The sequence below is a fragment of the Ambystoma mexicanum genome, chromosome 4q, assembly GCF_040938575.1.
Source record: "Ambystoma mexicanum isolate Mex_15411 chromosome 4q, UKY_AmexF1_1, whole genome shotgun sequence".
In the NCBI taxonomy this organism is placed as follows: domain Eukaryota; kingdom Metazoa; phylum Chordata; class Amphibia; order Caudata; family Ambystomatidae; genus Ambystoma; species Ambystoma mexicanum.
Window position 1 is genome coordinate 867,887,388 of NC_090928.1, and position 144,179 is coordinate 868,031,566.

The following is a 144,179-nucleotide window of genomic DNA, read 5'->3' on the forward strand; positions in this document are numbered from 1 at the left end:
GGAACAATGTAATAATAATAATAATAATAATAATAATAATAATAATAATAATTCAGCATTTATATAGCGCTACGAACTTCAGGCATCTGAGTGCTGCTTATTATTACCCACGGTGTTTGGTGCTCATTTATCAACCTCGGAAGGATAAAAGTCTGAGTTTGGCCCTGCTGGGATTTGAACTTGGTTCAGTAGGCTCTGCACAGATGTCAAAGCGAGCGCTTTACTTGCTGTGCTATCAGACCGGCTATAACACATAATCAAAGGGACAAGCCACCACAGAGGACTCCACCCCAAAACCCTGTATTTCAATCACATGAACAGAGCAACAGAGAGAATTACATTAGTCCTAGATATTTGGGAGACATCCTTAGGGTAGGATCCCGGCCTGATATTTCAGGCATGCTTGACAATCAAAATCAAAGGAACAATGACCCATTTCAGACACTGGGGACGCAGAGCTGATCGGACCCTAATAACATGGTATTTGCCCATAAAGACAGACAATGGTATGTGGATAGATTCATTGAAAATTGAAATCAGCATAGGGGACAGTTCCCTCCAAATGAAAGTCCTGCACCATTGTAATCAGTCACCAACACCAGTCGACCAAAGCCAAAGAATAGTCACACCGCGTTCCCCACCTTCTATGGGCCATGAAAATAAATAACTCAAACAGAAATCAATCTCCTGAGAGATACCAAAATAGGTCAAATCAGGGTGAATTTAACCAATACCGGCCTAGGCCGCAAAGAGAGGAATCCAGGGACATGGACAGATTTCAATGCCTTGAGGCCCAAGTTAAAATGTTGTCTAAGCAAATAGGAAAACTCTGTGCAGTCCAAAAACAGCAACCAAGTGAAGGTGCAGAAGGTCATAGGAGTGATCTTATGCGTTCTGACAACAAGTGACTATCTACTAGCCCTTGCAATGATAAAAATACAGAAGCCCATGAACCAGTTTTGTGTAACAGTCCGGAATTGCTTGCTGATTCAAAAATGAAAATACCCACCAGTCAAAGTGAAACAAGTGGTACTCACACACACAAAAAGGGAGTGTGGTTCAATTTAGAGTTGAACCAGAGTATTGAAGTGTGTGCAGACGAAAAGCCAAAAGGAGAATATCCCGAAGAACAGAGAGACAGATTTAAAAAAGACATTTTATGTGAAGATAAAACACCTGATGAAGAGGTAAGGTTAATGGTTAAAATATCCTCCCTTGATAGTCAGGATACTGGTGAAGTCCAGACAGGAAAAGTGGGTGCTCAAAAGCAGGGTGCGGGCCAGTCGCCTGAGGTGTATTTTGAGTCACACATATTTCAGGAGACAGAGAAGACAGGCAAAATGTGAATAAATGATCTGAGCTAGAAAATGACAAACTACCACGTTATTTTTGTGAGAAGGTTCAGTCAAAAAAACTGCAGTGTAAACACTGATTGTCCTAGGTTCAAGGGGCAGACAGTGGCTACACTCCAAATGGGTGCTGAATATGGAAAAATAGACAAAGATTCCCAAAATGAAATGGGCAAGAAGGAGGGAAAAATATGTGTTTGGCAAAAGTGAAAAGGGGCTGAGAAACGTGAGCCCTGAAATCAACAAAAATGCACACTTTTTGTGTGTGCTTGAAGAAGTTGAGGACAGGTATTATGCTTCTATCACTGTAGAAGAAAAATGCAATTCATTTGCAATGATTGACATGGGTGCACAGGCCACAATCATGTCTAAAGAGTTGGTGAAAAGTATCAATAAAGGGAGATCCCCACAAAATCATATAAAAGTGAGACAAAAATGAAGGCCCGGTGCACAGTTTTAATGATGAGGAAATACCTATTGAAGGTGTTACTGAGGTTGACATAAAGATAGGGAAGCACCGGATGAGACCGGAAGTATTGATTGCATCCATCAATGAAATACCTTTCCTCATGGGGACAGATTGCCTGAAGAGGTTGTCGCTCCTCATTGATGGGGTAAATGGGGTCTTATGGTCCCAAGCCAAAAAGCCATTGAGGCCTCAGAATGTCAGGTCACAGAACAAGAGTATAAAAGAATGCCATACAGTGGCTAAGTCAGGTGATGCAGTGGAAGTGTATCTTCAGAATGTCTGTATACCTAGTGTCACTGTCATTATAATGTGTCAGGGGGAAATGAGAGGTGAAGAAGAGAAGCAGTCGCTGGAGATTTATTTGGACCCCAAGAAAAAAAGGGAAAACTGAAATAGATGAAAACACATTACGCTTTTACTTGAAAGAGGAAAAATGCAAGGCACCTGTCACTCCAGAGATGAACACAGAAAAACACATTTTGACCCTTTCACAGTACAAATGGGAGATGGGCAGCCATGGATCCCTATCCGTGTAAATGGTAATTCTGAAATGATAGAAGCAACTTTAGCACTTGAGTAGTAAAGATGTTTCATTAATGAAAAAATATTCCAGCGAATAATTGACAGAGAGGAGATCCCAAAATTCAGAATACAAAATCAACCTATTTATGGGTTGGATGATCCGGACTCAAGAAATAGAGTCCTAGGAAGATGCATGTTAAAAATAACCATTGGCCCAAAAACTATTTGTCACTATGTGTGGATAGTGAGTGCGGCACAGAATAATTTTTATTTGGGAAATGACATTATGCACAGAATGTGTATGGTGCTAGACTTCCTTAATCACAAAATGTGGTCCACATTGGGAGGACCCGCACCTGAATTTAAAGAAAAAAGACAAGCCTATCGTTGCGCACAGATGATACCATATGCGATTGAATTACAGATGAAAAAGGATATTACCATTCCTGGATTCAACCGGCAAGTTACAATAACGCTAAAACACAGAAAGGGACAACAGATGAGGGATTCTGATGCATTTGTGTGACTAAATGAATCCACGAGGCAGAAAGGGCTAGAATGTGAATATACGCCACTGTTAGAGATTGGGGATGGAACCATTATAATTCTGGTGGGCAATGAAGGCTGCCAGGATATTCATTTAGAAGAGAATTCATTGTTGGTAATGCCAATACAAAAATCTCATTATAATGCAGATTTCAATAATGCAGTGATTGGGAATATACCTGAGAGATATGTGAATGCACAGGGTGAGTTGCCAGAGTCTTTGGATTCTCAACCTAAAGGGATATTTAAAATTCGTTTTGTGCATCCTTATGAATCAATTGAGAAAGTGTGCTGTCACCAAGATAATTGCATCCTATTTGATGTAAAGGAAAATAAAACAGAAAAGCAGCATATTGAAATGGAAGTCAATATTCCAAAATATTTAAATGTGTCAACTCTCCAAAGAGCTACAGCCACACGGTTAGAGGGGAGCACAGGGGTTCCTCCATTAGAGGACTTCCAAGAATTTTCAAAAATTGTAGAAGAGCAGGTTCAGGTTGCAGATACATGCACAAATGATGAGGAAAAGAATCAGTTGAGAAAAATGTTTATGTAGTTTAAAGAGGTTTTTGTCAAAGACGCATATGATTGTGGCCTAACCGATCTGCATGTTCCCACATTGCCAGAGGGCCATACTAGGGAACCAGTATTTGTGTTTCAATATCGGTTGCCCCTGGCATGTTTGGAATCATTAGCTGAGATAATTAAGATCTATAGTCTAGAGGGATTATTCATAGCACATCAACTACTCCCATTTTGGATATGCTGACACCTAATGGTCAATGACATTTGTGTGCAGACCTACGAGAGTTAAACAAGAGAGGGCCTGTTTCCAGGTGGCCACTTCCATTTATTGATCAAGGCCTCGCACAGGTCCACGGGCCAAAAGTGTTTACCACATTAGATCTTACAGCTGGATACTGGTGTGTGCCACTGGCTTGTAATATTTTACCACCATTTACCACTGTAATAAAATACCACCAAATTAGATATAGCCCTCTGATAAAATCCCTAACAGCCATAATCTAACAGTGATCAGAGAAGTAATACTTTAGGTACTTGGAGAGCCTGCCCAGAAATCCAAGATACTGTAGTCGATCAATGAGCAACTGGTGCTCCATGACATCAAACGGTTAAAAAAAATGAAGTTGCAAATGTGTTTATTATGTTGAACTTTTCATTTGCGTGATTAGCTGCACTTTCAACTTTCAGTGTAAATATGTTGCATTTGGTTTCTTATCTTGACCTCTTGTACTCTTTCAGCTCTTTGCTGTACATGGATTTCTCAATTATGCTTCATTGGCAAAAGCCATTGCTGATATGATGCATAGGGGATATTAGACTTTGACTCACTTAATTAGTCAGCCATTTATTCGATAATTTCTTTAATTTCCTTAGTACTATTTCCAATTGTTTAATTGAACAATAAGTGCATCTATCTTTTTATACAACATTCCCAATGTTATTGCAGGATCGTCATGGGTTATTGGCGGGGGCTGTCCATAGAACCGTGTTGCAGTGATCAGCATTACCACTATCCAAGGGCGTACTTTACATTTTGGGCCACCTAAATTATAATTTAGTTGTTTTATTGGGTATTGGAATTCTAGAGAAATGGTCAGGAAGAAACAGTGACTGCGGATGTAAAATGTGAATGTCCATACATTTGAGAGAATTGGTCTAACCTTTGACCATGAGAGTGGGTGGCCTCTCTGACCAATGGCTGGGGACCGAGCATGGCAAAAGTATCACTTCAAGTTTTGTGGTTCCGTTACCTGCAATATCAAACCAGAAATGTTCACCCAGCATCCACTACCAGGTGAGATGAATTTAACATAGCATTGAAATTGCATCCCTAAAGATATTGATAAAACCAAGATTAGCATTGGTGGGCAGTAGATTAATAAATATTACATTGAGGGCAATAGTATCATTAGGAAAGATTCTATCATAAAGAATTTCTGTTGAGTTTATTTGTGTATGTTTTTTTATTTGCTTGACAGAAAAGAGCAATTGTATAGCCTGTCCGAGTGAGATCAGGAAGCACTATATTTGATTTGATTTGATTTCGAAATACTTACAATATGCACCTGATGGAACAAAATGCATCTGGACGCAGACGAACTAAGAAGACGGGTCGCCTTTACATCATGGTCGATCCAGGGTGCAACTAGAACAGAAGTGAGACCTGAGTGGGTTTTCTGTGCACTTCGGAACTGATATAATGTTTTCGGGGCCCGAGTTTCCAGCGGTAAGCTGTTCCACAGTTTGGGGCCATACACACTGAATCTCTGATCACCTCTGAAAACATGATTTGACCCAGGAATTTCCGGTAACAACTTATTATTGGAGCGCCGGGTCGGAAGGTAGAGCTGAACTGTTTTAATTAAGTATGAAGGGGCCAAGTTATTCACACACAAACAAAAGGCACAGGATTTTAAAATCGATCCGAGCCTTCACCGAGAGACAATGCAAAGATTGGTGAAAATGTAAGATTGGGGAGGACTTGCTCACCTTAAAAATCATCGTAGCGGCAGCATTTTGGGCTTTTTGCATGTGATGCAATTGCATGAGTGGTATACCTGTTAGTAGTCCATTACAATAGTCTATGCAGGAGTTCACCAGGGCCCCAACCACCACTGGGTGGTCCTCCACTGGTATAAAAGGAAGGTTCTGCCATAGGATGCACAGGGTATAGAAGACAGATTGTACCTTTGCACTAACATGGGCTGAGCATCCTAGATATTCTTTCCAGAGGTTTTTGAGTTTAGAATCACATTGTAGATATGTCTCCAAAAAGTGTGTCGGAGCCGACCGCCTTGTGTGATTCAGGAGGTGTCTTGGACCGAACAAGGCAACTTCCATTTGGGATCATCCATATGGGAACCATCTGAGACCCATGTCGCTGTGACATAGTGGACATACAGGCCATGTGGTTGTATTGAAGTATAGATGGCATTTGCTACTGCCGATCTGGCATTCAAGAATGTACATTTTCTTGATTTAAGACTTAAAATGGCTGGTCACTTGTCTTAAGTCTAAATGATAGTACAAATGCCCTTTCAGAAGTGCAGCTTCTGTTATTAGGTGTGGAACACTATCAAAAAGAGCAAGAATGCTCTCTGGAGTTTGTGAGCTGGCTACGGAAGTATGGGATTGTGATGCTGGTGGTACTCTTGTTAAAAGGGGAAGGACCGTAGTTCATTCATTGTGGGTTTAATGTTATTTTTAGTGTTTTGGAAATGGTTGTCAGCCATAGCCCCTGTGCAGTTCGAATGGGCGCAAGCTGACTTGACTTTGGCTCATCTCCGATGCACCTGCAGCATGCAGTTGCATGTGCAGTCATTGCATAGACCTTTTTGTAGTGTCTGCTCTCTGGCTGGTCCAATTGAAAATGACAATTGAGCATAGAAAGTAAAGACAGACTGACGCCCAGATTTGTGGAATTTCTTGCGGGTAAAATCAGGACTTTGCACAGCCGTTCTGTGCTCAAAACCCCATTCGTCGGTTCATGAAATCGATTATGCAGAACTTTTCTGGGACTTGCAGGGACTTTGCTCCAGCTCAGCACGTCTCTGTGAGCGGCCGAGCACCATTTGCGAGACGCCTCACAAAGTGTGGGCCGGCCTACTCAGAGACCCAAATAGGGAGCGGAATATGCAGAATGAGGAAGAATATGGGAAAATGTGGGCGTGTTGAGGGACGGTCCACACGTAAGCAATCCCACGCCCAGTCCACCGCAAAACCAACCCAATTCATGCATATGCATTACAATGAACAAACCTTAGATCGAGAAAAAGCACATGCAAACCTTGTGATCCATCCACCATGTGATAGCAGGTGTAAAATTGAACATGCATAGGAACCAATGTGTATAAAGCATGCAATGCACCCCAAACCAACGTCCACATCTATGATAAACCCAGCAATAGCAGGAGCTATCGCCCCCGGACACCTGAGGATTTTTACACAACGCACCATGCTTTTTGGGATGCCTGATACCAGGTATATGCAAGGTACAGGTTCCCCCCCATGTAGTCCCAGACTTTGTCAGGGAGTGAAAACATGACCTAGCATCACCCACCATCTGCTCCCAGGCCTTCAACCCCTTGAGAAAGTGCTGACTGAACACCATTTTATTACAACTGGTTCCTTCCAGCGAACCATGGCAGCAGTTGGTGGAATATTGCAGGCCACACAATCCCGCTATCTCCACCAAGTATTGGCATGCATAACAGCACATGGAAGTGTGCACAGGCACATATATATGCCCTGAACACTGGAGGAAAGGCAGAGAGATTGATAGGAATTCTATGCAGTAGCACACTTCCCATGTGTACCAGTTCCAATTGACTGCACACATGTAGCGCTACGCCCCCCCAGATTGATGGAGCGCATCTACTGCAACCGCAAGCACTGACACTCAATTAATTTGCAGGTAGTGTGTGACACTAATGGACTGATCATGGAAGTGTATGCCAATTTCCCTGGCAGCACGCATGACAGCTACATCTACCTCCAATCACCACTCAAACTGGGCCCTGGCATCTGGAAAATATGGCAACACATGGCTCATCAGTAAGTATGAACTGTCACGCGCATGCATGAGTGTGACACACTAAACAATAGACCATGGCAATACATTTCAATAACAACCAAGTACACATTTGCAGGGGGCTGTGCCTACCAGCTATCACCATGCATGATGACGCTGTACCGTAATCTTGTCACACCAGCTGTGGTAAGATACAATTCAGTATATGTAGCCACTAGGGCCATAGTGGAGTGCACATTCGTTGTGCTAAAGTCCAGTTTCTGCTCCCATGACCACTCTGGTGGGGTTTTGCTAACTGCCCCGCCAGTAGTCTGTAAAATCGTAGTGGCAGCATGTGTACTGCACAATGTCGTACCAGTGGAAATACAGTTGGGACACTGCCCTCACCCACAGACACCACTTCTGCCTTTGGCTGGCTAAAGGGCACATGGAGAGGCGGCACAAAGCCAGCCGGTGCAAACCTACTTCACCTTACAAACTGCCCCTTTGGAGCACACACAGCAAGGCCACAACCTAAGTGCCATTCAATGATGAGCTGGGGCCTATCCGCCGTGCCCACAACACCCTGAGAATGTGTGCCTGGGAGAGGCAAATGTGTGCATCCATCAGACAGAAAGTAACATGCACAAGCAGTGCACCAGACAAGATTTGCAAGTGGTAGTATTGTACTCCCAATTTCAAAAGTAGGGAGTAAAATGACTAGAGATGGAGGGAAAATGTAAGTCCAATTCCCAATGAGAGTAATAAAGAAGTGAGTAAAAACATGCCATAACTGAAAAGCTGCTATTTTGTGTGCATCTAGTCAAATATGCACATCAAAATGATACATGTTTACCTCTCCCATTGTGGCAGTTGAAATAGTAATGGACACCTGTGACACTACGTGCACCACTGGGCCAAACAAATCCACGTTGTTGTGAGGGTGAAAGCAGGGGTGCAAGATTCCGCATGCCTTGTTGCACAAATACGTTTTTGGGGAGTATTTATACCCCCTATTATCATTTGATGTATGTGCCAATTTTTATGGAGTGGAAGTGGCTGATGTATCACTAATCTGTAGGGCTATGCACCAACACAGACAAAGCAACTGGAAACAACAGTGTCCATGTATTACACCCAAAAGCACAAAACACAAGCAACAAAGTCCCTGACCACTATCACATGGACACCAACCACACTTTTGGACCTAGACCCCTAACTACAATCACAAGAACAAAAGTAGGAAGGCACAGTACAAAATGGACATTAGCATCAAACACATGTGAGGAGTGCCCTGGACCCCCTATGCATGTCCTACAACAATATACAAGCTGAGTGGCCACCCAATTCCCTGACAACAAGTATGCCCATAATACACATTCCCAACAAAATAGTCATGTAGTCTTTAAGAAATTCAACAGCAATGCAATAAAGATGCACATCTCACCTCACACCTTTTACCTTGTGGACCTGCACCAGCTGCACCGTGGAATGCATGGGTGTCCCCCTCTGCATACCTGCAAACCACCCAACTCTGATGATGTGTCTTGTACATGGATACTACAGCAGCATTCTCTTGAATTGCAGCAACTATCTTCCCCCAGCAGAATGCCTCTGTAGAGAAAAACAACACGAGTTCAGGGGAGGCAACACATCCATGTACCCAGTTACACAGCAATATCTGCCCTCCTGTGTGCCATGCAACAAATGCAAACAAGAAGTCACCAGCTATCCATCACATGTGTCCCTGTACCAATTCAGCCACATCTGACCTCCCCATGCCAGTGCAATGGAAACAACCCACACAGTGACACCTTACCACCCACAACACCTACACTGCCTGCCCCCCAGAGAGCCATGCATTGAAGAACCAGGTACCACTTACCCCTTGTCATGGTGATAGGACATTGTGAACTCTGAGATTCGGCCACAGTTAGTATGACACTGATAGGACTCCCAAAATGAGATCACCGAGAGGCTGGAAGCCCAGGATCTCCTTGGAAGTACTCCCAATGCCACAAGATGGTATCCCCTAATTAACGTGGCCGTGGGAGAGTGCAGTAAACACTGGCAGGGGAGTCGATGATTTAAAACCCAAGACGATGGGATGCAAACAAATCAGCAATGGCATCGAAGACAGGATCGGTCAGAAGGCAGATGTTCACAGGGGAAGCAGTCATACAAGAAGACAAGGCACACAGGCAACTGGCATGAAAGAGACAAGCAGACATGAGAAAGGGTAACGAGTAACAGAGGTTGAGGACTCTGCCACAGAAAAGGGAGCAGGCAATACACAGGAGCAAGGGAAGGCAGACTTCGCAGTGACTGGATTAAACGTGGACCAATATGCACATAACTGAAGTGAGTATGGAGATGCACTGAGCAGCTATCTACAGGCTGCAAAATATCTGTCAATGTACCAAGCACTGCACATTTTCACCATGGCAAACAACAACACTTGGCCAATGGTGTATCGGGACAGCACCCCCAGAAAGGTCAGAAGGACAAAGATTGGACTGCCAGTGTGGGTAGACATGATGAGAAAAACTCAGTGAACGTGATGCCACACAGCAGGAAAGACACATGCAAAATCTGCAAGGAAACACTTGCCATCACTCCCATCACCATGTGTCCCAGCACACATACAGCTTGGCCGCTCACCCTCATGATACCTTACCAATAAATGCCCTACAGTGACAGCTGTCCTCACAACAATCACCCCACAATCAGTGCCACCATGATTGTCTTGATAAAACAGCATGCCTAGACACACCAGCCTACCATCACCATGTGTCACATGCACCCATGAGGCTGGAGCCACTCACCTCAGTACAACAAAATGAAAACTAACCCCCACAGTGCCAGACTTACTGCCACCAATGACAAAATAAGTGCAGCCTGATTGCCTTTGACTTACCTGCACAAGGTACCCACCTGTATTGCATACATTGCATCCCACCTGAAAAAATATTTTGTAATCGCAAAGACATGCATTGCATCAACGTAAAGATATTGGACAGCCCTGACAATTCCCACATGGAACAAGTTAAAAGGCCTGGACCACCCAATGTGGAAGGATGACAGAGGACAAGAGAGAGACAGGACTCAGATTGATGATTGCCTAGCAGTGGAGTGGAGTAAAGAGAGGGAGAGGGATCGGGCAAAAGGGCTGCAAGGAGGAGACTGGCTGGTGGTGAGATGAGGATAGATATGTCTGACACCACAGTGGGTGAGGTCAGAGAGAAGGTGGCCAAGAGGGGAAGACAGATATATGAACACCTGCAAAAGGATCAGCCTGGTCAGAGAGTGTTGAAGGCACATAGATGGAAAAGTAGCACATGTAGTGGGGGATGAAGGACAAACGTGGGTGATGGAGAAGGACAGACTGGCAAAGAAGGACCACCTGTGAAAGGCCAATCAGCATCTACACATCAAAGAAACAACATGCACAACCCATCATGGCATGCAAAGCAGAAAGAGTCCCATGTATGCAACATCCCTGCAAATAAGTGCCTACAACCACATACCAATACCCTGCACCAATCCTCCCACCCCTTGGACATCACTGTACATTTACCTCAGGACAATATGCATCTTTTCACCCACCCTCCAACAGGCCTCACACACTGTGCGAGACAGTCCCAGTAAGTGTGCATGGATCCCAGGCTGCACTGGCAACACCTACATGGACAGATGAAGACAAGCTGAGGGGAGTGGACAATGTACCACATGCATGGTCCCACAATGTGCACACACACACTGTGCAGTCACTCACAGTGCTGTATTTGATCAACAGGTAATGTAACAAAATAATAATGCAATACACACAGGTGGACACAACATACAGAAATGAAAAATGTACAAGTGACCTGATTGTGGAATACAGGAGCAGACCCTCAGGGGTACACATTGAATTTATGGTCCTTAATAAGTAACACGTCATGCAATGAATGGGATACAGAATAACTCTTACATCAAATAATTAGGCCAGCTCATGAAGTTGGCAAAGTCTTATTTGACTGTTTTAATATCAATTGTCTAAAACAGGGAGTTACAACAGACTCATACAGCACTCATTAGTTTAGCAATTGCTGACGGGGATTTCTAGAGAGTCCTCCATTCCACACTTCCCCCTACTAGTTCTCACCATGTATTGCAATCTTGCTGTGCTCCTTTGTGGCACTGCCACTTGCTGGTACCCGTTTTATTGTACCTGCCTTTATTCATTACTGTGTATTGGCCTGACTTCATGTTGTAACCTATGTAAAATGATTGCATATTTTTGTGTAACACCATGTGCTGTAAGACATGCACCCAGATGCCCCAGGGCCAGGAGCGCTTTACAAATAAATAAAATACAGATAACTACAAATACAAATACATCAACAATGCCTTTCATACAAAATTACACTTAAGTACTAATAATTCATCATAAGTGACATCATACTACTTGGCAAATGAGAAAACCTACACGAGATTGTGGTAAGCTTGAGGGGAACATCTAAGTATGCTTTCTATTCTGGGACGGGTTGTGATAAGACATCTACTATCAGGTGGACAACTTAAGCCTGCCTCTATTGCAAGTCATCCTCAACACTTATTAAGTACACAGAATAATATTGGTTCTTCAACTATAAGGCTCTGCATCATATGGCCTTTCACAATTGGTTGGCACACTCGTGCCATATCTGGAACACCCGGTTCACTAGGAGCACGTAAGCTCAGACCCAGGTGCCAGGAGGTGAACTTGACTTCACCTCCCCACCCAATTAGCCCTGCATCTCTCATCTCTCATGCCTTCTGCCATGCGGACTGTCTTTGAACTTGACCTTGCAGTAGTTTCCCTTCTCTGGCAATATAAGGGAGTATGGTTACATGATTATCACAGTTCTGGTCCACATGCCAACCTCCTATTTTCTTCCTTGGCTTCATGTGACAGGAGACCACAATTCGGCCCATTTCATTGTCTTGAATTAATGAACTTGGCACTCATTGGGCCTCATTACGAGTTTGGAGGTAGCCATGCCATTCTTAGCAGCATGGCTGCCTCCAAACTTGTGTCCGGGCCCTTAAAAAAGGGAATTACCGGGCCATTCCGACTTTTGCAGGCCCAATAATTCCCTTTTCTCAGGACCCGGACCCGGTACATCCGCATTCCAATTTGAGCCCTGGTAGGGCTCAATGGGAATGGGGAGGATGCTAACAACAGACCCGTTAATGGCAGGTCTGTTGTTAGCATCCTGGTCTGCTTGCAGGTGGCGGTATGCACATCTGGTCTGGCCCAGACTTGCATACCGCCACCCGTGAGCAAACTCGTAATGTGGCGGCCCAGAATGAATGGTGCCGGTACCTTACCGGCACCGTTAAATCCATGGCCGCCAGCCTCGTAAAGAGGCCCATGGTGTTCTTTCCTTGTATCTTAATAAGAAATGATCTGACTTCTCATGTTTTCTGCCTTTGAGAACAGATAACCAGTTCTGGGCTGCTTCCAGTCTTGACATCAGGCCAGGCAGCCTTTCTCACTTCGTTCATGCTCCCAGCCAATTCTTTGCTGCAACACAGTTTTCAATGCTTCTTCGCTGTGGGTATGAGTTTACTAAAATTGTGACACCAATGTCTAGTTTCTTCATTTATAATGGCGGCTTCACCTGCAGTCTATTCACTACGTATAGCCAGCTTCTATCGTCACTTAGTCTACTTGCGCTGCTGCGTCTGTACAGTTATTAAACGGTTTGCATTCTCTTCAGTGCATCACATATACACATGCAGTCTTCTTTCCTGCACAGGAACATTCACTCAATTCCTTATTTCATCATCAGGTTCCATAAGGTTCATACATCTTCTTCTTCTTAGTGCGTCACTCTTACTTCGTGTGATGTCACCAGCTTCTCTGTCTCTTGTTTTCATTTTCCTTCAGGGACCTTTTCCAAGTGATTATCATCTCTTTGGGCATACATCTGGTAGGGCTCTCTTAAAGGATACCTTTTCTCGAACATTTGTCATGGTATGTCACAATGACTGGTGTCAAGCATGGTGCAGGTTCAGGCTTCCAACATACAGATAATTGGGGCGGGGCTTCCTGCAAGGAAGAGGCATTCAGCTGCTCCTCTACACTCCCCTCTCTGGATGATTCATCGACCACACCATCATCATTTTTCACATCTTGATACCTTCTCTTAAAGAAGTTCTTCCTTGGAGTGCAGATCTTCACCACTCCTTTCAAGGTACCGGCTGATTTAACATGTTCATCAACACTCCAGGTCATGTTACTGCACCATCCATTTTGATTACAATATACCCATTGTCCCACATACTTCTTGTGATTCTTCTTATACAGGAACTTCATTCCCTCAGGTGCTACGATGCTGGCCTTTATGTATTCTCTGATTTCTTCATTAATTAACTCTTTGGGTTCAAAGCCTGATTCCGCATCAATCATGATCTTGATTCCTACTTCTTTCATGGTTGTCTTCTTGCACTGTGCAATTATTATCCTAATCATACAGAATCCAAACATCACCAAGATTGTCAAAGGAAACTTGAAGATACTTGTCATCCAATATGGAACCCATGAGAAGATAGATGCAAACCAACTGTCATCTGCAACATCCTGTCTCATCTTCCATCTTGTTATGCAGGTTTGTCAACAAAGTTATGGCCTCAGTTAAGGTCCCATTCTCGTCATCGTGAGAAGGTATGAATGTGCAACATGATGCCCTGATTTTGGCACAAACTCCTTCCATCGCTGTGATCATATCTTGGTCATATCTGTTCTGGAGGGTTATTAGTCATATGGCCCTCAATTCTTCCTTGATAGCATTGAATCCCTTTATGGTGGTGTTGATTGTCTGCAGAAGCTCCCAGCAAATGATTTGTACCCACTTTGCATTGGCCATTGTCTGGATCCCTGGCATAAAGTTAGTCGTGAAGATTGAAGCAGTTTTCCAGAACAGTCTATGCTCATACGGGATAGCCTGAAATGCATCTATCGATTTTGCTGAGATATAATTCTCCCTCTTGGTTCTATTGAGGAATGCAAGCGATCTTCTTCTCAAATGGGCATACGCTTTTGGAAATTCTCCAATGTTCAGGTTGCTCTGAGGAATCACTAATGCTGGAACATGGATGATCACTAGGGAACAAGTTCCTCCCCAATCTTTGGGCAGATTCATGTAAACTCTGGACCCGCAAGCCGAATATCGATCCACCAGGACAGCCGTCCCTGCTCCCATCTTGGAAACATCAACTGTAGTCTTTCAACCTATGTTAACTCCCACATACTTCTTTCCTTCTCGCTGAAAGCACAGTGTCACATTCACTGGAATCACAATCATTGGACCTGACTCATCTTCTACCCATGTCAGCAGCTCGGCATGTTCAGCCCACGACTTTAAATATTCATCATTTACCTTTTGTACTTCTTGCATGTATTCTGACTTCAATAGATGAGCTGCACAGGACCTCAACCCTTCTTCCCATCCCTTCTTGGTTTTCACTCATCCATAGACTAGCATCTGAGATTGTTCCCAGCATCCAGGCACCAAGGGCTTTCTATTCTATGAGTACAGTCCATTCTCTTTATTTATTTTATGACCACTTCTTGATAAAATCATCCTGGAATGGAAATGACTATTTCGATCTCCATCGTAGAGTGGCCCAATTTCCTTGGAACTGTCCTCGAGTCATGCATGCAGCAAGGTAATCAAGACATCAAGCATCATATTCTGGAGGTTCTCTGGCAATGAAAATTCAGGCAGCATTGATGGCATAGGCTATAAAGCACAAACATAACAGCTCTTTTTAGACGTTCTTTCCGCTACACTTCTCATGTGTTGATACGACATGTTGTGACCCAGATGTGCTGCATTGTCCTAGTTTGTATTTATCCCCTCATTATCTTCCTCCATACTTCTCTTATATCTCCCCTGCAAAATGTTTGCAGCCCATGGAAACAACTCTAAAGCAGCTTTACAATGGGAAGACAGCACACAGGGTGTTTGCTTATTAGTAGTGGGCAAATTGACAATAGTTCATAAAGTGTGGAGGATCAAAGTAGGCTCTGTTTTATACAGAATATCAGTATAATAGGGAATGGTTAAAAGAGGAAACATAAAGACACAATGTATAGTTGCACATTTATACATCAGAAAGCAACATATTAGCCCACACCACTTGTGCCATTCTGGAATTTCTTGGGCTTGCTCATCCTCCTAAACCATGTTCACCTCATTAATCCACATTTCTTTTGAATCATTTAAGGAAGGAAATAAACGTTTACTCTGCAGTTGTATCACCTCCTCTATTATTGCTATGAGCAATCTTCGGATCACAGGGCCATTCTTAGAATCCTGTAAAAAAGTGTGAATATCAACGTTTCTTCTGACAAGAGTGGAATAAGCTTGAAGGACAAAAATAAAAACAGTAACCACAAGACTATGTGCATCCCCATCTGCGAGGATCATAGATTTAACCGAATAGAAACTCAGTGAGAAATGATTCTGGAAATGTTTGCGCTTCCAGTCGTCAAATTCAAATTGGAGATTAGGCATATTTGTGACACATCAACAAACTTTCTAAAGTCCAATTTGCAAAATATTCCTGTGACTCTCGACACGGGTTTGCACACCTGCTATAATATCTATAAGGAGTGTTCAAAGGTGGGTCACAATCCAAATGCAATCTGCATTTTTAATCTGTATTTTTAATCAGTGGTTGATTTATTGTACTTATTCTTTGTCATCGATTGAGTCTGCACATGCTGAAATTCTTCTTCTTGTCTTGCTTCTAGATCGACAGTCAGGGTGGTGCGGCCTTGCCATTGTACAGCTTCACATAGTTTAGATGAATCAAGCTCATCTTCCTTGGACTTTTAATTCTGAGGGAGTAACATTTTCAACAATGAAGGGTCCATTAAAACGTGGCTCATCCCACTTGCTGGTAAAAATTTCTAATTAGGATACAATCACCAGCAAATAGTTTGGGTGCTGATAATAGTTTGAAAGATTTGGCTGCTGAATGGTTTTCTTCTGTGTTCTGAGACCGACCCCTCTGGCGCTTGAGTTGATCTGAAATGAGAGAGATACTAGCAGTCATACATGCTAAATAATCACGTAACTCATTTCCTAACATTTTTGCTGTACTCTGGACTTCACTTCTACTCCTTGAGTGAGCTGTTAGAGACGTTCTCATTCACCTCCCAGTAACTAGTTCATGAGGTGTGAGCTGGTGGTCCGAACCAGGCTGATTCCTTAGGGAATAAAGCTAAGCGCAGGCAATATAGCCATCCCTTTGTCAATGTCAATTTGAGTTTGGCATTCCTTTCTTTAAGGAGGCCATTAAGTCTCTCACAAAGACTGTTCACTTGCATGTGATAAGCAGAAGAAAACCTATGCTTAATGCTTTTTAAAAGCCCTAAATGTTAAAATACTTCATTGACAAAATGTGAACCATTATAAGAGCTCAGCACTTCATACAATGCAATCTAACAGATTTGGAATAAACCAGTCTTCCGCAATTGTTTTAGCAAGACTTTCCCTAGTTACATGTGCAGGGTAGTGCAGCTGCTCAAGCGCTACCTTTAGTAATGCTACTGGCATCACCAGATTTCCAGTGTTGTCTTGTCACCATAATGCTTCCAAGGGGGGGTAAAGAACACCCATTTCGTTTCCATAATTCCTACTTCCTCTGGTGCACTTCCTTGAATCTCCATTAATTGGGTTACCAGTTTTTTATTAAACCCTTCTTGCATCACCATAACTGTGACTACTTTTTAATTAACATTTGGAGTATCAAAACTTGAAATATCTCAAGAATATGCAACCCTCTTGGCCTCTATGACTGTGGCTTCATTCCTGCAAGAAGTAAAGTCTGTTTGCTTAGTGTGTGCGTTGCTTTAAGTGACCACTATGGCTACTGGGAGTGCCTTAATAAGCCTGTCCAATAAAGATGTGTGCTGCACTGGAATGCCATCCACGCAGAGGTAGCTCCTCCTTTTCCAATGCGCTAGCACTGTATGTATGGTTGACGTTGCGTAGACGGAGTCACTGTACACCATTAATTCCTGTCCTTAATGTTTCTCAAGCGTGACAATGAGCACTATCAATTCTGCTGCTTGCTCAGAGAAGTGAAGACCTAGTCTGGCACTTGGTATGACTTCAAACTTGCCATTTTCTCTATGCCTCACTACCGCTGCACCAGAATGCCTCTCCCCACTAGTTTGATACATTTCAAGGAACCACAAAAAAAGAGAATTTTCCCTCCTAACTATCCGTTCTTCTTTACGTGTGGTATATCATCATGGAATTCAATGTAATTTGAACAATAATGCACATGGTCATTCTCTGCCACTGCCTCAACTACAAATATGGCTGGATTCATTATTTTACATCTTACATTTTTGATTGTTGGGTTTGAAGTCATTACTTCATAGGCAGGCCTTGCCATTGTACAGCTTCACATAGTTTAGATGAATCAAGCTCATCTTCCTTGGACTTTTAATTCTGAGGGAGTAACATTTTCAACAATGAAGGGTCCATTAAAACGTGGCTCATCCCACTTGCTGGTAAAAATTTCTAATTAGGATACAATCACCAGCAAATAGTTTGGGTGCTGATAATAGTTTGAAAGATTTGGCTGCTGAATGGTTTTCTTCTGTGTTCTGAGACCGACCCCTCTGGCGCTTGAGTTGATCTGAAATGAGAGAGATACTAGCAGTCATACATGCTAAATAATCACGTAACTCATTTCCTAACATTTTTGCTGTACTCTGGACTTCACTTCTACTCCTTGAGTGAGCTGTTAGAGACGTTCTCATTCACCTCCCAGTAACTAGTTCATGAGGTGTGAGCTGGTGGTCCGAACCAGGCTGATTCCTTAGGGAATAAAGCTAAGCGCAGGCAATATAGCCATCCCTTTGTCAATGTCAATTTGAGTTTGGCATTCCTTTCTTTAAGGAGGCCATTAAGTCTCTCACAAAGACTGTTCACTTGCATGTGATAAGCAGAAGAAAACCTATGCTTAATGCTTTTTAAAAGCCCTAAATGTTAAAATACTTCATTGACAAAATGTGAACCATTATAAGAGCTCAGCACTTCATACAATGCAATCTAACAGATTTGGAATAAACCAGTCTTCCGCAATTGTTTTAGCAAGACTTTCCCTAGTTACATGTGCAGGGTAGTGCAGCTGCTCAAGCGCTACCTTTAGTAATGCTACTGGCATCACCAGATTTCCAGTGTTGTCTTGTCACCATAATGCTTCCAAGGGGGGGTAAAGAACACCCATTTCGTTTCCATAATTCCTACTTCCTCTGGTGCACTTCCTTGAATCTCCATTAATTGGGTTACCAGTTTTTTATTAAACCCTTCTTGCATCACCATAACTGTGACTACTTTTTAATTAACATTTGGAGTATCAAAACTTGAAATATCTCAAGAATATGCAACCCTCTTGGCCTCTATGACTGTGGCTTCATTCCTGCAAGAAGTAAAGTCTGTTTGCTTAGTGTGTGCGTTGCTTTAAGTGACCACTATGGCTACTGGGAGTGCCTTAATAAGCCTGTCCAATAAAGATGTGTGCTGCACTGGAATGCCATCCACGCAGAGGTAGCTCCTCCTTTTCCAATGCGCTAGCACTGTATGTATGGTTGACGTTGCGTAGACGGAGTCACTGTACACCATTAATTCCTGTCCTTAATGTTTCTCAAGCGTGACAATGAGCACTATCAATTCTGCTGCTTGCTCAGAGAAGTGAAGACCTAGTCTGGCACTTGGTATGACTTCAAACTTGCCATTTTCTCTATGCCTCACTACCGCTGCACCAGAATGCCTCTCCCCACTAGTTTGATACATTTCAAGGAACCATCAAAAAAGAGAATTTTCCCTCCTAACTATCCGTTCTTCTTTACGTGTGGTATATCATCATGGAATTCAATGTAATTTGAACAATAATGCACATGGTCATTCTCTGCCACTGCCTCAACTACAAATATGGCTGGATTCATTATTTTACATCTTACATTTTTGATTGTTGGGTTTGAAGTCATTACTTCATAGGCAGATGCTCTCTGAAATGTCATTGTGCCTATGGGGTTCTCTAAAATGGCTAACAAGGCATGTTCCACAAAAAGTGTGATATTGCAGCCCATTACAATGCTTGTAGACTTGCCAATAGCAAATCGTAGCTGCTGCCAATGACTGTTTGCAAGGAAAGTGTCCTTTCATAAATGGGTCCAAAATCCCACTGTAATACACTAGAGGCTTGCATCCAATGTGGTCCTCTGTGTAAGCACTGCAGTCATGACTGTCCCTTTTGTGCACAAAAATAAATAGAATTCCTCAGCAGAATTGGGAATTCCTAAAACAGGAGCTGTACAAATTGCTTTTTTCAACTCTTCAAATCCCTCCTCCATCTCCACAGCCCATTCTATTGTAACTTTGTCCACTTCTGCCTTTTTTAAAGCTGGCAAAAGGGGTCTTCTGTATGAACTGTAATCAAACACCCAGGCTTTAACATAATTGCAAAGTCCCAAAAACTGTGGCATCTGTTTTACCATATGCGGTTTTGCAGTTTTCATAATTACCTCAGCTCTTTCGCATATCACCTTTTTTCCCTCATGTGAAATCAATTGTCCGATGTATAAAACATCTTCTTCACAATACTGTAGCTTCTCTTTGTATACCTTGTATCCCTTATCTGCAAGGATAGTCATCAACTAAATAGAGTCTTGCCTGCACTCATCTTCTGTAGTGCTAAAAATTAAATTGCCATCTACGTATAGTATCACCGCACTTTTTAAAACGATATTGCCTAGGTCCATCTGTAGGACCCTGTTAAAGATCGATGGAGACTCACAGTACCCTTGGGACAAACCAGTGTGCTTTAGACGAGTCTGGCGGAACGTAAATGAAGTCAAGTCTTGTGAGTCTTTGTGCAACGGTATTGAGACAAATGCATTTTTACAAATTAATCACCGTAAAATATCATGCTTCCACCGGAATACTACATAGCATCGTCACTGGATTAGTAACTAAAGGAATCTCTGTGCTACAATCAGGTTAATCAGTCTCATATCCCGTATGAATCTCCATGACCATCCCTTTGATTTTTTCACAGGATACACAGCGGTATTACACGATAATTCTGAGGGTACTATAATGTCTTGTTCTGTTAGTGCTGGAATGGTCTTGAATATGCCCTCATCAGCCCCTTGAGACGTGGGGTACTGTTTTGCTTGAGGTAAAATCGCCCCTGGCTTCAACTTTATTTTAACTTCCCCTATGCCCTTTAACAAGCCTACGTCATAAGGCCCTGTAGTCCATAGGACGCTTGGCACTTTCTCTAACTCTTCGTTAACAAAATGTTGGATGCTGCCGAATTATCACCATTTTCTGTGGAACTTCCCTTTTCTCAATTCTCATCCAGTATGTAATGCTCACGTAAAACACTACTTCATCGTCTGTTGGATCATCTCTAAACATATCATCGTCAGTAATATCAGTCAATCTGTACCCTTCTTCGAGAACTATCACTGTCTTCCATGGTCTGCCCTAGTCATCTGTTCCTTCAAGCATTGCCATTTCCCTTCGTACTATGGCTGCTTCTAACTCGATAGGGATAGTCTGTCCCCCCTCTTTGTTCATAGATATCTGTGGTCTGAACAAGAACTCGTCAGGTATTCTCACAGTCTTCACCAGTAAGCCAGGTAGCCATGTTAATAAAATGCTCACCACATAAAGGAAACCCTCTGGCTCGATTGGAACGCCTCACAGAGCCATTTGCCCTGTGAATGCCAATATAAATTCACCCATGTTTAAATAGTGTATTCCAGGAATGGAACACACTATCCCTTTGTCAGTAAATTAAATTGTCATGTTAAGTTTTGTCATCAAATCTCTTCCCAAAAATGTTAACTGTTGTCTGTCGTGAATACAATAATGGAACAGACATGTCACAATCTCCTATAGAGACTGATAATTCATTAGTAAAAGGAACTCGACTTGTAGCTCCAGAGAACCCTTGAGCATTTATGGCAATTCCCAACATTGGGTATTTTCCCTGTCATATACATGATCGAGTAGCCCCAGTAGGGCTCATTATGAGTCTGGTGGTAACCGTGCCAGTACTGCTGGCAGGTTGCCGGCGGACCTATAAATATTTAGCAGCGCTGTACTTGTCAGAAACACTGGCATATTAAAACCCCAGCGTTCTGGAAAGTCAGGTGCCTGTAAATTGTAAGTCCACATTCCCATGGGGTCCCATAGTTATTAACGGTGCCAGTGCTTCTGTGACGGTCTGCCTACCATGGCCACTGTGTCTGGCAGGGTCTGCCCTATTGGGCACAGCGGCTCTGACAGGCAGGCTCATTATATGCCAGTCCAGAAACAACAGTTCCAGTAAGCTTACCGGCACTGTTGTTTCCAGACCGGCATACTTGGAATGAGCCCCAGTGTCTACTAAAAAAGAAAAATATTTGCCTCCTATTGTCACATCCACCCTTGGTTCCTCTTGGGGGTCTGTTGTCACAGATAGTACTGAGCACATCAGGTCACCCTGTGATCTGTTCTATTGTGGGTATATGTACACCTCTGTGCCTGTGAAGTGATTCCCTCCCACTACAGTGAACCTTCTATTCTAGGAGTCAGTAATTGTCCCATGTTTGCATACTGTTGTGTTTGCATGGGGCCGTGTTGCGACTCTCCTGTTGTGGATTAATTTGCTTTTGTTGTGGCTGCTGTGTCTGTTGCATTCATGGCGCTTGTGTCTGATACACTGTTTGATCTTGGGCAAACCGTTCCCTAGATTGTGTACTATATGGTGGAAGATAAGCTGTCCCCCCTTTTGTGAATTGTCAATTCTGTCCATTCCCTTCACTCCAAACTGTCAACAAGCACTCCTTGCTTAGTTGACTCTGGGTAATGTTCTGGGGAATATGATTACAGAATTACATAGGAGGAAGGTAATATATTTGTAGGTGTGGGGGAGAAACCAACAACCTTGCATATAAGTTGTGTATATGACAAAGACAACAAAAGGTTCCCAGTTAGGGAACTACCGTCCCCTGCACACTGTCTAAGGCAAACAGAAAGCCACATTTTTATATATTAGATGTGTCACTGGTTTCCTAATCAGGGACAAAATTTGCCACTTCAAAGTTTGATAGCGATTTCCAGTGTGATACATTCAATAAATGTTCAATTTCAAATAATTTTTGATACACAACTAAGGTAATCAGACAAGTAATTTCAGTGACCATTCAATTGTTCATGAATTCAGGCATTTATTTTTCATATGGCCCAACGCGTTTCGAGTAAACTCTTCATCAGGGGGTACAATCATAACTTTTCTACAAAAAATTGAAACAAAAATGTATACGTCTATTTGTGCAAGTATCTATCATTCATCATCTAAACTTGTAAATGACCATCCTTTTGGTAATCATGAGTCATACATTCTTTACAATCTACTAAGTTAGCCTAATTGCATCCTTCAACATCACAAGTATATTTTTCATACTTGTTCATCATGTTTAATATATAAACCCTAATAGATTTACCAGAGTATTGCTACAACCAAAGTCCTAATTTAAGGATCCAGCTTAGTTTTTAAAGGAGTTTTGTCGCTGATCAACACATTAGTACCCCAACCTTTGTCATTTACTGCTATCTCTGTGCAAACAAAAGGCTTAAGATGTAATTACATTTGGGTCATTACATATTAAGCCTTTTGTTTTCATCTATGAAGGTCAGAAAATTACCCATTTTACATTATACACGTCTAAATGTTGATGGGTTACTAATTTGTTGATCAGCGACAAAACTCCTTTAAAAACTAAGCTGGATCCTTAAATTAGTATGACTACTCTCTCCTTCACCCTGGTCTAGGTTCAGCTTACTTAAAGACAGGGCTCTATTTTGAAGGCAAAACAGATTTTCTTCTTCGCATTGTAATTGAAATTCAGGGGATGACTCTCCCTTCCCTTGGCTTCCTGATTTGCTACCTCCTTTTAATTCTTGATAGGCCTTATCGATCCTGTCCCCGATGCTTCCTATATCGAAGCCTTCTTCTATCTCTACTCTAGATGCCCCAGACATTGCTCCAATTTAACGGAAGAAACTCTTCTATTCTGTCACATTGTATTGTTGGACTTGGTTCCATTAGCTCTTTTTGAATGCAATTAATATCAAGTTCCCATTGTCTTCTCTTACTTGTAAGGATAACCTACAAAGTTAGTTTGAGTCTGTTTTTGCTGCATCTTGGTTCAATCTGTTTTCATCTAATTGAAAAAGTTTGAAGAATGGTAGACTTTAAGAAGGCTTAAATTGTTGATTTTCTTTTCTCTTCCTTTTTGGGTCCATTAGTCCCAAAGCTTAAAGAGAGAAATGTGTTAAAAAGAAGCTACAATTTGAATATATCATAAGAAAAAAGGAAGAAAAAGATGTTTCCAATATACAATTTGGAATTGCTTTTGGGTGAGTGGTTAACCTTTCTTTATTTGAATAACAAAATCCTAAGTATAAGCCATTTACAATTTGAAAAGTTGAAAGCCTGTGAACATAGGGTTTGTTGATATGAACATGGTGTTGAATTGTTTGCCTCTATTGTTCTAGAATCTCTGCTGATGAGCCACTGCATGAAGATGGTGAAACATGTGTAGAGAGATGAAATGAGAGAGATAAAATGAGTCAAACCAATGTGGGGGATGGAATCAAAATTAGAAATAATTGAATTTGACATTTGGAATCATTCTTCAATTGGCAATTGGAAATTGGATGAAATAAAGAAAGTGAGAAATTCTTGACTGTTTTGTGAAATACCTCTTACTTTAACAGGATTGTGATCTATTGCCATTTGTCACAAAAGGACAATAACGATTAGTAACAATAGATACAAGGGATATTTGCCAAAAGAGAAATGCAAGAACACAACTTGGAAATAAGTGACAAGACAAGATGAGCATTTTTTTTAATAACCCTTTTCATTACCTGTGCTTTTTGGATCCTGGTACAGCTTGAAGATATCAGTTACATGCCTGAAATGCGCATAAGATGAGTGTTATTGTGTAAGTGTTGTAGTAGTTCAGGCCCCATTGATCATATAATCTGTCATGGCAAAAATGAATAATTGTTCCCAAACAGCCTTAATTCTAGGGTCTCCGTGGACTGGAAGGACAGATGGGTTTCCTCTTTCTAGTTGTGGGTAAGCTTGGGTCAAATATGCTATGAATACATGATAATACACATTAGGAGGACATGTTCCGGATATGTTGGATCTTCTGATAAATTGGACAAATTGGCCTTGGAAGGTACCAGGATGAGGATCAGAGGGCAGCATGGAAAACATGCAATAAAAAAAGTTGCACTTTCATGATGAAAGTGTGTATGAAAGGAAAATAACAAACAGGCAGTGTACCCTCACTCTGGATGTGTAGGAAGTCCTTGCCCTAACCTTGCCCTAACTCTGCTGCTCATGAGCGAGTAACCATTGGGTGTCCTCTGCTCAGCAGTGCTGCTTCCAAATAGTCACTTTGCTCTTCTTGCTGAGGATTGTTGGCCCTGTCGATGTCAGTGCCATATGAGGCCATATGTTCTTTGCGTATGTTACTGCTTCAGTGGTGTGGGGGCCAGTGAACCTGAGCACGTCCCACCTTCTGGAAAATTCCTGAGGAGAACCTGGTCTCCTCGCCATACAGGTGGTGGCTTAAGTAAGTCCCCTTGGCTTTCAATGCTGTTGCTTTCTTCGCCAGCTTCAGGACCCTCCTGGTATTGTTGCTGCTGACGAGAAATAAAAGAGGCACTAGCAATCAAGGTAGTCATATATTCATGCATTTCCTGACCAAATACATTTGCTACATTCTCTGCATCTTTAACTGCTCTAGTGGGAGGAGCCAGGGGAAGTTGCATGTCCCGTTTTGTTACCACCTCATGTGGGTTTAAATGAAAGTCGGACCCAAACCTATTGCACAGTGAAAACAGGGCTAGGGGTAGGCAATGCAACCAACTTTTGTTTAGACTCTTTTTAGTCTTGGCTATAGATTCTTTAAGCAAGCCATTAAGACATTCGCACATCCCATTTGCTTGTGGGTGATAGGCACAGGAGAATTTGTTTGGGATTCCCAGCAAGGTTGTTATGTGCTAAAACACCTCATTGGTGAAGTGAGGGCCATTGTTAGACTGCAGGATCTCACATACGCCTCATTGTGGAAATACATCCTGGATCAGGAATTTTGCCACTCTAATGGCGTTGGATAAGTATAAGGACCGGCTGCGATCAAAAGTTAAATTGACACATGACCACTATTATGTAGCGGTACCCTTGGCAGACTTGGGTCATATAGACATAGTCAACATGAAGATGTTGGAATGGACCAACTGGGCGAGGTATGGCTCCTCTCACTACCCTTAATGTATGACCTGCAATGTACTGTTTACATATCAAAAAATGAACCATGAATTCAGCCACGTGTTATGCCAAGTTAGGACAGAGCCATCTTTCTCCACTATGCAGGTGGCAAGCACCTCCTTCCATGTATGGGTTAGATAATCTAGTTGTGTCAGTGCTGTGTGCAATAATGCAAGTGGCATTACCACTTTCCATGTGTTGTTTTGCCACCATAGGGCGTCTGTTGGAGAAACTGTACATCTCCTCCTTAACCACAGTTCTTTTTGCTCCGCGGCTGCAGCTCCCTGCAAATCCATGATGTGTGTCACTGTTAATATGTTATACCCCTCTTTTAGTATCATGGTATCATGGTTCTTGCATAATCACATGCAGTGATGAAACCTCCATTTCTAAGATGTCCCCAAAATAGGCGGTGCATTTTGCCTCTATCTGCTGCTTCATTTCCCCTTGAGATAGTATCCTCCCGTTCTGTGTGTGCTTGGCATTTCACGATTGCTAGTCACTCTGGAAGATCTATGATTTCTACCCACCTGCTCAATAGGAGGGTGTGCTACACTGGTGACCCATCAGCATCTCTGCAGCCACTCCTCATCTAACATGACAGAACAGAATGCACAGCGGATATCATGTAGGCTGAATCTGAATACATTGTCACTTCCTTTCCCCTTCCCCCTGCTGTACTCCAATGCCAATATAAAAGGCCACTAATGTTGATGCTTGTGCTGAATAATGTGATGGTAGTCATGCGCTTGTCACTACCTCACTTGTCCCATCCTCTCTCAGTCTCACTACTGCTGTCCCAGTATGTCTGTCCCTATTTGTCTGGTTGATTGTTGAAGACCCATCAATATAGAGCACACCTCCTCCCTCAAAAGCATCCTTATTTACTTTGCAAGTGTCGCTGAATGCTTCTAGGTTTGCTGTGCTGTCGGGTGCATAATCACCCTTCTCTAAAGCATCGGCGAGAAATGTTGCCGGGTTGACATGTCTGCATTTCACTATTTTGAAAGCTGGGTTAAATAGTAACACCTCATACCCAGAGGCCCTCTGTATACTCAGTGTGCTCTTTGGTCTTCCCAGTATTGCAAAAAGAGCATGCTCCACCTAAAGAGTGGTACTGCATCCCATGGCAATACCCAGTAACTTGTCTACTGCAAATGTTACTGCAGCCAATGCTTGTTCGCATGGATAGTATCCTCTCATTACTGGGTCTAATTTACTGCTGTAATATGCTAGTGACTTGTGCCCCAAGCTAGTCTTCTGTGTCAGTACTACTGTCATCACTACTCCGTTGGAGTGTGAGAACATAAGGAATTCCTTTTGATGGCCTGTGATCCCTAATGCTGGAGCTGTGCATGTTGCTTCCTTCAGCTCGTCAAATGCCTCAGTCATTTCTGTCATCCATTTTATCATCTTCTCCCCTTTTTGTGCTTCCTTTAGTGCACTTACTAAACAACTAGTACATGTGCTGTAATCAAATACCCATGCCGGCAGTAATTACATAGTCCCAAGAACTGGTGCATCTCTCTGACTGTCGTGGGTTTTGCTGTCCTGCGTATTGCATCCGCCCTTTCTGGTGTTCACTCATCTGCCATTTTGGGAGAGCATCTGTCCAATGCATAACACTTCTGTCTGGCAAAACTGTAATTTGGTCTTGTCCACCTTGTATCCCTTGTCTGCTAACACTGTCAGCATGTGTACCAAGTCATTTCTACACTGTTCTTCTGTCTTGCTATTAATCAATATGTCATCTAAGTACTGTATAACTGTGCTTTCCAACTGTACATTGCCTAGGTCCATTTGACGGACCCTATTGAGTATGGAAGGTGATTCACAATACCCTTGAGGAAGTCTTATATGTTTCCACTTCTTATTTCTATATAAAAATGAAGTTAAGTCTTGTGAGTCTTGGTGTAATGGTATAGACAAGAAGGCAGTCTTCAAATCTATGACCGTGAAGTTGGCAGCTTCCATGGGAATGCTGGACAAATTTGTCACTGGATTCGGAACTAAAGGATAGTCTGCTTCTACTATATGATTAAGAGAGAGTGCAAGTCCTGTATAAAATGCCACAACCCCGTCACCTTTTTGACAGGATACACAGCCGTGTTGCATGGTAATTCTGATGGCACTAGGATGCCCTGCTTCACTGGTGCTGCAATGGTCTCATAGATACCTTTGTCTGCCTCCTTTGAAAGTGGGTATTGTTTGACCCGTAGTAAAATGACTACTGGCTTTAGTTTTATCTTCACTGCTCTTATCCTTTTCAGAAGCCTTGAAGTCCATATGATGCTTGGGACTCTTGCCAAATCCTCCTCAAGAAAGGTTGGCGGTGCTTTCAGCGCCTTCGCCATTCTCTGTGGTACCTTTCTGTAATGTATTTTCACCCAATATGTGATGCTCACTTTGAACACCATATTGTGATCTGATCTGTTGTCTCTGAATAGTTTTTTTGTCTGTGACTGTGGTCAACCGGTACTCTTCAGCTATGGTGATCACTGCTCACCATCACCACCATGTGTTTTCTGTCCCATGCACTGCTATCTAATCATCCCCCATGATTACTGCCTCTAATTCTAGTGGCACTATTGTCCCTTCTTCCTCATCTAACGGTATCTCTGGCCTGAATTAGTACCCATTTGTAAGGAGACACATTTTCCCTTGAATCCCCTGAAGCCATGCTATTATAATTTCAGTTGCATATTGCAACATCTCCCCATGCACTGGCAACCCCCTCTGTTCCCTTTGTCCACAATAGGCTTGAATGATTTCCCTCACATAGAGAAAGCGTATCCATGGTGTGGAGCACACTATCCCCTTGTCAGTGAATGAAATGGTCATGTTAAGTTGGCTCATGATGTCTCTGCCTAGTATATTTACAGGTGACTGTCGAGAATAGAGTACGGGCAAGGATAGCTCATTCACCCCTATAGAAAGTGCAATATCATCTGTGAAAGTAACCACTTCCATCGCCCCAGTATTCCATCGCTTGAGTATTCATGGCATCAACTGACATACTATATTTCCCTAAGCAGATGCAGGATTTAGTCGCCCCTGTGTCTATAAGAAAGGAAAATTTCTTGTCACCTATCGCCACTCCTATATGTGGTTCCTCCGCAGGGTTGGGTGTAATCGATAGAATGGAACACATCAAGTCTATCTGTGGGCTGTCCTATTGAGGGTATAAAGACATCCCATTCCCCAGAAAGGGGTTGCCTCTCCCCACAGTGACCCCCCCCAGTTTCCTAATGGGAGTCATTGTCATGGAGTTGGTGCATGCCATTGTTCTGTTCTTTTGGTTGTGTGCTGTTCTGCATCTGTGGTATTTCCTGTGTCGTGTATGCATGTTGTGTGTTAGCCTGCATCTGTGGCATCTGTGGTGCCTGCAAATACTGCTGCATAGGTGCTTGCATTTGTGGTGCCTGTGTCATGGGCTGGTGTGTCTGTGGGTATGCGTTTGGTGCATGTCCTTGTTGTGATGTCTGGTCCTCTGTGTAATACGCATCATGTTCCCCTTGGTATGCTGGCTGTTCTTGCATTCTCCCATTCTGTTGCATCATTCCCCTGTTTCTGCACACTCTGGCGATATGTCCTATCAGTCTGTACACCCAGCATTGGGGTGGCTCCCTCCCCTGTACTTCAAACGCCCAGAAAATTCCCCAGGACCCTGCTGCCCTTGCTGCCCATATCCTCAAAACCCCCTTGGGAATCCGCCTTGATTCTGCTGTGTCTGGTGCCCGTACCCACATCCGTATCCTTTAAGTGGCCCCCCTCTTCCTCAAAACCCATGCTGCAAATTCCTCTGCCCCAGGAATTCTCCCCTGCAGGCGGTGGTGCATACTGTGTCTGTGGTGCCCTTTGTCTTCCTGTGCTTGTCAGTACTGCCCCTTCCATGGCATATTTAGCTAGTTTTCTCTGTACTAACTTTGCGTGCTCTTGCACCTTTTTCCTTGCATTTTCTTGTAGTAGCCTACAATAAGGTACTATCCTGAGCGGTATTTCTGACCAAGGCTTTGCCTCCATCTCCACTCATTTCTTGAGTTGTTTCTCCACCTGCTCTGGCAACCCTTGGCATAATATGTGATAGAATAATGCTACTGTTTTGTCTCATGGGTCTCGTGTTTCAAGGTTTCAAATCTCTTGAATTGTCTGAATGTAGTGTAAGTGGTCTTAGTCTTCCCCCATTTTGCGTGTCATAATTGCACTAATGCCTGATGTATCAGGGTACTGTGTCCTTAGAGCTTGCCATATGGCTGCTTGGCAATTTGCAAATGGCACTCCATTTTGCTCGTGTTCTGGGTGGTTACTCCAGGACACGTGCATGGAGAAGGGCAGGTTATCCTGCCCTTCTCCATGCGTCATCAGTGGCTTCCCTGATGATTACCACTAGAAGCCCCCTTAAATCCCCCACAGCTAATTTCTGTCCCACTGTCATCCTTTCCATTTCATATATGCATTTCCTACACACTCATGGTTAACGAGGGTAGCCTAAACCTCAGGTTTTCCTTGTCTATGTGTTTCCATGGGATGTATTGAGGTTGCCCGCCTCCCTTTTACAGTAAGGGCAACTGTGTGAACCCAATCTCCCAATTCGCTCTTCGTTACAGCCTGACCTGTCTATCATGTCTATCAGCGTCTTTAATGTCAGTGCATGCCTTTGCTGCCTCCCCCTTCTTTCACCCTGGAAGATCTCTAAGCCTCTGGACGTATGGGATCAGGTCATTCATGCTGTGTGATGCGTCTCTGGATGGTTGTGCTCGATCGTCCTCATCACCCCTTAATCCACCTATGTCATTTCCTACTTCCCAGGTCACACTTCTGTCTGCGCTAATCCCTGTCGAATTATGTTTGGGTTTCCCTCTTATTTCGTTCTCACTTCCCCGTGTGTCCCTGTCTCAGTCGGTGTCCATATCATTGCCAAAACAGTCTTCAAAGCTCAGCCTCCTAGAGGTTGTGTCTTTGCTGGGCTTCCCTACAAATGCAATCATGTCCCCACTATCCCATCTTCTGAAGGACCCCATGTCTGTCCTGTCTGATAGAGTGGCAGTCCTGTTCTGTGTGGTACTGCTGTCTGGCTCTGTTCATCTACTTCCCCCCATTTTGTCATCTCCCATGCCCATTCACCACTTTGTCCTTATGTCTCGTATTGTGTGTTCCTCCTCCCTGAATTTGTGCTCTCTTACGAGTCGCTCTATTGTCCACATTCCCTGTTCCCTCTTCACTAAAACTTGCTTTTTCTTCTCATCTTTTTCACCTCTCTAACTTTTCAAGCTCCCTCCTTCTCCTCTCTCGCTGCTCCCACTCTTTCTCTTCCTCCCTTTGCTTGTCTCTTCTTCCTTCTCCCTTCTTTCCACTTCTTCCATTATCGCAGCCCAGTCTCTTGCTTCGCTGCTCCTCTTAAGACTCTCAGTTTCTTTGATTGCCTGCACTGATTCTCCCATTGCCTTCCCATTCAACTTTAGGAGTATCTGCCCTCCCAATCATTCCTTCGAGGCTATGCCCTCTAGCCTCTCCTTGTTGCTTGTTTGAGCCTTGCCACCCTCTCCCTTTCCACTGTCTGTCTGTCTAGCAATGTTCTGCCCCTCCTCCTTGGAATACGGTGAAGGTTGGAATATTGGATTCGTGAACCCTTCTACTGTCTTTAGCTCCCGTATAGGGTATAACCCTTGCTCGTCTTCTGTATACCCTTCTTTCTCACTCACAGGAGAAGGCGGGGGAGCGAAGGGCGGGGACACTGGCCCTGGTGTCTCCTGTTGGCTCAGCATCCATTGACGTCCTGCTACTTCCCCCTTGTCCTAATGGAACATTCTCCAGAGTTTGAAAATCGCTATACGATTGGCCAACTTCTTCCCCTTATAGGTGTCCTGTAAGTGTGTCAGTAATGGTTGCTGCACATTTTTAGAGAAACTTCTGCATTGTGGCCATGGCTTAGTGAATTTACTCTCTCTACTGTCATCCATTCCGCGCTATATTTACAAATCTTCTCCTATAGCGTGCAAGGGTCTTACACAACTGCTGAGGGGCGTATCCCCCCGCACTTCCCATTATACATTGCTTGTATACTTACTTGACCTCAATTCGAGGCTTTCGACACTCCTTTATTACACAAGCACAATAAATACCTTTACTTCAGATTTATGAATGTCACAATATCAGGTATTAACAATCCTTCACAAGCCTCTCTGGCCCCAAAACAACATCTCAGGCAGGCTCTGTGCACCGCCCTTCTGCAACACACTGCCTCCTCAGGTACATTCACCAACCTTGCGCATGCACCTTCCACACACCACCACTGGACAACTTCCTCTGTCAATTGTAAGTTTCTCAACACTGCTTCTACCACCGCTAATGCTCTCCAAATCCTATGCACAGACCTAATGAGTGATCTCACCAATTCACTTAACAAGATAGTGCTAAAGATCACTTACAACACTCACAATGCTACTGTTCCATTACACAAACATTTACACAACGCCAAAATGAACTCACAGTTGTCTTCCTGCTTCCTAACAGGGGATACCAACATTTTCCATGTTCAATCTGTATGTACAGCGTCACCTTGCAGATAAAATGCCTCCTCGAGACTTAACCAGATAAACACCTTCCACAATCTAGGCCAGCTACCTTTGCTAAAACCTCCATGGGGATACAATTATCCAAGACCCGAGCTAAAACACCCAATCCACAAGGAATCCACTATTCACATAACGTCTGTCATCCATGCCCTTAAGTCAATAGTCTAGGTTATTCACCAGAACCTTTTCCCTTAAGACCAAATGTGCCCTAACCACAGAAATGACATTTACCTCCGCTTCTTACCCTACTATGCTGCACAATACTCAACACTGCTATTCAATACTTTAAAGATACTCAACAATACTCTTTATCTCTCTAGCACTCCACGTTACTTTCCGATTCCCCTTAGTTGCAGTGTGGCTGAGTCCATACTTACACTCTGTGATCCAATGATGCTGTTTGATTACCGGCTCTCCAAAAGCAGCTTTTCTGATCTGTTGGACTCCTCACAGATGATGGGCAGGATATTTTCAGGTGCTGCAGTGAAAAAGGCTGCATTATGTCAAACGGGCATAGTAAGCCATCCTCTGCTACCAACTTGTTGGTGAGGTCTGGTATGCCAGAGGTCTGGGGGTTACTACAAGCTCACCCGTTCAGCTCACAAGGGCCCAAAAACCCTTCCCCAGAAACAACAGAGGACTCAGGCAAGGGCAAGTTAGACTGTTGTTTATTACAAAAACTGACAAGGATCAAAGAGGACATTCAAAAATCTCCAGAGTTACAATTCTCACAATCCTGTCAACCCTTTTTAATGCATAATGTCATCAAACCCTGAGCCCTCCACGAAAATCCTATAACACTTTTTGGTTGGGTGCTGGAGTGGTATACACTATGGATTGCCCTTATAGATCTTACTCAATTGGTCCGTCTGTAAAGCAGGGTCCCATCACCCTCTCTCTGGGCATTGGCATCTCTGGGAAGGGAAGGCACTCTGGAGGACATCAAGAAACTGAAGCAGAATTTTCAAAGACATCAGTTTATTTTCTTCCAGCAGGCAGGACGCAAGATACAGCATCAAAGACATCTCTGGAACTCTCTGAAAACTCTGAGCTCACCCTCCCTTTATACACTCTAGGAAAGTGAGGTAATGGCCTGATCAGAAGTACAACCCCCTTCCTACCTATAATTTGTTGGCCTATAATGGCATGATCAATGTACAACCTGCCTTCTTGCTTGTGATTTGTTGGCCTATCTGACCCAGTCTAAACAGGTTTTATTCAGCATAGCCTTCACCAGTGTCCTCTGCATGAACTTTTATAAAAAAGACTGTCCATTGGGGTCATCATGAGTTAGCAAAAACTCGACCATTTTGTATGCTCAACCATCCATTTTAGAGTGCCTTACTTTGTCCCAAACCGAAAATGGCTGACTGATTACGAAATGCCTGAATAACCTATTTTGACCCATAACTTCAAATCTGCTTAGTTTAAAACCTAGATTCTTTGATAATGTACCATAACATGTACTACCTGACAAATTCTCTACTGCACATGACATTCTGACCCCACAATAGATAATTCTTCAAAGCACTTTCCTATAAGGTACTACAATTGTGATTTCTTCATAATTTAGAGTAATTGATCACCCCAACAAATGATCATCATTCGGTTTGAGGGGGAAGGGGTGCACGTTCCTGTACATTTCCATGTCATGTAGCTGGCCTGACCCTTCCCCAAGAAACTATCTATTACATTGTTGCAGGGTCACAGGATTACTATTGGTCCTTGCCCTCTGCCATTCACCCCTGGGGTTCTGTCCCTCGATTGGCTGGAGCTGGTCTCCTCTGGTTTTGTACCCATTTCTGTTCTCAGCCCTCTGCACACATCTTCAAGGTGATGTGTACGACAGGACTGGGAGGAGGAGGTGGGTGCCCCGATGAGTGATGGAATGTGGGAGCGGGCCCAAGGGTACCACAAGAAAGTGTCAAGGAATGCGAGGTTACAGCAAATACAGTTGTAAATAACCCACAGGGTTTATATGACACCCCAAATGATAGCCAAATTCAGTAATGCAGAAAGGCAGATATGCCCCAAATGTGGCAAAGAAAATGCTGGGATAACGCATATGTTCTGGGCGTGCCCGGAAATCGAGAAATGTTGGGGAGAAACAGCCCACAGATTGGAGGAAAAGGGGATTAAGATAACTGTTGGGATAGCGTGGGCGTGCCTGCTTGGGGCTTTCCCCAGATCATGTAAACTTAAAAATGTAAGCAAACTAAAGGATTTGGTGTATATATTGGCGAAGCATAGGATTGCCATGGGGTGGAAGGTGTGTCACAGACCTAGGATTGAAGTATGGTGGAAAGACCTCCAGAAATGGGCAGAATCTGAAACTGTAGTATGGCAGGATGCTAGAAACATGGGGGGGATGAAGAAGCAGAAACCCTGACTAGCTGGAGACACCTAATAGCTGCACTATTTGGGTCCACGCAAGATTGGTCAAGTAACTAAGACCCGGCGGAGAACACGAGAGGAAACCCCTTTGCAAACTGCAGAAGTAGATTGCGAAGAGATGTAGGCTTGGGGGGGAATGGGAAAAGCAGTCAACAATGATTGTGTTGTATAAAATTCAACATATTGTAATATGTACTGCAAGTTTGGTTGTTGTTTGTTGGTTGTTTGGTTGATATAAAACTAATAAATTAATTAATAAAAAAATTAAAAAAATTACAAAAAGGCTGTCGGTAGCAACATACCAGCACCCTTTCCGGACCGCCATACAACGAGAATACTGGTGGGGGCCACTGATCCCATGGCATGCCTGACCTGCCGGGTGTTCAGGTGCCTACCGGCATGTCTCTCACTGAAGCGCCATGGGACTCCTTGAAAATGGGAATTAACCCTTACCGCCGCTGCTTGTGATATCCCGGTGGAACCGGGATATCAGGCAGTGGTGGGGTTGTTATATGGTTGCCAGTGCCTGTCGCCTGGCAGCAGGTTTTTCCAGTAACCCCGTAATGAGCCCCTTTGTTTGCATTACATGACAAATCAATGTTTCACTGTGCGTGGCTGGTCTCTGGGTGACAGCATTGCTCCAAATATGAAGTGTGCTTTCTGTTTAATGGCCTCAGCACCATTTAACAGAAAGTAGAAAGTACAGGTAAATGTTTTGTCGCATGCCCTCATGGGGCAAGTGCATTTCCACTAGGTCAAGTATTGTTCTCTCGGAGACTGTTGCAACACTGAGGGATGTCTGATCTACTGAATTATGGGGGCTGGACACCAATGCCTGGGGTTTGGAGGGACCTCCAATGTGTTCAGGAACACAAGTGGTCAAAGCATCAGGGGAAACGGCGGATGCTATGCAGGTGGTCCACTGAGGGAGTCTGGTAACTCCCTATTAGACGCAGAGACTCATCACCATGGTAATGATTTATGTTGAGGAACCCACAGGAGAGGATCAGCAGTGCGGGAATTGGACTGTATTGCTCTGGATTCAGAAACTGACCAAAACTGCCTACCCAGATTCTAAATCTGCGGACACAAAAAGCTCATGCCGTAGCCAACACACACTGCATCTGCGGTGATCAGCTGTTCCCAGCACACACTGCGTCTGCAATCATCGGCTGTTCCCAGTGCTCAGAGACGAACGTTTGAACTCAGTAGAGCTTTGCTATGCTTCATCATTGTTTTACATGTGAGCACATTAAACTGCAACTGCCCGAAATGATTGACTGCAGACACAGCAGTGAGCAGGTGAGGTTTGTCGTGGAAGGGATGCAGATAGTGGATGATTATAAATGGGAGGGGTGCATAAAGGGGTGTATAAAGCTGTGTGAAATAATACGTTCAACCAGGCAATCATAATGCATTATCAAGGTGATTTTCTTTCAGTCTTGGTAGTAAAATTAAAGATTTGATTTTGTTAGGCCAAAATTACTTTGCATGCTGTTGATCATAGTCCAGTCAGGAAGGGGCGAATACAGCTACTATAGTCTTTTTGTTCAACATGTTACCATAACGACTTGTATGTTGCCATGTTGCTTTATTGTGTGATATTTGTACGTTTTAAGGTCTCTTTACAAAAGGAAGTATTATTTTATCTGTGGGTTTTTACACTAGACTGCAATGACTTTATGCCAAGCCCTGATAGGATCAGACATAAAACCAATCTTACATATGAAGAAAAAAAAATCTTCAAGGTGATGTGAATGACTGTATTCCCAATGTATCAGGTAGCAACACCACCTTTGCCTGTGAGAGTGTTCTCCATGTTGCAACTTTCTTTCTTTGGTAAGGTCTGAAATACTTGTCGGAATGTCTGACAGTGGCAGTATTCAGTGTACTTATGTTTGCAAATCCTGAGCATTCTAGAGGCAGTAATACTAATCGATCAAATTCATTTATATTCGTTCCATCAAAATGACCAGTGGCACTGTTGTTCCATCGTCCAAAGAACAGTGCCCTAAATGCAGCATAACATGCAGTAGATAGGGGGAGAGGATGAACATACCAACCTATATCCTTCTCACCATGCTGTGGCAAATGTGAGCAAACTCAGCAGTTGGTTGTATTCAAAATAGCATGGGTAGCATTCATAATCATCATGAGGGTGTTGTTATGATAACCTACCCTATGACTGAGATCACATGGGCAAAGAATGTGCGTACACATGCAAGGGAGACATTGTAGATGCACTGACAGTTGGCAATAGAGTGTTAAGTGGATGCGCAATTTCCAAATACCATAGCATCGGTATCACTGTGACCATAATGCAGGTTATCACCAAAATAATTATCCATTTTATCCTCGGGGACCATGGCCCTTGATAGACAGGCCCATCAAACTGCAAATGTACCATGTCCTCATATAAGCGAGCCGCCCAAAAAGCGGGCATAGTCCTTCAGCATCTGTTAAGAAGCCTCACTGATAGGCTTTTATTAGTTAATCCGTTGGTGGCACCTAACCACATGGCGAATCTTGATTGAAGTCTTCTTTGCCGCTCCCTACCCCTCCACTTGTCCGCAGGGGAATGGCAAGGGAATGGCACAACGTTGGTTTCTTCATTGGTGCAGCAATCCTACCACACTTTCCTAATCTATTACAAAACGTAATGTCAATCCCTGAACTAAATCCGTGGTCAGAGGTTGTATCTCAAAGCTCCAGGTACTGAATGGTCGATGAACAAAGGATCATCAGTTTCCAAAGTAATAACGTCAGCCAATTTAGAAGAAGAAGAAGAAGAAGAAGAAGAAACAACTTTATCCCCAGGCCCCACAGAACCAGGAAGTGGTTTTGTCTCCCCTTTGGCATCAATTAAAATAGGCCCATGATGATCGGTCTCCTTCTTTTCGCTCTGATCGAGAGGCCAAGGCAGTGGCACTCGTTTCATATGCGTTGCGTGTATCCAATGTTTCTTGCCGGACACACGTACCACTGTATGCGTAGCCAATAGGACTTGATAAGGCCCCTTGCAGCATGGTGCAAGGCATGTTTTCCTCTCCAAATTCTTCAATTGGACATACTCTACAGGCCAAATTCGATGGCTTGGACCTGTGTATTTCTCAGGCAAAGCTGCTCGAACCTGTTGGTGAATCAAATGCAAGTTTTGAGTCAACTAGTCACAATAATCAGACAGTAATGGGTATTCAATGTAAGCCAATTTTTTAGGTCTTGGTGCATTACATACATTTGCAGGCCTTCCCATAAAGATTTTGTATGGGGAAAGTCCTGTTTTTGACTGTCCGGATGTCCACATTGAAAGCAAGGTTATAGGTAAAGCGTCAGGCCACTATAAATTACTGTGCGCATAAACCTTTGCTAGTTTATTTTTCAAAATACCGGCACTCTGAGGATGTCTCGCTGAGTGAAAACGTTTATCGATCTGTAATCCCGCACAGATTTGCAGAATAACGTCAGCGATAAAGTGCGGTCTGTTGTCGGTCAAAATGGCTCTCGGCAGACCAAACCTAGGCACATATTCCTTTAACATGGTTTTGGCCGTCGACAGAGCAGTATTGTCTTTCAGGGTGAAAGCTTCGACCCATTTGCTAAAGGCACAAATCACAACTAACACATATCTGTAATTCTGGCTGCTTTCCATCTCGATAAAGTCAAAATGAATCACTTTGAATGGCATGGCGAGAGGTCCAAAACTACCCTTCGGTGTTGCTGTGCCCTTCCCAATGTTGTGTTGTAGACATACCATACAATTCTGAACTAAATGTTGTGCAATTTGAGATATTGTTATTGTATCAGACATGATCTAAATGCTGGCATATCTTATTTACACATATGTGTGCTGGACCATGAGCCAAAAGTGACTATAGCAGTGACATAAGCAGTGGGCAGCATCCATCTTTGCTTATCATTGTCCACCCAAAACCCCTGAACATCCAATCCCGCCAGACCATTTTCCAATTTTTTGATTTCCTCCGCTGTTGCTTCAACCTGGATTTCTTTCACGCTATTGACCCCTTCCTCCATCGAATTAGTGCCAGTAACCCATTTGGCCGAGTCTAACACATACATTCCTGAGTGTGGATCGGTGGCAGTCTGTTTAGCAATTCTGTCGGCAAAAGCATTTCCTTTTCCTACGTCGTCCGTCACTTTCTGGTGTGTGGAGCATTTCATTATCGCTAACTGTCTATCTAGCGGTAGTGCTGACAACAATTGTACTATCAGAGTATTGTGTTGAATTTTGGTGCAATGTGATGTCAAAAATCCTTTTCTGCCCACAACCGGCCAAAATTGTGAACCACTCCAAAAGCATACTGGCTGTCGGTATAGATGTTCACACTTAGTCCCTTAGAGAGTTTGCACGCCCTAATCAATGCAACAATCTCCGCCGCCTGGGTGGAATTATGCAGCATCTTTCTGCTCCCAATGATAGTGTCTGATGTGGTAATTGCATAGGCAGCAGTGGAGGTACCATCAGGTAGCTTAAAACAAGAACTATCACAAAATAGTTCTCCATCCAGAGACTTCAAAGGTGTATCGCTCAAATCAATTCTGCCCTTGGTTTCTTGTTCTGTAACATATTGGCAATCATGCGACATGTCATTGGTGCGGTCATCCTCTTGTGGAGATGGCAAAAGTGCAGCCGGATTCAAAGTACAGCATCTCTTAATTTGGGTATGAGGTGCAAATAGAATCAACTCGTATCTCGTTAATCGAGCAGAAGTGAGATGCAGTGTTTGTGTTCTGTTTAATAGAACATCAACAGAATGAGGTACCATCACGGTTAAAGAGTGACCTAAAACCATACCCTCACTTTGCTTCACTGACGCAGCAGCAGCCGCAGCTCGCAAACATTTCGGCAAAGCGCATGCAACAGGGTCTAACGTGGAGAAAAAGTAGCCACGCGGTCTGCTCTTTCCCCCATGTTCCTGTATCAATACAGCCAAAGCACAGCCCTCACACTCATGCACATACAAAACAAAATTCTTCTCATGATTTGGTGTGCCCAAAACTGGCGCTGAACACAACGCAGCCTTACGCAGATCAAAAGCGCTCTGGCAATCCATTTCCCACGGCAAAGGCAAAGGAACATCCTTCTTTGTCAATACCAACATAGGTTTAATCAAAAGCAAAAAAATAGGGATCCACGGTATACAGTAGGAAGCCATGCCAATCAGGGCTCTAACTTCTTTCTGAGTGTTTGGAACAGACATGTCAGAGATGCTCCGTATACGTTCAGGTGTCAGCCGGCTTCCCTCCTTTGACGGGAGATAGCCTAAATAGGTGACCTCCTGTCTACAATACTAAAACTTTTTCAATGATGCTTTGTGACCATGTGTAGCTAAATGAATAAGCAATGAAACAGTACCCTCCTTGCAAGCATCCTCAGAATCTGCAGCAATGAGCAAGTCGTCAATATACTACAGCAATGTGCAGGTTGACGGCAGCTCCAGCATATCAAGGTGTTCTTTCAGTGCCCTACTGTATATGCTTGGACTCTCAGGGTAACCCTGGGGAATGCGTGTAAATGTAAAGGAACGTCCACCTAAGGTAAATGCAAACAGGTACCTACTATCTGGGTGTACAGGAATGCTAAAAAAAAGCATTCTTTAAATCAATAACACTAAAATGTGTGGCTGAAGCCAGAATCATAGTTACGATAGTGTAACATCAGGGACAATCAGGAACTGTGGCACGACAATCTTGTTAATTGCGCGCAAATCAATTATAAAATGGTAGGGTAGAACATTATCCCCTTTTTTATATACAGGAAAAATCGTGCTATTACACACACTCCCAGAAATCTCTTCAATCACACCTCGGTGTATAAAGTCTGAAACAATACTTTTCAATGCACGCTCACCCTGATATTTTGTACTGTGGAATACGAGGCAGCGTAATACCTTTTTTCAAAATTATTAATACTGGCTCAACATTCAAAATGCCAACATCATTATCATTCACTGCCCATAAGTGTGTTGGCACCTCACTGAATTCACTTGGCAAAGGCATAGACAAAAATTGTGACGCAGAACCTTGTTGGGGAAAAATCTTCTGAGTCGCATATTCACTTCCTTCTTCCAATCTCTAACAGCGTCAAATGCAGCTGGCCTAGCTTTCTTATGTAACAATACAGATTCCAAATATTTTATTCTCGCCAATTTAAAACAACCCAGTACTGGCCACCTAGGGTCGGGTGCATGTCTGGTTTGTCGATGCCAAACATCATTAAATACGATTGCACCTAGGCCATACGATGCATACATGCCATACGTGGCCGACCCCTCAGGTGATGCAGGTTGAGTATGTTTCAAATTCTCAGATTGTCTTACTCAGCAACAAAACATTGCAAAACAGGAGGACAACTTACCAGGTATATTAAAATCAGTCTTACCTGGTCAACAATGTTTGCACAAATATACTACCAATCAAATTCAAATTCAAAATCGCCAGGCCGTTCCCTTACTGAAACATGCTCACGTGATTTCCAAACAAGTTCAATCAAACGATCGTCGTGGCTGGCAATTTCTCCAAGCGGCAGAACAAGCCTTGATTCCGGAACCCTCGCGCGATGTCCTGTCGGCGCTGCGATCGGCCAGAGATCAGTCGCAGGAGTCTGAGAGGAAACAAGTCTCTTGTGCAGGGGCCCCTTTTACTCACTGATCCTGATCCGATGGCATCATCTTTGTCCAACACGAATGGAACATCAACGGGAGGGTCCCTATTTGGGCGCCATCTGAAAGACCACAAAATAAGGTTTACTGCAAAGAAATTGAAATAGCCAGTCACGAGGTCCAAAAATGCATTTATTCACAATCCGGGCTGGGGTCTCAGCGCCCCACGATGCATGCGTACAGACAATGTGGTGGGAGAGAGCCCCCAACAACCAAAAATACACACATATATACAAAACAGAATCACATTTGAAACACTTGACCAGCCCCTTCATGTGACAGGATTCATAGGGTTCATGACATTTCCACGTAGGTAATGTTACTAAAGCAACGTGTATGCATCTTCCCCATCCTCCTATTGACAATTTACTGTCTGGGAGCAGGCAAATAGTGTGTGGGGCATATCATGTTCCCTGGTACAAGGTAACATTTGCAATGCAGCTTATCTGTGTCACTTCTGAAGCCTAAGGTCAGTCTGCTCTAAGGCCTGAGAATAGGGTTTTTCTCTAAAGGAGCACGTAACAGCTACACATTATTACAATTTATAGTGATGGAGAAAACATGGATGAGACAGGCAGGTGCCTAACTTATAGATTAAAATGCTTCTGCAGACAATTCATGGTTCTACACTGCAAGACAAACAAAACGCTTGGCAGAATGTGCATTCTTGCTTAGCAATTAGCAGGGGGTTCATGCTACGATCTTCCACCATGTTCAGAGTGAGAAGGGCAAAATGAACAGGGAGCTGAACTGAACATTGCGTCCAGGATGCCGAATAAAACAAAATGGCAGCGCAGTCATAATTAGTGTGGCAGTAGGTTTGTAGCATGATGTGAATGTGCTTAGGCCAATATGCATATTTACAGGACACTTAAACTAAACATATTTTCCCACATTGTCCGATTTATCTACTTAAGGTATGTCGTAAATTGAGAAAATCCAGTCTAGTGCAGGAATCAATGCTAAGGCAGTGGTGGTCTGTAGCATTTCAATTCTGGCTATCTGGAGTGTTCATCGAGGGAGGCCAAAATAATCTATTGCCACTTCCTCCAAGACCTAGTCTGGTAGTAGTGACTTCTGCAAGGACTCTGGGAAGGTGTGGGGCTGTAGTCTGAGAATACACTTGATTATGCTGTCCATTCTAGGGAACCATACTTTCTGCCTTAGCTGTCTTTTGGTAGATACAATTCCTCTGTGGCCTTTGTGCGCTACATTAACTGCCCACTGCTGTAAGTGTGATGGTTGTACTATTCTATCCCATTTGCGGATTAGTTTGGAAGGGAACATCCTCATGAGTTTGATATCTATCGCCGGGTTTGGAGAATCTGTACTTTCTTTTGTTCGCCACCTCCCATTCCAAATGCAGGACACAACCAACTCCAATGTCGCATCTTCCAACGTTCTCTGCATTAGCTCTTCTAGTGTAATCATCAGAAGCTGGCATGCTGTACAGCGTAGTAGACATAGCCTTTGGCACGATCACTAGATAATTGTGGGCAAGGCAGTGGGTGGCAGGACAAGAAATCTGCCGGATTATCTTCTTTACCCGATTTGTGGATGATGTTAAACTGGTATTCCTGCAGGCACCGGCTGCACAGGGCGATGCGTGGTGGAATCTGAACTGTCCGCTTGCCATATATTGTGACAAAAGCCTGATGGTCCGTAATCATGGTGAAAGGCTTCACATAAAGAAATAAGTGGGTGTGCTTGCACACCGACTCGACTGCAAGGCTTTACATTTCAGCTTCAGAGTGGCGTTCTTCAGCATCGGTAAGGCTTTTGCTGGCCTATGATATGATCTTTCTCTGGGCATGGTAAATTCCAGAGTGTTATGCTAAGATGGCATCTCACCCTACAGGGCTTACATGAACCATCACTTGGTGTACAGGTTGGGGTCAAAGTACGACATGCATACTAATGATGCGATTTCCCTCCTAATCCTGTTGGAAGCTTCCTGTTATGTAGGCCCCATGTGAACTTATGGTCCTTTTTCATCAACGTCCTCAGTGGGGCACAAATAAAGGCACTGTTAAGGAGGTATCATGTGCAATAGTTCTCTAGCCCTAGTAATGGGTGGACATGCGCCACATTCGAGGGTCGTTGGGCCTCAGTCAGGGCTTTGATTTTGTCTAGGTCTGGTTCTATGCCGTGTTCAGAAAATATGTGACCCAAGAACTTCAAAGTCAATTTGATTAACTCAAACTTTCCAGATTGGCCTTGTCTAATGCTTTTCAAACACTCTTTAGGGTGGGATCATGGGATTCATGTGATCTCATAAATATTTGGAGGTCATCACTATAGTTAACATAGTGTGATATAAGGAATATCACTTTCCTGATTTCTTCTTAGAATATCTCAGCTGCCGAAGATATATTCAGTCTCTTATATCGGAATAGTCATAGGTGTGTCCTGAATGAATATTGTAAAATAACGGGATTCTTTGCTGAGTTCAACCTGGTGGTATCCCTTTTTCAGGTCTAGTCTGGTACGGACTCTGGTGCCATTTAGCAGGTGCATCATGTCAGTGATGCATGGAGATTTTTGGTGTTCTCTCAGTATGGCTTGGTTGGGGACAGGCATGCCAATGCAGAGTCGTACCTAACCTTCAGGACCTTTCTTTGCTACTGGTACTACAGGCGCGACTCATGGGGTGGGTCCGGTGGCTGGGTCAATCATGTCTGCATCGATGATTGCTTGGAGTTCCCTTTCAACCTGATGTTGAATATCGAAGGGTATGTCCCTGTAGTGTTGGGCCACTGGCTTGACCGATGAGTCAATGTGCAACCATATTTTGCACCATTTTATTTTCCCAATTCGTCTGAATAGTGACAGGAATTTTGCTTCGATTTTATCAGAAGGCAATATGTATTTGGAGGCCATGAGGTTGTAGAGAATGGGTATGAGCCCCATCTGAATTTCCGATTGGAAACTTAATATGCATCCGCGGGTTGCTTCTGCATCTATGAAATGGATGGTGATACGGTCACACTTATCTTTATATTTGCAGTTCATGGGGAAAGTCCCTATGCATGGAAGTGGTTTTTGGATCCATATGCGTATATATCTACGTGGGCTTTCTTTAAGCGAGGTGCCTGTATCAGCTTCCGAAATTCACTTTCCGGCATTGGGTTCACTGTTGCTCCTGAATCTATCAGGAAATTGTAGGTTCTTCTTTGTATTGCTAGAGTCAGCATTGGGCTGTGTGCCATGGCTGTTGGGTTTCCTAGCGCATACAGGCACCCCTTTCTTCTTCTTTCAGAGCTTGACAAAGTCTCTGTCTCGCTCGTTGATGGTGTAGAAGTGCTCAGATGGGGTACACACCTTCTTCCAGGGAGTGCTTTGATCTTGCGCTGCATCTTTCTAGGGTGTAGTACCTTCTTTCTAAGTGCCTGTGTCTCTCATCTCTTGATTGTCGACAAGGCAATTTATATCTGTGAGTTGGGATTCTGCATGGCTCGATCTGAGTGCCCCGGGAGCACATCACATGGACCTGAAATGGTCTTCATCTCTGCAAGCAGAGCATTCTTGGCCCATTTCCAGGCATGTTCCCTTGTGTGAAAAGTCATATCTGCAACTGAAACATTGGCGCTTATCAGTCTTTTCATCCTTTGTGGGTGCGGCTTGTGTCACAATCTTGTGCAGCGATTATTCTTTGTTCATGACCGTTGGTGTGGTGTACAGCTTGCTCATGGTGGAAACCTGGTGTTCTAGCGATGTGGTCTCAGCGATAGTGTGAGGTTTCTGCCGCAGTTTTTTTTATTAAAGTCACTGATTCATAGCCTCACATGATTTGTGATTTCATGGCATCCTCATACGAGAATACGTTGGAAGTCACACTGTTTCACTTTGGCCCTCCGTCGCATCAAAAACCTGTCTATAGTTTCACCTTGTAGCTGCATGGTGGCGCGAAATATGTGACATGCTTAGTCTATGTTTTTCTGCACTGCAAAGTGTTTGGTCAGGATATGCTTTAGTTTGAGGTAGATGTAGTCAATGTTTTCGTGCAACTGAAAAATGATGTCTCTCACTTCTGGGCCTGCTGTCAGCGTGAGCAGCCCCCTCACTCGCTTGTCATCTTGTGGACGAAGAGCATCCAGGTATATGTCAAATTCTCTGATGCACTGGGACCATCTGGGTACAAGGTTCCTTTGTATCATGTCAAAAGGGAAGAGTGTGGGTATGGGGAAGGATTCCCTCATTTGCTAGGCCACAGCTGCAGGAGCTGGATTGTGCACTTGGTCAACTATCTTCTTTATCTGGTATGTTTTATTTTATAATTCCTAGGTGCTGGTGTGCAGTGGCCAATCTTTTGCAACAGAAGTCATCAAAGAATGCCCTGGAGTTGCGTGGTTAAACCCTTTTGCCATGTGACTATGTAGTCTTTTGTTGTTCTCTGTGAATGTGAATGATTTCACTTTGTACTAACCCGGGTAATTTTTTATACACCCTGGTTAAAATCAAACCCACATGTACAACTGTTTTCCTGTTGGACCTCCGTCCTTGTATTGATTGTTTTTGCACAATATCCTATTCCATTCCTCTAATGAAATTACAATGTACACATGTTATGCTCTTTGTTTCTCTTTCATTTTTTGTTATGTTTTTTTAAACTTGTGTAAGAAGCACCTTGAAATTCTTAAAGAATATGTTTTCCTGTAAAGTAAATTTATTTTCATGTACTGCTAGGTTTTTTCATTGGTTTTGTTGTCTCTGTGACTTTCCTTGAAAGCACATACCTCATAATAATATGGAGATTTAAACTAAAATTATTGACAGAATTCAGGACTGTCACTGGCCTGGGTTCCTTCCTTAGGTTCCTTGTTTTGAATATTGTGTTACTCCTGGCATAATTAAATTGTGAGAGGAACTTGCCCTATCACTAATCTATACACAATAAACCGTGATTATTGAGAATTTGTTAAAAAGGCACATGCCATGGTACTCTCGGGCATGAGTCGTTTGCCTTTCAAATGAATATATTTCATATTTTATTCAAATTCTTTGTCTGGCAAAAGGATTTAAAATTTCATTAAAAAATGAGGAACTGGAGAAAAACAAGATACCGGGTTAGAAAAACTTCACAAAACGAGACAAGTTGGCGTTACAATCTCTCTCACAAAGGGGGGAGCAACAGTCATCATGGACTCACAAGACTACAAGAAAATGGTCCTAGACTTACTGAATGATCGGCAAAGCTATAGACCACTAGGCACAGATCCAACTGAAGCAAACAGACAACTGATATGCCCCATTTTGGAAGAAGCAATTTCTCAACAACTCATCAACAGTAAAGAATACGACGTCCTGCACCCAAAGGCACCAAGAAAACCAGCATTATATGCACTACCTAAAGTGCACAAAGGAAAACTCCCACCGCCAGGTAGACCCATCGTCTCAGGGATAGGATCGATACTGGAACCTTTGTCCCAGTTTGTTGACTTTTTCTGAAACTGGAGGTGGTGAAGATGAAGTCATTTCTAAAAGACACCACTGCAGTCCTACAACTCTTGAAGGATCGCACTTTTGAGAACACACAGAACCTTCTGGTAACCCTAGACATCGAATCTCTGTACACCCGAATCCCCCAAATGGCAACACTCAGAGTGATAGAAAAGGTCCTGAGAATCATCGACCCACCATTCCAGACCCATGTCACATTAATCATGCAACTGGCAGAAATAGCCCTCACCAAGAACAATTTTCTATACAAGAACACCTCCTATGAAGAAATATCCAGAACCGCAATGGGCACACAATTTGCCAATTTGTACGTTGCCGACTTTGAAAACAAAAAGATCTTCAACGACGACAACCCTTGGTCGGGAAAGATTGCACTATGGTCTAGATATATTAAATCGTATGAGTCAAGATATCGTCCACCTATTTGGTGTAAGGAGCACTGCATGTGGCAGTCAGGACAATCTGAAAATCTATTGGCAGTAAGCACACCTTTAGACACTCAAAGATGTAGCACTCATTAACACAGATGGGCCGCCACCTTTGGCAAATGACGTTGCGTAGCATTCGCGCGTCATGGCAACGGATAATCACTACAATGCCGGCGCACTCACTCACAGCGTGACCCGGAGACAGCTCGGTTCGAGCTACACAGTACAAGTAGCAAGGTAAGCAGAACATCCCCGTACTATTGAGAAAGCCACGTTGTTCACACACAACTGTGTGCACTTGCAAGGCACCTTCAGAGCAGGTGCCGGACACACAGCCCCATGTTGTTACATGTAGAGACACTATAATTGAGCCCATTTTTGGTGCTGGCAATGATTGTAAACACATTCTGAGAACAGAATCACTGTGATACACAGACCTCTGATGAGTATTAATCAGGAAGATCTTTACATGTAATTGGTTGCGAGCCATTGCTTTATTAACAGAGCTCAACAAAAATTACCTTATTTGGACAAAAGGAAAAAAAAAAGAAAATCGTTTGTTAGTAAAAAAAGAAATGAGATAACCTTCTCTTGCCATAAGGAACTGAGCTGGCTTACATTGATATATTCATTTGAAAGGCAAACGACACATGCCCAAGAGTACCAAAGCATGTGCCTTTTAACAAAACCTCAATAATCACTGTTTATTGTGTATAGATTAGTTGTAGGGCAAGTTCTTCTCTACTATCCCCCTCACCCTAGACAGGCGGAACAAGCAACGCTCCCTAGGGATAGAAAGACACAAAGGCTTAGTTGAGTTTGGATGAAGGGCAAGAGAGACTAGGGCAACATTTATTGGTTGATGTGAATCAGATAAAAAAAGCGACCTGTGATTTTGTATGTTTGGAAACGTGATAGGGTAATCCACAGGTCTCAAACCCTGAACAGTCCCACTGGCCCTCGTTACAACACCGACGGTAACCAATGGCGCTATTAGCAACATGGTTGCTGCCGGTATTGAGTCCGCCAATGATAAATGGGGAAATACCGCCCCATTCCAAGGTTGGCGGGGCGGTAATTCCCCATTTACCATTGGCCCTTACCCATTCCCATTTTTGCCCCATAGGGCTCAATGGGACTGGGGAAGGCGGTATTTTACAGTACCGCAAAATGCGGTACTGTAATTACCTCGGAGGTCCCTTTGCGGGTCCCTACTTTAACGGCTGGTCCAGACCAGCCGTTAAGGTCGGGAGCCGCAAAGGGACCCCGTAATCAGGCGTTAAGAGTTTAAGTTAAGTGTTAAGTGTTGGCGCCGTTAAACCCTTTACGCCAGGGTCGTAATGACCCCCATTGTGTTTTATAATTATATTGTGCTCACCGCAGAACTTAATTGCTTCTGCTCAAGTCGAGGGACCACGCAGGTGGACAACGTCTGCCCACTTTTTTGAGAGGACGGATGCCGTCCTCCCTCTTTATTTAAGGAATCGGAATCGACTAAATAAATAAAGAATAAAAGGCTGCGACCCTCGCTGGGTTTCGAAACCTAGACGGAATGGAAAGCTGGCCTTGTGCACGTGACCGCAAGACCACGTAATCATTGGAAGTTAAGCTGCTAAATGTCTCATATGGACATTTATATGCACTTGTTTTGTTACAGATTCTTGGTGCGTGCAATTTATACATAAGCAGCAAAGTAATTTGACAATATGCTCCCTTGGCAAATACTTTTTTGTCGTGTGTGTGTGTGTGCTTTTGTGTGTGTGTGCTTTTTTTTTTTAAATCATGAAACATAAGCCTGAATGAAACGTACATGTTTCACTGACGTCCGGTGGCATCACTTCACACTCCCCCACTTTATTTTAGGACTTGAGCCGTTCTAGGCACAGTGAAATCAGCGAGGCAAAGGAAATCAATTTAAGCCAGAAACACGTTTACAATTACATGGTTTACAGGATGTGGAGCAGTTATGATGGTACAAAGGTTATTTTCATATTCTTCAATATACAAACAAAACGTTACTCTAGATGGGGAAGAGATGGGCTTTTAGATGTTCTTGGGACTGCATGATGCTCGGGGCACTGCAACCCTCCCTGGGAAGGCCAGGGATGTCATTTAGGGGTTGCCAGGGGTCGCAACTGCGACCCCTGATTTCTCCCTTGCTACCCCTGTGGTCTCCCTTGCTACCCCTAAAAATAAATTATATATATATATATATATATATATAACATGGACGCGGTAGCGTCCATGTAGTTATGGTTAAGTTGGTGTTTCCATAGGAAGAGCATTTTTTGGGCGGCTTATAACTTCGCTCGCTCTGGACGAAAAATAGTATATGGCCCACTCTGAATTTCTTTGCAAAGTTTGGAGAGGTTTGGTCCAGGGGGGGCAAAGTTATAGGGGGGGTCCCAAAACTTGTGTTTTTTCGCATAGACATAATGGGAAAAAACTTTGCGCACGCCTACAGCCCAAACCGCTGGACGGATTTACACCAAATTTGCTGCAGGTGTGGGGGCTTGGTCCCGAAAGCGTGCTTTTGCAAATTTGGTGTAAATCCGTCTAGTAGTTTTTTTTTAAAATGACCAAAACGTAAGACAAAAAAATTTGTGATATCTCCGTTCGCTCCGCAGACGGACTTCCCGGTTCGCTCCGCGGACAGCACCCCGATTGGCCGAGCGGCTTGCGTGATGTCTGCGGACATGCGACGTGTTCGCTGATTGGACGGCGTGGGGCGTGGAGCGCGTCAGATTTTATGTGGCGCCCGCCATCTTGCATTCACAGACGACCGCGGACAGCGTGGTGAAACTTGGATTAAAAATTGTATTTAGTGGAGTGTGTTGGTATGTAAGAGTGTTTGGGGAGGTTGGGGGAGTATGAGATAGGTTCAATGTTCTGTTTTTTTTATGTGCTAGACGCTTTTGTTGTGTTCAATTTGTCTGCGGACAACACAGCCGTTCTGAAATTTTGTAAATAAACTAAATGGTGGGGTGTTCTGAGGACGGAGTATGTGTCTGTTTTGTTCGCAAGCAAGCTGAAATTGAGCTAAGAACACTCACGGTGTCCTTAAATGTTCGTACATAAAAAAAATGTGGGTGTCCTGAGGACGCTGTCCGTATTGTACTCTGGCAAGTTGAATGTGTTCTAAGAACACTCGCGGTGTCCCGAAATGTTTGCAATTAAACAAAATGGGGGTGTTCTGAGAATGCTGTTCGTATTGTTCGTTGTCAGGTTGAAAGTGTTCTAAGAACCCTCCTTATGTCTGCTGATAGTACAATTTCCTATGGGCCTTACCCGACTTTTTGTCCACTAAAGAAACGATAAATCAGGCTGCTGTGCACCGACATTATGTGATAATCCTATCACTTGCGCCATCGACCTGGCTGACCTGCTTTTGCGACACTAAATCATATGTCCCGCCCCTAAGCCTGACATTATCAAAGCATTCATATTCCCCGCCTCTCTCAGTGACGTTACAGGGTGCGTAGCCAAAAGCGCTGAGTCGTCTCCAGTCCTACGCGACTTTACACAGAACCCGGAAAACAACACACATCATCTCACAACACAGCGCACCACAATTCGCAATATGAAACTATGATTTAAAAGCGAACAGCAAGATTGTACAGTTCGTAAAGTACATTTATTTGACATCAAATGTTTAGAGAATATCCAGCGATTTGCATTTGTCTTTGTTGTCGATCCGCAAAAGTTCATCTTGAGCCACGCGCTGTTCCTTTGCGGTACAGAGGGTGTTAGATCAGCTTACAACACAGTGCGCCACAATTTGGAATATGAAACTGTGTTTTAAAAGTAAACAGCAAGATTGTACATTTGGTAAAGTACATTTATTTCACATCAAATGTTTAGAGAATATTCAGCGATTTGCATTTGTCTTTGCTGTCGATCAGCAAAAGTTAATCTTGAGCCACACGCTGTTCCTTTGCGGTACACAGGCTGTTGGTTTATGATAAATGAAGCAAATGGTCGCACTGATAATCGGAAGGCTGCTCCAACAACGAGGCATTAGGGTACACAGGCTGTTGGTTTATGATAAAAGAAGCACATGGTCACACTGATAATCGGAAGGCTGCTCCAACAACGAGGCATTAGACCACCATAATGGTTGGTATGCTGCTTCTAGCTGCTAGTACTGCGTAAGGGCACATTGATCCTTGGCGATTGTCCCATAAAATGGTGAGGGTCATGAAGTTGATTACATGGAGCTGCACCTGGCAGTTAAAGAAACCATCGGCTGGTGTCTGAAAATCGTGGCATTGACAATACTGAAGGACGTACCTGTTTTAAAAAACAAAAATTAGTTTCACCAGCTGATCTTCATTAAAAATATTCATTTTATTTATTAGGGAATGAAACTATTTGCTAGCGAGGATAGTGCAACGGAGTATGTTAACTTATTCCCATTAACCCACCCTCTGTCCTCTGCCTTTTTCAGAGCCCTCTAAGCGACAGGGGACCAATTAGGCGGTGATAGTGCGCGGTAGAAAACACTATGCCACATTGAACGAACAAGTACAACTTAACCGGGCTTTAACGCCACGCTATTGTTATTATATTCCGGTATAAAATAATCTAAAGGGTTACTTACATTATATTGGCATTTTTCGTTGTCTAAGCGTAGTGCAGTCCAAAATACGACTCCGTCTGTGCCAACAATCTTTCTCATAGTGATATAATATATAGAAATGGTTTTGTTTCAGAAATTTCATCCTTATCGTGTCTCTCCTCCAAAAGAAGTCTTTTAGCACGATCCCTGTCTGTCAAGGTAAAAAAACAATAGAACCTTATAGTGCGAGTCATGGGCCTCTACGGCACGCGAGCAAAAAATGGAAGCAGCTGACCTTCACTGTAAACGACCATAAATTCTTAGTTTGCAACATTCTGTGTACAGCCATCTCTGAGAAATTGCTTTTTACACTCCATCTTTGTATATTGTTTGCGTGCTAATAAAAAAACTTTGTTAACGGGACGTTATGGTTCCAAGTAAAACCGAAAAACCCCTGAAATTCGCCAGTTATGGTAAGCTAAGCAACCATAACTCGTGCCACCACCGTGCAATGCTAAGACTAACACCCACGACATCAAAGATGACATCACAAATGTCATTGATGACATCACATGTGTATGTACTTTTCATGAAATATGTGTACAAGGGATTCTTATTATAATGTTGTGAAAAAAGTGTCAAGGATCATTGCAATAAATATCATACCCTAATTAGTGCTTTGAGCGATGCATTGATATAAATAGCATTCTATTATGGGGTTCTATCTAGTATACTAAGCTACTAATGCAGAAACATAGCATTGTGTGCAGCGTACAAGATGAAGGTATAATATTCGTAATGTTAATATGTTGAATAATGAAATGATAATTGTTTTCTGAATAGGTTTTTGTGTACTGTGAAATATGTAATAAGTAGCTAATAAAACCCATGTATTACATAATTGCATTACTATAGAGAAAACACAAAGAGACAAGAACACATACCAATATACGTATACATAGGGTAAATAGCAGCTTTGAAACAGAGAAATCATCATTTATTTGCATGAAAATAATACTGTCTTTAAAGCTTGTGTCTTCCCCTATGTATATGTTTCATATGATGTGAGTGGACTCTAAGGGAATTACTTTAAGAACCTACTTGTAGGATACGTCTACAAATAAAATACAATTTTTACTTTCTGACTGTTACTGAAGAAAACCATGTGGCCTAGATATATCAGCAAAAGAAAAAAGAGTGAGCCAGAAGAACACTCGCGGTGTCCTGAAATGTTCGTACATAAAGAAAATGGGGATGTTCTGAGGACGTTGTCCGTATTGTTCGCTGGCAAGTTGCATGTGTTATAAGAACACTCGCGGTGTCCTGAAATGTTCGAAAAATAAACAAAATGGGGGTGTTCTGAGGACGTTCTCCGTATTGGGTAACTGCTTAGCTGTATGCAATGAGGGAATGGCACAGAGAGTGAAGTGGAAATGGTAGAAGGGCTGTCCAAGAGTTACGCGGTCCGCAGACACTGCGGATGTCCGTGGACAGGGCGTGCTACATCCGGGGTTTTCCAGCAAATCCAGCATGGAAAGAAGACTGTAGGGATCAGCCAATCAGATGTTGAGGTTGTGGATTTGTGTTGAAAGAGACTGTGTGTAGTGAAGATGGCAGAAGTGGAGAAAATCAGGGTGTTGGTGCTTGGAGATATGTTTTTGCATGGTTTACAACAGTATGCTCAATGCAGGCATGTTGCAAAGAATTTTGATGTTAAAGGAGTGGAGGTGGTGTGGAGCACTGTGCCTGATTGCAATGTACAGGGAATTGTACAAATTTGTGAAGATATGGGCAAGATTAACAGTCCCCATGTGGTAGTTTTGCACTATGGTGCTTTCCATTTGGGCTATGTCAGTGCGCCTACTTTGTTGGCAGATTTGGAACCCTTGGTTCAAGCAGTAATGAACATCCTTCCAAATGCCAAAGTATTTTTTTCTGGAATACTACCTAGGGCAACATGGGACAATAGTTCAGTTTTTTGTCCTCAGCAAAACAATTCTAGGTGTGTAATCAACCGAGGAATGTGTGCCTTCATGCTTAGAGCTGGTATGTTCTTCTGTAATAATGAGAATATTGATTCCAGTAATGCAGTTTATTTTAAAGAAGATGGCATTTCCTTATCTTTTATGGGAAATGCCATGCTGTTTTGGAATGTAAGGGTTGCTTTGGAGAAGGTTATGTGAAGATTTTAGGAGTAAAGTAAGAAAAAAAAATACAAAATAACAGGTGTCTGTCAAGCATCTGCAAAAAAACCCAAAAAAATGGCTCTTTTCAGAGCCGACCTCAAAGGTGAAATGGGGCACACTATTTAAATTTACATTCATCACACTCAGATTTTCGATAATTCCGCGGACATGGCGGTAGTCCGCAGACATCGAAATCACTAGCTAGGGGTTCAGTATGTTCTATGTTACATGTATTTAAAGACAGGGATATTATGGTTAAGATGTGCTACTAAAAACCTATGAAATTCATTAAAAAAACATTGTTATAGGGACGTTATGGTTAAGTTTCGCTACTAAAAACCTATGAAATTCAGTAAAAAAACTTTGTTAAAGGGACATTATGGTTAAAGGATAGTTCCGGGACTTTTTTTTTATTGTCCCTACGGTTCGGCCATGTGTTTTTAAGCATAAATCGGTAGATCGTATAAAACTTTCCTATGGACCTTACCCGACTTTTCGTCCATTAACACACTCGAAATCAGCTGCCATTTTGTGATAATCCTATCACTTTCCGCATCGCCCTGGCTCACCTGCTTTTGCGCCACTAAATCAAATCCCCCGCCCCTGAAACAGACTTTATCAAAACATTCATATTCCCCGCCTCTCTCCGTGACGTGACTGTGCTGCGTAGGCAAACGCGCCCAGGCGTCTTCTACGCGACTCCACACAGAACCCGGAAACCAACACAGATCAGCTCACAACACAGCGCGCCACAATTCGGAATATGAAACTGTACTTTCAAATCAAACCGCAAGATTGTAATTTTGGTGAAGTACATTTATTTGACATCAAATGTTTAGAGAATATTCAGCGATTTGCATTTTTATTTGCTCTCGATCCAAAATAGTTCGTCTTGAGGCAAGTGATGTTCGTGTGCAGTACACAGGGTCTTTGATCATCTCACAATACAGCGGCACAATTCGAAATATGAAACTGTGGTTTAAAAGCAAACGGCAAGATTGTACATTTGGCAAAGTACATTTATTGGACATCAAATGTTTGTAGAATATTCAGAGATTTGCATTTTTATTTGCTCTCGATCCAAAATAGTTCGTCTTGAAGCAAGCGACGTTTGTGTGCAGTGCACAGGGTGTTGGTTTACGATAAAATAAGCTCTTCGGTCGCACTGATAATCGCATGGCTGTTCCAACAACGAGGCACTTGGCCACCACAATGGTAGGTATGTTGCATCTAGCCGTTAGTACCGCGTAAGGGCATACTTGTACTTGGCGATCGTCCCATAAAATGGTCAGGGTGGTAACGTTGTTCACGCGGAGAAGCAACTGGCGGCTGTAAAAGCCATCAACAGGTGTCTGGTATTCGTGACACGGACAGTGAAGCAGGATGTACCTGTTTTAAAAACATAAAAAATGAAATTAGTCTCACCATCAGATCTTTATTAAAATTATTCATTTTATATATTAGGTCGGGAAATTGTTTCATAGCTAGGACAGTGCAACTGGGTATTTTACGTCATTTCCAGTAACCCGCCCCCTCTCCTCCGCCTTTTTCAGAGCCGCCTGAGCGCCAGTGGACCACTTCGTCACTGATATGATATAATATGGCATTTGCAACGCGCCTATACACAAGTATTTCAAGACGTGGCGAAGCAGGGAGAGGGGGGGACAAGGAGAAGACAGACAAGGTAAGTAGCATAAAATAATAAATACATAGGGCCAGCTGGTGGCGAGTGCAAGGTAAGTGCAGAACAAGTGCTGGGAAGGGGGGGCTGTAGGATACTGAGACAGTCCCCCAGTGCAGGGGTTGACAGGGAGGCAGTGCAGGTGGAGAGTGGAAGGGCCCAGGACCGAGGTCGCAGACAGTGGACCAGTTGTAGCAGGGGAGAGGGAGAGAGAAAGCAGAAGCAAAGATGAAGGTTTTGAGGTGCTTCCGTAAAAGGAGATGGTTCTCCTCAAGATAGAGCGCGGTACAAAACAATATGCCACATAGAACGAACAAGTACACCTTAACCCGTCTTTAAAGCTACTGTATAGTAAATAAAATGAGGTATAAACTCATCTAAAGAGTTACTTACATTATATTAGCAATTTCCATTGTATCTGTGTGTCGGGCAGCCACGAAATAACACTCCTTCTATGCCGACGTGATTTCTTCTAATGAACGAACATTAAATGGCTTTCGTTTCGGAAATTATATTCATTATCTTTCACGTTACTGCACCACACCCCCAAAAAGAAGTCTTTCGGGATGGTCCCGGCCTGTCAAGGTCAAATAACAATAGAACCTTATACTGAGTCGTGGGCCATTCCGGCACCCGAGCTAAAATCAAAGCAGCTGACCTTCACTTTGAACGAGCACACATTCCTAGTTAGCTACATTCAGTGTAAGGCCGTCTCACAGGACTTGAAATTTACACTCCATCTTTGCATTTTGTGTGCGTGTATTTCCAGCCCCAGTGAACCATAAATACGGAGACATTCTATATTTTTTGAAAAATGATTTATATTACTGTTTGGTTTAATTCAATGCGCAAATGAACAAGGTTGGAGAGACACATTGCATGTACACTGAGCAATCACTTTTATTTACACAATACATAGCATTCAATGGGCCTGCGACATGAGCAGACTCGAGAGCAAAGTCACAGGTGACACCCGGGTGGTTCGCACTACTGCACGGTGAAGGGAGGGGCAAGGGTGGAGAGACACATTGCATGTACACTGAGCAATCACTTTTATTTACACAATACATAGCATTCAATGGGCCTGCGACATGAGCAGACTCGAGAGCAAAGTCACAGGTGACACCCGGGTGGTTCGCACTACTGCACGGTGAAGGGAGGGGCAAGGGTTGAGAGACACATTGCATGTACACTGAGCAATCACTTTTATTTACACAATGCATAGCATTCAATGGGCCTGCGACATGAGCAGACTCGAGAGCAAAGACAATCAAATTACAATAATTTAAACCGCGATGTGTATTTCTCAATGAGCTCTGCTTTAGGTGGACATGGAACAGAGGCAATGTTGGGTGGCAATGCAGTTGTCCCCTGCACAGGTTCGTTCACAACTCCATGTATGTGCCTATCTATGACATCGACAATAAGTCTCTCAATAAACTCATATTGCATATCCTCAAACACTGGTTTGATCACCCATTGTTTACTTCTTTTAGTGAAGGCCTTATTGTAGCGAAGCGTCCCTAAAGTTCCGGTCGTCCTACTTTGTTGACGGCCAACATTATGGTTATGTGCCAAGACCGCTAGAAGAGTCCGATTTATCATGCCCTCCATGCCAAAATGCAATCGTTTTGGCCTGTACTTTAGGCACATATTGTGGACCACCTCCAAATCTCCTGTGTGGCAGGATTCCGTGAGTCCCCTCAAATCTTTTGTTATAGTTTTATCAAATACAATCTTTTCAATGGCTTTGTGAGTGGCTGATGAAGGAATCAACCACTTCTTCTTCCGTGCCTCCTCTGTGGACAAAAGGCCATGTTCACAATTGTGGAAATATTGGTTTGTGTTCCAACGGTGAACATTTGTACAGTGTAAAATTACTGACCGCCATTTTTCAAGTAGAATTTCCAACGACCCTCCACATGTTTTTGAGCTCCACCAAAGATGGTTGCTGATTGACTTGGACCACTGTGTAATATCTTTCGTATCTTTTTTTTTACCTGCAGCCGACATTTTTTTATTGATTGATTTTGCAAGATGCCATACGTCAAATTGGTGATTTATATTTTTGTACTCTTCTCTCATTGTCTTGGCAATTGAAACGTGTCTGTCCGTGGCTATCAGGTCGATCACCATTCCCCGCGATTGTATTTCTTGCAATGATGCTACAAAGCCAACTTTCTCCATGGCCACTGAGGATGTACTTTGTGACACCTGCACGACCACCGAACTCACAATTTTCTTACTTTCCATGTCCTGAAAGTGGTAGGTGCAGTACTTGGCTGAAAATCCTGGGCTGTCGCACTGTCCATCACCGGCTAGCCTGAACCGTTTGCCCGCGAATGTACTATCAATAGACATTTTTTCCATTCTCCAAGCTTCGCTAATGGCTGGAAATAGATAATCGGTTTGGTATTTGTAGAACTGAGTTTTCGCAATGAAATGGATTCCCACAAACTGAAAGAAAGACTCTAACTTTTTAAAACTTGAACCACTAAAAAGTGCCGCCGCTGCACAAAGTAGATTGCCTGCTGGCAGTTGCCCCAGCACGGGTTGTGCAGACCATGAGAACGGATGATATTGTGTACAGGTGGCATGAATTTTTAGGTTAGTGCCTCGAATTGCACGAGTCACATTAATCAATGGCTCACCACATACTTCCCCACCAACCAAATGCCCACATTTCAGCATAATAATAATATCAATCAAACAACTATCGAATACAATGAATTTGGCCTCTTTCCTTATATTGTCACTCTGCATCCCAGCTGGTTCGGCCTGTAACGTTGAGGACATGTCACTCACATGAAAGGTAGAATCTCTGATATCATCTTCCGCTATGTTCAGTGATATTGATGGTGTTTCATTGTCGTCCATTACATTCTCTTCCATTGAAACATCTGTTCCTTCACCGGCGATGGGAGAAAAAAACAATTTCTTCAACTTTCTCACGGTCTTACTTTTTGCGGGTGTGGATTCTGTGAATTGATCTCCGACTGCATCCGAACTACCAGGAGGACATTCACTATCAATGGCTGGTGGTGGTATAGCTCCGTTGTCAATCACTTCATATTCTTCCCATTGGCACGATGCATCTCCAGTCTCAAGTCCCTGCCAAAAGGTTTGACAAGCAACATCTCTCGTTCGCTTCACTGTCTGTGTAGATCTAGTTCGTACACCCACTCGCAACTAGAGGACAGATTGGAAAAGGGATGTTCAGTTTAAACACAATTTACAGTATTGAACTATTAACAGTGAAAAACAACATAATATAGTGACCGGGACACTAACCTTCTTTTGCTTTCTTTTCTTTGAAACTTTCTTGCCTCGAACTTCAACATCTGGACGCTGTTGCTCCGACTCGTGTGTGCATGTCTCCACTTCCTCTTGCGCTGCAACGACTATATTTTCACGATTAGCACATCCATCACTCACTGACGCTCCATCGACTCCCTGAAACATAGAACTTTCATTAGTATGTATAATAATATTGAAAACACAAAATGTACTTGGGGACCAATACCCACGTACATCTCAATAGCAATACACGAATCAACGCATTTTGTAGAACATTCTAACGAAAATTATTCAGGCATTGTTGATCTAGTTAGATGAAACTGTCGAGATCCATACCTCGGGCTCCGCATAGACTTCCATTGATGATATTATTGAAGATGACGCTTCAGCAACTCCCTGAAACACAGTAATTGCATTAGTATGGAAAGAACATAAACTTTGTGCAGGCGTCAACGGCTCATCTGAATAGACATGCACAAATGATCAGTTGTCAAAAATAAATAATGGACATTTAAATATGATTCGATTTGCTCGATCGTTGGAAGTGTCACCACCCAGAGATCTGCATCGACTACTAGGGGTGATGTTCTTGTAGAAGAAGCTCCGTCATCTCCCTGAAACATAGTACTTGCGTTAGTAAAGAAGGAAGTATAGCGGATGTAATCACGTCATATGATCTCGCTTGATCGAACTGTCAGTATCCATACCTCGAAATGCATAAGAACATCAAGGGAAGATGTAACTGCGGTGCACACTTCTGCTAGCTGTTGCGCCGACCCGTAACTGCATGCTCCCCCTTCTTCTTGGACTAATGCTCCATCGACTCCCTGAAACATTGGACTTTCATTAGTAATGAACACAATATTGAAAAAAGAAGACACATAGGAGGGCGACGACAGAAGGACATATCAATGGCTAAAAACGAAAGAAACATTGTGTGTAACAATCACGCTACAAGAATGCAAGATCTGATGATCTCCATCGATGGAACTGTCCGGAAACGTACCTCGAGCATCTGAGTGACATCAACGGTTGTCGTCAATGCGTTGGACTCCTCAGCATCTCCCTGAAAGACAGTACTTGCATTATTTTGGATAACAATAATTATAACTGAAAACAAAGACTAGAGGACGAGTACTAGGGTGTACCATTAGGTAAAATAATTACACGATAAATGAAAACTATTGATTTACATGCCTAAAACAAGTCAGTGGCAGAATAGCTAAGTAAGATTACCCGATAGGCGCTTGAAGTGGCTGATGACTGCAATAACGACACGGATGGAGAATCTTCTGCCTTCATATTGAGTGGATACATAAATGGGGAAATTATTGTTAGCTAATGCTACACACTACCGCAAGGCCGAGAGCTAGATCCGTAAACTTGACTCACCAGTGGAGGGATGTGGACGAATAGAGTGGGAATAGCGGTTGAGAGCAATTTTCGCTTCGCTCGCGGTGTGTTCTTCTTTATTAGCAATGATGTGGAGTACATGTCTGAGCTAAAGTGCCTGCTGCAGATGCGGTATCGATCACCCCTCTTGTCCGCAAAGACTTCTAGGACTCTACTTTCAAGCTCAGACGGTGGATACCCGCAATATCTAACCCATTCTCTTATCTGATCTATTGTCTTAGGGAAAACATGCATTATAGTACCTTCAGATTTATTATGGGTCTTAGAAGGGCAACCGCCAATGGAACAGGCAGGCATTCTGGAAAGTTCTGAAAAGTAAAGATCAACAATTCTCAATGAATACCAATGTGTTAAAAAATTAAATGACACATAAAAGGTCCAATGCAAGGTTCGTTTAGGTTCTTGGAACTATACACGTTATTCACATGCGGATAAGTATATGAATAACTTTAAAAAATTAGAAAAATAATTTGACTAAACTCAGAACATGTGACTAGTTCCTTGCATGTACTGTCTTGAATGAAAAGAAAACATGGATGCAATTTGATGACTACTAGCAAATAGATATAAATTTAAAAATTGGACGCCAAATGATTATGGTACATGGCCTTACCTTGACGAACAAACAGTTAGATGCAGGGATCAGAGTAGTTTCTTGTTGTAGAACAGGGAGCAGTTCACAGGTTGCAAACTGACAAGTTTGCTCGAAGTGGTCACGGAAGTTCACAAAGACGATGAGCAGATAACCAGCACCTTCACGGGTTGACTAGCAAAGCGCAAAGAAGTTCTCATTCGAAATCTGAAGTGGGTTATAAAGAATTCGAAACAGGGGTGTGTTTGTGAATGAATGACGTGTATATGTCGTGACGTGCATTATGCGTGCATTATGTGGATTGCAGGGGGGCGTCCAGCGTGAGGGGGGATGCTTGGCAGGAGACACGGGGTCTGGAGGTAGACATGGGAACAACAACCCATGCTCTATAGACCACTTTGAAGTGTACATGGTCTTTGGCACCTCTTGGCCTTTATCGCTCCCCGACAGCTCCACTTGCCAGCGCAAGTACCCCGGTGCGAACTGCCTTTGATAGGGCGGGGGGTGGATTGGGGCGCTGGTCGTGCAGACAAGACACAGGAAGACTTGTGAATGGAGACACACTTATGTGGATTGCAGGGGGGCGTCCAGCGTGAGGGGGATGCTTGGCAGGAGACACGGGGTCTGGAGGTAGACATGGGAACAACAACCCATGCTCTATAGACCACTTTGAAGTGTACATGGTCTTTGGCACCTCTTGGCCTTTATCGCTCCCCGACAGCTCCACTTGCCAGCGCAAGTACCCCGGTGCGAACTGCCTTTGATAGGGCGGGGGGTGGATTGGGGCGCTGGTCGTGCAGACAAGACACAGGAAGACTTGTGAATGGAGACACACTTATGTGGATTGCAGGGGGGCGTCCAGCGTGAGGGGGGATGCTTGGCAGGAGACACGGGGTCTGGAGGTAGACATGGGAACAACAACCCATGCTCTATAGACCACTTTGAAGTGTACATGGTCTTTGTGCAGACAAGACTCGTTTGCAGCAGGGCCTCACCAAGGAGAGGCCATCTAACTGCATGTAAGAGGCAGGCTGCAGGATCTAGTACATGGAAGGCAGGGGGGTGAGTTTATAAATACCTCACCCTCCCAGGATAATATATGGCTGCAGTTCACCCTGGAGACCCTGGATGCCTAGGCAGTTAGTCAGCAGCAGGCTGGCCTGTGGTGGCAAGGCGGCACGGGCCAGAGGGGGTCATCTCTGTACCCGGTGTCCAAAAGGATGATTTATTATGATCAACCATATGGATTATCTACCTATAACCATGTTTTGTATCAATAAAATCCAACGGCCTTCCTTTTATTGCCAACGCTTGAACAAAGTGGTGTGGTAAGTATTTTTGGGGGAGGAGGCAAGGCCGGGAGGCTTGATGCCAACCCGCAAAATAACATATGTATGTCTGCTGCATATGGGTTCAACGGTTATGTGGATTGAAGGTGGGTGGCCAGCGTGAGGGAGGATGCTGGCCGGAGACATGTGGTGTGACAAGACAAGGCACAGGAAGACTATTCAATGGAGACACACTAGATTGATTTAAAAAATCAAAACAACCATTTTTAAAATATATGCTGGGTTTTATTTTAGATCTTAATTTCAATTGAACATAAATAATAAACATTACACATTGTAAAGTTCCGGTTGCAGCACATACAGGGAAAATCCGCGGTATTGTCCACTGTCGCTGGGGAAATGTTGTCTAATGGCAAGTACCGCACAGGCAGGTATTACTCTCTGAACGCGGTGTCCGAGCCTCCCGTGAAGCCACCAAGTGAAGCAACGATAGGCCACCAGCCTGTACCACCTGTGAAAATGAAAGATGCAAACTGTATTAAAATGACAAAACTTTCTCATCACTGTCGATTCAGTTAAAAAATGTCATTCTGCTTTGAAAAAAATTCTATCTAGAAAATGCACAATATGGAACCAATTTACATGCATTCGAATGATATATATATGTAATTTTTTATGTGGGAGACGACCATGACATAGTAGTGGCGTCACTGACATCACAACCAGAGTATACTTACTCGTTACTCGGATTACGCGGACGAACAGTGCCGCGAAGTTCGTGCATAAGCACCATCATCATCCTCAACACGGTCCGTGAGAGGCAGGCTTCCCTGAACTCTGGCAGCTCGGTGATGCATTGCAGACTTGGATCGCCTTCCGAAATGTAGGCCAAGCACCCGGAATTTTCACGGCAGCAGCAGTTCTCCTCCTCAGTTGGCATTAGCTCGCACCGATTGCACGTGCACCAGGTGGAGACGCCGTCCATGCGACATGGTCCAGGCTCTTCATCCGTTGACTGGTCCTCCCAACTGCCGTCCGAATCCCCATCGTTTTCGCGTGCTTGCCTTTCCAGTAGTTCCTCCTCGGTGTACTCGGGCTCGTACATATACGGCATTATTGTAGCCATTGTGTGGTAAAGAAAGTAAAATAATTTACAGAGATGGTACAGGTGTTCACAAGGCCTAGAAGCAGCGAAGGTAGCTGACCAGAGCACAGAAACGAGTCACAGAATACTCAAAGTAACACAGAGAGAGGAATGGAATCGAAAATCTGCTGCTGCGTGTTGTGAAACGGTGTGTTTATACTTATTGAGGAAAGAGGCGTCCTGCCATTTCCATGGCGACACTTCATTAGCTGAGGCGCAGCGATTGTTGACACGAGACGTGCTTTGGCGTTGGGAAATGGGCGGTGCGCGTCTGCTGATGTCAGGCTCAGGGGCGGGGGATTTGATTTAGTGCCGCAAAAGCAGGTGAGCCAGGGCGATGCGGAAAGTGATAGGATTATCACAAAATGGCAGCTGATTTCGAGTGCGTTAATGGACGAAAAGTCGGGTAAGGTCCATAGGAAAGTTTTATACGATCTACCAATTTATGCTTAAAAACACATGGCCGAACCGTAGGGACAATAATAAAAAAGTCCCGGAACTATCCTTTAAGTTGCGCTACTAAAAACCTATGAAATTTAGTGAAAAAACTTTGTTAAAGGGACGTTATGGTTCAAAGTAAAACCGAAAAACCCCTGAAATTCGGCAGTTATGGTAAGATAAGCAACCATAACTTGCGCCACCATGCACTGCTAACACTAACACCCAGGACATAAAAGATGACATCACAAATGTCATTGATGACATCACTGATGACATCACATGTGCATTTACTTTTCATGAAAACTCTGTACAAGGGATTCTTATAATGCTGACCAAAAACTGTCAAGGATCATTGGGATAAATATCATGAGCTAATTAGTGCATTAAGCAATGCATTGATATAAATAGCATTCTATTATGAAGTTCTACCCACTATACTAAGCTACTCATGCAGAAACAAAGGCAGTGTGTGCAGCATACATGATGAAGGTGCCATATTCATAATCTTGCCATGTTGAATAGTGAAATGATAGCTGCTTTCTTATTAGAGTTTTGCGTACTGCGAAACATGTAATAAGTAGATAATAAAACCCACTTAATTCATAATTATTACAGACAAAACACAAAGAGACAACAACACATACAAATATGAGTATATACAGGGACAGTGAAGTAAACAAAAAATCAGAAGTAGTAGCAGAAAGAGTTCATAACCTAACTGATTGTCTTTATGCAGAGAAACTATTGCTCTGTTTCAAAGCTGCTACTTACCATATGTATGTGTATCACATGATGTGACTGCACCCAAAGGAAAGGAGAGTGAGTACAAAGTATACAAATATGAGCATATACAGGGAAGGTAGAGTAATAAAAATAAAACTATGAGAAAGTGCTGATAACCCTAATGATTATCTTCATGCACAGAAAGGATTGCTCTCTTTCAAGCCTATGTCTTCCACTATGTATATGTTTCATATGATGTGACTTGACCCTAAGTCTACAAATATAGTACCTTTTCAATTTTTACTTCCTGACTGTTACTGGAGAAAACTATGTGGCCCAGATATGTCAGTAAAGGGAAAAAAGGGAGAGACAGACATGTGATGTCATCAGTGATGTCATCAATGATATTTGTGATGTCATCTTTGATGTCCTTGGTGTTAGTGTTAGCAGTGCAAGGTGGCGCGAGTCATGGTTGCTTATCTTACCATAACTGCCAAATTTTAGGGGTTTTTCGGGTTTACTTTGAACCATAACGTCCCTTTAACAAAGTGTTTTCACTGAATTTCATAGGTTTTTAGTAGCGCAACTTAACCATAACGTCCCTTTAACAACGTTTTTTTACTGAATATATATATATATATATATATATATATATATATATATATATACATATATATTACACAGCCACGGTAGTGGCTGTGTAGTTATGGTTAAGTTGCTGTTTCCATAGGAAGAGCCCTTTTTGGGTGGCTTATAACTTCGCTCCCCCTGGACGAATCCTCACAAAACTTTGCAAAAAAAAAAGTATATGGGTCACTCTGAATTTTTTTGCAAAGTTTGGTGAGGTTTGGTCCAGGGGGGGCAAAGTTATAGGGGGGGTCCCAAAACTTCTTTTTTCCCATAGACTGAATGGGGAAAAAACTTTGCTCACGCCTACACCCCAAACCGCTGGACGGATTTTCACCAAATTTGGACCAGGAGCAGCGGCTTGGTCTCGAAAGCGTGCTTTTGCAAATTTGGTGTAAATCCGTCCAGTAGTTTTTTTTTTAAATAACCAAAAAGTAGGTCACAAAAAATTAGTGATATCTATTTTCGGTCCGCGGACACACTTCCCTGTTAGGTCCACGGACGGTGTCCTGATTGGCCAATCGGCTTGCGTCCTGTCCGCGGACATGCAACGTGTTCGTTGGTTGGATGGTGAAGAGCGTGAAACGCATCAGATTTTCGGGAATGCCCGCCATCTTGGATTTACGGACGTCCGCAGACAACGCGCTGAAACTTTGTTGAAAAATACTATTTAGTACAGTTTGTTGTTGTGTGAAAGTGTTTGGGGAGGGTGGGGGAGTAAGAAATGGGTTAAATGTTTTATTTATGTAGGTGGTAGACCCCCCTTTTGTGTTCCCTTTGTCCGCAAACAACACGGATGTTCTAAAATGTTCTAAATAAACGAAATGGGGGTGTTCTGAGGAAACTACTCCTGTTCGTATTGTTCGCAAGCAAGCTTAAAGTGTTCTAAGAACACATCATGTGTCCTGGGATGTTCGTCAATAAATAAAATGGGGGTGTCCTCAGGACGGTATGCCTGTCCGTTCTGTTCGCAAGCAATTTCAAATTGTTCTAAGAACACATGTTCGCAAGCATGTTCAAAGTGTTCTTAGAACACATTATGTGTCCGGGGATGTTCGTAAATAAACGAAATGAGGGTGTCCTGAGGACGCTATGTCTGTCCGTTCTGTTCGTAGGCAAGTTGAAACTGTTCTAAGGACACTCATGATGTCCGGGGACATTAAAAGTGTCCATATGGCATAGTTGAAATGTTTGATTCTATGGGTGTGATATGCTGCGATGGTGCACAGCCATATGGCCATGCACCCAAGAATCTATGCCCTGACCACAACTACTGCAGCATATCACACCCATAGTGGTTTATAACTTTGGGATCGAAGAACACATTTATAAGCAACGAAGTTATAAGGCACTATGGGTGTGATATGCTGTGGTGGTTGTGGGCAGGGCCTGTAGTTTTGGGTGCATGGACAAGATCAAATTTATAGGCAGCAAAGTTGAAACTGTTCTAAGAACACTCATGATGTCCACGGACATTAAAAGTGTCCATATGGTATAGTTAAAATGTTTGACTCTATGGGTGTGATATGCTGCGGTGGTTGTGGCCAGGGCATAGAGTCCTGGGAGCATGGCCATATGGCCATATGGCCATGCTCCCAGGACTCTATGCCCTATATGGCCATGCTCCCAGGACTCTATGCCCTGGCCACAACCACCGCAGCATATCACACCCATAGTGGCTTTTACCTTTTGGATCCAAGAACACATTTATAAGCAGCAAAGTCATAAACCACTATGGGTGTGATATGCTGTGGTGGTTGTGGGCAGGGTCTATAGTCTTGTGGGTGTGATTTGCTGTGATGGTTGTACTTCATATAATATACTTACTGTTTGGTTTAGTAACTGTAGTAAATGTATGTCTTGTTCATTTCTGTGACAAAAGAAAAGATCATGTTAGTATTGGTATTTTGTAACAATGTATAACATTGAATAATCAACTTTTTTTTTTACCCTCATATTTAGTAGATTACAAACCAGTGTACTGTGCAATTCGCTCAGTTTTTGTGTTTGTTGCTAAAATCATTGGGTCTGTGGGAGAAAAAAAATACATGTTGGATTAAAAATAAACCCTTTTCTTTGTTATGCTACAGTCTATTTGTTTGTTTGCTTTCAGTGTTCACTTGTTGTTTCTGTCTAATGATTTATATATTGGATAGTTGCAGATTTTTGGAGCAGTTAGATACCTGTTGACATATTCTAACAGTCAATTTTTTGTTATTATGAAGTGGTAATGATTTATCTATTTTGATATTGTAATATTTTGGGGTAGTTAGATCCCATTTGGCGTATTCTAACTGTCTATTATTTGTTATAATGTAGTGGTATTGATGTATCTGTTTGGTTATTGAAAATCTTGGGGTAGTTGGATACCAGTTTGCGTATTCTAACTGTTTATTTTTTTATATAATTTAGTGGTATTTATTTATCTGTTTAGCTGTTGTAGAATCTTGGGGCAGTTATATAGCTGTTGGCATATTGTAACAGTTTATATTTTTCTAATAAAAGTTTAGTTAATGTTTAAGTACAGTTTAGTTAATGCATTTTGGTTTTAAGAAGATTAAATAAGCGTTTGTAAGATTTGCAGGTAATCTCTGCTTTAGAGTAATGGTACTATCATTACATTCAAACCATCCACAATTCTTTTTTATATATGCAGTATAGTGACCTGCATTGGTTGTGGCTCCTGCGTGGTAGGTTATACCTATTGTTTTGAAGGTTTTTTTACCAAGTGATACTTGACCATGTATGATCCAGTCAGCTTGCAGTTGTTTTTGGTACCATTTGCATTGTAACGTAGAATCATTAGTATTACGCATTTACTATGTGTTTGTATTAGTAAGGTGGAGCGATTATCTGAATTGCAGGTAGTACATAAACTACAATGGTTTGCAATTTTGTACAAGTTTGTGAAATGGAATGGATTCACAATTAGGTATTGATACATACACAAAGCGCTCATTGGGGATTTGTTCTTGTGTCACATTGTTGCACAGAGTGCATGTATGTTTCCACATGTATGACATCTGGAAGATTTCATTTATAGGTATGTTTTTGTTTTCCAGTACTTGTAGTAAGTACATTAGAAATTCTTGTGGATCTTCCTGTGAGTTTATAGTGAATTTCACCATTCCAGCACAGTAGTTCAATTGTTGTCTTATTCCATAAACACTATACCTGTTGTCAGGATTGTTTGTTGTGTTTCTTTTTTTTTTTAAACTTTATTTTTGGTATTTAATACACCACACACATACACACCCACATTAGGGTGGATTAAAATTTTGCGCAATCAACCCTTACCCGCCCCTCCCCTTCCCACCCCCGAACCCTCCTGCTTCCGCCACCGCCGACCAGTGTCACTGATGTAGCGCACGCCCCTCTGTGGTCTTTATGCCAGGGAAATTTGGCCTGGGCTGGGACTGCATCGAGGCATGTCGTCAAGCTCCGATGCATTCACCGAGGTGGTCTCCGCCTCGCTCATCAAGAAGGCTACCAGCGGGCCCCATATGTCAGGCGGACGAGCGTGGTGAGGGAGAAGTTTTATGAAGTCAGCCTCTATATCCTGGTAGTACAGTAAGTCTTTACGCCAGGCAGCGTAGGAAGGGGGGGACCTCGGCCCCATGCCATGGCAATTCTCCTACGAGCTAGTGTCAACAGGACCCCGGCCAACCTCCTTGATGGAGCGGAGAGTAGTCTTGTCATTCCCAGTAGTGCTGCTGTATGACTCGGGTGTATTGCTTCTCCCATGATCGCCGTTGTTGTGTCCAGTACTCGGTTCCAGAAGGGGGCGATTTCCGGGCATTCCCATGACAGGTGTAGAAAGTTTGCAGATAGGGTTCTGCATCTCTTACACTCCGCCTGGGTGTCGGGATGATGTTTGTTGATTTTTTCAGGAGTGTAGTAGGTCTGATGGAGGAAGTTGAAGTGGATAAGCTTGAGGCGGGAGTTAAGCGCGATTTTCTGGGTCTGATTCAGGGCGTAGCTCCAGTCCTCATCTGATATGACTGTGTTTAGTGCTCTTTCCCATCAGGTTTTTGCGCCAGTGTTGGTGGGTGTCGTGCCCGAGGTTAAAGCTTTGTATATTTGTGACACCAGCCTGCCGCCTCCTTGTGCTTGAATGACATCATGAAGCAATTTCCATGTAGGTGGTTGTCGCGGGAAGTCAGGTAAGAGGGACTGTAGTGTGTACCGGGTCCGGAAATAGAGAAACACGTCCAGAGCAGTGTTGCCCCCTTTCTGTTTGGCTTGATCTGGAGTTAGGAAGCCTTCCTCTGTGAATAGGTCCCCCAGGGTTTTTATGTGAAGCTTATCGACCCATTGGTGGAAGACTTTTTCTGACGTTAGGGGGGATTCCAGGGATAAATTTGACTGGCAAGAGGGGCGAGTATCTTGTTTGCACCCCGAGTTTGTTGGCAAGGGTCTTCCAGACCTTGTATGTCATGAGCATCACATTCATCGTGGGGCAGGGCACGGGGAGCTGCCCGAATACCACTCCTGTCAGGAAGTTAGGAGTCGCTAGGGCTCGTTCCACTTGCACATGTGGACAAATGGATTGCGTTGCGTACCAGTGGCTGAGGTATTGTGCCTGGGCTGCCCAGAAATATTTCACCAGGTCCGGGAGGGCTAGACCGCCTTTGCTCAAAGGGAGTGTTAATACTGAATGGGCGACTCTGGCTGGTTTGCCGGCCCAAAGCAGTTCAAGGACCAGGCTTTTCAGCTTCCTCAAGAAAGTTTGCGGTAGCAGGAGTGGAATATTGTTGAAGAGGTACAGAAGTTTTGGTAGCACTATCATCTTAACCAATGAGGTTCTGCCCCAGAGTGTTAGAGGAAGCGTTTTCCAGCGTGTGACTTTGTCTTGTAAGGACTTTAGTGCTTCCTCGTAGTTATCTCGGAACACCTCATGCTGGTCTAGTGACAGTTGAATTCCCAGGTAACGAACTTTGGCGGTCCTCCACGTGAGACCGAAATCGTCTGCAAACTGTTTAGTGGCTTGAGTCAGTGGGAAGACGACGGATTTAGAGTGGTTGATTTTTAATCCAGAGGCTGCCCCGAATTTGATGACTTCCCGCATGACTGGATTCAGGTTAACTTCAGTGTCACGTATGAAGAGAGCCACGTCATCGGCGTATAGAGAGACAATAAGTTTGTGCGGGCCAATGATGAGTCCCCTCTGTTGTCGGAGTTCTCGTAAATTGGAGGCAAGTGGCTCCATTACCAGGGCATCCTTGTCTCGTACCACGCTGTAAATTTATTGATGCTGATTTTGCCGTGCCCACTATGATGTTAGCTTGTGGCTTAGTGTACAGGAGGGAGACTAGCTTTATGAAACGGGCCCAAAAACCCCATCCTGGTGAGAACCATGAACATAAACGGCCACTCCACCGAGTCGAACGCTTTTTCGGCGTCTAGCAGGACCGCTATTGCCTGGGATGTTGGGTCAAGCACCTCGATGATTCCGAACATTCTCCGTATGCCGAAGGTTGTATTGCGGCCTGGTATAAAACGTGCTTGATCTGCGAACACCAGGGCGGGCATCAGTGGCAATAATCTGTTCGCCAGGACCTTGGCGAGTATTTTATTGTCGAGATTAAGCAATGAGATTGGGCGGTACGAAGCGCATTCTTCTGGTGGTTTACCAGGTTTGTGTAGAAGAATAACATTGGCTTCCCGGGATGAGTGAGGGAGGGTCCCCCACTCCAACGCCTCCTCATACACTGCTGCCAGGAGCGGGGTCAGGGTTTCTGCGAAGGCCTTGTAAAATTTGCCTGTGAGGCAGTCGGGACCAGGCGCCTTGGATGAGGGCAGGGACTTTATAGCTATTCTGATCTCTTCTTGTGAGATCAACTCGTTCAAGGGTTCACGTAGGTGATGTTCGACCCAATAGAGTTCTGTGTCTTCGAGGTATTCCAGAGGGACGTTGGAGTCTTCTGGGAGCTTGGCACTGTAGAGGTCTTGGTAGAACAGACTGAATTCCGCAGCAATCTCTTTGTTGCCTGGCTCGGATCCTTTCGATTTGTGACTGTTTGTTATCGGCTCTGATCAGGTTCGCCAGCGGAGCGCCTGGTTTTTGGCCCTCTCCGTATTAACGGACCTGGCTGGTACGGTGTACAAATTTGACCTCACGCTCCGCTGCAGCATTGAATTTCTGTAGTTCTGTTTTTAGAGCAGCTGCTGCTTCCGGATTGGAGTTGTTCGTAATCTGGATCTCAAGCTGCTTTAATTTGTTTTCGCTTGTAGTGAGTTCACTTCTAATGAGTTTGAGAATGCCATTTTCCTTGGCGTGGCAGACTCCTCTGATAAAACACTTTAGAGCTTCCCATATTGAGCCCGCTGAGGCGACCGATCCCATGTTGGCCTCCAGAAATACTTCTATCTCCTCCCTTAGTTCAGATGCAAAGACACCGTCCCGAAGCACGCCCACCTTGAAACGCCAGCGCTGTAGCGGCGGGGTGGGACTAGCTGGTTTGAGCCTTAGGAAGAGTGGTGAGTGGTCTGAGAGTGTTCGTGGCTGGATGCAGCACCGGTCGCATGTTAAGGGGCCATTTATTGAGGTAAAGAAATAGTCAATCCGGGAGTTTGTGTTGTGGACTGCAGAGTGAAAAGTGAAGTCACGCTGGTCCCCACTAGAGACTCTCCATATGTCCTGTAGATCGAACGCTTTGCAGATTTCCTTTATTTGGAGACCCGCCTTGGATGGCGGCTGTTGTGTAGCCGGTGATCTGTCTCGCGTAGGGTCCATGACTGTGTTCATGTCTCCGCCCCAGATAATTGTTGCAGGGTTGCAGGTGGAAAGTTGAGTCAGTACCCATCCGAAGTTGTCGGGGCCATCCACATTCGGTGCGTATGAGTTAACGAAGGTCACTTTCTGACCGGCGATGATGCCGCTCACCAGGAGTGCTCTTCCCTCCGCGTCTTTTGCTGTATGTAGTAGCCGAAAACTGAGACGTCGTTGTATGAGGATAGCGACTCCTCTCGAATAAGTAGAATAGGATGAGAAGTATCTGTGGCAGCCCCAGCTCTTGGCCCACAGGCGATCTTTCCCTGGAGTGAGATGGGTCTCTTGAATCAGGGCCACATCCACTTCGTGGCGTCTGGGGTACTGCAGGGTTTTCCTGGTCTTAGCTGGGTTGTTGCCACCTCTTACATTCCATGTTAAGACATTGAATGGGGTGGTTTAGATTTTATAAAGGGCCGCTTCATTGGTGTGTTAGACAGTGGTTGTCTGGCTATGCTTAACTCAGTGTCTGGGTCGGTGCTCCGAGAGCAGAGGTCAGGGTGAAGCAACAGTTCTGATGGCGGGCAGGGAGCAGGCGGGGAGCCGGGCGGACACAAAACAGTGGGGCTGAACTTTCCTAGTAACTTCTGAGAACTCGAACTGCGGGTCAACTCCAACAGGCCCGAGACATTACTCTGCATCGGGTGGGCAACCACAAACTGGCCCACCGAGAGGAGCCTCGTTAACCAACAATTAAGCAACTTGGCCCATGGAGTCGTCCCACCAGGGTCAGGGCCATCACCCTGGCAGAAGAACTCAACATAGGCAATAAACAAATTAACAGTAGCTGTGCTAGGGGCGCACGGGGCCTCCCAAGCCTCCCCGCCCCGACTGATGCTGCTTGCGGAAGTTTCGGCTTTCTCTGAGTTGCTGGACATTGCTGGAGGATTCCTGGGATTTCTGTCTCTTTGGGGTCTGGGGCGAGCTTGGTTCTGATCTGGGCATCCTAATCGGTCCAGAAATAAGTTTGCTTCATCTGGGGTTTGGAAGAACTGAACCTTTCCTTTGTGCTGGACTCTGATGCGCGCCGGGTAAAGCATCGAGTACACCAGTTGACTATTAAATGTTTTTTGCTGTGTTTGCACTGCTGGGGAGAAGTCGGGGTAGAAATGGATTTTGTCCCGTTCGTAGTTTAAGTCGCCTTTCTCTCTGGCGAGCCGGAGTAAGGAATCTCGGTCCCTGTAATTCAATAGCCTCGCTATTATCGGTCTGGGAGGAGCACCTGGGGCTAGTCTCGACGTTGGGATTCTGTGGGCTCTCTCCACTATGAAAAGACGGGACAAAGCATCGCTGCCAAATAGATTGATGCACAGAGCTTCTACGAAGTCTTCCATTTTCTCCTGCGTTTGCTGCTCTCTTACTCGGACAATCCTTAGGTTGTTTCTTCTCGACCTGCCTTCTAAGTCTTCACACTTGGCTGCGGTTATTTTGATCTGTGATTCTAGCTGGGAGACTTTATCGGTGAGAGTAGTTGATTTGGCATCGAGGTTCAACACTCTCTGCTCCATTTCGTTCATGCGTTCGGTATGAGAGTCCATGCGGTGTTGCAGGAGGTCGACTTTGGACGCAAGGCCGTCCATTTTATTGCTCAAGCTGCCAATCCCCGCCTTCAGATCTAGGAGGATTTCTTTAATTTCAAAGGGGTTATCGGGAGAAGCGTCCTGATGAAGCCCAATAGACGAGGGAGCTTGGTCCTCTTGCTGGAGAGGTGCTTTAGGGGTCGAGCCACCTTCGAAGTTCAGCTTCCTCTGGGATTTGTCGTTTTTTCCCATCGTGGCTGCGAGGATGGGTATGAGTTATGAGGATTGAGGGTGGTTCGCCTACTTCTTGGGCTCCTCAAGAGCCGAGATGTGGACTTGGCTGGATGTTGCTGGATGTGGAAAGCGGCCTGCGGCCATGAAGGACGGAGAAGCAGACCCTCTCGTGTAAGGTGCGTTCCTGCCGAACCCAGCCCCTGCCGTGTGTTTCGGTGCAGGAGTGGCATATGTAGGTAGCTGTCGGCCTCGCGCCCCTCTTTGATATGTGGGGGGGTGTCTTCGTTGGTATATATTTGGGAGGAGGAAGACTGCAGTTGGAGTTTGTATGCCGCGGTGTGGGGACAGATGGTGATCCAAATAAGGGCGGCTTCTCAGCTGTAAGTGGTGGATTTCGCTGAAATGTGAGGCGCTGGGAGGCGCCGGCCACTCCGTGCACGCGACCGCCGCCCCGCAGGAGGGGCACCCTGCAGTCCGCCGAGTCCCTGCCAAAGCGTGGCAACGCAGGGAGGGAGGGGGGAGGAGGCAGGGTCCGCTCTGTCTGGTGTCTATCGCGGCTTCCCCCCTCTCCTTACTACCGCGCCCCCACACCGCTATGCCGGATCCTCCGGGCGAGGGTCGCACCAGGTTCGTGCTGGCGTGGGCAGTCCGGGCTGGCTCGGCGTGAGTGGGCGCAGGTAGCGGAGCCAGCATCCCGGACGCCGCATCGCTGTGGTTCTCACTCGAATGCCGGCTTTGCGTGGAGGAGGGGGAGCGAGGCCGTCTTCCCGATGGCGACTGCAGGGCGTCTCACGCTCGACGGCTCTCAGCCGGGGAGGGCTGGCTGCCGGAGCAGGTAGGAAGGTCGTGGGCTGGGGTGGGGGGAATGGCAGGGGGCCTGCGACTCAGCTCGCCTCACACGTCGCTGCCTCCTCCGTTAGGATGTTGTTCCTCCCCTGTTGTCGGCACTGGCTGGGGGGGAGGGGAAGGAGTCTGATGGTCGGCGCTCGCTCTTCGCCCCACAAACGCCTCGCCGCCGACATCCAGGGCACCCGCCACGGGCCCGGCAGAGGGATTCTCTCGGAAGGGCGGCCGGGCCCACGCAGGCCGGGAGTGTTACGCTCGGCAACAGGGCCGCATGGGCCGATTTTCAGGATGGAGGGGCCCTTTTTCATCCAGATTTCTTGTAGATGATACTGGAGAGGCCAACGTTTCAGGCACCGGGAGTCTGATTCGCAGAGACGCCTGAAACTGCAGGATTTTGCAGGATTGATGCGGGGTTAAGTGGGAGCTTAGTCCAAGGTGGCCATCTTGGATGGCCCTCTAGCGCCCTCTGTTTGTTGAGTTTCTATGAAGTACTAACATTTGCAAACACAATTGGTCTGTACTGTGTAAGTAAATGTTGTCAACTATTGGTGGTAATTGAAATAGAATATTCATTGCTACATTTACGTAACAACTTACACCATTTACATTTGAAAGTTTAAATGGACCAGATAGTTCTGTATCTGAGTGCTTTTTTTGGAGTTTGTCTTCCTTTTTTGAAGAAGTATCTGGTTTACTTTCCCTAATAGGTTCTTTTTTGATTGTGGTACTTGATAAACTATTAATTTCTTTTAATCTCTTTGGAGGATTTGCAGTGACATCCTGTTGCATTTCTGTTTGATTTAGTTTTCTTTTCAAACATTTTACTTTTTGTCGAATAGGATATGTTTTTAGATGGGGGTGTATGGTGAACGCAGTCTATTGTATTCTAAACTGCAAGGAATATCAGCTTTTACTTGCATCAAAGTTGATTAGAAATAGACCGTCAAGTGTACGTAAGCGTGATAGTGCTACGTAGCTCATGCCTTCTTTAAAGACTGTGTTACCAATGTCTATCAATGCTTTGTCTAGGGTAAGATCTTGTGATTTATGAATGGTGACTGCGTATGCAAGAGTTGGAGAAAATTGTTCTCTTCGTACATACATGCCTTTGAAGAGAAGGAATCGAGCTGTTGAGCATCCTATCCTTTTCACTTCTGAAAGTTTGTCAAAGAGAATACTGACAAACTGAATGTTGGTGTCATGTGGGTATGTTTGAAAGCCAACAACTGTACCCAGTGCTCCATTAACTAGTCCTTGATCCACGTCAAGGTTACGTTTAAGCATTACTCTGCAATTTAAGGATAATTTTAATATTCTTTTCAATCCAGCTGTGTTGGAGATTGAATTTTCTAAATTATTTAGTCTCGTTGTGGCTTGTTCACACATGGGTAGTGTCATACTATGTATGTCTAGTTTGTCTGTGGCACTAATTTCAATTATTGGTTGCATTTCTTTTTTTAACATTGTTTCATTGAATTTGAAACAGCTTGCAAGAGTTGGCATTAAGGCCATACAATTTACATTTTTGTGGGATAATTGTTCCATAACATCCATAGCACATGCATTATGGCCATAAAGTGCATGAATGTACCAGGTTTTCAATATTGTTTGTGCTTCTTGAGATAATATACCAACTCTAATAATTTTTAAGATGTTGGCATAAGGGAGATCTGCAGATTGCCGCATATTTTGTGTTAATTCTCTGTATTGGAAATGTTGCCAAAGGTTGACATTTCCAATGCTGCCAACAGTTTTACGGCAGAGTTTGTGTCCTAAGGTTTTAAAAATAGGCTCACCTTTCACTGGTGTTAATTTAAGCAGGTCTCTGAAAAAAATAATGTGTTTTCCCCCAAAGAGCTCTTTGTAGTTTGTTTTGAGTACTTCTTGTAATCTGAGGTGAATCAAGGCCAACATTAGGTTGGAGACCATGCTCACTTCATCTATTAGTAGCATTTTCATTTGTTTTAATACTCTGCGTAGTTCCATTGCAGCTTCTGCAGAAAGTGTGTTATGGTCTGATTTGTTTTGGTGTTCTACTGGCAGGAGTAGTAATCGGTGTAAAGTGACACCGCTTATGTTGTAGGCAGCTAAACCTGTGGGGGCAGTGACAACAGCTGACAGTTTGTTGTTTGTCAATTGTTGAAGGAATTTACTGATGATTTTGATTAAGAATGTTTTGCCAGAACCAGCTTCACCAGTGACGTATCGTAGTATAGGTTTGTAATTTTGGCAGGTGCATTCTTTGTTTTCATGTTGTACACCATGTGCAATTTCTTTTGTTACTTCTTCAAAAATGCTATGTTGTTCATTGTTTAGTTTTGATTGTAGTATAGTTAAGTCTTCTTTATCTTCATACTGACACATGGTGTTTTCTACTTCTGTCATAGCTAATTCTGCCTCATTTGTTATTAGTGGCTCTCCCAGTGGTTCTTGGCATCCTGTTACAGAAGGTTGACTACTGTCAGGAGTGTCCTTATCTAGTTGGGCCTGCAGTTCTTCTTCGTGTTGCTGTTCATTGTGCAACATTGTTTTGTACTGTGTAAAGTTTACATCAGTTATAGTGCTTTCATTTGCTTTGAAAGCGTCTTCATAGGAGTCATAGTTATCTGGTATTTCTTCTTCTTTCTCCATGGTTTAAAGAGTTGTTGCAGGGACATGTAATATAGTTCTTTATGTTGAGGAGTCTTTAATGACAATTTGATATGATTAATTAAATTTGGTTTGGTGAGTTTTACTAAGCTGCCTTCACAATTTGACACTCTGTATTTACCTTTTTTTTCATCGGATTATATATTATTTTTGTATGTGAAGTTTTGGGCTATGTGGTATAGACACATGGTTTCCAAAGTGGTACTTTTGTGTGGGTAGTATGTGTCCAGCAAATAGTTTTTTAAAATGTCTTAGCTGTTGGGATCATGTTTGGCTATTGTTTCTATATCCTCATATGATTTTAGAACTCTTTTTCTAGATTTAGCAGGACCAAGACTTAGCCATACTATATTTTCAGATTTTCCATACAAAGCAGTACCAGTTAAACGATCTGCTGCTTCATAGGAGCCACTTTCTCTATGGGAGAGCATTTTTATCCCCAAGCTGTATAATTTTTGAGACAGTGTTTTGTCTGATGACAGGTCATTCCAGAGGTCTTGTAGCTCTGTTTTTTCTGCTTTGGTTAAGTATGCTGTAACATATTGTGCAACTGCGGTGGAATTGTCTGCAATGTACTGCACATCTATGTTTGCATTCCATAAGTGAGCAATGATTGCATTGTAATCATTGATATATTTTTCTTCTTCTGTTCTTTTTATGCAATATGCATTTTTAGGTGACTTGCCTTTAACACTATGTCTAACTGAAGACATGAAGCTGTTCACTTGACCTGTTTTTGTAACCGGTCTAGGGAAACCAAAGTGGCATTTGGTGTAGTATTTCCCTTTGTTTTTGTATTTGCGATGACAATATTTGCCACATTTGTGTCTATGAAATTGTAGAATTTGCACTTGGAGATCACTATTTGTTGCTTCTGATGGAATTTGACAAGTGACATATTTTTCAATAAACTGTAAAACTGTGGCGTCACTGTCTTGACCAAATTTAGGAGCATCTTGAATCCATAAAAGCATGTGGATATGTGGTGCTCCTCTGGCTTGGTATTCTTTTCTCCAAAAGAAGTGTTGCACTTCTCCAAGGGGAGGAGCAGTTTTATTACAAATAAAGTGTAGCAATGCAATGAAGCGATGGTAAAAATATCTTGAAACATTAACAGGATCTAGAGAACAAAGTTCTCCAGTTGTTAGTATATCTATGTTTGTTTTGTTTTTGTTTGATATGCGTAGGAAATCATGTAAATCTGCCAATGCATATTCTGCACAACTTAATGTAACAAACCAAGTGGGTGGGCCAAGATTTCTTATCATACAACGTACATCTCTGTGACGTTGAAACCAGTATTCTTTAGTACCACGCATATTTGCTAATAGATTTGTAATATTTGATTGTAAAACCTCATCTTTTTGTTGCACTTTTTGTAATAATTATGTAGCTGACATATTTTGAAAGTGGGATCCTGATTTTAATGTGTGTGCAACTCTGTAACATAAAGTTGCTAGTTCACTTTCAAAGAGAAGGTGGAATATCTATCCACATTTTGTCTAAATCTGGGATCTTCAGAATACATCCATAATGAGCGATATTCTGATGCTGTTATTTCAATAGGTCTATCATCGTACCTTCCTCCTTTGCCAGTAGGAAAAAGTAGAGGAAAACCACGTGCTTCTATACTTTTTTCCCATATGCTAATTGGTGATCCTTTTGTTTAACGCATTTGGTACATTTCTAGTGCATCTTCTATGGTGTCATTAGAATGCAATGGGTGAATTCTATAATGGTCTAAAGTATTGGATATTATAGCAGGATCTAGGAGCTCAAATTGACCAGCTTCTTGTGTCTCTTGAATTATTTCAGTGGTATCCTTCAAGTTTTCTTCAATATTAATTTCTTTGTAGTAATCATTATTGTCTTTTAGATATTGCAAAGCTTGTCTAACTTTATGTAAATCTACCAGTTGTTGCCACATTTTTATGTCTTTTGTAGGTACACCATTTACGAAGATAATTAAAGATTGCTCCATTGGACGTTGCACTCCTAGAGTGTGCACATTTTCTTTTAGATCTAATGGTAAATATACTACTTTTCCACAAATATCTTTCACTAATTCAGAGGGAGATAATTTTGCTATTTTTGGTTGAAGGCGTATTATTGCTTGAAAGGGGTGCACTGTTTGAATTATGATGCTCTCATATACATTGAGTTGTTGTAGGGGTTTTGGTAGTGGATATAATTCCAAATTATTTGTGATAGCACGTGAAGGAGTTTGGTTGTTGTCAAGTTTCGTAGTGCAGTAACTGCAAATTATTAAGGCGTCAGTTATTTCATATTTGTTTTCTGCTATAAGGTAGAGAGCTAATTCAAACCATTTAGAATCTTCATTGTTTTCTATTGTATATGTTAGGTCTACAGTTTTTGTGTTACTTTTATAGAAAGTTCTACGGCAACATACACACACATGGTTTGGTATTTCAACAGATGTACTTTTACATTTCAGTATTTCTTTTTTGTATGTGTATAGTAGAAGGTTGCCATGCATAGAATTGTTGCTAATTTGCTTTAAAGCTATTTCATTCTGTAAGTGGCTTTCACTTGCAAAATAATTTTTCTGGATATAATTGATTTCTTCAAGTAGGTCTTTTGCTGTACCATGTAGAAGAATGTTATTTAAATTGGCTAGTGCTAAAGCAGGACTTTTAGCACAGTACAGTTTATAGACTAGATTTCTAATAATTGAATGATGTGTTGATATCATTTTGTTATAAAGGAAGGTGGTTTTGCAAGTAGGCCCTGAAATGCAGGCCAATGAATGTCCTTGTAGTCCTGTGTACTTGCGCACTTGACAGGTATCCATATTTTGCAGTAGTTTAATTTTCATTTTGTCTTTGCCTTTCACATATTGATTGAGGAATTGGCGTAAAGACTTGAAAGATTCTTTGGGAATGTTACACATTGACGTGCATGGCCATTTGTATACCGGACGTTCAGATTCAGTTGAATGGAGAGGTAATTCTAACTTTTCTGGGGATATTTTTGTAAGTAGTATTTCTTGTTCCATTATGGTATTATTAACTTTTTCATAACCTCATCCACTGCTATGTAAGGCAATTGTATTTGTTTGCTTTTGTTTGTATGCTTCTTCATTAAAGTATGGTTCTGTGCTCGTAGTGTGACTCCATTCACCTCCACAGGTACTTAAGAAGTTATTTCTGTTGACATTTCGTTTATTGAGAAGTCTTTTTTGTAATTTAGTCATTAGTTTTGTTAGTGGTTTCATTTTGTTTAACACTAAAATAAATAAGCTTCTTTTGAGAAAGATTGCACTGAATATCAATGCTTCTAAGATTAATTTCCTACGATAGGTTTTAAGGGTTGAGTTTGATTTCTCTCCTGTTTTTATAAGATTTTGCAGGACTCTGTGATGGAACATTTTTGCTAAAATACTTTTTTTGGTATGCTTAGTTTGCACTATATCATGATTTATAGGAGCAGTTTCATCTGTTGTGGTAGCTGATTTTCTGTTCATTGTTTTGTGGTTTGTTTTACATTTTGATAGAGGAGGGAAAGTTTCTGTACTTGAAGCTTGTTTTGTTTCGCTAAATGACTGTATTAGCTGTTTTGTTTTAACTTTTTTTTCAAATTCTGCTAGAGATGGATGCTTGTTTTGGACACTTCTATTTTCATTTTCTCTGTTTCTGCGTTGCTTTCTACAGACTTGATTTTTGGCAGGCATTCTTTAGGGTCTGTAAAAAAAATAAGGAAGGTGTGCATTGGGGTGTTCTTAATGTATGTGTGCTGTTTGCATGAGTGTGTGAGTAAGATAATAAAGATGTATGTAATGGTGTGTGATTGTGCATTGGGCAACTACAACTAGTTGGGATGGCTATTCTTGAATGTATGTGCTACTAAACTGGGGTTCAGATGATAGTAGAAAGTAAGCTGGTGGTGTGGAGAAGTAGAAATAGTAAATCTAATGTTATACAATTAAAACAGTTGTTTGTTCTATAATATGAAAATTCTAGGGGTTGAGGTGGGTTATTTGTGTATCGAAAACTAAGAAATTGTGCGTCATTCTGCCTGTAAATCTCTGTTTAAGAAATGGAGGTTTGTAGACAGAATGGTGCACAATCTCTATTTTTAGACACAGAAATAGCATGAATTAACATTGCAGTGTGTTTGAATAATAATACAAATAATATGGTGGTATTCAACTTACTTTTTTTTTTAAATGAGCAGGTTTCTTCTTAGTTGTTCTTTGTACTTCAAATTTGTATATAGCATTGTTTTTAATTTAGACATTGATTTTTTTAATTGACATTGACCCTCAGCGCCTTCCTCAAAATCATGAAAACTATCTTATTCACATAAGATGCGTCGCACCGGTTGAATACATATCATATGTACTTAATGCATAGACTGTATTGTAATGACTAACTGTACCAACCAAAATATCATTTGTATGCCTTGTGGAATTCATAATGTACCACTGAATACCACTATTTCTGTAACTAAGCTCTTGTAAGTAACAGCACTTCAATGCCAAGGGCTGCTTGTGCAGTATATAAATATAAGTAAATAAATGTTTACATTTTTCTACAAGTATTGTTGTTTGAACATACAGTGTGCATGCAATTTTGTTTGATTATGTTAACTCTTCATATTGTACTTTAAATATGTTAGTTCAACATGCTTTGAAAATGTGTGGGTAAAAAGAAATTAAATAGCAGATAGGTTTGGAAGTTAGAGTTGATTTAAGGAGATGACAAAAATGACAGTAAATTCATTTTATAGATTATACAAGCTAAAAGTCAGTTAATCTGTTTATATGAATCTATAAAAATTGTACATGCACTATATAGAAAATATGCATACCTGTAGTTTGTGTTCATGCATATGGATATGCATGCAGCTGCAAGTAGAAATCTTGGAGACATGTACAGTATTTTTTGTAGAAGGTGCTTTCCAATGATATGACACTTGTACTCAGAGAGATTAACAGTACATTTAAAGTGGTGATCTATGATGATGCAGTTAGATGTAGAGGTCTTGGATGTGATTGGTGGATGTTCATGTGACTTCTTAGCTATATCCAATGAGGGAATGGCACAGAAATTGAAAAGGAAATGGTAGAAGGACTGTTCATGTTACGATATGTCCGCGGACATGGCGGTAGTTCACGGACATCGGGTGTTACATCCGGGGATCTTTGGGTTGGGGAGCCATGCAAATGAGAATGAGCAGAGAAAGGGATTGGTCAGGAAAGTTTAGTGAGTGTGTTGTGCCAGGAGAGAGTTTCTCAGATACTGTTTTTGCTGAGAGAAGAAGAGATAGCAATGGCTGTGTGTTTCAAAAAACAGATTGTTTGGATTTTGGGAGACTTGTGGATACATTGGTTGACGGTGCATGCAGAAAGCTGTGAAGTAGCTGTAGATCTTGGATTCCCACATGTGGAAGTGCACTGGCATGGAGTACGTGGAATGACGTGGTTGGACTTGCTACCTCTCTGTGCTACTTTGTAGACAGAGCAACATTCAGACATAATTGTAATTCTTTGTGGATGGAACAATTTGGGACATGTGTCTGGAATTTCTTTGCAATTTGCAATGAAAGAAGGACTTGGGAAGGTTATGGACATGTTTCGAAAATTCTCAAGTAATTTTTTCATGGATTGCACAGAGACAAATGTGGCTTCATTCTTCTTCATTTGGTCCACAAATGGAGAAAGCAAGGCGCAATGTCAATAAGGCTGTTTTTGCCTTTCTAACAGATTTTGGCATGTCCTTTTTTCACAATGTAAATATGTTTCGTAGTACATCCATTTTTCACAGAGATGGCATACATCTTACTTATGCTGGCAATCAGATTTTTTGGAGAAATGTACAAAATGCATTACGACCTTTTTTGGAATTATAGCATCCATTTTATAGCAGGTGTTGAGCATTTCAAATTTTTCAAACACAAATAAACACCACCAAAAGGCTCTTTTCAGAGCCACCAATTTCTTCCAGATAAAACTGCAATGGTTATGATAGGGTAGGACCCCAAAATGTTAGATGTCCGCGGACTGTCCGCGGACTTCTAAAAAATACACAGAGTCCTGCTTCATTTATTTTCACTTCTATTTTTTAACTGTAAAAGGCGACTCTGAAAAGAGCCTTATTTTTTTGATTTTTGTTGTTTTAAATGTTTTTTGGCTTTTTATACAAGACACACTAGGAGAGGAGGGGAAAGGATGGTAAGGTGGCGACACCAACCACAGAGATAAGAACGGGCGAGCTGAGAGAGGAAGATGTAGAGTGGGTTTCACTTGGGTAGTGAGCAGACGTTTTCGTGCTCTGAAACGATAGCCTGAAAAGCACTACAAAGTCTCTCCCCCCTGCACAGTACTGCGTCGCAGTACATACACACAAGTGTGAGCCTCGAAAGGTAAGGGACATCAGCATTGCGTATGGCCTGTGAGGCAGCTTGAGGAATATGCTGTCCCACAGGAGTGTTCCTTGTGGTGACAGGATTGGAAACAGAGGATGAAGTAGAGGAAGTCAACCTGCTACGCTCCTCGCAAGGTACAACTTTGCGAACGGCCCCCGAGTGGAATGACTTTAGATGTCGCTTCATGGTAGTTGTCCCAAAGCTGTATGAACCATGCCCCCCGCGACTGAGTACCATTTGCACTCATTGCAGGTGACTTGGTTCGCACGCGCCTTAGGACCATTACCACGAATGGTAAATAACCGCCACACCCAAGACTCAAGTCGAGTGCTGGTAGTAGGGACTTCCACTACCTCATTCTCATCATCCTCTTCTTCCTCCTGTGCATCCTCACTCCTGTTCCCCTCTTCAGGCCCTTGGGGAGGTGGTGGTGGTGGAGGGGCTAGGGGTAGTGCTTCTGCAGATGCAGCACCAGGTGGCAGTAGTTGAGCCACGGAAGCCATCAGCTTGGCGTTGAAAATCTGCAAATTGGCAGGAGAATTTGCTGTGATCTGTAGGATAGCCAGAAACACAATGAGAATGAGCTCTAGTGCGTGGTGTTTTATAGGGGTGCTTGTGCGCAGTTCGTGGACATGCGCGCTGTCCGCTGACAGATCGAACAGAAAAAAGGTTTCAAAAAGTCACTAAAAGTATGTAGAAACTCAGAATTACTATGTGGGGCTTGTTCTATGGTGGGTTTTCGTTGGAAAATATTATAGATTACTTGAAAATGTAATTTTAAGTTGTTCGGGGACACGAACAGCGTTCGCAATCAGAACATACACTGATCGTGGGCGCGGTCACATGATAGCTTTGCGAACATGTCCGCGAAGGGAGCGGGTGTCCGCAGGACACCAAATGCATTGAAACTATTTTGTGAATGAGCGTTGGTGTACTACGGACACTGTTCGGGTCCTGGAGTGATTAAAAGTACATCACAAGTGAAACGAACAGTTACAGACAGGTGTTTGTTCTTAGAACAGTTTCAACTTGTCTGCGAACACTACGGACAGGCATGGCGTCCTCAGGACACCCCCATTTTGTTTATTTACGAACACCCCATTACACATAATATGTTCTAAGAACACTTTCATCTTGCCAGAGAACAATACGAACAGCGTCCTCAGGACACCCACATTTTGTCCATTGACGAACATTTCAGGACACCGAATGTGTTCTTAGAACAGTTTCAAGTTGCCTGCGAACAATACGGACAGGCAGAGCGTCTTCAGGACACTCCCCTTTTGTTTCTTTACGCACATTTTAGGAAACAGCCTGTGTTCTTAGAACAATTTCAACTTGCCTGCGAATAATACGGACAGGCATAGTGTCCTCAGGACACCCCCATTTTGTTTATTTACGAACATCCCAGGACACATAATATGTTCTAAGAACACTTTCATCTTGCCAGTGAACAATACGAACAGCGTCGTCATGACATCCACATTTTGTCCATTGACGAACATTTCAGGACATCGCGTGTGTTCTACGAACAGTTTCAACTTGCCTGCGAACATTATGGACAGGTATAGGGTCCTAAGGAAACTTCCATTTTGTTTCTTTACGAACATTTTAGGACATAGCCTGTGTTCTTAGAACAGTTTCAACTTGCCTGCGAACAATACGGACAGGCATTGCGTCCTCAGGACACTCCCATTTTGTTTCTTTACGAACATTTTAGGACACAGCCTTTGTTCTTAGAACAGTTTCAACTTGTCTGCAAACAATACGGACAGGCATTGCGTCCTCAGGACACACCCATTTTGTTTCTTTACGAACATTTTAGGACACAGCCTGTGTTCTTAGAACAGTTTCAACTTGCCTGCGAACAATACAGACAGGGATAGCGTCCTCGGGATACACCCATTTTGTTTATTTACGAACATCCCAGGACACATAATATGTTCTAAGCACACTTTTATATTGCCAGCGAACAATACGGACAGCGTCCTCAGGACACCCACATTTCGTCTATTGACGAACATTTCAGGACATCGGGTGTGTTCTCAGAACAGTTTCAACTTGCCAGTGAACAATACGGACAGGCAGAGCTTCCTAAGGACACTCCCATTTTGTTTCTTTACTAACATTATAGGACACAGCCTGTGTTCATAGAACAATTTCAACTTGCCTGTGAACAATACAGACAGGCATACCGTCCTCAGGACACCCCCATTTTGTTTATTTACGAACATCCCAGGACACTAACAGGGTAATTCATAGAATTTCGCAGAAAAGTGTCGCAAGCGGCTGGCACAGAGTGTCCGCGTGCGATTGTCTGCGCCAGGCACGTGCGCTAAAACCGATTTCCGCGCACAGCGTATTCATGGATTTTAGGCTCCCAAACCAGCCGTGGCGCAGAGCATCGCAGCGACCCTGCAGCAGCGCCAGTAACGCCCCCAAGAACGCCCTCGCGCAAGGAAAAGCCATCAAAATCGCTAAATCATCGCAAAGGGCTGCGCTAACCCTGGACCAGTTTACAGGGCTGCCAAACAAGGAACGCAAAGCGGGTAACGTGCATATCAGGGGTACGCGTGAAGTTATACACGCGATTAGCCAGGGTACGTGTATTTCAGGGGTGCGCGGGAAGTTCCACACGCGAATAGCCTGGGCGCGTGTATTTCAGGGGTGCGCGGGAAGTTCTACACGCGATTTAAGCAGGGTACGTGTATTTCAGGGGTGCGCGGGAAGTTCCACACGCGAATAGCCTGGGCGCGTGTATTTCAGGGGTGCGCGGGAAGTTTTACACGCGATTTCAGCAGGGTACGTGTATTTCAGGGGTGCGCGGGAAGTTCCACACGCGATTAGGCTGGGTGGGTCCTCACAGGTGTTCCCTGTACACCCTCGACGGCCCCTGCAGGCAGCCCACAAAACAGGGGACTACCCTGCACACCTGCTCATGTCCCCCTGCACCCCCACCCCCCAGCAGTGCAGGGGCAGCCTCCACCAGGCCCCCACCCATGTCTCCCACCACCCCACCCCCCAGCAGTGCAGGGGCACCCTCCACCAGGCCCCCACTCATGTCTCCCACCACCCCCACCCCCCAGCAGTGCAGGGGCACCCTCCACCAGGCCCCCACTCATGTCTCCCACCACCCCCACCCCCCAGCAGTGCAGGGGCACCCTCCACCAGGCCCCCACTCATGTCTCCCACCACCCCCACCCCCCAGCAGTGCAGGGGCACCCTCCACCAGGCCCCCACCCATGTCTCCCACCACCCCCACCCCCCAGCCACCAGGGGCAGCCTCCACCAGGCCCCCACTCATGTCTCCCACCACCCCCACCCCCCACCATCCAGGGGCACCCTCCACCAGGCCCCCACTCATGTCTCCCACCCCCCCCACCCCCCACCATCCAGGGGCACCCTCCACCAGGCCCCCACTCATGTCTCCCACCACCCCCACCCCCCACCATCCAGGGGCACCCCCCACCAGGCCCCCACTCATGTCTCCCAGCGTGCTACGTGTATTTCAGGGGTGCGCGGGAAGTTCCACACGCGAATATCCTGGGCGCGTGTATTTCAGGGGTGCGCGGGAAGTTTTACACGCGATTTCAGCAGGGTACGTGTATTTCAGGGGTGCGCGGGAAGTTCCACACGCGATTAGGCTGGGTGGGTCCTCACAGGTGTTCGCTGTACACCCTCGACGGCCCCTGCAGGCAGCCCACAAAACAGGGGACTACCCTGCACACCTGCTCATGTCCCCCTGCACCCCCACCCCCCAGCAGTGCAGGGGCAGCCTCCACCAGGCCCCCACCCATGTCTCCCACCACCCCACCCCCCAGCAGTGCAGGGGCACCCTCCACCAGGCCCCCACTCATGTCTCCCACCACCCCCACCCCCCAGCAGTGCAGGGGCACCCTCCACCAGGCCCCCACTCATGTCTCCCACCACCCCCACCCCCCAGCAGTGCAGGGGCACCCTCCACCAGGCCCCCACTCATGTCTCCCACCACCCCCACCCCCCAGCATCCAGGGGCGCTCTCCACCAGGCCCCCACTCATGTCTCCCACCACCCCCACCCCCCAGCAGTGCAGGGGCACCCCCCACCAGGCCCCCACTCATGTCTCCCAGCGTGCTACGTGTATTTCAGGGGTGCGCGGGAAGTTCCACACGCGAATAGCCTGGGCGCGTGTATTTCAGGGGTGCGCGGGAAGTTTTACACGCGATTTCAGCAGGGTACGTGTATTTCAGGGGTGCGCGGGAAGTTCCACACGCGATTAGGCTGGGTGGGTCCTCACAGGTGTTCCCTGTACACCCTCGACAGCCCCTGCAGGCAGCCCACAAAACAGGGGACTACCCTGCACACCTGCTCATGTCCCCCTGCACCCCCACCCCCCAGCAGTGCAGGGGCAGCCTCCACCAGGCCCCCACCCATGTCTCCCACCACCCCACCCCCCAGCAGTGCAGGGGCACCCTCCACCAGGCCCCCACTCATGTCTCCCACCACCCCCACCCCCCAGCAGTGCAGGGGCACCCTCCACCAGGCCCCCACTCATGTCTCCCACCACCCCCACCCCCCAGCAGTGCAGGGGCACCCTCCACCAGGCCCCCACTCATGTCTCCCACCACCCCCACCCCCAGCATCCAGGGGCACTCTCCACCAGGCCCCCACTCATGTCTCCCACCACCCCCACCCCCCAGCAGTGCAGGGGCACCCTCCACCAGGCCCCCACCCATGTCTCCCACCACTCCCACCCCCCAGCCACCAGGGGCAGCCTCCACCAGGCCCCCACTCATGTCTCCCACCACCCCTACCCCCCACCATCCAGGGGCACCCTCCACCAGGCCCCCACTCATGTCTCCCACCACCCCCACCCCCCACCATCCAGGGGCACCCTCCACCAGGCCCCCACTCATGTCTCCCAACACCCCCACCCCCCACCATCCAGGGGCACCCCCCACCAGGCCCCCACTCATGTCTCCCAGCGTGCTACGTGTATTTCAGGGGTGCGCGGGAAGTTCCACACGCGAATAGCCTGGGCGCGTGTATTTCAGGGGTGCGCGGGAAGTTTTACACGCGATTTCAGCAGGGTACGTGTATTTCAGGGGTGCGCGGGAAGTTCCACGCGCGATTAGGCTGGGTGGGTCCTCACAGGTGTTCCCTGTACACCCTCGACAGCCCCTGCAGGCAGCCCACAAAACAGGGGACTACCCTGCACACCTGCTCATGTCCCCCTGCACCCCCACCCCCCAGCAGTGCAGGGGCAGCCTCCACCAGGCCCCCACCCATGTCTCCCACCACCCCACCCCCCAGCAGTGCAGGGGCACCCTCCACCAGGCCCCCACTCATGTCTCCCACCACCCCCACCCCCCAGCAGTGCAGGGGCACCCTCCACCAGGCCCCCACTCATGTCTCCCACCACCCCCACCCCCCAGCAGTGCAAGAGCACCCTCCACCAGGCCCCCACTCATGTCTCCCACCACCCCCACATCCCAGCCACCAGGGGCACCCTCCACCAGGCCCCCACTCATGTCTCCCACCACCCCCACCCCCCAGCATCCAGGGGCACTCTCCACCAGGCCCCCACTCATGTCTCCCACCACCCCCACCCCCCAGCAGTGCAGGGGCACCCTCCACCAGGCCCCCACCCATGTCTCCCACCACCCCCACCCCCCAGCCACCAGGGGCAGCCTCCACCAGGCCCCCACTCATGTCTCCCACCACCCCCACCCCCCACCATCCAGGGGCACCCTCCACCAGGCCCCCACTCATGTCTCCCACCACCCCCACCCCCCACCATCCAGGGGCACCCTCCACCAGGCCCCCACTCATGTCTCCCACCACCCCCACCCCCCACCATCCAGGGGCACCCCCCACCAGGCCCCCACTCATGTCTCCCAGCGTGCTACGTGTATTTCAGGGGTGCGCGGGAAGTTCCACATGCGAATAGCCTGGGCGCGTGTATTTCAGGGGTGCGCGGGAGGTTTTACACGCGATTTCAGCAGGGTACGTGTATTTCAGGGGTGCGCAGGAAGTTCCACACGCGAATAGCCTGGGCGCATGTATTTCAGGGGTGCGCGGGAAGTTTTACACGCGATTAGGCTGGGTGGGTCCTCACAGGTGTTCCCTGTACACCCTCGACGGCCCCTGCAGGCAGCCCACAAAACAGGGGACTACCCTGCACACCTGCTCATGTCCCCCTGCACCCCCACCCCCCAGCAGTGCAGGGGCAGCCTCCACCAGGCCCCCACTCATGTCTCCCACTACCCCCACCCCCCCAGCAGTGCAGGGGCACCCTCCACCAGGCCCCCACTCATGTCTCCCACCACCCCCACCCCCCAGCAGTGCAGGGGCACCCTCCACCAGGCCCCCACTCATGTCTCCCACCACCCCCACCCCCCAGCACTGTGGGGCACCTGCCAGCAGGCCCCCACCCATGTCCAACTTATGTCCCCCACCACCCCCACCCCCCAGCACTGTGGGGCACCTGCCAGCAGGCCCTCGCCCATGTCCAACTCATGTCCCCCACCACCCCCACCCCCCAGCACTGTGGGGCACCTGCCAGCAGGCCCCCGCCCATGTCCAACTCATGTCCCCCACCACCCCCACCCCCCAGCACTGTGGGGCACCTGCCAGCAGGCCCTCGCCCATGTCCAACTCATGTCCCCCACCACCCCCAACCCCCAGCACTGTGGGGCACCTGCCAGCAGGCACCCATCCATGTCTCCCACCACCCCCACCCCCCAGCAGTGCAGGGGCAGCCTCCACCAGGCCCCCACTCATGTCTCCCACCACCCCCACCCCCCTGCCACCATGTGCAGCCCCCACCAGGTCCTCACAATCCCCAATCATGTGCGTAATGGTCAGCCTCCACAGGCAAAAAGCCCTACCAAGTAACCCATTCACCCACATGGAAATGAAAACAAATGTTACACCCCCAATGTTCATGAAGCAAATGAACCCATGTCCGTCACACACATATTTTCCAATTGAATGGGAAAACACACAACATGACATGCATGAAACCAATGAGATGAAACCACACAGTGAACAATGGAAAAAAAAAGTATTGGACAAAAATACGAATGCTAAAGAAAGAAAACTAACTACAATGTAAATGTGAAAAAATAAGCTGCATGTCCGCATAAAAACACAAAAGTAGAAAATCAAATCCAAAAAATTTTGTCCAAAGTGAAATGTAAAAACTCTCCATGCAACAAAGAACTATGTACAAAAATAACAAGGGTCCATCATCACAACTGAACTAAGGAAACCTCCTAAAAAACCTACCTAAATATCAACTATATACAAAAAGTGGAGCAGTGTCCGTCGACTCCAAATCATAAGAAAAAACAAAGGAAACCTAAAACTAAAGAACTATATACAAAGGCGGCGGGCAAGTCCAGCGGCTCACTCCGTGGTGTTCCGGGCCAGGGCATCATCGAACTCCTGTTCGATGTCCCGGAGGCGGTCCAGTTCCATGGCCCCGAGGGTCCGCAGGGACGACGCCGTGTCCTCCTCCAACCCCCTGCGGATTGCCTCGAGGCACTCGGCCCGCCTCAGGGCCCTCCGCATGGAGTTCTCCGCCCTGACCATTGTGAGCCGCGCCTCTTCCGCCCGCCGCCGCTCCGCACCTATGGCGTGGCCCAACCGCTGCCACACGGAAGACACTCTCTGTCCTGGGTCCTCCTGCCCTCCGGCCGATGCCTGCCCCTCCGATATCGAAGGCCCCGAGCCTTCATGGCTCCCACCATGTTGCTGCTGCTGCTCTGCCTCTGCCCGTGCACTGCCTCCTGCTGCCTGCACATCCTCCACCGGCTGGGGTGCAGTTGTTGATGTGGCCACCCCTGCTGGACGTCCGACTCCCGACTGTGGCAGGGATGCCTCCTCCACCAGCCTGGCCACACTGTCAGAGGCAGCTCCACAGGGCACCCAGGTGACTGATGGGTGGGAAGATGGCACAGAGGACGACTGGCGCGTAGGGGGTCCAGTTGAGGAGGGGGTCGGAACAAGCCCCATCAGACGGAGGAATCCGGTCTGGGTGACCTGTCCCAGCAGGCTGACGTGGTCAACGAGCCATTCGAGATGACGTGCAGTCTCTCCATGAAAAGACTGCAGGTCACCTCGCATGGCCCGTTGACGCAACGCCACACCAGCCAGGACAGGCTCAACCCGGACCTGGATAGCCACGTCCGCAGGCAGAGGAAGGCCAGTTGACGTCAGCTCATCCCCTGCCTGGAAACGGGTCTGGACGTAGGCATCCCTGCTGGTGCAAGATGATGCAGGGACAGGATCGGGGACAGGATTGCACACAGGCACCTCCGCGGCGGCCTGTGCTGCCTCCTGTCCCTGGTCCTGGACTGCACCACTAGCACCAGTGGGATCCCCACCTCCAGACCCCGTCTCTGGTGCTTGCACGGCCTCCTCCTCCACCAGACCCCCCACCAACCTGGATGACTCTGTGCCATCTTCCCCTGTTGGGCCCTGTGGGGTCCCAGCTGCCCCTTCTGCTGCCGAGGAGTCCAACTCCAACCTCTGCCTCTTGGACCTCCCCCCGGCAGCTGCGGCCTGGGACGCGGCACCGGACTCCTCACTCCCCGACGAGATGACAACACGGGAGGGGAGCCGGGCCTTGCGTCTCCGGCTGGCGGTCGGATCCCCGCCGCTGTGCTCCACAGCACCTTCTCCGCCCTCTTCATCAGTTGACGCTGCAGACAGGGAGAAACCAAACACAGGCATCAGGGCACTGTACAATGGACACATACACACATGACAGTTGCACATGAGTGGCATTGGCAAACCTCAGACATGTCACCACAATCCCCAACACACATGTCATTGCAACTCGCACACATGAGCCATACCACAGCCATATCGCAACTGCCACCACCATCCATACACATACAACAGCATGAGCAGCCAAAGGTGACCCAGACATCACATGCAACACAGGAAGTGCACCACACATGTACACACACCACCACACTTGCATGCATGTGTACACCTCTGCCAAGTATGGCACTGTTCAGACTGGCATCCATGTCACATCTGCCAATCAGGCTTACACATACCGCAGTCACATGCATCCATGTTGCATCACTGTTGCACCCTTGTCAAATACACACACATGCACATGTACACAGTGCTCATACATGCAGCCCAAAACAACATACATGCGTGACATCACGGACATGTCTACTTACATACACATACATACAAACATGTGTGCACGCACAACTGCATTTGCCATGCAAGCCTACACACACAAGCACCATCCATGTCTCACACATTACAGCCCTCGCATGTGTCAGCCCCACGGCCATGTACACCCCCACCCATACTCGACCCCATACAAACAGATGTGCAACCTGCACAATACCGATCACCACACGCACTGCTCACAATCAGGATGCATGTACACTCACCGCTCGACTCCAGACGGGTCTGCTTCTCCAGGACCTGGACGTGGAGCGCGGGGGATATGCGTTCCAGGACCCCCATCTGTTCTTCCGACAAGTGGCGCCGGCGCCCCTTGGCATCCGCTGCCTTCCAGAGGCGCCGGGCCTTGTTCAGGGTCCTGGACCTGAAGTCCTCCCAGCGCTTCCTGACATGTTGTAAGTCCCGGACTGCCACCCCCTCCGCGTTGATGGCAGTCACGATGTCAGTCCAGATCCGAGTCCGTCCTTCCTTGTCGGCGCGGGAACTTCCGAAGAGGGCATCATACTGCACCAGGACTTGCTCCACCAGGACACCAACTTCGGTGGCACTGAAGTTGGTGCTGCTCTGCCTCTCTGGCCGGGGGTTGTCAGTGGTCCCAGATGGTGTTTGCCCCGACATGACAACCCCAGAGGCAGGAGTGGGTGGGCAACTGGGTCCTGGGGCTGGGCTGTGGAGTGATGGAATCCCAGTCGGGAGTCTTCGGTTCCAGCAGGGGTGGTCACAGCAACAGCACCCCTGGCTGATGTGCAGGCAGCAAATGGCAGTGCACGTGGGCAGCAGGCAGTCAGGCAGCAGCAGATGGTAGGTGGGAGCGTGCTCGGGGCTCTGGGGGGCAGTAGTTCGGCCTTCTGGGCAGGAGCGTGGTCTTCCGTGTGCTTACGCGTGGCCAGCTTGGTACGGAGTGATTTGGCACGTGAAAATCCTGCACGTCAGCGTGAAAATCGAGGAAAGGCCCTTAGCGCGTAAGCGCGTCAGCACGCATACGCGATTCTATTGGACCAAAGGCCCTCAGCGTAAGCGCGTCTGTGACGTGACCCGCACGGGTGTTTCCCACACAGCACGTGATGACAGAGCACACGTGGAAAGACTGCACGTCAGAGTCTCATCGCGTGTGATTGGTGGAAATGGCCCTACACGCAGAAGTGACAAAGCGTGTAATTGGTGGAAATGTCCCTACACGCAGAAGTGACAAAGCGTGTAATTGGTGGAAATGGCCCTAGCGCGTACACGCCGCGTAAGTGACGCTGGACGTGTGGCCCTGTATAAAAGGTATGTTTAGAACACGTTTTCCTTGTACGTGCTTTTCGTGGAGAGCGAGTGGGTGAATTCTGTACTTCTTGTCGTTTCACACGCTATTTACTTCACGGCGTTTCAAGTTCGTATTCCCTGTTACCTCTGACAGCTTTTTCTCTTTTTTCGCTTTTACTGGTTTACCTGGGCCTGTTCCCTCAAACAGTGTTCCCTTCTACTGTTGTCCTGTCTCCTCAGACAGCGTACAAATCTTCTTTTGGCGGGGGTGTTGCCAACCAAACGTGCTCCTTTTACACGCTCGTTTACCAGGCAGACGGTGAGTCACGCACGTATCTAACATCTGTGCTTGCCCCGTGTGTAGCCTACCCCTTCAGAGGTCATTCTAGGCTGCGTGTGACACGCATACGTTCATTCTTGTGTTACTGGGTGCCACAGCGTAGTGCAGGTTTTACTCTCTGCACACGTGGTCTAGGAGGGGTTGCGTGCACGTCATCTCCCTTTTTTGGGGCTCCTGTGCGTAGCGTGACCCGTCATCTTTCCCCAGGGGTTACAATCAGCCTTGCAAGAGCACTAGGGTACAATTACCATCTGGTACCCAACCCCTTTGACCCCCTATTGCCCAGGACAATAGTTTCCAGCCACTCCCATACGCACATTTACATCAGTGCCATGGCTGGGAGTCGAGGATTCCGTAAGGGTGGCAAAGGTGGAAGAGCCACAAGTGGTGGCGTGGTGGATCCGGTAGGGGACGTGGTCGTTACTTGCAGGGTGACCCTGTCCCCCCATGTGTGGAGGACCAGTCAAGGGCACCCATAATCCCCCCCCTCCCGTTGAGGCTGATGTGGCTGACACCATCCATGCTCAGCCCTTGTTGGACCAGCCCATTGTGGCACCAGATCTGGCTGACTCCATGGCTGACTTCCAGGTCAGCAGGCCTATGACACGTGCGCTGGTGCACGTTGATGTCACCATGCCACGTGCATCTGGGCCAGCAAGGTCATCTGCTGCACCAAGGAGGCAGGGCGGAGAGGCTGCCGGGGCAGCTGCGGCTCCATCCACCCCAGCCCTCACACACCCAGCCAGGACAGTGTCGGTCCTAGTCCATGCTGCTGACATTCCCCCTAACACCATCACACTAGAGCCAATGCCTGCACCAACTCCCATGCTGAGTGTGCAATCCCACACTCCCGATACAGAGTCCACCAGGGCTCCTGCCCTAGTGTCCAGATCGGCGCAGGACACTCAGGATCACCACCACCTTCCAAGCGGAAGAGGAAGAGTGCTTGTACGGCACTGGCTGATGCCCCAGACACGGCTACACAGTCCGGCCCCAGGACCCAGTTGCCCACCCACACCTGCCTCTGGGGTTGCCATGTCGGGCACTTCCACATCTGGCACCAGTGGCAACCCCAGGCCAGAGGGGCAGAGGGGCACCAGCTTCACTGACAACGAAGTTGGTGTCCTGGTGGAGCATGTCCTGGGGCAGTATGATGCCCTCTTTGGATCGTCCCGCGCCAGCAAGGAAGGACGGGAGAGGATCTGGGCCGACTGTGTGGTTGCCATCAACGCGGAGGGGGTGGCAACCCGCAACGTCCTGAAGATCAAGAAGCGCTGGGGGGACTTGAGGTCCAGGACCCTTGTGAAGGGCCGGCGCCTCGTGGAGGGGGGCCGGGGCCGCATGAGTTCCATCCAGATGAGGGTCCTGGAACGCGTACGCCCAGCGCTCCACGCCCAGATCCTTGAGAGGGAGGCCCGTCTGGAGTTGAGCGGTAAGTGTCCAAGCATTACTGTGTGAGACAGGGCATGTTGCGGTGTGCTGGTTCTATGATACTTGCCTGTATGTGTGCCATAGGCCATGTAGGCATGTATGTGTGCAGGGACATCATGGTAATGCATGTGCGACCAGTGATGTGTGACCCACATGGTTGTTGCATGTGTTCAAATGCCGCATGGGGAGCCCTATGCAGATTTTGAACATGAGAGCATGCCAGTCTCTATACCTGGACATGGGTGGGGGTGAGGGATGGGTGCTGATGCCAGGTACATATATGGTAGCCATGTCTGTGTGCCTAACCTGCGTGTCTGTGACTTGTGCATGCCATGGATGCATGACACATGTGTGTGACAATGCACAGATTCAGTGAAGCAGCCAAATTACCCTTGTATCCGCTGTGTATGGTGTGTTTGGGGCCAGATGGATGTGACTGAGGTGAAGTGTGTGCATGTGATAGGCATGAGCCATGATGCATGTGAGCAGTGTTGCCAACCTAGCGACTTTCTCGCTATATTTAGCGAGAAAGTACGCCCCCCTAGCGACTTTTTTATAAAAAAGCGGCTAGCGAGAAATCTAGCTACTTTTTTCAATTGGTTTGGAGACTTGCTCATTTATGCAAGTTTCCAAACCAATTGAAAAAAGTGCTGTAATTCGCCCGTTTTCTAACGGGAGTAATGTAAAAACACACAAATAACTTAAAAGGGAGGTGTTAAAAGGGGAGGGGGCCACAGTAAAACACACTTATAACTTAAAAGGGAGGTGTTAAAAGGGGAGGGGGCCACAGTAAAACACACTTATAACTTAAAAGGGAGGTGTTAAAAGGGGAGGGGGCCACAGTAAAAGCCATAAATCGCAGGGGGAAAGAGGAGGTAATTATGCAAATTGGGCAGTGACGTCATCTAGCTACTTCTGGCGACTTCTAGGGGAGCCAATAGCTACTTTCTTCACTGAGGAGTTGGCAACACTGCATGTGAGTTACATATCATTGAATGTTTCAAGAGTCCATTGGACATGCATGGAAATGTCCATGGCATGCACCATGCCTGTTACTGTGTGTGTTTTTCCTGGACTGACCCATGTGTTGTGGAGGGACATGATGGAAGTGTACTTTGACAGTGGTGCTCATCTGCTATTGCTTCCTGTCTAGGGGACCATTGTACAGTGCCCTGATGCTTGTGTTCTTTGTCTCCCTCTACGCAGCGGCTAGTGAAGAAGAGGGCGGAGACGGTGCTGTGGAGCAAGGCGGCGGGGATGCCCCCACGGCTGCAGCGGAAGGGGTGGGTGAGCCCCCACAGGGGCCTGCTACGGTGGGAGACGGTGATGATTCATCCAGGTTGGTGGTTTGCACAGAGGAGGAGGAGGCCGCCACTGGGGCACACATGGGGCCTGGTGGGGGCATCCCTGCTGGTGCAAGTGGTGCAGTCCAGGGCCAGGGGCAGGAGGCAGCACAGGTCACCGTGGAGGGGCCTGTGCATGTCGCTGTCCCTGACCCTGTGAGTGCACCACCATGCACCAGCAGGGATGCCCCGTCCCAGGCCCGTCCGCAGGTAGAGGGGATGTCCATGTCACCTGACTCCACCCCACCTGTGGACGTGGGAACCCCTGGCCGTGTGGAGAAGGTCCTGATTGGGGATGCGATGCGCACCGCTGTGATTCGTGATGCCGTGCGTGCTTCCCGGGAGGAGGACGCACGTCATCACGAAGTGCACCGTGCCGACGTGGCCCAATTGGGATCGGCCATGTTCGGGGGTTTCCTGCATGTGTTGTCCAATCTGGCGGCCCTCTCCTCCTCTGTGCAGGCTATACACCAGTCGTTCTCCTTGCCGTCTTCCGGCCCAGATGCCACCAGGGCCCCCTGTGGACCTGCCCCGACCAATGCAGCCAGCTCGGTGGGGATCCCATCCCTGCCACAGTTGGGAGTCGGAGGTCCAGCAGGGGTGGACAACACAGCAACTGGACCCCAGCAGGTGGAAGATGTGACAGCATCATCAGGCAGGGCACGTGCATGACGGCGTCGGTGGTTTCCATCAGCCTGGATGCCGTCGTGCTGGCAGAGGCAGTGGCGTCGGAGGCAGCAGCAGGCTCGACGTGGGAGGCATCATGGCTCGGGGCCTTCAAGATCAGAGGGGCAGGCATCGGCCGGAGGGCAGGGCAACCCTGGGATGGTGGTGTCTTCCGTGTGGGAGCAGTTGGTCCAGCGGATAGGTGCGGAGCGGCAGCGGGCGGAAGAGGAGCGGCTCACCATGGTCAGGGCGTAGTTCTCCATGCGTCGGGCGTTTAGGCGGGCTGAGTGCCTCGAGGAAGCTCGCAGGGAGTTTGAGCTGGACATGGGGTTATCCCTGCGAGACCTCGGGGCCAGGACAGAGTCCCGCCTCCGGGACATCGACATGGAGTTCGATGATGCCCTGGCCAGCAACATCACCGAGTGAGCCGCAGGACTTGCCCGCTGCCTTTGTATATAGTTATTTAGTTAGTTAGTGTTAGGTTTCCTTTATTAATTTTTGTTTTTTTGGACCGCTCGGACAATGGCCACTTTTTTGTATATATTATTTTCATTAGGTAGTAGTAGGTTTCATTTATGGTGTTGGGCTCATGGACCCTGGAATTTTCGTGTATATAGTTTGCTTTTTGAAGAAACATTTTTTTTATTAATTATTGTGTTCACCATGAGGAAATGGTTTTTCATTATTTTACTTCCACATGATTTTGCTTTGGACAACATTTGTTTTTGGATTACTTTGTTTTTTTTATTTTTACATTTGTTCTCGGACATGGACCATTTATTTTGTTATCCCCATTGTTGTATGTTTGATTTTTTTACTTATTTTTCATCTTTAATACATGTTCTTTTTAACTTTCACTTGTGGTATTTTCTCATTGGTTTCATACATGTCATGATATGGGTTTTGACATTGACTTGCACCCATTGTGTATGTGTGTGTGACGGACATGTGTTCATTTACAGACTTGCCATTGGGGTTGTATCATGTAATTGCATTCACTATGTGGGTGGATGCAATCCTTGCCTGGGTGTTTGTGCTGGGTATGCTGCCCATTACTGCCATGATTGAGTATCGTCAGGACCTGGGGGCAGGGGGACATGTGTGGGTGCCTGGTGGAGGCTGCCCCTGCACTGCTGGGGTGTGGGGGTGGTGGGAGACATGAGTGGAGGCCTGGTGGAGGGTGCCCCTGGTGGCTGGGGTGTGGGGGTGGTGGGAGACATGAGTGGGGGCCTGGTGGAGGGTGCCCCTGGTGGCTGGGGGGGTGGGGGTGGTGGTAGACATGAGTGGGGGCCTGGTGGAGGGTGCCCCTGCACTGCTGGGGTGTGGGGGTGGTGGGAGACATGAGTGGGGGCCTGGTGGAGGGTGCCCCTGGTGGCTGGGGGGATGGTGGTGGTGGTAGACATGAGTGGGGGCCTGGTGGAGGGTGCCCCTGCACTGCTGGGGTGTGGGGGTGGTGGGAGACATGAGTGGGGGCCTGGTGGAGGGTGCCCCTGGTGGCTGGGGCGTGGGGGTGGGGGGAGACATGAGTGGGGGCCTGGTGGAGGGTGCCCCTGGTGGCTGGGGTGTGGGGGTGGTGGGAGACATGGGTGGGGGCCTGGTGGAGGGTGACCCTGCACTGCTGGGGTGTGGGGGTGGTGGTAGACATGAGTGGGGGCCTGGTGGAGGGTGCCCCTGCACTGCTGGGGTGTGGGGGTGGTGGGAGACATGAGTGGGGGCCTGGTGGAGGGTGCCCCTGCACTGCTGGGGTGTGGGGGTGGTGGGAGACATGGGTGGGGGCCTGGTGGAGCGTGACCCTGCACTGCTGGGGTGTGGGGGTGGTGGTAGACATGAGTGGGGGCCTGGTGGAGGGTGCCCCTGCACTGCTGGGGTGTGGGGGTGGTGGGAGACATGAGTGGGGGCCTGGTGGAGGGTGCCCCTGCACTGCTGGGGTGTGGGGTGGTGGGAGACATGGGTGGGGGCCTGGTGGAGGGTGACCCTGCACTGCTGGGGTGTGGGGGTGGTGGTAGACATGAGTGGGGGCCTGGTGGAGGGTGCCCCTGCACTGCTGGGGTGTGGGGGTGGTGGGAGACATGAGTGGGGGCCTGGTGGAGGGTGCCCCTGCACTGCTGGGGTGTGGGGGTGGTGGGAGACATGAGTGGGGGCCTGGTGGAGGGTGCCCCTGCTGGCTGGGGTGTGGGGGTGGTGGGAGACATGAGTGGGGGCCTGGTGGAGGGTGCCCCTGGTGGCTGGGGGGTGGGGGTGGTGGGTGACATGAGTGGGGGCCTGGTGGAGGCTGCCCCTGCACTGCTGGGGTGTGGGGGTGGTGGGAGACATGAGTGGGGGCCTAGTGGAGGGTGACCCTGCACTGCTGGGGTGTGGGGGTGGTGGGAGACATGAGTGGGGGCCTGGTGGAGGGTGCCCCTGGTGGCTGGGGGGTGGGGGTGGTGGTAGACATGAGTGGGGGCCTGGTGGAGGGTGCCCCTGCACTGCTGGGGTGTGGGGGTGGTGGGAGACATGAGTGGGGGCCTGGTGGAGGGTGCCCCTGGTGGCTGGGGGGGTGGGGGTGGTGGTAGACATGAGTGGGGGCCTGGTGGAGGGTGCCCCTGCACTGCTGGGGTGTGGGGGTGGTGGGAGACATGAGTGGGGGCCTGGTGGAGGGTGCCCCTGGTGGCTGGGGGGTGGGGGTGGTGGGTGACATGAGTGGGGGCCTGGTGGAGGCTGCCCCTGCACTGCTGGGGTGTGGGGGTGGTGGGAGACATGAGTGGGGGCCTGGTGGAGGGTGACCTGACCCTGCACTGCTGGGGTGTGGGGGTGGTGGGAGACATGAGTGGGGGCCTGGTGGAGGGTGCCCCTGGTGGCTGGGGGGTGGGGGTGGTGGGAGACATGAGTGGGGGCCTGGTGGAGGGTGCCCCTGCACTGCTGGGGTGTGGGGGTGGTGGGAGACATGAGTGGGGGCCTGGTGGAGGGTGCCCCAGGTGGCTGGGGTGTGGGGGTGGTGGGAGACATGAGTGGGGGCCTGGTGGAGGGTGCCCCTGGTGGCTGGGGGGTGGGGGTGGTGGGTGACATGAGTGGGGGCCTGGTGGAGGCTGCCCCTGCACTGCTGGGGTGTGGGGGTGGTGGGAGACATGAGTGGGGGCCTGGTGGAGGGTGACCCTGCACTGCTGGGGTGTGGGGGTGGTGGGAGACATGAGTGGGGGCCTGGTGGAGGGTGCCCCTGGTGGCTGGGGGGGGTGGGGGTGGTGGTAGACATGAGTGGGGGCCTGGTGGAGGGTGCCCCTGCACTGCTGGGGTGTGGGGGTGGTGGGAGACATGAGTGGGGGCCTGGTGGAGGGTGCCCCTGCACTGCTGGGGTGTGGGGGTGTTGGGAGACATGAGTGGGGGCCTGGTGGAGGGTGCCCCTGGTGGCTGGGGGGTGGGGGTGGTGGGTGACATGAGTGGGGGCCTGGTGGAGGCTGCCCCTGCACTGCTGGGGTGTGGGGGTGGTGGGAGACATGAGTGGGGGCCTGGTGGAGGGTGACCCTGCAATGCTGGGGTGTGGGGGTGGTGGGAGACATGAGTGGGGGCCTGGTGGAGGGTGCCCCTGGTGGCTGGGGGGTGGGGGTGGTGGGTGACATGAGTGGGGGCCTGGTGGAGGTTGCCCCTGCACTGCTGGGGTGTGGGGGTGGTGGGAGACATGAGTGGGGGCCTGGTGGAGGGTGCCCCTGCACTGCTGGGGTGTGGGGGTGGTGGGAGACATGAGTGGGGGCCTGGTGGAGGGTGACCCTGGTGGCTGGGGGGTGGGGGTGGTGGGTGACATGAGTGGGGGCCTGGTGGAGGGTGACCCTGGTGGCTGGGGGTGGTGGGAGACATGGGTGGGGGCCTGGTGGAGGGTGACCCTGGTGGCTGGGGGGTGGGGGTGGTGGAAGACATGAGTTGGACATGGGTGGGGGCCTGCTGGCAGGTGCCCCACAGTGCTGGGGGGTGGGGGTGCAAGGGGACATGAGTTGGTGTTCATTAGTTCAAGGAGACATGTGCCTTTGCTGGGGGGCATGCCCATGTTGGGTGGGCTGCCTCCGGGACATGACCAGGGATGCAGGGTAGTCCCCTGTGGGATGGGCTGCCTGCAGGGGCCGTGGAGGGTGTACAGGGTACACCTGGGAGGACCCACACTGTCAAATCACATGTGGGACTCCCCGGCACCCCTGAAATACACGTACCGTGCAGAAATCGCGTGTAAAACTTCCCGCCCACCCCTGAAATACACGCGCCCAGGCTATTCGCGTGTAAAACTTCCCGCGCACCCCCGAAATACACGCGCCCAGGCTTTTCGCGTGTGGAACTTCCCGCGCACCCCTGAAATACACGCGCCCAGGCTATTCGCGTGTGGAACTTCCCGCGCACCCCTGAAATACACGCGCCCAGGCTATTCGCGTGTGGAACTTCCCGCGCACCCCTGAAATACACGCGCCCAGGCTATTCGCGTGTGGAACTTCCCGCGCACCCCTGAAATACACGCGCCCAGGCTATTCGCGTGTGGAACTTCCCGCGCACCCCTGAAATACACGCGCCCAGGCTATTCGCGTGTGGAACTCCCCGCGCACCCCTGAAATACACGCGCCCAGGCTATTCGCGTGTGGAACTTCCCGCGCACCCCTGAAATACACGCGCCCAGGCTATTCGCGTGTGGAACTTCCCGCGCACCCCTGAAATACACGCGCCCAGGCTATTCGCGTGTGGAACTCCCCGCGCACCCCTGAAATACACGCGTCCAGGCTATTCGCGTGTGGAACTTCCCGCGCACCCCTGAAATACACGCGCCCAGGCTATTCGCGTGTGGAACTTCCCGCGCACCCCTGAAATACACGCGCCCAGGCTATTCGCGTGTGGAACTCCCCGCGCACCCCTGAAATACACGCGTCCAGGCTATTCGCGTGTGGAACTCCCCGCGCACCCCTGAAATACACGCGCCCAGGCTATTCGCGTGTGGAACTTCCCGCGCACCCCTGAAATACACGCGCCCAGGCTATTCGCGTGTGGAACTTCCCGCGCACCCCTGAAATACACGCGCCCAGCCAATTCACGTGTGGAACTCCCCGCGCACCCCTGAAATACACGCGCCCAGGCTATTCGCGTGTGGAACTTCCCGCGCACCCCTGGAATACACGTAGCCCGCTCCCCCAGGCCCGATCGCGTGAGGAACTTCACGCGAACCCCTGTAATACACGTAGCCCGCTCCCCCAGGCCCGATCGCGTGTGAAACTTCACGCGAACCCCTGAAATACACGTAGCATGCTCCCCCAGGCCCGATCGCGTGAGGAACTTCACGCGAACCCCTGTAATACACGTAGCCCGCTCCCCCAGGCCCGATCGCGTGTGAAACTTCACGCGAACCCCTGAAATACACGTAGCACGCTCCCCCAGGCCCGATCGCGTGAGAAACTTCACGTGAACCCCTGAAATACACATAGCCCGCTCCCCCAGGCCCGATCGCGTGAATAACTTCACGCGAACCCCTGTGATGCACGTACCCTGCAAATCGCGTGTGAGACTTCCCGCGCACCCCGGTATACACGCACACGTATTTTTTGTCAGCGGGTGTCCGTGTTTGTGGGTACCCCTTTGCACGTCATTTTTCCTGGAGGGCCACAGTATGGGACATTCATCATGGCAGTATATAGGTGCTATTTGTTGGCACACCTTTTGGCGCACATTTCTTACAGCCGCAGAGACGCTACCGCCTGCTTTCTTGTGGCGGTCGTGTTTGTGCCTGTGCGCTGGTTTGAGCGTGTGCTTTTTTCCCCTATTCTATTCCATGAATATGTGTTGTAGGCGAGCGTGTGGGCGTTCCGCGCACTTGTGCCCTGTACTTCCCCCGTGACGCCCACGTTTTGGCAAGTTGTTCCCCATTCCGAGTGTTACGCCCGTGTTCCGCCTACTTTTGTTGCGTGCGCCGCGCTATGTGCGAATTTCGCTGTGGCCTGTGCGATTTTCGCTGTGACCTGGCGCACGCTGTTAGATGGCCTGTGCGCCAACGTGCGCCGCGCACTTTTTTATCGCACATCCGCTGGTTTTCTCGCGCACGGCCTTCCATGAATCGACATGCGCTGCTTTTCGTGCGATTTTCGCACTTGCACTGCGATTTTCGCTATTCCACTGCGATTCGCACGTTTTTGCCCACTTGCGCCGCGCTAATTATTCCATGAATCGGCCTGATAATATGTTCTAAGAACACTTTCATCTTGCCAGCGAACAATACGGACAGCGTCGTCAGGACACCCACATTTCGTCCATTGATGAACATTTCAGTACACCGCTTGTGTTCTTAGAACACTTTTAACTTGCTAGCGAACAGTATGGACAGATATAGTGTTATTTAAAGCACCTCCATTTTCATTTCTTAACGGACATTCCGGACACCTGCGCTGTCCGCTGACACCTGAATTGCTTTTTTTTTTTAAAAAAAACAAGAAATGAATTAGGACACAATATAATAATTTTACTTTATTTTACATATATGTTAAATTTATGACAGAGAAGGTGAGGCAGAAACTGAAACAAAAACAGGAGAATTAGGGGTTTCAATAGGATTTATATGAAGTGAATAAGGGATAGAAGTCTCATTAAATGTTTTCGTTCATGGAGAGGGTTTAGGGATAATTGACTGGGATATGGTGAGAGGGGACAGGTACATGTGGGACAATGGTATGTAGTTGTTTGTTTGAAGTGATCCTCCACAAAGTTTTTCAAATTATTAAAATTTGCCAAGAGTAGGTCCATTTTTTCTTCTATGTGCTGAAGAGTCTTATCCAATACAGCTTTTTCATTAGTATTTTCAATTTTTGTATGGTCTGTACAAAAATAACTATATGTTAAATGTATATAAAATAATATTAATTAATTGGTTCATATAGTAAAGTGTCTACCATTAGATTCACTAAGTTCTGACATTTCCTCAAGTGGGAAATGCTCCTCTAGCCACTCCAGAGTACTAGACATTTCTGTGAGAAAAAAAACATAATATCATTCTTTTTCTTCTAATACAGAAAGTTTATAAATATATGAATAAAATGTAGTACACTTACTATTTCAGGTAAGGTGTGTTCTGAGTGGTCTGTAGATCTTCCGTTGTTCTTAGTTGTGGAGTTTCTGTGAGGTAATCATGTTGGAAGCCTATCTTTCTTCTTTTGGTATATTCCATTTTAGAAAATATTGTATTTAAATGAATGGTTAGTGTGTAATATATATGGGTTACACTTCTTATTTATTACTAAATATAATGTGTATGTGTGCTGATTTGTGAATTTGTAAAATGTTCATATGTTATGACATAACAATTAACCATACCCCCCAGACGCTTTGGGTAGTGGTGCTGATGTCCGAACATGTCCGCGGACATTAAAAGAGTTCGCGGACATCAAATTCAGTAGAGGGAGTTCAGTATGTTCCATATTACATGTACATAAAGTCAGAGTTATTATTGTTAAGTTATGCTACTAAAAACCTATGAAATTCAGTGAAAAAACTTTGGTAAAGGGACGTTATGGTTAAGTTGCGCTACTAAAAACCTATGAAATTCAGTGAAAAAACTTTGTTAAAGGGACATTATGGTTCCAAGTAAAACCAAAAAAAACCTGAAATTCGCCAGTTATGGTAAGCTAAGCAACCATAACTCGTGCCACCACTGTGCACTGCTAAGACTAACACCCACGACATCAAAGATGACATCACAAATGCCATTGATGACATCACTGATGACATCACATGTGTATTTTTTTTTCATGAAATGTGTGTACAAGGAATTCTTATTATAATGTTGAGAAAAAAACTGTCAAGGATCATTGGAAAAACGATCATGAGCTAATTAGTGCATTAAGCAATGCATTGATATAAATAGCATTCTATTATGAAGTTCTATCCAGTATACTAAGCTAGTCATGCAGAAACATAGGCATTTTGTGCAGCATATATGATGAAGGTACAATATACATAATGTTGATATGTTGAATAATGAAATGATAACTGTTTTCTTATTATGGGTATATACAGGGAAAGTGAAGTAAGCAAAAAAGCAGAAGTAGTAGTAGAAATAATTCATAACCTAACTGATTATATTTATGTAAATAAATGATTGCTCTGTTTCAAAGCTGCTATTTATCCTATGTACATGTATTACATGATGTGACTGGACCTTAAGGAAAGTAGTGTGAGTACAATGTATACAAAAATGAGCATATACAGGGAAAGTACAGCCATAAAAAACAAAAGAACTATCAGAAAGTGCTGATAACTCTACTGATTATCTTCATGCACAGATGGAATTGCTGTTTTTTCAAGCTTGTGTCTTCTCATATGTATATGTTTCATATGATATGACTGAACCCTAACGGAATTACTGTAAGAACATACTTGAAGGATAAGTCTACAAATATAGTACGTTTGCAATTTTGAGTTCATGACCGTTACTGAAGAAAACTATGTGGCCTACATATGTCAGTAAAGGATAAAAGAGGGAGACAGACATGTAATGTCATCAGTGATGTCATCAATAACATTTGTGATGTCATCTTTGATGTCGTGGGTGTTAGTCTTAGCAGTGCACAGTGGTGGAGCGAGTTATGGTTGCTTAGCTTACCATAACTGGCGATTCTCAGGGGTTTTTCGGTTTTACTTGGAACCATATCGTCCCTTTAATAAAGTTTTTTCACGGAATTTCATAGGTTTTTAGTAGCGCAACTTAACCATAACGTCCCTTTAACAAAGTTTTTTTCACTGATATATATATATATATATATATATATATATATATATATATATCTTCTTTTTTTTAATGCAACCTCCTGGCCTGTGGCCAGCGCCATGTGGCTCTTTGCTTCTGGAGTGGCAGGCTTTCTTGTTCAGGCCTCTTAGACATTTTCTTTTTTTAAACAGTGGTTCCCCAAGTCTAACACTTTCAGCGTAGACCCTAAATAATAAGAAAAGGAATACCAAAAAATGAGTCTTTCTGGAATTCTATACAATAATTGCTAGACTCATTAAAGGTTTATTTCAGGCACACTTCAGGGGGCGAGTCACTGATTTAGTCTGTTCTTAAACACCTCACCTCAGCCTTTGATCCTTCTGAGGCCGATAAGTGAGTACCAACACAGGTTTGGTGCCTTTGTATGTATATTTTTTCTATATATATGATATGATATGATAGGCTATTTATAATGCGCTTAATACCCAGAGGTTTCTAAGCGCGGACCCGGGGATCAAACCTGTGTTGCTCTGTGTCGTCTTGCTTCTAAGGCAAGCACGTTGCCGCTGAAAGCAATTAAGCGTAAGTGCTATATAATAACACATCATTATCATTTGGCCATGGACCGCTGCTTGCATTCACAGTAATTTGGTAATATGGGCCTATACACACTGATCTTAACAATACATATGGCGATCCATTCTTGTGTGAAATCTATATCACAGTATAATGATATCGTAACCGTCTTTTTCATAGTGCACTTAGGAACAATGTTATGTGACGCCACTTCCTGTTCTGTCAAGGGGTGAAAGGTTATGGTCCATCGCTTCCTGCAATATCACTATAAGGTGGGGTCAAATGACATCACTTCCTGTGATGTCATCAGTGGTCAAGCAAGGGTCGTGTGATGTCACTTCCACTACCCCTGGCATTTTGGTGAAATGACATCCCTGGGGAAGGCCATTCCATAGTCAGGGTATATGTAGGAGGAACATCTTCCCCACAGTTTATGGAGTGCTTTCTAGCTAATAATACCAGGAGGTTGATAGAAAAATGTGATCCTTCTTTTTAGTTTGAGCTATTAGTTGGCGCTTCAGCGCACCTACAAGCTGAAACTGTTACACTGCAGACAGATCGGAAGGGTCTGGGGTGTAATGAGGAATACACTGCCTCTGGAGGTTGTTTACCCTTCCTTTGGTCCGTCCCCTGCCCAATATGGCCATACTAAACCATATTGTCGGTCCCGCTCACTGACTCCCCATCCCAACAGACACACCCCTGGGATCTCTAAACTAGCGATCAAACTTTGTGCTGTATAGGCACGTGAAATGTCATTTCTGACCATTCTAATGAGAGTTAATGGCCTAATTGTGGCTGTAAATGAGCTCCCGTGGTCATAAAATTGTCTCAACCAAGAGTGCCTTCAGCCACTTGATTTATAAGAAATATGAGTATCCTTGCATCTATTCCTTGCACTGATGTCCATAAAAACGCATTGGCAAATTCAACAATGTCGGCATGTGTATAGGAATTAGATGGCACCAGGACCTTTATCATCCATTTGCTTACTGTAAGGTAGTAAAGGAGGTCCTTTGTAGTTTTTAAAGTCTTTTGTTCATTGTGGCCATAGTGACTTCAGATTAAAAATAGTATCTTTCTGATGCCACTTTAGAATCCCTTCCAGACGCAGTCTTCACAATGCGGATGTCTGATTCTCTACAAACAGTTAATCCCACACAGCATACTTATGTATGATCTTTGTTTTTTCTAAATGTAATGATAATAATTTAAGGTCTAATTTTTTGTTGGGCTAGTAGGTGCCTCCGCCCCCTAGAAGCCAAAACTATTGGATTAAAATACAGATACAGAGAAATTGCATACATGGAGAGACACAAAGCTTGCAGGTGTTGTTTGGTTGTTTGTCCACCTATTGACAGCCCAATGTCATGTCTATTATAAGATACCAAATTATACACACAATTGTACAGCTGCTACCATCAATTGGCAGTTAATACCACTATGTCAGTGCCTGGCAAGTGCCTTTCCCATGCCTATACAAAAACCCAAACTGTTGGATTGACAATGCCTGTTACAATTTTTGTGTATTTTCTTAATACAGTTTTGCCCTGGGGAAGACAAGACTTCCATATGTCACAGCTATGGCAGCCAGTTGTCGAAAATAGTAATTACTATTTGGCTGAGAAGTCTAAGTGACTGGCTGAGAATCTTAAATGATTAATGGCTTAACAAAGCTCAATGGAACCTGTAAAAAAAAGTGCATGACTTGGCTAAGAAGTGTTGAGTTAGTGCGTAGCGTAGAGGAGGTCCCGAGTGAGGCCTGCACTCCAGTCACCCATTTTGAAGTACCAGGAACATTCACACCGAGATATGTGATGTATGATGAACAAATAAACCAGCAGAGAGCCGCAGTAGGGCTCTGCCCAATGCCTATCAGAAGAACAATATCCATTGAAGTACTGATAACCAGACAACCATCAACAGTAAGGTATCCATTGAGAAAACCTTACCAGCAAATGAACCGAAATAAAGATTGCTTAAACACTGTCCCGGAAGAAACTCAAAAGGCCTTAATTGAAGATGAATGGTGACATCACGAGGACCCATACAGGCTTGCAGATAGAAGATAAGACGACCCAAAGATGACACACAGAGATGAAACGCCATGAATAAGGATATTGTGAACTCAGAAGGAGAGACAAGGTTGAAATATAAAGAAACTTAAGCAGTAAGCAGGATGAAGATATTTAACCAGCTAACGCCTACACATATGCTTGAAACCGCAAGAGAGCTAAGAAAACAGTGCGGCTTGCTAGGCTTAGTAGAAGTTAGACTGCGGCAATCGCCACTTATACATATCTACCTCAAAGAAGCACATTATACAAGTGCGAGTCCACTTTACACAAAAGCAGAATTAACTCAGGTTACTAGAGGTCAGACAGGACAGGAGTCGTATTCCAACTAAAACGAGAAGAGATGGCTGAATCGAAACTCAGCAGGAGCAACTTGTGCCTGGGGAGCCGCGGTCAGACCAATAGAAGGAGCGAGAAGTAGCTTTGCGGAATCGAAACTTAAGAACAGAACAGCCTATCTCAGGAAGGCCAAGATAAGGAGGCCTAGGCAGGTGGCAAGCCGAATGAGAATTAAATGCACAAACTGGGGAAAACTAGGCAAATTCACAGTGTGAGCAGCACATGACCATCCGAGCAGAAAGAGGCACGGGTTCACACCTACGCCTGGCTGTCACCCAGAAAGAGATATCATAACTTTTTCTGACTAGAAGATACAGTTTCGAGGCCAACCGCAGCAAACTAATTGACACATAGCCACTAAAGTAATGATTGATTGAAGGGAGGCCGGGTGAATCTTAGGGCATACTACACCTGGTTGACCATTCTGCGTGCTGCTAATTAAAGTGTAGATTTATGCATGGGGTTGAAGCCAACCCAATCACAATGGACCAAATAATCTAGGGTCCTATAGATAGTAGAACCAATGAGACTTCGTACTTTTAGTGATGGCTACATGAGTAATGTTAGAAGGAAGGGCGTAGATGCCCACCTGATAGTGTTTATCCAATCCCCTCACTCCGTTATCATATATAGATATAGTACCTATAGTAAAGTTACCTTTTCCTAACCAATAGAATTACAGGTTAACTTTTGAGTGTTACAACGTCAACGATGATGAGTTTTGCGTATACATGTTACTGTTTGTATGAAGTTCTTGGGAGCTGAAGAGAGAAGAACTATCGCATCACTGTTGATTTCCATGTTTCCCCGTTTTTTGTACTTGTCATTAAATGGACTCCCCTTTGCCAAACCATTGAGTTGTCCTTATTGATTGGTGTTGGAGTAATATACCTGCACCCCTATCCACCTCACAGGTGCAACTATCTCGTCTTAAAGTACTGCGGAGCAAACCTCGGCTCTATGGGCCGGCCGGGGGGTCTCCCCAGTACACTTGGTAGCAGAGAATGGTTGGAGACTATCGATTATTGATTAAAATAAGACACCTATTGACTGTCGACATAAAGTAGCTCTAGGTCTTCGGCAATATCACGAGTGCTTTGCCATTTGGCTGAGTAGACCGTGAAGCTCCCTGTGGACAATGGTAGCATAGACAAGAAAACTGCAGTAAGGGCCTGAAGGGGCCCGTTTTCCCACATATCACTTCCCATTCCTAGAGGCAGCTGAGAGAGTGAAAAGCTGAAGCAGGCGATTACAAAGGCGGTGAACTCAAGGGTCCAGAGAGGAACCATGAGAACGGTGAATGAAGAAAAAAATGTGTATGCCTTAGACCAAGTAAAGGGAAAAGGTAATGGAGGGAGGAGGAAAAACAAAATAGTCAGAAGTAGAGAAGACTGTATACATATATATAAGGGGATAATGACTCGAGAATAATGAAATAAATAAAGGTTACCAGGGTGGACACCTGAGAAGAGAAAGGTTACCAGGGCAGAGACCTGAGAATTTAGAGGATTCGCCTTATTCCTGCGCTTTAATATAGCGGCCAGAAGAAATGTGTACCCAAAGTCCCACATAAGGGGGAATGAATAGGCTACCACAATGTTTAAAGACGTCGTGAAAGGGGTACGTTTACACTCCATGAAGGGGTAATGATTAGAGGCAGAGATATTTTTGTCCAGCTGGTGTCCGTCTAGTCTGTTAAGTGTCTGTCTTATATGTTTCTTTGTTGTGATGTCATATGTATTGAAATTTATTTTAAGAGAACGGCTTTAACATTTTTGCGATTTAATAGCTGAGATAAAATCGCACACGAATTGTTGTGTTTTGAGTAGATTAGATTATATAAAATTTGGATTGGAGCTTGCAGTGTTAGGTGCTCGCTCATATTGTTGGAAGTTGTTTTAATCACACGAAAGCATTGACAAGTGTTGTATGAGAGGAAAGGAAACAGATTTAAGCATGGAAGACATTACTCCATTAGCACACTTGTGTAAGCAATTGCCAAAACATTCACCCAAGTTAAAGAAATACAGTACAGAGTGGGTAAACGTTACCGCCCACAATATGTTTATGCCATGGCCACAAAATGGGTCTTTATCCAAATCCGTCTTACAGCATATGATGACATATTTGCATGCTACATATACAGGCAAGAAGTTGGAAAAACGCCATGCTGTTCCTGAGTTGTGGAAAATGTACAAACAGGTAAAGGAGGAAGAGCCGCCAACAGATTGGATACTTAATGTATGCACAGAGGGGGGTGAGACGGCTACCGCGCCACCTGTCAGGCCTGAAACGAGAACCGAAGAAAGTAAGGACGAGGGATTATACCTGTTAAGGGAACTCAAAGCAGCCACTGGGTACAGCAACCCTGCATATGAGTAACCTACATATATTGTTGGAAGTTGTTTTAATCACACGAAAGCATTGACAAGTGTTGTATGAGAGGAAAGGAAACATATTGCAGCATGGAAGACATTACTCCAATAGCAAACTTATGCAAGCAATTGCCAAAACATGCACCCAAGTTAAAGAAATACAGTACCGAGTGGGTAAAAGTTACCGCCCACAAGATGTTTATGCCATGGCCACAAAATGGGTCTTTATCCAAAGCCGTTTTACAGCATATGACGACATATTTGCATGCTACCTATACAGGCAAGAAGTTGGAAAAACGCCTTGCTGTTCTCGAGTTGTGGAAAATGTACGAACAGGTAAAGGAGGAAGAGCCGCCAACAGATTGGATACTTAATGTATGCACAGAGGGGGGTGAGACGGCTACCGCGCCACCTGCCACGCCCGAAACGAGAAACTAAGAAAGTAAGGACAAGGGATTATACCCATTAAGGGAACTCAAAGCAGCCACTGGGTACAGCAACCCTGCATATGAGTCACCTACACATATTAGTGACGAGAATCAAGGCAGAGAAAAGGACAAACATATTGCCTCCGTAATCCCAAGAGACAAGGGGAGAAGCGATGATGAAAGAAAAGATCAGGCACAGACAAGTGCATCTCTCGACAAGGAGAGAGAAGGGAATCGATGGAAAGGGAGCGAAGACAGAACTGATGAGATAGCATTCGCAAAAGGCGAATGGATGGGAGGACACATTTTATCAAAACTCGATGGGAAAGGCATTGATGACACGAGACAAAAGGAGAGGTTAGATGAGACACAGAAGAAGGGGAAGAAAAAGAGTTAAGAGATGAAAGGATACGAAGGAAGGGCAGACAAAGGCGAGAACAGCTATATCGCGAAGAGCAAGAAAAACAGCTTGATCGCAACCCAAGAGCGGCGTATGATCAAGACAGACAAAAACAGCATGGTTAGAAGAAGAGCAAAGGGTACATGAGCGAAGGATAAGGAGATGAAGAGATGAGGAAATTCAAAAGGCAGATGAACATAAAATGAAAGGAGAAAGGAAGAAGATAGGGTAAGAGAAGAAGCGGGGAAGCGCAAAGAATTTGATGACGAAATAGAACGGAAGCGAAGACAGAGAGTATGCAATCTGGAATTACTGGGGAGAGTGGTTAAAAAAACTTCTCAAGTAGTAGATTGGGCAGACATCGAAGAATTCTTTCCTGTGTATGATTCAGTACAAGGCACGTCTAGGGCAAATATTGATGATGACTTGGACACGAGAAGCATCAGAAAAATGATCGATAGAATATATGATGAAATGGGGCTAGAAAAAATATTCCAGGAGGAGGGGGAAGACGAGTGCCTGGAAAGCACTCAGCTGTATGACACCGAGGAGCTCACTTGAAGTAGTGGGAATAGAGAGCTGTCCCTGGATAGATTAGAAATAAGTAGGAACAAGGAGGATACGAGAAGTTGTGTGAATTGGAGACAGACAATGTCCAACTCCGAAAGAGAAAAGCGTGAAGAAAATGAAGAAGGGAGGCAAAGTGAAAGGTCATTCCCAAGGGAAAAGGAAATAAGATGGTCAGACGCTTGTGAGTCTGCACCAAGAATATCAGAGTCCGCCACGCGGCCTGACCGATATGAAGAAGTATCTCACAGTCATAGGGGGGCGTCTTCACCACCCTATGTAGAGAGACTAAGGACATTGCCAGGTAGACACCGATGCAGGAATATTACCCCTGCGATAGAGAAGAGAACAATGAGAGAAGAGAAGGAGGGCTACGCATTCCAATTTCCGCTACTAGAGAAAGGGGTAGTAAGACCGCAATATATTCCATGGCCACACATGGATCGAGAAAATCTGAAAAACAAGCTTCCAATGCTGACATCGGAAGCCGGAAAGTGGATACATGAGTTACAAAAAATTACAGGAGGCAACAAGCTAGCTATAGGGGACATCAAAGGTCTCCTGATCGCCATACTTGGTGAGAGAGCAGACGATGTGTGGGCACGAGCAGGCTACCCTGGTGTCACCACTATTAATACCGCGCATGACGGAGAGCCATTCAACAATTGTAGAGCCGCAAAATGGAAAATACTACGAGTACTTTACCCAGATACTTCCGATATGGGAGCTATAATGACTCGAAAAATGAAGGAGTCGGAAAATCTGTTGATTTATATACAGAATTTCCAAGACGCGTGGGTGCTCGAAACGCATGAATCTTGGACGAAATCTATACCTGTGTTCTACCATATATTTTGCCAAGGATTGCCAGAACCAGTGAAGAAACAACTTAAGAAATTGGTGGGAATCGAAGCCAAACCTTGGGCAGAAATACAGTTGACCATCGCACATTATTGTAGACTGTTGCAAGAAAAGAATTGCAAAAAAGAAGCGACTCGTAAGGGTGAGGAAGCAAAGTTGGTGCAAAAGAAATTGTCAAAGTTTGCTCCTGAGGGAGCCATGATAACTAGCACAGCTGAATCAGGCTTGCAGCAGGTGGCTAATCCACAGCAAAATAATCAGGGCAATACGGGATTCTATCCCAGGGGAAGAGGATTTAGGGGAAGAGAATGGCAGAGCAATCAGGGAGGTTTCCAAAATAATCAAGGAGGCTTTCAAAATATGCAGAATGGTAACCAAAATATGTCAAATGGGTTAATGATCTGACCACCGCCAGTTTGTTGGCTGTTTGGAATGACAGGGCATTTGGCACGCACATGCAGAAGTCAAGGCATGATGCAGAACAGCCAAGGAACAGGAGCAGGCATGACAGATCCACCTGCAGGCTTGCAGCAGGGTGGTGTGCAAAATCGCACGGTGCAACAACAAGCACAAGGAGCGCAGCCAGGGGTGTAACCGCAAAATATGGGGAATTTTCCACAAGGACAATCCCAACAGGCACCGCCGCAACTATCACAGACCATGAGCCGTGGAATGGGAGGTAACAAAGGAAATGGGGGAAATTCACCGGCACACGGTGGGCCAAATTTATACATAAGTTAGGACAGCTAACTGGGAACCCTGATGTGTTCTACCCTATCAGTGACACCAGACCCTCATAGGGAACCTAAGGTGATGTCGATATAGGGGGTAAAGAATATTTCTTCCTAGTTGACACGGGTGTGACACGCTCGTGCATACGTGAAGGCAGGTTTTACTTGTCTGGTGAGGCCATAGATAGTCAGAGTTTTACAGGAGCTCACAGTCGAGTTCCCTTTACAGACACACTCCCAGTCTCCATAGGAGAGTGCGAAATGAATGTAATCTTATTATATTCACGACAGACCCCAGTAAACATTTTGGGTCGGACTTAATGACAAAGTTGAACATGACAATTTCGTTCACGGAGGAGGGCATAGTATGCTCCACTCCAGGAATGCACTATTCAAATGTATGTGAAATATTTAGAGCATAGTCAGGACACATAGCCATGAGGACAATACCATTAGAGCCAGAAATCTTCGCATATGGCATGCAAGTGCTTATTGTGGGATTGCCAGGCTTTGCAGACAGGTTCATGAGAACACCTGATGAGTTTTTATTCAGACCAAGAATACCTATGCATGAGGAGGAGGGACAGGTATTTCTCTTGATGATACACACAGGTGCAGTGCGAGGGAAAGTTGTCTTGGTTGACAGTTATGATGATGAAGGCAGACAATGGCGCGCAAAAATTGCTATTGAAGAAGGATATCGAGTGACTGACATCACCGATGATGATCTGTTTGAAGAACACACAGAAATAGGAGAGAAAATGATGGAAGTAAGTCTCGCCTTTTGGGTAAAGATGATTAAAAGAGAAGTGCCTCAGAGAATGATGTTGGCGCTAAAACGTTGTGAATATTTTGATAACGATATAGCTAAAGTGCCTGTCTCAGTGTGGACTACCGGACCCTATGACGTAGGCCTCTTGAAGGGGGTGGGAGAAGTGAAAATGAAACTGAAACCAGGAGCAATTATACCAAGAGCCCGACAATATCCCATGTCCAGAGAGGCAGATGAAGGGATTTCTAAGACAATTTCTGCCATGATGGACCAGGGCATCATAGTGACGTCAGAGTCACCATGTAATACGGCAGTTTATCCTGGCAAAAAATCAAAGGGGGGGTCTTGGAGGCTAATTCAAGATCTAAGACCGATAAACAATATTGTTGAGGCCGAGTACCCTTTAGTCCCTAACCCGGCTACAATATTATCCAACTTACCCGTTGAGGCAAACTATTTCACGGTGATCCACTTGAAAAATGCATTTTTCTCAATCCCGTTGCACCGTGACTCACAAGATGTGACGTTATTTACGTTCAGACAAATGCGTCTGAAAAGCACGAGGCTGCCAGAGAGGTACTGTGAGTTACTTTCTATTTTCAACAGAGTCCTGCAGATGAACTTGAGCAATATTGCATTAGAAAGTGTTGTCTTGCAGTATGTGGATGACATCCTAATCTGCAGCACAACAAAAGAGCAGTGCAGGCAAGATTCTGTTCAACTATTGACTCTACTGGCTGAGAAAGGATATAAGGTTGACAAAGAAAAGCTACAATATTGTCAACAAGAAGTGCTGTACATTGGCCAGCTGATATCACATGAAGGAAAGAAAGTGACCCAAGAAAGGGCTGAAGCCATATTGAACACGGCTAAACCACACACGATAAAGCAGATGGAAAGCTTTTTAGGCCTATGCAACTATGTCAGGGCTTGGGTCTTCGACTACAGCTCTTACATTAAGCCTTTACTTCAGGCCTTAAAGAAGGCCCAAGTAACGAAGAAAAGATCGAATGGTCTGAGGCCATGGAGGAAGGGTTTGCCAAACTCAAAAAGATCCATTTGTTCATCTCTAGCTCTCGGGATTCCCAATTATACAGAGGAATTCTACCTGTTTTCTCACACAAATGGCAGCGTCACGACTGCAGTGCTCGCTCAAAGAACCTTGTTGGGGTACAAGCCCCTGGCATATTACAGTGGGAATCTTGAACCCAGTAATGAGAGGCTTCTTCCCTTGCGAATCAAGTTTAGCTGCCGCGGCGTTCGCCATAGAGAAAGCGACAACCATTGTAATGGGGTGCTCAATGACATTGTACGTCAAGCACTTATTATTTGCCATTTTAGAGAAACCAAAAGGCATATTAACATCTCAGAGAGCTTCTGCTTATGAAGTGATCATATCAAACCCATCGATTAAAATAATCTGATGTAAGATAGTGAACCCAGCCACGTTTATAGCAGAGCCAGTCACTGAGGGAGAACTGATACATGACTGCACAAATTACAAAGAATTCTATGCTGAAATCCCCAGGGTGAAAGAAAATGCCTTGGAAGGAGGAGAGATCGCCTTTACTGATGGGTCTTCGAGGATTGATCAAAATGATGGGCAAAGATACACAGGTGTCGCTGTGGTGAAACACATAGCAAATGGAGAATTTCGAGTACTTGTTAGTGGGCGAATAGCATCACAGTACTCAGCACAGGCTGCAGAATTATTGGCATTGATACTCGCCATTGAGAATCATGCAGACCAGGAAGTAACGGTGTACAGTGACTCCGCCTATGTGACGTCAACAGTGCATGCAGGCCTAGTGCGCTGGAAAAGGAGGGGCTGCCCCTGAGCAGACGGCACACCAGTGCACCACGCAGCCTTATTGGACAGGCTTGCTAAGGCACTACAGCTCCCAGTGGGCATAGCGGTCATGAAATGCGCCGCCCACACGAAAGGGACAGATTTTGTCTCACGCGGAAAACACGCAGCTGACACGGAAGACAAGAGTATGGCATCCAAAAGTGAGACGATTATGGATGTGGAAGTCGTGTGCACCCATGAAAGAATGATGGTTGCATGAACAACATCTGAAGCCTATAACGATCTTGGGCAAACACAGTAAATGGAGCTGCAAGGGGAGGCACTGCAGGAAGAGGGAAAACCTGTGGAAACATCGAGGATGTTCTTTAAACCCCTCTGACAGCTTGTGGCGACAATGCAGCACTGGTAAACCAGTAATGCCTGTAGCCCTACTAAAAATAGCTCTGGAGCAGTTACATTACCCGATGCATATGACAAAGGAGAATCTAGCAGCAACACTCGCGGAAGACTGTTTCATACTGAATTTAGCTGAGCATGTTGCATTCCTTATGGTGAACTGCATAATTTGCCAGCAATTCACCACTTGGCACACATTAAAAGTTATGAGAGGAGTCATTCCCAGGCCAAATGGGCCTTTTCAGCACTTGCTAGTCGATTACGTCGACATGATTCAAATATGCAATGGGTACAGATACTTAATTGTTGTGGTGTGTCCATTCTCTAGATGGATAGAAGCGGGTCCATGTACACACCCACACGCTACCTGTGCAGCAAAGTTCTTAGTGAGGGAAGTGTTACCAAGGTGGGGGGTGTGTGAGGTCATGAGATCAGATAATGGAGCCCACTTTGCTAATGCAGTATTTGAACAGATTAGCTTGCTGCTTGGTATAAAGCACAAGTTCTCGTTGGCTTATCATCCGCAAGGTAACGAGAACTGTGAGAAGCTCAACGGCTTGTTAAAAGAGAGAATAGCCAAGTTGAAGCTTACTCTAAAGAGGGGATGGCTGCACTGCCTTCCACTGGCATTGTATGCACTTCAGAACCAACCAGGCTCTGACCATCATCTTACGCCACACGAGATAGCCACAGGAAGAAGAATGAGAACTCCCCTAACATCCCGAATAGAGCTAGATGTGATGCCCAGTCAGCAGGAGAGGTTTTAGGGTCTGAAATGCAAAACTATCTGGACTGCAGGACATCTTGCCTTACAGTTATTTCAGACCAACTGCAGCAACGACGAAAAGGGTGCAGCGCAGCACAAGACACAGAAGGAGACACTGCAACAGACCCAGCTCAAGGTCTATGTGTTCCACTTGTCTTCCCTTTGAGACGCCGTCTTCGTGAGAAACCATACGAGGAAAAGGTGGGACGAGCAAGATTCAACGGTCCTTTTATCGTAGAGGACTGTACTCCGTCCGCTGTGAAGCGACAGGGCCGAAGAGCATGGATTTTTCTCAGTGATATTAAAACCTACATCGGAGAAGGCCCCCTGGCTGCACCCCAATGAGAGGAATCGACGAGCATCGGGGAAGAACCAAAGCACGTGCAGACGAGATCCATGACGAGGAAGAAGGACGCATGACCAGCAAAGTAAAGGCAAAGAACGTTTTGCAAGTTGTGGCTTGACTTGGACACTTCCTCTAAGCCAAAAAGGGGATAATGACATGAAAACGGATACTCTGTGCATCCTAGTCGCAGGGTGAAGAAGAGAATTGTGTATATAAGCCACAACATGTTTTGTTGATTTGAACTTTGAACTGAGGCACACTTAAGCCTTGAGGAGAAAAGGACTATGCCAAATCTTAATCAAAGACACTTACATTGGAAGCAAGTACAGTATCCCGATTCATTCAGTACCGAGATTTTATTCGGAGCCACTTATGGTGTCCCACAGTAGAGATATCAGAGGAGACGTGGTTACCTATTTCATCTTACTACTAAGGTTATACCCATCACTGGTAGGGAGGCTCACCAGTGTCACAGACTTTCTACAAGATCCTGAGAACGAAAAGATAATCAGACAACTGCTCACTGTCATTGCCGAGCAATTCATTTTATTCCCTGAGTACAGTTACAAGGAATCAAATACTTCCAACAGAGGCGGAAATAGATGAGTGCATCAATACACTTTTCTTTTGCATAATCGAAGACTGTCCAACCATTGTCGGAAGAACGACAGATACACTAACATTTCTTCGAGATCCAGCAAACACTGAACATTTAAGCCATCTCTTAAATAGGATCATCATTTCATTCGCACTCCACGCGACCGGACAGTGCAGACATTGTTTACATCAAGGAAAGAACATATAATCCTGAAATCAACAAGACAGGACAAATGTCCCTGTCACCAGAAGACAGCAGATTGGTATACCAAGTCTTCTTTTACCTTATCGGGGACTTTCTAGAGATAGTGGGAAGATTAATCAATATTGACGTACTCACATTTCTCGGAGATCCAGTAAAGCATACCCAGCTAAGCATGCTCCTACATGGTATTGTAGTTGTAGCACAGATTAAACTCTCCAATCTCCATCAAAGCCTCCTGCGGAGACATTGAGGTTTTCAGGACAGATCGAGGAAGCAGATCCAAGAATTCCACTTGTTATATTTGTTGTCGTTTTTCCCTATTTCGTCATACTGATCAGTGTCCAATATGTCCTCAGGACTGAAGCAGATTAGAGGAGTGGACTGGGAGCTCACGTACTTTGAACATGCACAGTAAAAGCGACTCACCAAAGTATTATTTCAAATGATTTTTCCCATAGTCTAGCAAAGGAACTGTATCCTGAAGTAAAAGACAATTGTCACTCGCAAGAGGGGAGACAATTGTGAAACACCTGACACTTTTGACACAGAACTCAAAGAACGATATTGGGTGTGGGAACAACAAAATTGACATTGGGTAGATGATCGAGATTGGGGGCCCAGAGCAGGAACCTGGTCCTCCCACAAACATAGAGGCACCCTCACTTCTCTGGAAGAAAATGCTGTCGCCTGACGTATAAGGGCATAATGTACTTATGTTTTATAATTGTCATTATCTTTCTGTCATTAACAATCAGAACTGCATTCTTTATTGGCGCATGAAGCCTTCCAATTTCAGTGCACCCACCTGATGATATATGCATGAAACCCACAAAAACACCCAGACCTTATATAGTAATTCCAGTCGCTAGAAAATCTGATGGTAAATGAACTTGAAATTAATGTAATTAATAATGATATACACACTTTTATGGTAATGAATGAGCAGGAAAGCCGGAGACAGGGTCGGCATGAAATAAATGAAGAAAAACACTAACAACTACACGCACATACACACTGAATGCACACAAAACAGGCCTAGTATTAATAACCGCAGAACCACAAACGAAAGTAGCAGAGAAGATGAGACTGCCTGCCACAAAACCTTCATAGAAGATAGTGCGAGAATACAAGATTTAAGAGGAAGAACAACAGAAGCAGGCATATAAGAAACGCCTGAGAAAACAGAAGCGAACTCTGAAAAACTGTCTGCACGGACACAAATGATAGTAGACTTATTATTCCCATACATAGTCAGAGCGAGGAAACTACAAGAGGAAGTGAAGAACAAAACGGCAGAGACGGTATCGACAAGCACACATGTTCTAACACAAGGGACAAGTACCAGGCCTACAATACAGCCATATACTGGACCGGTGTCAGGCTGGTTGGTATTGGCATTTGCACACAGCAGAGAAAAGATGAATGAGGACCAGGAAAGAGCTGCCAGATGCTTATCCACTCAAATGGTGCAGATGAAGAGGCCTGCACCATGTACCAGGATACTTGAGGATCCTCCAGCAAGGAAAAGCCATACAGAGGTGTTCAGAGATGTAGTTATAGCAAACTACAGGAAAACCTTAAGAATCAAGAGAAGCATGCATGAAGATGACAATGAACTAAACAACTACCTGGACAGCACAGCACATCTAGGAAACAACATTTGGTATCAGCACATGAAAGAAGTTGGAAGATGAAATTCAGAAGGAGAATGCTTTGTTTGTGTACTTTTACCATACAGCATGGGGAAGTCCAAGATCTTCGTAGCTGTAGAAATCGATGTCCCAACATCACACTGTCTCTCACACATAGCAATGTGCAATACCAAAGGCCAGTTCATGGGAAGGGATGCCTCATTGATATGGGCGACTGAGACAGCTTATCCCGATGAAGATGATTATCTTCAGGACATTAAGACAAGAAACAGAGCTCATACTAGGAACCACGTGATCAGGTACGAGAAACCTGAAGTTAAAAGGAGCAGGAATAAGATGGGAAGTAAACCCGAGACTAAATGTCCAAGGCAAAACTCCAGAAGAGGCTCAAATTTGGAAAAACAGAGGTCAAATACAGATTTGGGGAACAGTGCTTTCACCAGATGGATGGGAAGAAGGAGTAGTGGTCTGCCGAGCATGGATGGTCCTCAGAGCCTGCACAGAAGCCATCGAAAATTCACAAAGACTGTGCAAACCACTATGGCCTAAACTTACAAAATTACTAACATGGGTCGAAGACAGAGGAGGACCCTTGCAGATAGTGCCGCTGGAAAGCCTGAAATTGTGCTTCAGGAACAATGGCACAATGAAGATGGGACAGAATCAGAAGTGCAGACACATTTTTGAAGCTCCAGGAATGACTCATGGGACTGCAGTAATTATGGATCATAATTGGGCATGCAGATCCAAAGCATACATCAGGCTGCCGTAGGACTGGGGAGGCATATGCACGATAGTGAATGTCCACATTCCAGCACTAGTATTCCCAAAAAGTGACCTGAATATTGACAGTTTCCCAAAAGCAGATGCTCTCCTGAGGAAGAAGAGATCTGTGGAACTGATAACCAGAATGAGGAGAGAGAATTGCTTCTCTGCCAAATCAAAAGAAGCATTTCATGCAATCCATATGAACACAGGCTGTTCAGCCTCACCTCATCAGTGTTCGCAATGATCTTTGGGCCAAGAATCCAAGTTGCAGTAAACACTAAATGGTTGCAGATAACCAGATGGGAGTTGTTGCAGACCTTCAACACGACCATAAAAAGATTCAATGTGATTAAGGAAGAGTTAAGAGCAATTTGACTGATGAATCTCCAGAACAGATATGTCCTTGACATGATCACAGCTAGGGATGGAGGAGTTTGTGCAAATATTGGAGAATCATGTTGCACATTTATACCATCCCACGATGAGGAAAATGGAACTTTAACAGAGGCTATAGGAATGCTGACAAACCTGCAGAACCACATGATCAATGAAACCAACGAAGTGGATGATGACAACTGGTTTGGATCACTTTTTTCATGGGTTCCACAATGGATTGCAGACGCATTCAAGTTTCTGGGAGCCCTACTAGTAATGATATTACTAGGATTTTGTGTCATCAAGATAATAATTTCGCAATATCAGAAAACTGTGAAGAAAGCCATAGGATGAAGATCATGATCGACGTCAAACCAGGATGGATTTCCAGAGATCTAACTGATCATGAAATAAGAGACTTTGTGAAGGCCAGCGAGCATGCGCCAGAAGGTAGAAAGTTTCTTTACCCCAGGAAACGCAGAAATTATGAAGGAAAATTGATCTATTGCAGCCCAAATGACAATTTCAGCTAATGACATGGAACAAAGATTAACATGTAAGGACAATGGGAAACCTGAGAGGAGTGATAAAAATATGGACTCCAAAGAGACACTTCTTCAAACCATCATGTACAAACCCAGAAGATCAAGAAGAAATAAATACGGAAGACCCAAGAAAGATGAATCCAGAAGAGGAAGCGGAGGTGGTTGATGAATCGACCAGAGGGGTGTGTCTAGAGGAGGTCCCGAGTGAGTCATGCACTCCAGTCACCATCTGGAAGTACCAGGAACGTTCACACTGAGATATGTGACATATGATCAACAAATAAACCAGCAGAGAGCGGCAGTAGGGCTCTGCCCAGTGCCTATCAGAAGAACAATACCCGTTGAAGTACTGATAACCAGACAACCATGGACTGTAAGGTATCCATTGAGAAAACCTTATCAGCAAATGAACCGAAATAAATATTGCTTAAACACTGTCCTGGAAGAAACTCGAAAGGCCTTAATTGAAGACAAATGGTGACGTCATGAGGACCCGGACAGGCTTGCAGATAGAAGATAAGACGACCCAAAGATGACACATAGAGACGAAACGCCATGAATAAGGATATTGTGAATTTAGAAGGAGAGACGATGTTGAAATATAAAGAAACTTAAGCCGTAAGCAGGATGAAGATATTCAACCAGCTAACACCTGTACATATGCTTGAAACCGCAAGAGAGTTAAGAAAACAGCGCGGCTTGCTATGCTTAGTAGAAGATAGACCGCGGCAAGCGCCACTTATACAGATCTACCTCAACAAAGCACATTATACAAGTGCGAGTCCACTTTACACAAAAGCAGAATTAACTCAGGTTACTAGAGGTCAAACAGGACAGGATTCATATTCCAACTAAAACGAGAAGAGATAGCTGAATCGAAACTCAGCAAGAGCAACTCGTGCCTGGGGAGCAGAGGTCAGACCAGGGGTGGACTGCCCTATAGGGAACTCTGGAGATTTCCCGGTGGGCCTGTGCACCCTGGTCCTCTTTTGTGTGGTATTTCCAAATGTTCTCATAGGAAAAGCATTAGGCTTGCTGCAAATGTGTCATGTGGGGCCACTTTGAACATTATTTCCAGGGCCTCTTTTGGTCCCCAGGAATTATTTCCAGGGCCTCTTTTAGTTCAAAGTCCACCCCTGGGTCAGACCAATAGAAGGAGCGAGCAGTAGCCACGCGGAATCAAAACTTAAAAACAGAACAGCCTATTTCAGGAAGGCCAAGATAAGGAGGCCCAGGCAGGTGGCAAGCCGAATGAGAATTAAAGGCACAAACTGGGGAAAACTAGGCAGATTCATGGTGTGAGCAGCACATGACCATCCGAGCAGAAAGAGGCACAGGTTCACACCTACACCTGGCTGTCGCTCAGAAAAATATATCATTACTTTTTCTGACAAGAAGATACAGTTTCGAGGCCACCCGCAGCCAACTAATTGACACATAGCCACTAAAGTAATGATTGATTGAAGAGAGGCCGAGTGAATCTTAGTGCATCCTGCACCTGGTTGACCATTCTGCATGTTGCTAATTAAAGTGGAGATTTATGCATGGGGTTGAAGCCTACCCAATCACAATGGACCAAATAATCTATGGTCCTATAGATAGTAAAACTAGTGAGACGTCTTACTTTTAGTAACGTCTACATGAGTAATGTTAGAAGGAAGGGCGTAGACGCCAACCTGATAGTGTGTATCCAATCCCCTCACTCCATTACCATATACAGATATAGTACCTATAGTAAAGTTACCTTTTCCTAACCAATAGGATTGCATGTTAACTTTTGAGTGTTACAACATCAACGATGAAGAGTTCTGGATATAAATGTTACTGTTTGTATGAAGTTCTTGGGAGTTGAATCGAGACGGATTATCGCATCACTGTTGATTTTCATGTTTCCCCGTTTTCTGTACTTGTCATTAAAAGGACTCCCCTTTGCCAAACCATTGAGTTGTCCTTATTGATTGGTGTTTGGGAAATATACCTGCACCCCCATCCACCTCACAGGTGCAGCTATCGCGTCTTAAAGTACTGCAGAGCAAACCTCACCTCTATGGGCCGGCGGGGGGTCTCCCCAGTGCACCAGGATCACACAATTAGTCAATATAATACTCAATGATGGAGGACTCAGGTTCATGGCAAAACACAGCTTTATTCAAACAACGACTCCCAGCTGGGACAGCATACAAGCATTTTAATTCTCATAGGTCTTGTGTTTTCAACACTTGTAAAGAAGTTGTGTTACAAAATTACATAAGAAATTAAGTCACATTACACTATGAGTTTACAAAACCTATGGGGAAATGGGGTTGGTTAATGGCTCAAAGTATGTATAGGATGTATAGGGGTTAGTCAGTCGATTGGTGGGTACCTATCGATGGCTTCTCCTGGGCCCACCCCACTAATGGTAATACTTCTACATCATTACAGGGACAGTTAATTGGTCGGCACTATCCATCAAAGGCGGCGTGGCCAAGGGACTTCTCATTGGTTGGCATCTGGCTTACTGACCTTAGACACCTTGACAAGGCATCAAGATATAAGCAAGACAAAAGTGCGGGAAGAGACTTCCATGGTCTGCCATATTTCCCCTTAAAGAATACTTCTTATCATATCGAGGCGATGAGGCTGTCACTATCCTTTGAACTTGGACTTGTGTGCTGTCTGCGTGCATACCAATTAAGTTCTGCAGGTGTCCTATGTGTGTTTGGCTCATAATGAATAGCTTGTGTTCTTTATATGTGGATCATGTGGTAGGGTACCATGTCTGAGAGTGTTTTCCTTCTGTTTATTAAGGTTTTAGCATGCATGTTATGCTTGTTGCATTCACTTATGAAGCTAGTCAGTTCCTTCCTACAAAGTCTTTTGGCTTGCAGGTCTCGTACATCTGGACATCAATGGTTGTTTGTGCTCTTATTAAAATGAACTACCTTGGGACTCAGCCGCTTCTCATCCTGGGACCCGCTGTCTTATCTCGGCGTTCCATTAATTTCATACTCCCTTATATCTTCCGACCTTGGTGCTTGGTGCAAGCTACTGACTAAGCAGCTCCGTGCTTCCATATAAATACGTTTTATGAAATCAACATCTCATCGGACGTCTTGCTGGCTGTTAGGCTTACTGCCTTTAGGAAAATGGCTGTACTTCAGTTTTCCTGTCTCCATATTAAGGGCAAATAGCTGCATCTATCCATCCTGTATGTCTGCCATAAGATGATTTCCCTACCCGTGCATTCAGCATCTTATCTACCTATAATTCACTTGCCCTATCGGTGTAGTAAGTCCCTTTTTTGGTACACAGGAAACTTCTCTCCTTTTATATTTCATTGCACTATTTATGCTGTCCAATACTTGTGCACCCTACAAACTACTTTTAGTCCTTACTACTTGTATCGCACAGCCTAACTAATCCTTTATGTCAGATTGCAGATTGCATATATATTGACTTTGGTTAAACATACTGTTTCATGGATCTTAGTTTAACTCATATTGTGAATACCCCTAGGTCCTCAGGGTGGTTGGGCTGTCTCAACTTGTAATGTTTCTCACCCACGAGGTAATGGGGCGGGGCCAGGGCAGAAGGTCAAATTTTCTACAATGCCCATATTTCTGCCAATTCCGTTATAATCATCTTTGTGTATCCATATTTTGCTCACCCCCCTCAAGCTGCCTCCTTTTGCCATGTATTCTTCAGGGCCACAAGTTATGAAGCAGCAATCCCTGTCAGCTTCACAATCCATCTAGTGTTCGGTGTAATAGTGGGGGTCAACGGGACATTCGGACAGTGTCATAAGAGGTCCAATAACACAGTCTAAAGGGTACATCTTGGGCAGGTCATCTGTATTTGCAAACTCATGTACTTTGGGTAACTATGTTTATTCTTATGATCACATTATGATAATTTTAAGTGCTTTCTTGCTCACTCTTTTACATTGGCTTTGGGCTATTTTTAAGATACAGATAGCTCTTAGGACCAATAGCAGTGTGGCCAGTAATATTTTGAATGTGATCGCCAACCAAGTGGGTACATGAGAACAGGTAATCGAGACAATCGTCTTCATCAATGTCTTCCACCTCTGTAACCATCTTAGTATGCAGTTCCTGCAAGGCTGTAATAGCCTCTGTAGGGCCCCATTCTCACCATCGTTTGCTGGAACGTAAGTACATTAAGATGGACCCATCTTAGCACAAACGCCTCCCTCCATGGCCATTATCAGATAAAGAACATACCTATTTTGGAGGGTCATTAGTCTCACTGCTCTCAATACTTCCCAGATTGCATTGAACCCTTTTATAGTTGCATTTATTGTTTACAACACCTCCCATCTTGGGATCTGCAACCAGATGGAATTCACCACTGTTTGCAAGCCAAGGAAAAGACAGGAGATAAAGAGCATTGCTACTCTGACAAACAGTGTATGTTCATCTGGTGTGTCATTATCTGCCTCTATCAATGCTACTGAGAGAAAATGTTCACTTTAGTGCATTTTAGGGTAAGAGACCTTTTATTTCAGAAATGGGTACTCATCGGGGAAATCACCAATCTCCCCTTCACTTTGAGGCACCACCAGTGCTGGTGCACTTATTGCTATGGAACAGAGACCTCCCACATTTGGGGGAATCTGCATGTAGGCCTTTGAACCACAAATCCCACTCGTGGTCCATTAATACAGCTGTGCCTACTTTCATGCCTGGTATGTCAGAGAAGCGTCCACAACCTGTGTTCATTCCATTTTTCACTGTGCCATTGTTTCTACAATGTATCCTTTTTCACTGCTATTTTGGATACTGGTCCTCCCTCATCTTCTACCCAAATGAGCAGTTTTGTGTATTTGGACCATTCTTCAAGGCACTAATTTGCATTTTTCACAACCTGCTCAGACTGCTCTAGCACTGCTAGTGCTTTGCATCCTATCCATCGGACCTCACTTCAGTGGTAAGTACACTTCCTTTCATTTGCAGTTTACCTCCATCTAAGCAACCAGGTATTACCTTTCCTTGTGCCTCATTGCACTGCAGCAATTTGTGGTCTTCTATTCTAATCTCTCCCCTATTTGAACCTGACAATATGTATTTCATTGGGCCTCATTCCGAGTGCAGCGGTAAGGGGTTGACGCCGCCGGTAAGGGTGCCGGTACCGTTAACCCCTTACGGCCGCATTACGAGGTCCTTTAGCGTGTCCCGCTAAGGGTGGCTGGTAAAACCAGCCACCCTTGGCAGGAGCCGCTAAAGGACCAGGGAGCTAACAAGGGGCCCGTTATTAACGGGCATGTTGTTAGCTCCCTCCCCATTCCCATTGAGCCCTATGGGGGCTTGAATAGGAATGGGGATGGCTTCCCTGAATGGGGAAAGTCCGGGTCCTCCAAGGTTGGAATGACCCGGTAAGTCCCCATTCAGGGAACCCGGACCTGATATGCGGAAAGGGGGTAGCCATGATATGATATGATATGATATGGTATTTGTAACGCGCCTATACACGAGTGTTTCAAGGCGCGACGAGGCAGGGAGGGGGGGAAACAAGGTGAAGACAGACAAACGATCCTACTAGGCCAGGTGTCATTCAGATCGCGCAAGTGCAGAGGTAAGGGGAAAAGGAGAAGTGCAGGGGGAGGAGGTGGGGGGGGAAAGTGCAATACAAGGTAAGTAGCGTAATAAAATAATAAATAATAAATAAAAGGGCCAGCTGGTGGCAAGTGCGAGGTAAGTGCAGAGCAAGTGCTGGGAAGGGGGCTGTAGGGATGCAGTGACAGTCCCGCAGTGCAGGGGGAGCCAGGGAGGCAGTGCAAGTGGAGAGTGGCTGGGCCCTGGGCCGAGGTCACAGAGTGGCCCAGATGCAGGTTAAGTGCAGACTTCGGAGGGGAGTTAAGCAGGTTTAGCAGGGGAGAGGGAGAGAGAAGGCAGAAGCGAAGAGGAAGGTTTTGAGGTGCTTCCGGAACCGGAGATGGTTCTCCTCAAGTTTCAGGGAAGCAGGAAGGCTGTTCCAGAAGGAGGCCCCTGCTGCGGAGAGAGATCTGCCGCCAGCTCGTTGCTTCGAGAAGCGGCTGACCATGAGGGAGTTGGAGACGGATGAGCGAAGGGCTCGTGAAGGCAGATATTTAGGAAGAGAGAGTTGAAGGTATTGTGGCCCCAGGCCCCAGAAGGCCTTGTGGACAATGCAGAGGGTTTTGAACTTAATCCTCGCAGCCACTGGGAGCCAGTGAAGAGATTTCAGTCCTGGAGAGATACGGTCCCTGGGCTTGAGGCCAAGGACAAGTCTCGCAGTTCTGTTCTGGATAAGTTGCAGAGGGCGGAGAGTGGAGGCAGGCAGATTAAGATAGAGGCTATTACAGTAGTCCAGCCTTGAGAGAACCAGGGCTCGGGAGACAGTGAGCTTCTGGGGGAAGGAGAGGAAGGGAAGAATACCTCTGAGGAGGTGCAGTTGGTAATGTGACTTCTTAGAGACGTCGGAAATATGAGGAGAGAAGGAGAGTGTGGAGTCGAAGATGACCCCGAGGTTTTTAGCTTTGCAGGTAGTGGCAGGAAGGGGGCCAAGGGAGGCCGGCCAGAGAGCTGCAGGAAAGGAGGGAGTGGGTGTGCCGATGAGTAGAATCTCAGTCTTACTGGCGTTAAGGCAGAGGTCATTGGCGGCACACCATTCCTGGATAGCAGACAGACAGTCGGAGATGAGGGAAGGAGAGGAGGAGGCCGAGGGTAGCCTGAAAATGAGCTGGGTATCGTCCGCATAGCACTGAAAGTGGGGGCAGAGAGCGGCGATGCGGTGGGCAAGGAGTGCCAGATACTGATTGAAAAGCCAGGGAGAGAGGTTGGATCCCTGGGGGACACCACAGGTGGAGAAAAAGATGTCAGAGAGGAAGGAGCCCATTTGGACCTGGGAGGGTCGACCAGAAAGGAAAGAGGTCAGCCATGCCAGAGCCTGACCAGTGATACCCAGGTTATCACGGAGACGGTTGAGCAGGATGGCATGGTTGACAGTGTCAAAGGCAGAGGAGAGATCGAGCAGAATGAGAACACAGGGAGTGTTGGAATCGAGGTTCAGGAGCAGGTCCTCACGGATGTTCAGGAGAGCAGTTTCCGTGCTTCTGGCCGCTCTGAAGCCGGATTGATGGTCATGAAGATTACCAACATATTCAGCATGGAGGTTAAGCTGGGAGATGGCCAATTTCTCCAGGAGCTTGCCCAGGAAGGGAGTAATGGAGATTGGGCGATAGTTGGCCGGGCAGGAGGGGTCAGAAGAGGGTTTCTTGAGGAGGGGGTGCACAAGGGAGTGCTTGAGGGGGGATGGGAAGACTCCAGAGGCGAATGAGTGGTTGCAAAAGTCAGCCAGGGCAGGAGCCAGGGAGTCGATGTGGTCCTTGATGGTTTTGGAGGAACAGGGGTGAACCTGTTTAGACGAGGTTTTCATAGATCGGACTTGTCTGGAAACCTCATCAGCAGAAAAAGGTGGAAAAGCAGAGAAGGAGGGCGGAGGGGCGGCTGCAGGAGAGCAAGAGGAAGAGCAGGGAAGAGAGGGAGGGAGGAGAGAGGAGGAGAGCGAGGACAGGATGTCCTGAGTTTTTGAGATGAAGTGCGAGGCCAGTGCAGTGCAGAGGGCCTGGGAGGGGACAGGAGAGGTAGAGACTGCAGCAGGGTTGGCCAGCTCCTTGCAGATTTTAAAGAGTTCGGCCGAGTTCCAGCACCATGGCTACCTCCAACCTCGGAATGAGGCCCATTGTCTTATGTCGTATTTTAGCACTGATCATCAGAGGTATTTGTTTTACAAAATTATCCTCATGTGGAGAGTCTGCCTTTGTTACCCCATCTATGGAGGCTGGCTGGCCCTGAAATTGTCTTTGTGTCATGCAAAGAACAAGATGTGTCAGGCAATGTGCTGCATTTGTGGGTACTTAGGTTGCTATGAAAACTCTAGAGGCACACATGGCGTATGGGATGAGGGAACACACAAAGCAGCTCTCATCGGACTTCTCCCTACCTATGTCGCTAATGTGCATGTACCACAAGTTATTGGAAATGTGGAAGGAATTATCAAAATACTTGCTCAAATGGACTCTGTCATGTGGCACACTTCTTTTTAATCTTTTAATTAGTGTGCTTGCTTCAGGGAATGCTTCAGATGTCATTATACCTTCCATTCATTCAGTGGCTATACCTGTGTTATTCTCATTAGACACTGGCCGGGACATAATGTTAGTGGAAAACTCTTTTACTGCAATGCAAATAATGAAATAAAGACAGCAAAATGAGAAAATTTGCTATGATCAGGATAGTTAGTGTATCTGCCTTTTGCGGATATCTATGCATGCATGCTCTTCTAGGCGATAGAGAATATCTAATATCATTTAACAAATCCATTGTTCTGTCAGAGGGAATGTCTCTTTCATTTCTTAAAAGAATACGTGTTCACAAGAAAACCCCAGTTAAGAGTGAAAGAAAATGTGTTTCCAGGACAATATATATTTTTTAAGTTAAACAGCAAAACTGTTAGGCAAATGTTCATAAACATGGGATAAGTGTTCAGAAAATAATGAAAAGAACCAGGAATAACAGGATCGCTATGTGGAACATCTAATTGTCTTCTTGGATTGGGAACATCGAACTTTATGTTTAAAAAATGTCTTTGGAGAATGTTGAAAAAATATTCTCTGAGTGAGTAACCAGTATATCATTTGTATTCTTGCTGCTGCTCCGCTTGCTGATCCACTCTGGTCATTGCTTGTGTCTGGAGTGTTCTGACATCTTCTTCACCTTTGACCTCTGGATCATTGGACAGGCACTTGGGGGTGTGATAATGGTACTTCTTGACCTCACTTAAGTGGGCCATGCTTTCCTTCCCTCTACTTTTACAGCAGAAGAGGTTGCTACTTCTACTACAAAGGGTCACTCAAATCTAGGTTTGTGCCACTGGTGCACAAAAATCCAAAAGAGGACCTCATCTCTGGGATGGAGCTGACGGGGCTGAAAGAACATGTCTATATCAATATGACTGGTGGTGTTTTCTGTCACTCTTGAACACCCCTGCCTCGCCTGAACCTGTATGGAGATACATTTCAGAGATTTAGTCATAGCCATCAAATAGTCATGCATTTCTCTTCCAAGTACAGTTGCTGAATTCTCAGCATCAGTTTGAGCGTGTGTGGGACGAGCAACTGGGGCCGTCAATCTGCATCCTGTCACCAGCTCATGAGGTGTCAGGTGGTGGTCAGAGCCTAGCTGTTTGCATAAGGTAAAAAGAGCCAGGCGAAGGCACTGCATCGATCCCTTGTGCAGGGTGTTTTTTATGTTTGAAATGTGGTGCTTCGAGAGGCACTTGAGGTTACTCACAAAATCTGTTAGCTTGTGGGTGGTAGGCAGATGTGAATGTGTGTCTTATTCGAAATAGGGACATTAATTGTTCAAACACATTGTTTACCAAATGGGGTCAATTATTGGAGCATAGCACTTTCCACACGCCCCATCTCGGTAACATCTCTCGTACGAGAACGTTTGCAGCTGATATGTCACCTGAATTTGTGCATGGATCTGCTTCAATCCATCAAGGGAAAGGGCATACGTCTACGCTCATATATTTGTAGGTTTTTTCAGCTTTGCAGCATATGTACATAATCAATATGCAAATTCTGAAATGGTACAGTAGATTGGGGTATTGCTCCTCTCACCATACTCAGTGTATGACCAGCATTACATTTCTGACATGTCATGCAATTTATAACATTTGCCACATGCTCATTCATATTAGGGATGAGCCAGTCATCTGAAATTGACGCTGCAAGGCATTCTTTGGTGATGTGTGCTGGATAATGGAGTTACTGCAGAGCTACTCTGAGCAGCTCGGCCAGCATAATGGGTTTCATTGTGTTATCCTGTCACCACACTAATTAAGAGGGGGTTAAAGTGCTCCCCTTCTTTCTTCACAAATCCTGCTCTTCACTGTGTTATGGGCAGTTTGTTAAAACCCTCCATTATAACCATATTACATGTGCATGTGTGTTTGTTTGGGGCGGTCATAATGCCCAGTATCTTGGTAAAATATGCTGCCCTTTTGGCTTCTGCATTTGCGGCTTTGTTGCCGCAGAAATCATGTCTGTGCCTCTCATATGTTCAGTGCACTTTACTATGGCTATTGCTGATTGTCGTTCAAGATCCTCTAATATTCTCTCTAACAATGGTGCATGCTGTACTATATGCTGTCTGCACGCTGGAAGCCCTCCATTTCCAATGTGACAACACTGAATATATTGTTGTCATCAGATAGGCGGAGACCGAATACACTGTGACTGCCTCATCTTCATGCTCCAAAAGCGTTAAAATCATAGCTACCAACTCTCCTGCTTGTACTTAAAAATGTGCTGGCAAACTAGCGCTTTTGTACAACTTCAACTGTCCGTTCTATATTGCCTTCATCGCTGCTGTCCCACCATGTCATAATCCACTAGTCTGGTCAATTGTCGATGACCCATCAATGAAGAGAATCATGCCCCCTCGTAGGGCATTTTTCTTGATGTGAGGCATGCCATCATACAAATCTGTGTAGGTTCTTCAGTAATATACATAATCACACTCGTCCAGTGCTTCTGCTTTGAAACTTGCTGGGTTTACTGTGCGACACCTAACAATTTTAATTGATGAATACAAGATTATGACCTTGTAACCCAACTCCCTCTGGGTTGTCAATGTGCTCTTGGATTTCTCAAGTATGGCAAAAAAGAGCACGTTTCACATATAATGTAATGGAACAGCCCATTGTAATAGTTGCTGATTTCTCAATTGCAAAGGCTGCTGCAGCCAATGCTTCTTCACATGGGTAATGGCCTCTCATTATTGGATCTAATATCCTGATGTAATATGCCAGTGGTTTGTGTTCTGATGACGTTCTCTGTGAGAGGACAGCCATCATTAAAAATCCATTTGAATGCGAGAACAAGAATACATCTTCATTGTAATCTGGGATCCCTAACCTGGGAGGTTTGCTGATTAATTTTTTCAACTCAACTCATCAAATGCTTTTACCATCTCACTTGTCCACGCCAAATCTCTCCTGTTTTTCTGTGCTTCTTTCAATTCTTCTAGAAGTGGACTCACATATGTACTGTAGTCAAAAACCCATGCCCTTCAGTAATTGCAGAGTGCCAAAAACTGCTGCATATCCTTTACAGTATTCAGACTGGCCGTTCTGCTTATTGCCTCTGCTCCTTCAGATGTCACTTTCCTCCCTTATTTTGATATTATCTGACCTTTATACAGTACCTGTTCCTGACAAAATTGTAATTTCTCCTTGTCCACCTTGCACCCCTTTTCAGCCAAGACTGTGAATAATTTTTGTGAGTCTTTCTGGCAATCTTCCTGTGCTGCTTTGCAGACTAATAGGTCATCCACATAATGTATGACCATGCTGTCAGTTTGGACATTCCCCAAGTCCATTTGCAGCACTCAATTAAAGACACTGTGGACCCACAGTACCCCCGTGGGAGGGGACTATGTTGTAATCTGATTCTGCACTAAGTAAACATGGTCAAGTAATGTGACCCTAATGCAGGGGAATGGAATAGAAGGCATTTTTCAAATCAATTACCATACTATATTGGGCTGCAGGTGGTATATTGCACGATATGGTTTCTGGATTTGGCACTAGTGGAAACTCAGCCTCAACTATGTTATTCAGAGGGCATACACCATGTATAAATATCCCGACCCCCCCCTGTGTCTTTTTTATGGGGTACACTGCCATGTTTCATGGCGATTCTGAAGACACTAATATACCCTGCTGCATAAAGGCAACAATGGTCTCATAAATACCCTTGTCAGCTTCCTTCGATATGGGATACTGTTTTACTCATGGTAAAATGGCATTTGTTTTCAGTTTATTCTTACTGCTCCTATTCCTTTTAATAGGTCAATGTCATATGGACCATTTGTCCGCAATTAACTTGGTACCTTTGCTAAATCTTCCTGCATACAGGATGGTACCATTGTCACCAATGATATTGATTGAGGGTCCTCTTTGTGCTCTATTTTCAAAGAATATGTGAGGCAAATATCCAAAATCTTCTTGTCATCTTAGTCGTCAACTTCAAGCAAGTCTTCAACAGTCAAATGGGTTAATCTGTGGATATTTCTGGCCTGAATTAAAATTCTGATGGTAAGCTCAACAATTTGTGTAGTATTCACGAAAGCCATGCCAATAGCATCTGTACTCCATAAAGGAATACCCATGGGTTTAGGGGCACCCCTCTCTGTGCTTTCTAACTGTAACATGCTCTGATGAACTGTCGAGCATTCACATAATGAATGCCTGGTGTGGGACACATTATCCTCTCCTCAGTGAAATAAATTGTCATGTTTAATTTGCTCATCAAGTCCCTCCCCAATATTTTACTTAGCATATTTTGAGAGTATAGCAATGGCATGGCTAGCTTGTGTTCTCCTATGGTTATGGGCAATTTGTCTGTAAAAGTAACCATTGTCATAGCACCAGAGAATCCCAGTGCGTATAATGCAAATTAAGTCACTATGTGGGCTGTACTATTGTAGATATCTGGTCAGTCCTGTTCCAATAAAGGGATTCCCTCACACTACTGCTGCACCCCTTGCTCTGGGGGCTGCCGACGCTTGCAGCAATATGTCTGCATCTCATTGTTATACTGCATTCTGTGGTAATTGTGGTTGCAGTTGTGTTTGTGTTGTATCTGAAATTGTATAGCCTGTTGTGGTTTCTGTATTTTCAGTGGTATTTCCTGTGGTGCTTGCAGCATTTGTGACACCTGTGTTTGCTGATATTGTCTGTAAACATTTCCGTTATACTCTGTTGGTGCAACGCTATATTGTGGAGGGTATGTTAACCCCCCGCTTGGACTGAATTGTTGCCAGTTTTGTTGCAGGCCTCTCCTACTTCTACAAACCTGTGAAATGTATCACAGCTTCCCGAATGTCCAGCACTGTGCTGGAGGTGCTGCGAATCGTGGTTTCCCTCCCTTGAACCGTCCTGTCTGTGGTGCTTGGAATACAAACCCTCTGCCTCAGGGTACAAACCCTCTCCCCCAGGGGTAATAATTATAGCCCCCTCTTCTTTTAAAGCTTCCATGTTACCCTGTCTGCATCTGCTATGTTTCGTGCACATTGAGGTTTCCCCTAATATTTGTTAATACAGCTCCTTCTATTGTCAATTTTGACAGTCTTTTTGACCAATTTTACTTTTTATATCTTTCTTTCCTCAACCTTCTTTCTGTCCTTCTCTTGTTTTAGTCTACAATGACTGACAATAGTCAATTGTATCTCAGGCCATGGCTTTGCCTCAATCCCCAAAATTTTCTTTAATTTTCTCTGTACCTCTTCGGGGAGATCGTGGCATAGAATATGATACAAATTGTAATATTTTTGTCTCACACTTCCCTTGTCTCTAACCACCATTTCTACTGAATATCTTGTATGTAGGCAGCAGCACTTACATCTGGTCTCATCTTTCATGTCATTATTGCGCTCATATATTTAGTGTCTGGAAATTGTATTCTAAGTGCCCTCCAAATGTCTGCTCGGCAATTATTAAAATGTGCCCCATCATGGATTATATTTTCGGATGTTACCCTTGTTTCCAAATGTCATCTGATTGTTTACCCAATATAACAGCAAACAAGCTTTTCATGCCCCCCACAACTAATGTCTTTCCCTGCCGTCTCTCGCTCTAACTCATAGATCCACTTCCCTGCACCTGCTGTAAGTGATGGTAATTTGTAAATTAAATCATTTTTATCTGTCTGCAGCAAAGGCGTATATTGTGCTAGGCCTCCAACTTTCTCTAACAATAGGAATTCTGTCTGTCCCGGTCTGCGTGCGGATGCAGTTGCACCCTTTGTCTTTTTTGGCACATCTGTCATGTAAACTTTTTTGCATTCAGGTAAATCTCTCAGCATGTTCACATATTGTGTTTTTCATTCTGGGCATCTCAAATGCCTCCCGGTAACTATGCGTACTTAATAAGTTTTAGCCTTATGCTTGGTCCTTCTAAATTTGACCATGTTACCCATCTCCCTACACATGTGCCCGTGGATGGGGCTTGTGTATCTTCCGCTTTCCTGCTCTCTTTGTTACATTCATCTTTCAACTGTTTTTCTTCTTCCTCTTCATCCTCTCCCTCTTCAAAATCTAGTCTTCTAAGGGTTTCTATTCCATATGTCCCACTCATTACCTCTTCCAATACATCACTGTCTTTTTCTTGCTGATACATTTCCCAACTTCCTCTTATACTGGTGCTATCCCTTCTGTTCCTGTTTACGCTGTCCCTATTTCTTCTTGCAACATCTTCTTCCCCTTGTCTAACAATGTGTGTATGCTCATGATGTCATCAACTTCCTTGCAGGATTTCTCTAAACGTCTCTCCTTTTCCCTTTCTCCATTCCGTCTTCTGTCGCTTTCCTTTTCTTCCTCTCTCCACCTTTTTTCACTTTTCCTATCATTCTCTCATCTGCTCTCACTTTCCTTCTCCTCTCTTTGACTTTCCTTTACTCGCACTTCCCCCACCCTCTTCTCCTTCTCTGCCTCCTGTATATCTCTACCTTCTCTCACCCTTTCGTAACCTTCATCAATACCCTTCCCATCATGTTTCAATAGTATCTGCCTTCCTATCCACTTGTCAGAGACAATCGCTGTCTTGTCTTTCTCACCCTGCATGTCTTATGCATTCTGGGGCTCCTCATTCACTTCTGTTAACTTCGCTTTCACCCTGCGCTGCATATCAGACTATTGCTGTAAAAGTGCTGGCCCATGTCTGTTGGCCTTCTCGCCTTTAATACATTCTTCATCACTATATGCTGGGGGCGCATATCTGGGGCTGGAATACCCTGCAGCAGTCTTTAATGGATATAATCCCTGTACAGTCGAGGATGTATCACTAGTTTGGGGAAGAGTTGGGGGAGGAGCTGTGGGCTCTTTCCCCGTTCTGTCATGTTGGCCTAGCATCCATTATGTTTTACTTTGCTCTTCCTTCTCTTCTTCTTCAAACATTTTCTACAGTTCTAATATACTCAATCTGTTCTGTAATTGTTTTCCATTATGTGTGGCATGTAAATATATGCACATGTGTTACAGCCCCTTTTTTGAATGAGTGCCATCCTGAGACCATGGCATAAAAATGTTGCCGGCCATGTCGTTAACCCACTGAACATGGTATTTAAGTATCTTGTTTTTATATCTTGGCAGGGTTTTGGACAAATGAACGATGAGAGTATCTGCCATGCTAACAATATCTATGTTAGTATCTGCCATTTTGTTGTTTTTTCACTCCTTTTCAGACCCCTCCCCATAATAGTTCTCCCACTATTATCACACACATGTCTCTCTTTGAGACCAAGTCCTTTATAACACAGAGGGCCTCATTACGACTTTGGAGGTAGAAAAACCAAAACCGTATCCGGGTTCCCTGAATGGGGAATTATCGGGGCATTCCGAGTTTGGAGGGCCCAGTAATTCCTCCCTCAGGGAACCCGGGCCCGGACCTTCCCCATTCCCATTGAGCCCCTATAGGGCTCAATGGGAATGGGCGCGGGAAATTACAACAGGCTGATTTCGACTGGCCCATTGTTAGCTCCCTGGTCCCCTCGCGATACCCGGTAAGGACGTCTGGTAAAACCAGACATCCACACCGGGTACCGCGAGGGAACCTCGTAATATTGCGGAATGGGTTAAACGGGTCCGCCACCATTAGCGGCGCGAGTTAACCCATTCCGCAATACTTGTAATGAGGCCCACAATCCTTCTTCTGAGCAGCACCAAAAACTGCCACTCGTGCCCCGGACCCCTTTACCAGGTTCACAACACCAAGTCACCTCTCTAGCAACACAAAATAAAACACCTCTGCTATTCTATATCGCCCCACAACACAAGGCTGGTGCCAGCAAACATGAACACACATCAAAATACAGCTGTTGTCCTGTTTATTCAGGGGATGCATCTCTTTATCTGTGCCCGTTAAAGAGGCTTATCATGTGGCATTCTTCAACCCTTGTCGAAGGTATTCAATCCTTTGTTATCATTACTTCTCATAAATCAATAACATAGAAAAATCCACTCCGCAGTTTTAACGTGCACGTTTCATACTCACATCCACAGATCCTCTAAGCGTCTTTGGTGTCAAGTCTACCCTGCTCTCCTTCATGCCGAGCGGGATGGCTTTCAGGAATCGGGCAGGGCGAGGAACCCTTGATAGTCCAGAAACATCTAGAGAACCAACCATCCTCTGCTACCACATGTTGAGGTGGTGCCCAGGATCACACAATTAGTCAAGATAATGCTCAATAGTGGAGGACTCAGGTGCATGTCAAAACCCAGCTTTATTCAAACAATGAATCCAAGCCGGGACAGCGTAGAAGCATTTTTATTCTCATAGCTCTTGTGTTTCCAACAATTGCAAACAAGTTTTGTTGTAAAATTACATCGGAAATGATGTCACATTACACTATGAGTTTACAAAACCTACGAGGAAGTGGGGTTGGTTAATGGTGCAAACTATGTATAGGATGTATAGGGGTTAGTCACTCGATTGATAGGTACCTTCCTGATGGCTCCTCCTGGACCCATCCCACTATTGGTAATACTTCTACTACATCATTACAGGGACAGTTATTTGTATGGTGCTATCGATCATATGCGGTGTGGCTAGGGGACTTCTCAGTGTTTGGCATCTAGCTTACCAACCTTGGACACCTTGACAAGGATCAAGATATGAGAGAGACAGAAGTCAGGGAAGAGACTTCCATACTTTGCCATACATCCAATTAAAGAATACTCTTAATCATCGTGAGGTGATAAGGCCTTCCCTATCCTTTGAACTTGGCCTTGTGTGCTGTCTGTGTACATGCTGGGGATGTTCTGCAGGTGTCCTATCTGTGTTTGGCTTATAATGAATAGCCAGTATTCTTTGTATGTGGATCACATGGTAGGGTACCATGTCTGAGAGTGTATTTAGTTCTATTTATTAAGGTTTTAGCTCATTTTAACATGCATGATATTGCCATTGCGGCCACTTATGGAGCAAGTCAGTTATTTCCTATAAGGTTTTTGGGTCACTGGTCTTGTGCATCTGGGCATCAATGGTTGTTTGTGCTATTTTTATAATTAACTACCCTAGGAGTCAACCACTTTTCATCCTGAGAAACACTATTTTCTGCCTGTGTTCCATTAATTTAATACTCCCTTTTCACTTCCAACCTTGATGCTTGCTGCAAGCTACTGTCTGAGCAGCTCCGAGCTTCCTAATAAACACGTTTTATGAATTCAGTATCTCGTCTGAGGCCTTGCTGGCTTTTAGACCTGCTGCATTTAGGAAAATGACTGCACTTCAGTTTTCCTGTCTCCATATTAGCAACCTATAGCCGCATCTATCCATCCTGTATGTCTGCTATATGAGGATTTCCCTCCCTGTGTATTCAGCATCTTATCTACCCATAATTCACCTGCCCTTTTGGTATAGTGAGTTCCTTTCTTGGTACACATGAACCATATGTCCTTTTATATTGTGTTGCACTATTTATACCGCACATTACTTGTGCACCCTACAAACTATTTTTAGTCCTTACTTGTATCGTGCAGCCTAACTAATCCTTTATGGCAGATTACAGATTGTAGATGTATTCACTTTGGTTAAACATTTTGTTTCATGGATCTTAGTTTATCTCATATTGTCAATCCCTCTAGGTCCACAGGGTTGTAAGGCTGTCTCAACTTGTAATGTTTCTCACCGATGCGGTAATATGACAGATGGTAGTAATGACAGATTAATCTGTGTCATCACAACAGTTAAAGTAATGGAAAGAAAAGGATATGTTAACACCAAACGAAAAGTGGCACTTGTAAGTTTAAATAAAATCATATTGTTGTCAACTCGTGGGACAGGCAAAGAAATGTTTTCACTAATGCTAAACGAATTGTGGTATTTTCACTTGTGATTTGAGCAACATATTGGGCTAAATTAAATGGAGCATTTTTTTTATTGGTGATTTGTACACTAATGTGTGAAATCAAGTTATGTCTAATGTCCTGTGGTTGATGTTTTTGGAAATTACGACTAGCACTTTAGATGCCATGAGCATATCGGAGTATTGGGTTTGAGTTTGCTCTTTTTGTATTAAGAACTAGCACTTTCTTTGTCATTAATATATGGCACTATGTTGTTATTTTGTTTGGTTCAGCTAGTACCACTGTTGTGTTTGTCTGTTCGATTGTAACATGATGTATTACTGTCAGTGACAACATACATTTGGAGTTTATTTGGTGTACTTAATGTTTATGAATGAATTAAATAACATAATTTGATTCAGATGACCTTCTACTTGTCTCAATGGTTTAATTAGAACAATTTATTTTCAAGTCATTTCACAATATAGGAGTTTGTACATTTCCACTCAGACAATTTTAGTTTTTTTTAATAGATGTACTATTTCCCCAGTCTAGGAGTAGTTGGTGTGGCACATTCACTTATGTAGGTAGTAGCAAGCATTTGCCACCGTTTTTTTCCAGCGTGGGCCATCCTATAGCCCATCCTATAGCAAATCAGAAATGCCTCCCACTTCGCCTAATGCCGTTAAATTCTTTTGCAGGCAATTCAGCCCCTATAGTTATTTTCCTTGCCCATGGCACTCTCGACACATTATAAAACTCATTTTTCTCAGTGCATCGCCTGGGACAGTATGGTGGTCTGAATTGTCATTTTAATTAGATCAGGTAACCCCAAATCAAAATGGTGTGGTGACAATGCCTTCTTTAATTTATGCAATATAAACAAAAAGCAAAAAGTTATCCTGTAGTGCCTACTCAAACAACCACATACACAATACAAAAAAGATTTGTATTGCAATGCAAAATTGTATGTACAAAACATCACAATTTAATAAAACATCATGTATACACAAATATGAATCTGCACTAAAGAAGTGTCCAAACTTCTAAGTGCATATATACAAGGAGATCCTGCTATTTAAAAATAGAAAGTTCCAAAAATAACCTATACCTCTGTCTTGGTCTAGATCAATCCGTGATCAATTTCACGCCTAAACTGAATTGGCATTACCTGCATTTCTACCTATGACTTGTGGGTCATGGTGGCTAGATGACTCCATCAAGTGGGGCTCCACTTTTCTAGCTCCAGTTCCAAGGGCGGTGACATGGCCACCGAGGAGAGAGATCCAGTACCAAGACGTTGGCAGGCAGCAGATGGAGTCTTGGAGGCAGTCAGACAGGACCAGATCCACTGGCCAGGTGAAATCACTGGGGCCTCTCGGAGCACCCAGTTTAGGCAATCACTTTCTGAAATTCAGTCACGTGATGATCATGCGAGCGCTTTAAAATGCTAAGGGGGCGGGCCAGGTAACATTGCCCAAAAGTGCAAAAAGCTGCTTTACAGAGCACGCACGATTTCCGATTCCATGTGTGAGAAAGCCACCCAGTCTCGTTTTTTTCCCTCACAGTTGTGGCATTTGTAGTCCTACATTTCAAATAAAAAAGCAAAACTACAAGTACCAGGACTGGGTGTCTTTTCTGGCGTACATACATATGGTAACCTTGAGAGCTTTGCCTTATGAATTGTTAACATTTAGCCCACCCGTGGAGGCAGCACAGGCTGCAGTCGTATTGCTTGGATTTGTTTATTTGCAGGTTACGCTGTGTTGCATTCCCTGAATGGATCTTGATTGGTATAGAAGCCGATTTACTAAAGGCCTTCTTTCTATAGCAGGCTTTAGATTACGTTTATTTGAGGAGTCGATCCCTGTTGCTAGCATCATGTGTGTATACCGTTTAAGAGCTTATTGATGTATTTTGCCCCCCCCCCCTACAGTCATAGCTGCATTAAGCGGTTATGAGCTTATACATATCCAGTGTCTGGCAATATTTGCGCCTGGCTTTCCTCACAGCGCGCGGAACAAGGGCAGCAGTGAAGAGTCTTATTACCTGTAGGTTAATGTCAAGGCCTCCAAATAACCCTGGCAGTGATAAATTGTTGTGAAGGATCTTGGCAGGAGTTCCTCAATTATCTCAGGCAGGATTAAGCTGGAGCCGGATGACTGACACGAAGGCAAATTTAGTTTGCAACACGCCCGAATTCAAGCTGTTCCCAAACCAGAAGTGGGCTTGGCCCGGTAAACTGTGTTCGTAGTATCCTCACTACAAACGAAAACAACGCGTGTTGTTCCAAGCAGCGCTGACCCCGCCGAGGGCATAGCCTTTAATTCCCTCTGACAACAAATATTTCATAACATTTTACCAGAAGGAGAGTGGTTAACCGACCAGTCCCACGCATTCCTGGGATTTGCAAACTCCGGCCCGAGTAACACCCACTGTGCAGCAGCGCAGTGACATTTTGAACAAAAATCTTAATCTACCTAAACATTCTTCATATGTAAATATCACTTGCCACAAAGCACTCTCACTCAGGACAACTTTGGCAAGGTGTAAATTACTTTGGGCCAATACATATGTATTTGCACATGACCAAATCAACGTGGCAAATGTTTTTTGCACAATTCGTGGTCCGTGGATAATAATGGATGATCAATCGAATCAGGAGAAGGGTGTTGGGGGCTGCTCCGGATCACAGGGCAGCCCCCTACTCGGGTCGGGTGGCACCCGACGAGGCACACACAGGTGCGGCGGTCACGCCGCCTCGGTTGGGGGTGGGGGCTCATCCCACCCGCTCCGGGACACCAGAGCTCCCCACATGGCCGGCTGGCAACCGGCTCACCGCGGCCCCGGCTCTGGGGGCACCCAGGCCGGGGTCGCCACCCTGGCCCGACTCACAGGGCCAGGGAAACACACGTGGACGGCGTTGCCCGGCAGGGGCACCGTCCTGGAGCTGGGCCCCGTCCGTGGGCCCAGCACTCGTGGTGGGGCACCACCATGGCGCCAACACAAGAACACACACACACCACGGAGTCTCGTTGGTCTCGACTGACGAGCCCGGAAACGGCTCGTTCTTTTTATTAGCTTGG